The 121,896-nt window shown below is 39.7% G+C and overlaps 4 protein-coding genes across 12 annotated transcripts; 3 read left to right on the top strand and 1 right to left on the bottom strand.

The window, feature by feature from the left end:
* Positions 1 to 985: 985 nt before the first annotated feature.
* TRA2A (transformer 2 alpha homolog) lies at positions 986 to 27,089 on the bottom strand. Of its 3 annotated transcripts, none has more exons than XM_032991765.2 (8): positions 26,842 to 27,089; positions 17,194 to 17,327; positions 15,388 to 15,487; positions 11,674 to 11,862; positions 3,583 to 3,698; positions 2,949 to 3,056; positions 2,166 to 2,233; positions 986 to 1,995 (listed from the first exon to the last, which is right to left on the bottom strand). In XM_032991765.2, exons 1-8 carry the CDS (start codon positions 26,875 to 26,877, stop codon positions 1,985 to 1,987), a joined length of 762 nt encoding a protein of 253 aa, XP_032847656.1. In that variant the 5' UTR covers positions 26,878 to 27,089; the 3' UTR covers positions 986 to 1,984. The 3 variants fall into 3 exon arrangements, with proteins under 3 accessions (XP_032847656.1, XP_032847655.1, XP_032847657.1); XM_032991764.2 differs by having other exon boundaries at positions 15,388 to 15,559; positions 26,842 to 27,087; XM_032991766.2 differs by having other exon boundaries at positions 15,388 to 15,559; positions 17,194 to 17,918; positions 26,842 to 27,085.
* Positions 27,090 to 32,474: 5,385 nt separating this feature from the next.
* Positions 32,475 to 48,517, top strand: CCDC126 (coiled-coil domain containing 126). 3 transcript variants are annotated; one of them, XM_032991769.2, is made up of 4 exons: positions 32,475 to 32,586; positions 43,375 to 43,507; positions 44,077 to 44,477; positions 47,047 to 48,517. In XM_032991769.2, exons 3-4 carry the CDS (start codon positions 44,240 to 44,242, stop codon positions 47,226 to 47,228), a joined length of 420 nt encoding a protein of 139 aa, XP_032847660.1. In that variant the 5' UTR covers positions 32,475 to 32,586; positions 43,375 to 43,507; positions 44,077 to 44,239; the 3' UTR covers positions 47,229 to 48,517. The 3 variants fall into 3 exon arrangements, with proteins under 3 accessions (XP_032847660.1, XP_032847659.1, XP_032847661.1); XM_032991768.2 differs by having other exon boundaries at positions 43,370 to 43,507; XM_032991770.2 differs by lacking the exon at positions 32,475 to 32,586 and adding an exon at positions 32,851 to 33,222.
* Positions 48,518 to 49,891: 1,374 nt separating this feature from the next.
* Positions 49,892 to 64,598, top strand: FAM221A (family with sequence similarity 221 member A). Of its 3 annotated transcripts, none has more exons than XM_042801949.1 (7): positions 49,892 to 49,910; positions 56,643 to 56,816; positions 57,273 to 57,463; positions 59,603 to 59,809; positions 61,696 to 61,806; positions 62,465 to 62,553; positions 64,215 to 64,598. In XM_042801949.1, the coding sequence occupies exons 2-7, from the start codon at positions 56,767 to 56,769 to the stop codon at positions 64,275 to 64,277; spliced, it is 711 nt and encodes a 236-aa protein (XP_042657883.1). In that variant the 5' UTR covers positions 49,892 to 49,910; positions 56,643 to 56,766; the 3' UTR covers positions 64,278 to 64,598. The 3 variants fall into 3 exon arrangements, with proteins under 3 accessions (XP_042657883.1, XP_042657880.1, XP_042657882.1); XM_042801946.1 differs by lacking the exon at positions 49,892 to 49,910 and adding an exon at positions 55,347 to 55,717; XM_042801948.1 differs by lacking the exons at positions 49,892 to 49,910; positions 61,696 to 61,806 and adding an exon at positions 55,347 to 55,717.
* A 3,793-nt stretch (positions 64,599 to 68,391) lies between these two features.
* Positions 68,392 to 111,713, top strand: STK31 (serine/threonine kinase 31). 3 transcript variants are annotated; one of them, XM_042802243.1, is made up of 24 exons: positions 68,392 to 68,451; positions 68,582 to 68,639; positions 68,737 to 68,789; positions 70,219 to 70,317; positions 71,317 to 71,391; positions 72,131 to 72,289; positions 74,006 to 74,349; positions 76,218 to 76,386; positions 78,378 to 78,493; positions 79,333 to 79,492; positions 86,480 to 86,602; positions 92,100 to 92,279; positions 94,803 to 94,919; positions 95,978 to 96,097; positions 96,586 to 96,717; positions 97,761 to 97,862; positions 98,865 to 98,945; positions 99,290 to 99,415; positions 100,105 to 100,230; positions 100,481 to 100,567; positions 101,402 to 101,551; positions 103,295 to 103,420; positions 105,412 to 105,480; positions 109,974 to 111,713. In XM_042802243.1, exons 2-24 carry the CDS (start codon positions 68,612 to 68,614, stop codon positions 110,127 to 110,129), a joined length of 2,898 nt encoding a protein of 965 aa, XP_042658177.1. In that variant the 5' UTR covers positions 68,392 to 68,451; positions 68,582 to 68,611; the 3' UTR covers positions 110,130 to 111,713. The 3 variants fall into 3 exon arrangements, with proteins under 3 accessions (XP_042658177.1, XP_042658178.1, XP_042658179.1); XM_042802244.1 differs by having other exon boundaries at positions 110,021 to 110,102; XM_042802245.1 differs by lacking the exons at positions 103,295 to 103,420; positions 105,412 to 105,480; positions 109,974 to 111,713 and adding an exon at positions 102,572 to 102,715.
* Positions 111,714 to 121,896: the final 10,183 nt, after the last annotated feature.

Here is a 121,896-nt window from a genome sequence, read left to right as displayed (position 1 = left end):
AGACCTGCGGAACCGCTCGCTCCCCAGCCCTTGACCATTACAGGCCACGGGTAGCGCTGCCCGGCACTGAGCTGCCACCTCTCCCACCTCCCGGCCTCCCCCCGCCAGCCCTGCAGCCGCTTCCCCCGCTTCTGCATCCAGCTGCCTCACTAGCTCTGCACACCGACTTTTGGAAGAATGAAAAATTAGAAACACCAACAGTCTCCACATTGAGACTTCAGCACTTTAATGGTTTACAGAGGACAATTTTCTTCATGTTTCCTAATCTGTCTGGATCACCAATAAATACCAGTAAAATCATCAGAGTTGGAAGGTTGTTTAACTTCAGTGATTCAGATCCTTTGCCTTCATTTTACTAAGAGTTTTCCACTGCAATTTATGGATAAAATCGCTCAGTAGTTTTTATCCATTAAGTTAGAACTTGTTTTGTTTTGCCATCAATTTCTCCTGGACCATTGTATCAAGCTTTTAAATGGCTGGATGTGTGTTAATATTCCTTTTAATTACTTGTTAATAGCTCCTGGCACAGAAATAGCTAACAAAATGACATTTCATACACATACCCTCCTAAAATTATGACAAACTCTTTTGGTGGCATTCCCAGACAATCAGGATGAAATAATTTTTGCTGTGAGGGCTTTGTAGTCCTATTTCTTTTGCCGTGCCAACATGGACATTCAACCAGCCACATGGCAAGTTATTTCAGAAGGCAAAACTTGCCAGAAATCTAAACAAAGTCAATAGTGTTTCTCTCCTTAAACCATCTCACCACGACTCCAGCAAGTGCCAAAGACAGCAAAAGGGAAAGCTGGACTGCCTGCTCTGCTTAACCATCCCACATAACCACATGCTGAGTCTCAGGGAAGACAAGGGTCCTGAAGACAGATAAATGCTGACTTTATTATCCATACAGCAATATCGAGTCTTGTTTAACCTGTATCTCAGGGTGACACAAAATGCAGAACAAAACACAAGAAACCGCATCTCAGTGGAATTAACTTTTATTGAGGGGAAAAAAGGTTTACATGTAGTTGTAGGTTTTTCCATCCATACTTTCAAAACTCCAAAAAGGGCTGGAAACAAAACTTGCTTAATCGTTATTGCAATACCAAAAAGTTGGTGGGTTTGTCTTTTTTTTTTTTTTTTTAAATGAACAACAAGTTATATGACTAATTGCTGTGTTCAATAAATATTTTTTCTCCTGCACTGATTATGGGGAAATATTCAACCAAGTACAATAAAAAACCCAGGATTTTTACAGTTTTAACTTCAAATGTTATCCACTGTGTAGCAATCGAGAAGCTTTATCTATAAAACACAGCCTTAATTTTGAGCATAGAAGGATGTGTTTTCCCAGTCAAATACCAAATTCTGCTCTAGCTCAAATAGTCTAAACTCAAAGCAACTACCTGACAAAAGAAAAAAAAAAAAAAAAAAACAAAACAAAAAAAAAAAACCCCAAACCCTCTGGTTCATGACTACCTAAGTAAATTTGTCATTACAGAAAAGGCTCAAAGTCATTACTTGTTTATCAAAGTAATAGGTAAACATTTTAACAGAAGGATTAACGAGTTACTTGGAAACGCAGGTTTATATTAAAGTATCTGAGTGTGCATACTACATATGACATGCAAGCTTTAAAAATATCAATGCTCTCTTCTCATTAGTCAGGAGTTCAATTGTTTGTAAAACAAAATAGGAATGACTTCCAAAATGTATCAGCACTTTGGGTTCTCTATTTCACTTCGCTTAAGATGTTTTACTACACAAAAACTACAACAATTACAATATTTAAGAGTATTACAATAAGAAGGGATGGAAAACAGGAATACTTCAACTCAAAATATGTATATTCTAAACGAACCAAAGATTTGTAAAAGAGCTGGATGGAGGACAAGGGAAGATGGGAGGGAGAGCAGTAGGGAAGCTAAGATCTGAACTTAGTATTTAAAAATCATGTCCACAACCATAACTCTTCTGCTCTTCAGTAGCGCCCTGGGAAGAAAAAAAAAGACACAATTACTGTAAACTAAGTGTACACCCATCATCTCAGCTTTAACATGCCCAACATTTTGCTTTCACGTTCAGAATTTCCACTGATCAATTAATAGTAACAACAAGGTTTATGCCAGCCAGATTCTCTTTATTCACTTGTATTTACTTACTTGGACTATAGGAACGGGATCTTGATCGTGATCGGTATCGACTATAATAAGGCGATGGTGATCGTCTCCTTTAAAGGAAATGAAAAAAGAAACCCAACAACATCCATTATGAAAGAAGCTTTATTCACATCACTTCTACTGAACAGAACCATTTCCTTAGCCCTGAAAGACTTGGCCTGCATGAATGATTTCAGCTTGATTTGGCTGTGGCTTACAGTTATTTAGCAAGTGTTTTTGTATTTCTCTATTTGATGGGTTTAAAAGTGTAAGATATTCCCAGACAAAGAATTTAATAAACTTTCACTAGCCTTGCAAACACATGAAGTGCTTTTCCAGATGCCCACAATTACTGCTGAACAACATTCTCTGAAACTAAGTAACTTTCAAAACAGTGAGATGGTTATGAAATGTCAAGCATTAAAAAATCCCCTCTACAAATAACCCCTTTTAAGCAGCACTGCGTATCAGATGTCTCTGGTTCTATATACAGCATGGAAAAACGAGTTCCCTTTCTATCTGTCCACTAGATTTGTAGGGCACATGGCTCTACCTCCTTCAGGTAGCAAAATTAACCCCTTGCCCAACTGTTTCTGTATAACTGAATTACCTAAACACTGACAATCATGACTTTAATTCCACAAGACCTAATGCACCGGGGCTCTAACACGCAGCAAGCACTATACAGAATCTTGCTACAAACCAAGTAATGTTTTTTGCCACCTAACTTTTCAGTTTTTCCAACAAATCCACTGTTCCTACAGAAATAAAATAAAAATTAGGTACCTGTATCTGTAGTCATATTCTTCATATCTGTCATATCCTCTGTCATACCCCCTATCATAATATGAGTCACGGCGACGACCTGCTCCACCGCCACCACCTCCTCCACTGCTATTAGGGAAATAGCAAAAAAATTACTTTAGATACCTGCTTTTCATCTTGATTGAAATTATTTAAAAGCTTTTTTTTTAAGTGTTCTTGTAAATCAGACGCTTAAGACTACGCCATGAAACAACCTAACAATGACACATTTAAAGAAAAACACCTTCAAAAAACCCCAGAAAACCCACCAGGGATTCAAGCCTAATTCACACCAAAATCAAAGGCAAATCAGAATCTTAGTATTTCAGTAAGCTAAGGGTTCATTAACTGACCGTGATGGGTATGTATTTTTTTTAAAAACAACTCCTCCAGTATTCTTTTCCAAATAAAGATACAATAAACTACAGTAGGATTTGATAGTGTATGTGATCAACAGTAATGCATTCTTTATGTTAATAACTTTGTGATAAAACACCAATGGCATAACCCTTCAAGTTTCAAAAAAGTATCTGTAGCTCTATTTCTTCAACCAGACTCCAAGCCTTCAGTTTAAATCCATTCTAGTTCCATTACAGGAAATGAGTGAGCTCCTTACTGTGTTGGCCTGCCCATGTAGATGCCTGGGGTGGGTGTATGCGCTCTCTTGGTAATCGAGTAATCCACTCGAATCCTCCTGCCATCCAGCTCCATACCGTTTGCATGCTCCATTGCCTGCAGGAGAGACATGCAACAGGGACGTGAAACCTGCAGCCTACTGGTAACTATGGAATGCTATGTACAAAATACATTATTTTCCATCAGAAAAAGCAGCCCTCGACTTGTTTTATTTAGACTGGTTACTAGTGCCCCACTGTGGCGAATGGCTCTGTGCCCTGGCCCCTTTGCCGGCAGTGTTGCAGGACTGCACTGGGGTGCCGGAGTAACGTGACACGCAATCCCTTCGGAGAGCACGGTGTTAACCACTAACACAGGCACTTTCCCTAGACTTTGCTTTCTACCCACCAGAAAGGCAAACTGAAAGTCAAACCAGCTTTTTTTCCGAAAACTGCCTCTTTCCCATCGCCGTCTCTGACCCAGAGGGGCCGGGCGGATTCTAAAGCTGTGCAGAACAGTGGCTTCCTGTAGGGTGCATATGGCCGGATTACTGCTAGTCGGCTGCCATTTCATGCTCTCCCAGCCTCCTGCCATCTCCCTTACAAGGACCTACTCCAGCAGAGCTTAGTAAAATGGCGGGTTCAGCCTACATGGATACCTAATTACAACCTTCCTCCCCACTCACTCTCACAATAGCAGCTCGCTAAAGCGATACGCGTAAGGGTCTGTGCTTTGAGAAGCCTGTGCCTTCAGACCCACCCGCCGCCCGTGCACACGCTCACTGGGTGTTCCAGCCCCTGCTCTCTAGTCTTTGAGAATCAATACAATGGCCTTTCACAAACTCAAAATCATCAAAATTATTTTTCAAAGGAGCGCAGCGTACTTCTGAGAATTATATCCATGCAACAGTAACTGAAAAAAAAAAAAAAAACCAAAACCCAAAACCAACAAACTAAACTTGCAACCATAAGAATTTAACAAATGGTTAATGCTGGACTTAAAAGCTATCAAAATTTGCAAAGCAATTTTTGGTGGTTTTGATCCTTTAATCAGCTGGCTCTAGGATCTCAGAAATAGGCACCACAGTTTGTGACACTAAGCACAGCACTGAGCCCAATATATATTATTTTAAATTTTTCCTGTGTGGAAAAGAGACACTGTTACAATCTTGAGTTAAAGAACACAACAGCTTTGCTATTATTTAACTGTGAGGAACAATACACAACCTTAAAACATGAAGGTGCCCCTAAGCAGAGCTTTTTTTTAAATAATGAAGCAAACAACTATTCAGAAATGTAACTTTTTGCAGCTCTCTAATAAGAACATTACTGAATTAACATACCAGTTATAGACCAGGAAACAAAAACCTGACATCCACATGATTTAACTGCGATGTCCCCAAACTGGAAGTGACTAAATCATCACTAACCTATTTAACTACACTTAGTTTGCATTTTAATAATGCTGTTTATATCTATACTATATCGCCACCTAGTGAGTTCTGTTCCCATACAAAAATATAACAACTGCATTTATCTAACTGCAAAGCAGAGCCAAAGAGCATTTCAGATCTTTCAACACACACTAAACTATGTTTTGTGACTAAAACAAGACTGTTTGCTTTAGTTGCCTGGCCTTGAGACTTTTTTCTTTTTTTTTAAAGTCTTGTTCCACAAGGATGATCTAAATTAAAATAAATCTGTACACACATCCTAGGAATGTCTGTACGCACAAACCTAAAAATGAAGGCTGCAAATAGCTGGCTGAAAAATTAGCTTCATGATGAAAAGCATTTTTCTGGAAACGCAGCAATATGCAAGCTTTCTTGACAGGGAAGGAGTTTTCTGCTTCATGGCATTTTTATGTCCCATCAACAAACTGCAGAGTAATAAGCTTAGCTGACAAGAAGCCACTTCAAATCCAGAACATCTGGCACACGTGCCTTAGTTAGAAGAGCAAACATCTCTTTACAAGGAAGAGTTCTTTGAAATAGGGAGCAGGAGAGAGAAGAGTAACATACCAGTAAGACAACCAAAGAGTTAATTTTGAGACTTGATTGTTTGTTTTGGAAGTGCCAAGAAATGTGTTACTTTTCAGGTTAGTTCATAGTTACCAGTCTGCATGGAAGGTGGACACCCTGGTCACAGTGTCTAATGACCCACCCGATATTAAAACTTTAATTTTCTGAGTTTTCAACAGCACTTAGCAGTAACTGCCAGCTAAAAAATTTGAAATAATAAAAATCTTTAATACAGAAATAGTAAAGCCTTTTACAGTTCCGACAGCATCCCCTAAATGCAGAAAAGCCAAAACTTACAATAAGTCAGTATGACCCCAACAATAACTGATAGTATGCATCACTCACATTCAGTCATTAGCAACTGGAAATTCCTCCCAAAGGTGTTTTCAAACTCTCTGCATCCTTCTTAATGTGCACATCTCAAGTCTTTGAAACAAAGTACCTAGGTTGACATTATTAGCTAACAACTCCTTCAAAATGACCAAAAGCCCTATTTGAAAACCTGGTTTCAGATAAGTGGTACAAGAGTATTTATTTTGTACAAAGCCTGTAAAAATGTATCTGTGATACTAGTTACTGACATTTCTGTGTTTAAAGTTCAAACAGTTTATAATAAAATTTTTGGATTTCGCCATTTTATTAGACTAGCATGTCATACTAAAAACAAATTTCCGTTTGCCTTTTTGCTGTTTTGGGGTATGTATGAATGCTGTGTTAAGAACATTTAAATGTCAAAGGGAAAAAACTGCGCATTCACTCTTAACAACGCAGAAGACATTCTCAAATACTGTTTAAGAGATAGAAGTATATTTTGCAGAGCATCAAATTAAATATTTTGAAGAGAAAAATCAAATTATATGGGATTTAAGATATACAATACCCTCTTAGGAGCCTTTAACTGTCAACAGTCCATTTTTATTTCAACCTGGTTTTCTTCCAAATATCTGAATGTTGTTAAAATATTTGCACAGCTTTTACAAAATGACAGTAAGCAAGGGAGCAAACAGGATGCCTATAAACTTGTACTATCAGTTTTGGTTGAAAATTCTAAGGAAAAAATGACTTTGTAGGCCAGAATACACATCTATACGTTTGCAGTCAAAAAGTAGAGTATGGATTTGGAATGGCACAGGTAATAATTAAATCTTACATTATAGTTTTAAACCTACAGCGGTCTATCCATAACAACAAAACTTCTTCAAATTACTCTCTGTAAAGTATTAGTTTGACAAAATGAGTAGCTCCCAAACTACAGGATCATGGCCCCCAGTGGCTCAAAACAGTTAGAAAGCATTACATTTAAGAGATTTCTATTTCATTTGGTATTTATTACAGTATATGCTATTTTCTACAGGTATTAGCATTTAGGCAGAGTAAAACAAGTTTGGAAACACCGAACTTTTAATTATATACACAAACTTACACAGGTGACTGGTATTAGTTAAGCAATCAACAATTCACTGGAAAAAAATAAGTAATCTTTTAGTCTGGATAATACAAAGATCAGTTTGGACAAACAAACAATGTGTGAAGTATGGGGAAATTTCTGCAACCTGCACTGTGATCACTGGGGGAAGGGTGTGAGGAAGAAGCCGGGAAAAGGGAAGGAGAGAACCTGACTTGGCAGAGCTGATGTCACAGTCACTTTACATTTCTACTACAGAGTTCAAGATACCATTTGTGTTGTGCAAAAGATCACCAAGCCTTCATTTCAACTGTGTCTAACTGTTTTGACTTGAATAGTCACATATGAACAATTTATGTTGGGACTCATTTTGAAAACTTACATAGTTATTTTGAAATAATGAACACAAGACACTTTTTTTTGCTCACTGTTTTTTGGGGGTTTCTTGTTTGTTTTTTTACCCAAAGTCCCTCCCGTATTTTTTCTATTGGCCTAAAAACATCATCAGATGAACAGGCATAATAGATTAGCTTTTCTCCCCCTGGTATGCTGGTATCACTAGTTCATGCCTGGATTTAACAAGGACATCTGAAAGAAAATTAAAAATCTGATGGGATGAAAAAACAAATTAAGAAACACAGCTTTTTGCACTTACTGCAGTCTGTCAAGTTGAATTCAAGTGTCCATTCCACCTTTGAATAAGAATCAATTTATACCCTAGTCTGAGGTTTTTTAAAAAATATTATCAAATATTGTAAATGATATTTTTTCAATATGTGATTTTATGAGTTTAAAAATCTATGGATTAAATGTATTCTCTTTACAGCATACTTTAAAGAGTTCCAGAGTCAAGAAATAGAGGATTTTAGAGAACCAGAATGAGTAACTGTATATATTTCTGCAAGTATTAGCAATTTCATGATATTTCAGAGTCTCCAGAAGTCTCTAATTTGTAATTCCAAACATTTGAGACCTTCTTGTGTTCTCTTCTGGTATACCAAGGGTCCCTTTTAATACCACAAACAATACTGAAAGCATTCCTTCAGCAAACTACAGGAGAAGTTTTGGTCAGTAATTATGCTTCTGAGCTAGTCTGCTTGCACCACAGATTTAATGTCTTGTAAATTAAAATGATAAACCCTGCTATTATTCCAGTCTTTGGCAACTGAATTACATTAATAGTTCAGTTGGTCTGTATAAAGTTTGTCTTGACTGCTAATGATGGGTAGGTGAATATCCTCTAATTTAACAAGAATATTGCAAAACTGCAATAAAACACTGGCTCAGTGCCAGCGTTGCCAACAGTGAAAATAATGTAAGAATAAATGCCAATCTTGAGAAACAGGTCTTCAACAGATGTTTACAGATCTTGCCCTTTCCATAATGTTGCACATGTGGTTCTGAAGACTTAGCAGAATAGCCAACATAAGACACTGCAACACACAAGGCAAAAAAGCAATACCAAATATTATTTAAGGAAGTTTTGTTGCTTTGTTTAAGAAAAACAACATAACTTCACAAAAAAATTAAAACCACTACACTTATAAGAGAGAATACCCTTTCTTCTAGGAAAAAGTAGACAGTAACGTAAGCTTTACAAATAGGCTTTGAGTAAGCACACCAAAAGAACGTTAGCAAAGGAAAGCCTCAGGTTTTCTGGACAACCAACCATCAGCCCTCAACATCAGTTCAAAGCACGATAGTAGACAACAAAAGACTGTGTCCATGACCATCTTCAACATGGGTCTGAATGTAACAGTCTAGTCGTGTGCTATTTTGCAAACACTGGACCACTGCAAGACAAGGTATTTGATGAAAAAGTAACCTACTGCCAGACCATAGCAACCTTAGCAGTTTCAAACTCAGAAGAAGAGATTCCACATGAAATCACCTTTAGAATGGATACATGCATCCAACATTTATTTCCCAGTCCCATTCAGGTGGAATGACTGAATCTACTGTGATGCTCTGACAGCTGCTCTACCTAGCACTTATCAAAAGCTAAATCTGATCCTCTTTATAACCAAGATGATCATAAACAGCTAATGCCGAGGCTGCTCTGGTGTCATAATCTATCTAAAGTTCTGAAAACCTAAAATCAGCTTAAGTGAAAATAAAATTTACTACTGCCTCTGATACTTTTAGGACTCAAACGATCACCTTTAAGAAATGCTATTTTACACTGTCTGTGTAAACACAACATAGATCTAGTTAACAATTAAAAATTTCTTTACTAGGTATGGAACTAGAAACATTGCATCACTTGGTTTCAGGATCTTCACATATAGCAACATTTTAACCAGTTCAAATAACTGATCCAATTTATAAGAGTGGTACTGGGTGACCACAAAGATCCTGAGGGATTTCAGCTGCAACAGAATCCACACATTACGGATATTGACCTATCTTAAACCAAGTTCTCGAAGTTTAAACATAACTTCTCACAATTCATTTGGTGTAAAATTTTAATATTAACAGTGTTTGAGAGCATGTCAGCTGAAAGGCTTCCCTGTGTTATCTCTCTTGGAAGGACAATAGTGAAGATGATGGGAAATGCTTGCTTTCCTGTAGAGTTCTATACGTATTTAATCCATCTGTGACTATTTCAAAAGGGCTGGAATTTAGCTAAACATCTCATCTAGAGTTTTATATTCCATTTATTTGGATGCTTAGGGTGTTGGGCTTTTTGCCGTTTTTGTTGTTTTGATTTGGAATTCTGTTTTGTTTTAAAGAGGAAAGGTATTTACTCAGAACAAAAACAATTCAAGTGTCATTGTTCTTACGGATACTCAACTTTTCAGATTTGATCTATCTTCTACACAGAGAATTACTTCATGTCCTTCAGTGTTCTCCTACAGGGCCGGTCACCAATTTTCCCACCTATAGCTACATCCCCTTTTTCTACACTACCTGCCACTTACTGCTGTATGTCAAATCTGTCCTCAAGGCCCATGAATATAAAATAAAGTCAAATGAAGAAGTTTTTCTCCCGTTCTTCATGCCAAAGTATTTCTGTTATGTAAACTCCAAGTGTTAGGACGTTTTGCATTCTTTCCCCCCCTCAGGCACTAGCCCACTGGGGAGAAAGGAATGGGTTTAGTTGCACTCCCTATTATTTCAATTCCTGCTTAAGGTGCTCACTTTTATTTCTCTATTTCTGACTGCAAGTAATAGCCTATTTTTCCTTCTTTGCACTCCAGCTTTGTGGTATCTGCCAAAACAGCTTTACACTAAATAAATTACTTCATGCTACTTACACGGAACATTTTAAGAAATGCATGGTGTCATGCATGACCATTGCCTATGGCAACTAGGAAAAACCCCTACTACTAAAGACATATGAAGTTGTAGAATAGACAAGACTGGCACATGAATGTGACAAGAAATACTGTACAAGTATTTTGGATGTTACATGTTCTACAAAACAGTCACATTTCCAAAATCCCACTGAACTCAGAGTGGAAAGAAATACAAGCCTAAAAGAAGAGAATGGGTCACCGATGGATATACAGCTATCTACCCCATTAACTCCTTTCTCAACCTGTCCAAGTGATACTGGGAAAATACAGAACAGACACCGAAGGAAGTTTTGTATCCTTTTACTTACCCCATAACCTGCAACAACCACACATAAATACATCTACAACCCTCACTCTTCCCATAAACTGATTCTCTGTGGGATCATAGCAGAAATCAAAAATAGAACTGAATCTAGCTCAATCAAGTCATCCACAAAACATTTTTTTAAATTATGAACTAGCACCAGACTTTAAATTTTTCAGCTGATAGTAGGTTCCACAGCTGTTACCTTCCCTCCCTTCAACGCACTCAAGCATTATGAATATACTTATCAAATGTAAACAGAATCAAGCAGCAAATCTGAAATGTATGCCCAAGACAATTAACCCATCAACAAGATACTTGAAGTTGGTGACTCAGTTTGCCCAAAAGAAAGAGATAACCCCACAGTGGAGGCTCAAAGAAGAAAAACAATTTTCTTTTTAAAAAAAGGATGTCTTTACTTTTAATAGCAATTTCATCTACAAATGTCAGTAAATGTAGTAAAGCTCACAGTATCCTTACACAGGTTAAAAACGTACTGCTTACTGCAGTGAACCATAATACAGGCTGCTGTTTATATTCTTTGGTTCTTTCCTTACAGTCCCATTACACTCAGTCCAGCTGTGAACAGCTATCCGTGTAACTAGCAAAATCACTGACCAAGGCTCAAATCAAGACAAGCCCCACTATTTTTCGAATGCATGATGACATGATTTTAGAGAAGAAAAAGGAAAGAGAATCTTCAGAATTCTGATACATACAGAAAACCACTCTGAAAAGTTAACTTTCACAATATTTCAGAAATACTATGAGGCTTCTATGTCTGTCTACTGAAGGAACAGACTAAAATCAAAGCCGAATACTTACTGGTGATCCAATACAGGCAGCTCATGATCAAAATTCGCCCAAGCATCTCAATATTGAACTAAAATGCTTCATCTGTTTAAAAGTGCCATGTTGTTTGAAGAAAATGTTTTAAATTAATCTCACTGTGAGAACCTGCTAGTGAATGCACACTCAAAAAAGTTTAACATATTTTCTGATATATTCATCACGACAATGCACAAAAAGCACACCTGTTAAAAGTAATAAAAGTATGAATTTACCTCTTTAGAATCATCAATTCTCTCAAAATAAACAAATGCAAATCCTCTTGATCTTCCAGTCCGTTGATCGTAAACCACATTGACACCAGTCAAGGGTCCATAACGGGAGAAGACTTCACGCAAATCTCTCTCAGTAGTATACAAACTGAGACCAAACACTCCAAGACATGTATTAGGATCTGGATTAGCCTGGTAAGACAAACGTTCAACTCCAATTAAGTTTATAAAAGACAAGTTATACACTCTCATATCAAAATTTCTCAATTATTAACAATTTTAAATATGAAGAAAACAAAACACAGTTTATTACAAAGCTTAACACTTCAACAGTTATCATTCCAATTGTAAGATATTTTCAAAAAGCAACTTCATGATTTTTATTTTAGAAAAAAGACAAAGATGAACTTCTCATGTTGGTGAAAAACTCAATTGATAAAAATTAAAGATACTGGTTACAGAAAAACTACAGCGTAACAGGAACCTATTTTGTTAGTATTTCACACGAATCACCAACAAGCTGCAGTCATGACAAGCCCATGTTAAGGTATTCAAGAGCGCACACTGCCTCCAGCTGCACACACTAAATGCATTTGAGCTCCTATGCACGGACAGCTGAACCACAATATTGCTTCTACCAAAACTTCCTCCTTCCTCAACATTTCCTACACAACTACACTGAAAGTCAGTACTTACATTTCAAAGTTTATATCTATCTGAATTTTTCATCTAGATAGTGACAAGTGTTAAAGGCCAGTTCTGTGAAACCGTAATCCAAAAGCACACACACTTTTCTAGAGCAAGACTCTTGGTTCTTTAACATGATGCAAGATGCAGATCTACTTAATACATTTAACTTCAACTAAAGGATGTCAAATACGAAGTTGTACAATTGTACAAATTACAATTTTTCTATTAGGTTCAAAGGGTATCTACATGATTGAGAGTTCATCTAACGCCAATTCCACTGAATTATTTTGATCAAAATTAACAATTTTCAGTTAAGCTTCTGGCATCTGTTATACTAGATGCAGCAATTTAAAACGGCAGCAACAGGCACAGGAAACTGGAAGTTGACACAGGTGAAATTTGTATTTCAGTTTCAGATTTTCGAGCCACTGTAATTTATGCCTCAGAGCTTGCATTCCAGCCAGATTCAAAGAATGAACAGGTTAGATCTTCTGTTGTAGTCTTCAGAGCTTTTGTTCAGGAATCCATTGTGAAAATAAAATGTCCAGACTACTTACATATTTGAAGTTTTTTTTCTTTCCACCTGTCAAAGTTCATACTTTTGTTTTAAGACATGAATTTTCTACAATTCCTTATTATAGTTGAAGAGCACAACAAAAACTGGGAGCTTGTAATTTGCAAGTTTTAATTATACCGGCTTAGGTTTCTTTTTTATTCCAAATTTCAAACTCCCTGATAATTCAGTGGCATTAACAGCTATATTCCTTTTATTACTGAAACTCTTGTGAGTCTAATGAAATCTCTCAGACTTTTACATCATCGTTTGGACAAGTCCCTCCACATAATACATATCAGTACTGTCCTTTTTTTTACCTCCCACTTACATTTAAACCCTATTACCTTTTCTGAGGCAAGAGAAGTACTGAGAAGTCTGTGCGCCCTAAGTGACAAGCAACAGTCACATCAACACTGAAATGACTAAACTGACTGTGGAGGACTAAAAGACAGCTTTTATATTATGTTTTTGTACTGCCTCTCATCAACACAGTATGCAAGTTCTCTCTACCAGATCAGAAGTAGCAAAATTGCTACCAATTTTCCTGCTGTCTTTAGGACCTTGCTATTTATGGGATTCAAATCTGGTTTATTTGAGTTTTGTTTTGATGCTACTAGAACTACTCCTTAGAATTAATGTGAAATTTACTGTGAAAACAACTTTTGTGTTTCACAGAGTCATTTCCAAGGCAAAAAGACTTCTCCGCAGAGCAAGATGTTCTAGTATTTCCTCAAGTAGTAAAGTGGATTCATTCATCCTTCACCAGCAAATCTTCTAACCCTTCTGAAGTTCAGTTATTCCTGCCAATTTTTCAAGACATTAGATTCATATTTACTACATCATGATTACACACTGGCAACAATCCACAAAATGTGTAACTATGAACACTGCTTTATAACAGCTTAAACCACTACACGTTAGTACTGCTCTAAGTCTTGCCCTTTTCCACACACTCTTGTCTTCTCCCTCACATTGGTATTATCAGGTCCTGGTGAGCTGCTTCACCAAGGTAAAAAAAATCTGTACTTTTTGACAGGACTAGTTAATATTTATATATATATACACACACCACCCCGAGAAAGTAAACCAGATTAAGGCTAAAAGGATCAGAAAAATAACACGGCCCTCCCGAATGAAGAGGCAGACCTGTGTGTGACAACACTCATTTAAATCAGCCAAAAGCGATGTGGAACCAGAAGCTAAGGCACTGGAATGGATTATAAAGAAGGGGTCCTGGTTTCAGCTGGGACAGAGTTAGTTTTCTTCCTGCTAGCTGGTCCAGTGCTGCATTTTGGATTCAGTGCGTGAATAATGCTGATAACACACTGATGTTTCAGTTGTTGCTAAGTAGCACTTATCCTACATTAAGGGGTTTTCAGTTTCCCATGCTCTGCCAGTGAGCAGGTGCACAAGAAGCTGGGGGGGCGCAGGGCCAGAACAGCTGACCCCAACGAGCCAAAGGGATACCCCATACCACAGGACGTCATGTTCAATATATAAACTGAGGCAGGGACTTGGCCAGGAAGGGCAGATCACTGCTCGGGCATCTGTCAGCAGGTGGTGAGCAACTGCACTGCACATCACTTGTCTTTCCTTGGATTTTATTTCACACTCGCTTATATTTTTTTTCCTTACTATTATTATTGTATTTTATTCTACTTTAGTTATTAAACCGTTCTTATCTCAACCCACAAAATTCTTTTTTTTGGATTCTTCTCTCCATCCCACTGGGAGGTAGAGGAATGAGCGAACAGCTGTGTGGAGCTTAACTGCCGGCTGGGGTTAAACCATGAGAGAAGGCCATTGGGAGAAATTTCTCAGAATGATGTAGGATTAGTATCTTAGATCTTGGCTGGTGTACCTATACTTCCTTCTGGCCATACAGAGATACTTCTCATTTACATGTTTAGAGGTTTACCGATTCTTTTCATAACTGCAGATTTTTCTAGTCTATTAAGATTTACACAGCTAATACCACATGGGTTTATTTCTTCAAGTTAAAGCAAATTTATACTCACAAGTATAAAATCATAAGCAACCTTCAACATAATGTGCTGTACGCTTTAAGAAAATAAAACACCTGAGAATTTACTACTTTGGCTCCTCCTGTCAATCTGATCAATACTGTCAGGTTGCAAACATGCACAGAAAAGGTCTCATTTTTGTGAAGGGTATATATACTTGGAACTGTAACAGACTATCAGAAGGGTTCAACTTCTGGAGCTGATGGAAGCAGATGTCACCCTCTCTGCGCACAGTGATTTGCAATGGTAAGATTTTCAATTAATTTCTACAACTGCCCTGCCAGTTGCAGGCCCAAGAAATAAGTGCCCAGTGCAAGGACAGAGATTGCTCCCTGCCCTCTCCAGTGACAAGACAGCAAGTCAAATTCAGCCTGCAGGTAACCTGGACTACACTGATGTAAGCAGCGACCGGTTTGTTGATACTCAGCCTTGATGAACATGACATACTCTGCTGCCAGTGTGCCTTCTCCTGTTGGACATTGGAGAATGACTACGGCTCCTTCGACGGCGGTATTCTGGTGTGTACGATCTGCTTCGAGAACGTCTCCTATGGGAATGAGAATGGGAATGGGATCTGGAACGAGTGTAACGTCTGTGCGAATGTCTTCTGGACCTGGATCTTCAACAAAGAGAAAGCTTTTAGTTAGCTCATATTCACACAATGTATTTAATTGTAAGCCTTACATTTCCTAGAGAAAAATACTTTTTTTTTTGAGGCTCTCTACAAATAAAATAGTTGAGTTACTCTTACTTTGCACATCTAAAGATTGTATGGATCTCTCAACCTGCTCCATAGCATCATTTTTTAACTTTGCAAGAGTACTTCTGGCATATAATGAGGAATTTTTGGAAAGTTCAAATTTTAAACTTTTATCATCTTGGCTGCACATGTAACTAACACTCACACAATGACACAGAAACCAGATACGCCACACTACAAAATACCGTTTTGGCTGAAAAATGGAAAGATCTACCAGCACTACAGTGCTGCAGTAGCTACAAATCAAGTTCACCTAGGTTTGAAAATTACTGAAGACAAAAACGCCCACCAAACTGCTTAACCTCGCAAGCATTTATTTGCGGACATCTAGCCAATAATAAGCTCCGTTTTAAACAGACATCATTCCATCAAAGTTGTATGATTTCATATGGGCATTACATCCTAACAGCAGGTAGTTAATTAATCTGGCTAAACACTGCAATAAGAAAAGCTGTAACATTAGGCTGAGCTGAGAATTTAGAGCACAGTAATCTTTATTGACTGCCCTGGTATGAAGTGTGTAAATAGGGAAGATGGATTACTAATCACTCCCAAGAACTGGGGAGGAGGAACAACATAATACTGTGCAATTCCTCTTCCCCCTCCAGAGCTACAAATGATGTTTTCTGGTTTCTCTCTCCATTGATGGAAGAGGGATTTGGTAGCTCTCCCCATTTTCATCAGTATGATGGTACAAGGGAAGAGAAAAGATCAGTAGTATAAGCCATGTAATATTTATGATGTACTTAGAGAGAAAAAAAAAAAAACAAACCCACACCCAAAAAACAGGCAGACATTCCTCCTCTGTTCTGAGCAAGCTCTCTCAGAACTGAAAACTGTAAAAATTTGTCTCTGCACACACACACTTGGGGTAGAAAAGGACAGAGAAGGACACACGCAGCATCGAAAAATTAATTTAAATCTTCAGCTCCCATCAACCAAGCAGCTATCTGTACCCAATTTAAGCTGTAGTTTTCAGATTTTGTTTTTAAAGCCTCGAATGAAAGAACGTCAAGAACTTCCCCAGGTAGCATCTTCCAACATTTCCAACAGTTACAGAGCTTACTCCTTTTATCTAACCCAGACTACCTTTGTTGCAATTCTCACTTGACTTCTCTTTTTTTCCTAATGGAGAGGTCCACGCAAGAGTTACCCCACCACCACTCCCCAAACATTTTGGCAGAAGGAGGAAGGAGCTTTTAGAGAATTGAGATGCAAACCCTTCTCTCTCTTCTAAGAGATAAACCTACAAATTTTAGTTGTGATTTCTATATTACTTTCTCTATTCATACCCATTCTTTATTACTCATGGAATCCTTCTCCAACTTCCTCCACCTATATGACTACTAACATGCAAATTAATATAGCCCTGTCAACATACCACAGAAGCTTTATAATTTTTACAAGTAGTGGAAATGAAATCTCATCAATGTATCAAAACAACAGGCATATGTGGTAACACTGAATTAACATGAGTAACTTCCTGGACATACCTTGATTTTGATCGTGACCTAGAGTGCGACTCAGAATGTTTGGAAGCCCTCGATGGACTGCGAGATCCTGACCTGCTCTCCGATTTTACACGAGCAGGACTCCCAGCTGGAGATTTTGACTGGGAGCGAGACTCCTAACAAAAAAGACAGTATTAAAAATGGTATTGGTTGTATAAATGCCTAACTCCTAACATTTAAAGTACAGTAATTCTATTATATTGATTGCTCCTGAAAAACAAATGGTTAGGCAATACCCTCCAAAACAAATTTCATTTTGCTAACCCACTGTTAATATTGTATGCTTTCCTCAAATAGGTCCCTGCTTGAACCAGATCACCAATTCTCTATTAACTAAGTAATCATGCAAATTCATCTACAACTTGATCATACAGACACTGGAACATAAACCATACATTTACTTAACCTAGGACCCATTCATTCTTCCAGATTCTTTTAATTCTACTTCACTCTTGCTTTCTACTTTTCTTCATTCTTCATTGAGTTTTTCATTTTTCATACTTCGTGTATTCTTCCCCAATTCAAACAATTCCTTATAGCCTTAAAAAAATATTCAAGTGCTTCTATCTGACCAATCTTCTGTTCAATTTTTTCCCCCATTCAATTTTAATTTTCTGATCTTTAATACTTTTCATTAGCCTTCTTTTATCTTGATTTATCTTCCACATTCTTGGAAAAAACTCTTCAATTTCTTCACGAACATTAACCTTAATGGAAAAAGAACATTTAGTATATTTAAGCACGTGGGGATTATAAAACTCTGCTGGAGTTCAGATGTTATCTACCAAATTGAAAAGCCAGCAGGTAAAGTGCAAGAAACTATTTTATAAAACAACTTAAAAAAAAAAATATCTTTAAAACTGTATAAGTGTCTACGTTCTAACAATGAGCTTACTGAGTTCTCAGTGGTTTACTGTATTTTCAAAGCTACCCTCCTCCCCTTTCAGATTTTTTTGGTAAGATGCATAGGTACACTAAAAACTAATTAGCACAAATATATTAAATTATTGATATCAATATTTGTGACTTACCCCCTAAAATAACAACTATGTACTTCTCAGTATCAAATATCCCAATTTCTATTCCTACACATTATTACTAAGACACTCTCAGTTTAACAGAATGGCCAAAGATTTCCAGTCAAAACCTATCTATGTACATACTTACTCACATAATACATGCACATAGATATCTGCAACATAAATTATTTTTCTTCCTACTGTTTCTTCCTCGTTGTTATCCTGTTTTCCTTGCATACAACTTAATCCATATAAAACAAGATGTATAATAGTACAGTTCAAAGCAATCCAATAAAAGACAAGACAGGAGGGTTTTTGTCTTGCATGGTAACGCACACAAGAGAAAAACTAGGAAAACAAGCAAACAAAGAGCATGTTAGGATTTCCTCACTTTTTATAGTGTGCAGCATTTCTAGGGATCTCAGCTATGAAAAACCCTCTATACTAGACACATATGTAACTTCACAAAAAAATGTACAAAATTATTAATGAAAAAAAAAAGAAAAGCATTGCAAGTTCTCCTCCCCTAAGTGTTACATTTCATGTTTACTTGTATCATTTCTCCTCCTGTCTGTTTTCACAATGTTTTTCTCAGTTTATTTCTTACTCTGCCTATGTCCAGATTTGCATTTTCTTTTGCAGTTAAACTCTTCAATACTTTGGGCTGAAGTTCCTTTCAAAGGATGCTGTCCTCACATTTCAAGACAATAAATCCACCAGAAATGGAACCCAAGAGATTCCCTGCTAACAGGTATTACAGCTATACTAACTTGCCTCTTTACCTCAAAAAAGGGACAAGGGACACATCACCTACTGAGATAAGAGGCCTCCCAAGCTTACCAGTGAAGGGCAAATTCGAAGCTTGGCTGTGACACATGGACCACATAATCAGGTCTGCATTACAGGTTACCCTTATTAAAGCTGGCTATCTACTTAAATATTACCAAATTTTATTTGGTGTTTTTATTTTTACATTTGAAACCCACCATTCACTATTAAAAATAAATTCCCTTTTAGAATTACTAACATGGTTTTTAATCACCTTGCCTCTATTTTTGTACTCTTCATTGTTTGATAGTGTCCTAAATTATTCCCTTTGCACTTCATCCCCTGCAACAACTACTGATTTATCTGGGAATTATTTCCACTGCCTACCCTAGAAAAGTGATCAGCAATATAGAAAAAATATTTAATGTGACATCATTCAGATTTAGAAAACATCCTTCAACAAAAAGACAAAGAATTCACCCTCCTCAGTCACTCCCCCATGAGGATACTGTGTTGTCCAAAATTTTTACATCTGAAAGATGAATCCTTGAACAACAAGAACTTTGGAAACTTGAACAAAACAAAATAAAAAATAAAAAATAAAAAATAAAAAATAAACCCCCCACACCAACAAAATGGATACTGCTCAATCTCACAAGTGTTGGGAGGTGCCAAAAATACCAAGGACCCAATAGCTCCCATACAGTGTAAAAGTTAGCTTCATGTCCTTAGCTATTCACTTGAAGCAGCTTATGACACCATCCACAGAGTTTCTAATAGTATCAGTTATGACAACAAATCTGTATTAAGTTGCCAAAAGCAGAAGTTACATCATTTCATGTTGGTCAAGTCCTTTTGGTACTATCTGTTTAAGCCCTTCAGGGGCCGCGCTCACACACCTACAACTTCTAAACTGAAGTGACAGCATAAATTCTTACACATTTCAAACTTCCTCAAACAAAGTATCTGTAGATGTAAACTACAGCTGAAGAGTGATTACCTGTTAGCAGCTGCATACTGTGTCTGTCATTGGCAGGCAATTACATCTCATCTTCTGATGTAACATAGATCACCTAGTTATAGCTCCTACAGTGCTTCAAAAGGAGAGACTAAGGGAATCACAATAATCTGCAAGAGTTTAAGGACTTAAGGCTGATGCTGAAAAAGTATCTAACGATTTAGATCAGCAAGACTAGAAGCAGGGTTTAAGAGATTCAGTGCTTCAAGGAATCGAAGAAAGATTTGAGAGAATTCTCCTCTTCTACTTCCTGCTATAAGGAAAGAATCAGCAAGCTGTATCTTAGTCTATATCACAGACCGACCCAATCGTTCTGCATAACCAATTTATGTCCATTCTGCAATATGAATTAAAAAATTAAATAGCTACCATTATTTCTTAGTGCATCATCTTTAATGAGAGAAAAAAACACCTCTACCATCCAAAGCATTAAAATATCTCAATTCTGTACTAGTCTTTAAGCAATCTATACATTCTGATCTTAGCTCCACTGTTATCACAGAAATTAATTTAAATACTGTTTGAGAGAAAAGACTAAAATTTCTCTCTGGATCCTCAACATTTTCTTATCTTTCTGTTCTAAAAATTCTCAGTCATTTAAGGGCCACAGATAAGACTGCATTTCTTAAACTCAGCTTCTCACCCTACAACTACCTTACAAAACAGTATGTATTTTAATGCCTTCAGCTTTATTATGCAACTGTCCAGTTACTATTTTACAAAGTTATAGGCAGATACTCCCTGTGATCATGTCAAACTATTTAGATTTGCCATCACTACAGCCTCTAGGAAGAGCCAGTCAGCTAACTTCCTAATATTCTTCAGATCAGACTTCCCTTTCAAAACAAAGGCTATACCTGTCAATAACACTTTTCCCAGGTTAAAACTAAAAACAAACAAAAATCTACCCAAAACAACACCAAAACAAACAAACAAGCCAAGCACCATACAAAAAAAAAACCAAATCCAAACACACCCCCCCAAACAAAACCAAAAGCCACACCAAAACACCCACCTAAAAGAACAGTAATAATACTAATTAAAAAAATCTCAATCGTAACAGTGTGCTTCCTCACAATAAGATGTGGCAGCTTCCTCAAGTACATACCAGGAAATGGGATTAATGATCCACCAAAAAGTAGAACTTGGAGCCAAAGAAATTATTGTAGGCAAACACAAAATCTAAAGACTGCAGCTTCAGTTACTGATTAGCTGGATAAAATGATGTGCAGCTAGAAGCATTTAGAGAGCACTGAAGAGTATTCTTTATCCTTCCTACCTTCCCTCTTCCCAGAGAGAACACCACAACACAAAGCGGTATGGAAAGGACATCCCCTGCCATCCCCCATGGTCACAAATCCAGTCACTGAACAACTATCAACAACTTTAGATGATCCAGTTGAGCAAGACATCAGTCACATCAATGCATTTCATCCATACTTTACAACTGTTAAAACCATATAATTGATGCAAGTTATCTCTACTGTTTGTCTTCCTTGCATCCTTCAAAAGAAGCACAACTTTTCCAATATAATTACTATTGTAAAATTATTCAAAACACTTCTACGCAAAGTAGAATTGCAAAGTCTTTAAGAAGTATTCTTGCAGTTTGCCACCTATCATGAGAGGGTATGATAAAGAACATGAGGGGAGGAAGGAAGAAAAAAAAATAAAACCACAACTAAATTGTTCTTTTACACCATTCTGTCTTGAACTTCTGTCATGCCTTACCTCACACCTTACCAATTCAGAGTATGACAGAAAGGCTATCAAAATTTGAAGTGAGACACTAAATAAAAAGAACTGAATAAGCTTAAATTACAGTTTCTGTAGCAAAGCATGGAAAGGGGAAGGAAAAAAAAAATCATTAAATTGCATAGAAATTTCAGTTGAAACTGATTTGACCTTGTTAAGAAGAAATACACATGGGGTGAGAAAAGGATAACACAAGTAGTCTAGAAATACCATTAAGACAGAAAAATGATAGCTCAGACTTTACAAAGTCCTATTAACAACTCCTGTCCAAACTCAAAATAAATTAAGTCCAACTTTCTAAGGGGACAGTAAAATATAAGTAGTCAAAAAATAAACAAATTTAGCAGCAGCCTATGTTCACTGGATAAACCTGTCAATTTAGTGACATCTCTTTTGTGATAAAGGGCAAGATTACATTTTAATCACCCTTGAGGTGTATCTACAAACTTTCCCTGAAACTTACAGGAAAAGTTAAGTAATCTTTGCTTCATATGTTCTATTACTCTACACTAAAATAAAACTGATCCCTTAATTATCTGTTCTATAAATATTTCAATAGTATATGTAATAATCGTCTTTATAAAAATCAATTCCTAAGTTGTGTTACCTTGAAGACATGTGTATTTTAAAATTTACCAACATCAGCAAACTTTATGCATTTCTCAGTGATACTGCTCTGACTAAAAGAAAAAAAAAAAAGAGGAAGCTTCAGCAATAAACTTTTTTGAAACTAAAAGTTAATCTTCACACTGAAGCTTGAATATATGCCTCTTAAGGGAGGGTTTTGTAGTCACTTCTTTATCACATACCTGAGATAGAAAACTGAATTTGTTTTCAAAAAGAGCAGTCTTCCCAACTGACATGGTCCAGAACAAGAAAGAATTTACTAAGCTTGGTTAATAATAAAAAAAAAAATAAAATAATAATAATAAAAAAACAAACAACAAAACCAAAACTTCCATAAAAAGTCTCCTTTCCCATACTGTTCATTAGAAAGCACTGGGTGATCACAGCACTCTCTGAGCAAATGGATAACTCCTGAACATAAGCAGACTGTCATGGCTGTATTTCACAAGGTATGGAAAGCAATGTGCCTTCCTTTCCACAGAGGTAGCAGATTGCCACTACAAGAGAGGTTGAATACAACAGCTAAAGAGACTTCCCACCCTCTCCCCCCCCCCCTTTTTTTTTTTTTGCCAAAGAAACCATCTCAAAGTTAATCAGCTTTTGAAAATTTCATGTGTTCTAATGTTAGTTAAGTATTTTGCATATAAGCTTAATGAAGCAAATACAAGACACATTCACAGTTAAATAATCCAAAAGCTGCTTGCATACACATGAACTATGCATACTTGCATACTTCCTTCAACAAGATGGCTCACATGCAAAATCATGTATTTCTTCAAGTGCTTTGTTAGACTGAGATCACTGTGAGATTCTGGACAAAGCAGGAAGAGGTATCTCATTAGAATGAAGACAAACAATGTAGAGTTCTAAACCGATGTTCTATCTTTGTTCTGATAAAAAGTTTTATCTATTTAGACAAACAGAGAATTCATATTGGTAGGAAACTACTTAACTTTTAAGACTGCAGAAATCAAACACTATCAGAAGCTCAACAAAGCAACCCATCAAAGTTTCAAGTGGGGCTTCTGAAATGCAGGTGTGCTCAGACTCCAATTTGTTCACTTTGCTGGTGAACATTATAATGAAGTTGGATCACAAAATGCGCACCAAATGAACAATGTGTTATTAAAAATAATGACAAATATGACGGCAAATAAGAGTTGCCGGTCATCTAACAGCAATAAAAAGATAAAAACCCCTTATTTGCCTAACCTGCTCACAAAGAACATGCAATAGTGATAAAATACTATGGCTTTTCCAAAAATCAAGTCACTGGATAAGAAGCACAACTTAATCTTTTTTTTCCTTCTTAATGTCCACAAACTAAGCTCTAGCACATCCACTACATTTCTAATTCTTCTGTTAAATTCTTTCCATTACATCACCACACTTGCTTGGGGGGGGGGGGGATTTCTTCTGTTCAACCAGCAACATTCTTAATACAGAACTTGCTTAAGTTGAAACAAAATGACACAAAACCAGAGCAGATGTTTATTAGCCTGAATGTATTTGATTAGAATTTGCTTAAAAAAATGTCAATACAGAAATGAGTGATCTCATGAGTAAAAACTGAAAAGCTCTACAATGATTTTACCCAATTATTTAGAAATTCAAGTTTTTAAATAGTGCAAATTACATACAGTCTCATTGAGAAGTTATTTTCATCATAATTTTAAATTTTCTGTTCAGAATAATTAACATTATGATTTTAAAATAAACTAGAAGCAAAGCATATACATGGACAGTAACTTAATGCTGCTAAAAATTCCTTTTTTAAAAGTAAAATTCCTTATAATAATGTGGAAAAACTTAAAATATTTACTGAATTATCATTATCTATATAGGAATAATTTTTCTTCACAAAATAAGCAACAAAACAGGAAAGAACTTTCTGATTCCTCTCTAAGATAAAACTTCATACGTATCAATAAGCACCTTCATCTTGGTATCAGCTACATCACTACTTGGAAGAACTTTCATTGAAGAGCTTTTGGGACATTATGCACCTACACGAAGAGAATATAAAAGGACCTGAACTCCCTTACTCCTTCAGCATTTAGTTTTTTTAAAAGCACATCACTATTTAGTATTTAAACTGAAGGTGGCAGGATAACTGAAAGCGCACTCAAGATTCTTTTTTGTGCCAGCTTATAGGAAAGTAGGCTCTTCATAAACTTTTTTTCAATGGGAGAAAACTGCAGAAATTGGAAACTCTATGCCATACTCTCTCAGTTCCTCATGCCTGCATATAGCAAACATAAGCACTGGGACATTCAGTATGTAACAGTTCCAACTGCAGACTAAACACTGAAGCCTCGAAATCACACTTGCTTAATTTCATGCCTGTGAGCACTTTCAGTGAAAATAAAATATGAAATGTTACAGTCTGAAATATATTTTCTTATTTCAAGTATTTTAGTGGCAGCACCAATAAAAAGGTATTACTGAAGAAAAAAACCAAATGCTTACAAATGTTCTTCCTTAGTAGAACAAAGAAACAAAACTATAAATGAATCAAGTACCTGCCATTATGTTCAGCTATAAAAAAATACCAGTAGACAAAACACTGCCACATGCCAGATTGACTGAGAAATTCCAGTGTTAGGGAGAAAAGAGAAGTCTTCCAAATGAAGACCCAACACAGTCAGCAGCCCTTTCCAACAGGTAACTTTCACCACAAAAAAAAAGAACAAGCCATCTAAGACATAGCAGTCACAGAAACTGCTACATAGGACTCTTCAGACTTCACTTACTCTCAAAACATTATTTGACTTCTACACTTGGCTGAAGGCATGCAGAAACACTGAAAACCACACAGCTATATCAGTTTTGTAACATGATCCACAGATCCATCAAGGAACCTAATACAAATGTTCTGTGGATGAGCCTAACAAATATTTCCCAACAAAAAACCGCACTGGAAATATAGACAAGAAAGTAACTTTTAAAAATATGGAACCTACTGTAAAATGGGAAACAAGTAAAAATCTTTAAAAATTAACTACAAAGCATACTTGTTGTTCAACTTCCTCAGACTTAGTTGGTTTTCCCTTCAGAGATTAATTTATTTAGCCGAAAAGAGCTTAGCTATATAGCCATCTTCGTCCAAGCAATCAACACAAGAACAGATTTTGTTTACCTCACCTGAGGAAGCAGCAGCAGTCACTGCACAGCCAGGTATAGTACTCTCAGCCTAAGGAATGGTTTGGGGTTTTTTACTAAAACTACCAAAGGGTAACGATATTGGTGTGAAAATAATTATTGGAATGGGACAGTGCTCTTTGAAAATTTTATTGCTTGTTTCCCCAGGCAGTAAACCTACAAAGCTGCAAAGCTGCTGTCACTGTTTCATCAGAGAAAGTCACCAAAAAGATGCTCAGGTGTTCCTCTGAACAATCTCTTAGGGTAAGCAACAACAAAAAAAAAAGTCTGCAAAATTTAAGTAAATAGCGATGGAGTGAGGACAAAGCACACATTTCATTCCTGCTCCAAGCAGCTTCTAATTCCTGCTTGCCCAGATTATCACTAAGAAAAAAAACACTGAAAATGGAAAGGACCAGTCATACGTGTACGTGAAAAACCGCATTAATCGAAGAGAAGAGAGAAGAAACAGGCCTAACAAGGTTGCAAAGCCACAGCAGCTTGCTGAGAGTCTTCAGCTGCGTTATCAATGAGTTTCAACGGTTTAACAACGAAGGCCATACCTCCCCGATGGCTTCAGGAAGCCTGGCCCGAAGAAGATCCTGTTTGCGGGCCAGCAGCCAGGAAAGGCAGCGCACCTCTCACAAAAGGACCCAGTCCTTCCTCTTTTACGCGGGTGGAGGCCTCGGCTACAGGGCGCGGGTCCGCGCTCTCCCAGCCGCGACCGGGAGCGCGGCAGCGCCCGCAGGCAGAGCCGGGGACGGGCAACGACCCCGAAGCCGAGACCCGGGAAAACGGGGCGGCTCGAGATCACGGGGAAGAGAAGAAAATAAGGGGAGAATCGGGGAGAAACACCGGGCTCCCACAGCGCTCCCAGCTCTGTTGTTACAGCCGAAGGCTGCGGTAGCAGGGCGGGGGCGAACCCAGGGCACCAGCGCGCAGGGCCCGCACCCCTGCGGAGGGGGATGAGGGCGCAGAGACGCGGTGGGAAAAGGAAGCGTGTGAGGGTTAAAGCAAAGGAGCTCAGCTCAGCGATGGGCCAGTTCCTCAGCTCCAGGTCGGAGAAGTAGAAAGGAAAAAAAACAAAACAAAACAAAACAAAACATAAAAAAAATTTTAAAAAGGGCGGTAGGGAGAGGAGGGGCACGCGAGTGGCCCACGGCCCAGCCAAAAGTCGGGCGCCTGAAGAAGCCATTTTAGAAACCCCTGACAGGCCACAGGGAGGAGAGCGGCCCCCCCCTTCCCCTTCCCCGGGTCAGGTCAGCCCCTCTCAGCACGGCCCGGGTAGAGACGGCCACTCACCCTCCCCTCGAAGTTGTTCTCCTCCACGTCGCTCATGTCGGCAGAGTCCTGACCACGGGGCTGGGGCGAACGGGGACGCTAGTCCCGAGCGGCAACTGTACCCGCGACCGCTACTGCTATTAGCGTTGCTGTTATTGTTAGCGCTACCGGTGCCGCCGCCACCTCCCTCCCGCCAGCGCCTCCCAAACCGTCTCCCGCAGCAGCGCAAAATGGCGCCTCCGCTCCGTCTGCGCCCGACACCGCGCGGGGGGCGGGGCTCGCCTCGGCCCGCCTGTCACAAAGGAGGCGCCGCCGGCGGGACAACGAGCGCGGCTGCGACCCGCCTCGCTGCGACCCCTCCGCGCATGCGCAGCCCCTTCCCCCGCCTCACGGCGGCGCCGGGGGGGGGCTCCCCCTCCCAAGGTGTGAGGGGGGCTGACCCTCGGCCGCCACGGAACCTTCTCGCTTCACGGGTGCTGCTCCTGCCCGCCGTGAAAATCCACCCGGCTTCTCACCTCTCGCTATCCCCCGCCCCGCTCACCTTCTCTGGGGTTCTGCTGCTGCTGCACCGCAGGGAAGGATTTTTAAAGTTGATGCTTTTAGGTCCCCATTATGGCGAACGGTTATTTAACGTTCGTTGCTTTTACCAGCGGTGTTTTCTTATGGCAAACAGTTACGTAAAATGTATTGCTTTTATAGTGCAAATTTGAAAGTGAAGCCACGTGATTCAGTCTTGAGTACTTCTAATAAACAAAGGCCTAGATTTTCACTCGCAATTTTGAGAATTTCCTTTTAATCGGGATTTTACTGAAAGGCTTATATTTTCTGCTTGGCCACATCACAAGGGCTTCCCTGTTCTTCCTCTGTAGCCCTCTTTTTGGCACTTCTTCCTCCAGCGCACACCAATAACTACAGCAGCTCGTACCTTGCGGGCATCAGAGGCCAAATAGGTAGTTCCTTAGGTCAGAAAATTTCCAAAGATGACGAAACAGCCAGACTTGCTCTGCCAGCACTGGAAAGCCGGGAGAGCAGGAGAAGACAAGTGGGCAGCAGCTGGAACTGAAGATTGCCCACCAGAAGCACCATTCTCCTACCTTTCCCACCGTCTTGCTGGTAGCAGTAGCAGAAAGCTCAGCCACAGCTTCCGCCCCTGCTCTGCGTCTTCCTCGTACTTCTTCAGGACCAGGAACTTCTCTTTGTGATTGAAAAGCTGCTTTGTCCAAGTTCCTGCTCCAACTGAGGCTGGTTATCTTCAGTTCACCGTGGTTGTCACCAGGGAATGACCAGCCTGAGTGCCCATGTAACTTGACTACTGCCCAAAAGGAATGAGGTGCTCGGAGGGTGAGTCACAGGCTCCCTATGGTTCCCTAGAAATCAAATGCCTTTGCTACATGAAGCACGCTCCCGGGGCTTTAGACAACGGGCACATCCGCAGCACTGGTTGCTTCTTGCACAGCCCATCACGTTGGGTTTCCAACAGCCGCTGTGGTAGCACGGCCCCCTTGGCAAGGTGTCCCTGCGGAGAGGCCACATTAACGCTGCTCCTCCAGAGACAGCTCAACCCACAGCTCGAGGTTCTAACAAAGCTCTGACATACGCTCATCTTTATGGAAAAGGTTTGTGTTGCTTCCTAGCTGGGCCATAAATGATGTGTATTATTTCTTGCTTCTGTTGTAAATGGAAGGCTGGAAATGTACATGCCAGCCCTTCTTCTTTGTGCTTGGTGATTCAGAAATAAATAACCAATTAAAGAGTAAATTAGCTCACAATGGTAAGGAAGGGAGTATCGGGGAAAGATCTTCCTTGTTCTCCTCCAGGTTTGCAAAATATTTTATTTTGGCTGAAAGTTTCTTTCATGTCACTTACTTCAAAAGTTTTAGTCAAGTCTTTAGCCAGTTCTCATTTAATTACAATGAAATTTACATTCCTAGGAGGCTGGCCTGAGTTTCAACCTCTTCTGATGTCTCACTTTCCAAAAGCCATTCTGAATCCATTTCATCTTTTATACCAGCTCTACTCCATTCGGTTGCAGTGGATAGATTTGCTCATCTGCCTTTTCGAGTGTAACTTTACTGATAAAGCACTTACTCTACTGCAAAATCACATACAGTTCTGGTGTAATCTGATTCTGATCCTGGTTGATGTTCCCCATCATCTAACTCAAGGAACAAAAGGGAATGAGCATGAAGGGCATGCTTAAATTCTGAGATGAAAATGCTTATCAGTCTTCCTCCATAAGATGGGTCACTGAAAAAACACAATATGAAGAACCCATTGAAAATACATAATGGTTACATTAAAAAAACAAACAAACAAACAAACAAACAAAAAATAACAAGCAGGGGAGGGAGGGAAAAAGTCAGGAGAATATAGGACAACAATATGCTTTTTGTCAACATGTACGCATATAAGATCTAGCTACAGCCAACATTGTGATTCTGACTTCTGAGAGTTACACTAATATTAATGCACACATTCAAGATGTTTGCATTGTTCCAGCAATTAAACCCAACATAAAAATGCAGTTATTGATACAAATATTTATTTTTAAGAAGTCTAATCAAGTTTACATTTTAAATTGAAGATGACAAGCTCTTGTCACCATTTTTTCCGTAACTCTTCTGCCTTTGTTGTTCTCTACAATAACTTTACCATAGTTTCCTGGAGCATAAAGACAATAATTATTTGGTATTACATTTCAAATGTCACAATTTATTAGTTAGTAAGACTGAAAAGTTGATCTGTGTCTTTGGGAGCCTCTCTGCTAAATGGAAGCTGGTTCAAACACAGAAAACAGCTAGAGACGTCCTAAAGGATACACTAACATGATATAATAATATGTACTTCAAGCATGACTCATTGAGCTTTTTCAAGCAGTATCAATATACTTTTATAATATACTTTTAGCTTTAATGAAGTAGTGAGTATATAGTATTCACAATTTGCGGAAAAAAAAATGTACTTTGGGGGGAAAGATGGGCCCAGGTCAGGCCCATTTCCTAAACTGAAAGGGTATAAACTACTGGTAAGGAATCAGGAATAGAGAAAAATAGGAGTGCAAGTAAGGCAAGTATAAGGTTGCATATATTCTTATCTACATATGCAGATTAGAGGATTCATCTATTAAGTAAGAAGGCAGCAGGTACACTGATCACAAAGCATATTCATTAGAGTGCCATTCTCTAGCTGTTACCATTAAGCAGTTTAAACATATTATGAGATAATAAATCCTTAATACATATTTTAAGCGGACAGACCAATAGCTATGCAAATTAATGTCAGAAGTATAGTCTAGAGGTAGTGAATGACATGGGAAAGGAATAAAGATAACATTGAAGCAGCAACCTATTTTTGCTTTTTGGGATTTTGAAAAATAATACAGAACACTGCAGCATAGCAAGTTTTTACTTCTGCAGTCCTGGGCTTTTATCTATCCCTTGAAATGATGCTGAGAATATTATTACTCACAAATATGAGGATCACGTAAAGACTGTTAAGGTTTGATTTTCATATGTCACTGAGGAGAAACAAGATATTGTGATATAGTTTTTACCACATAGCTTGGATAAGGGGAAAAAATGTCACATAATATTGTGAGATGCATGTTCATGAAGGATGACCAAATACATGACACCTTCAAGCAAAAGGAATTAAGAATGTTATTAATAGTTGAGAGTTCCTGTCAATAGAGAGTACATTTATAATGGAGACAGATTTCATAACACAATTTTGTGACCTCCACAAGCAAATCTTCCTGTGATTACACCATTGACAGATTTCCCTTTCTCTCCCTATAATCTCTAGATACCATATAAATTATATTTGCAAAGACCTTACAGCTGTTCACTGCACATCTGTGAAAATAAAGGATTAATCAGTGAGCAAATAGTACAGTAATAAATGGCAGTAAATAGCTGCAGTATGTTTGTTATGTGAAGTCCATTTCAGACCATCTGGTTTTGATCCTTTCAAGAGGAAATCTTGACGAGGAAATACCCACAGAAATGTATGAGGTGATTCTGCTTTAGAAAATACTTCTAGCAACAATTTTATTGATGCTGCACAACATACAGTCAATCTGTTCACTCAAAAGCTTACTTACCAAGTATTTCAGTTTTTATTTTTTGCCTGTCCTCATTCAATGTTGTATAATTTAGCAAAAGACTTTTGCCCATGGGATGGCATAATTAAATAAATATATAACTCCTTTAATGCAGCTTATTCTGAATTTTCTGTGGGAATACAGCCTTCTATCCAGTTTAACAGTTGCCTAATTTTCTCAAATTAACTCTTAGTTAAACACCTCTATTTGCCAGACCAACAAGAAAAGAAAAAAATATTTATTTCCATAATATGTTTCATAAGACTCTGAAATAAGGGACTGCAAACTAGTCAACATTAGAAAAGTTTTCTATGCTACTGATTCACTGGCTGACATGATACCACCTGCCAATGGTTTTGTCTATCTACTTAAATCTAGGCCACTGTCCCCTCTGATGTATTAATGTCCTTTTTTTTTCTGTCGGAGTGACAGATTTAAAAGCTGAATTTTCCTGTATCCAATCCATGCAGAAAAGAAGGTTTGAGAACCAGAGGGGAGCCAGGTAGCCTCTGTCACACACTGAAAGGGAGGGAAGGCTGCAGCGCAGCACAGGTCTGGGGGTACCGACGGGGAGGTGGAGCAGCGGTGGGGATCAGCAAGCTGCCAGGACATCACTTGCTGTAACTGTTTGTTTTACAGAGGATGCAATGCTGCAAACAGAACCTTCCCTTACACCCAGGTGCAACATCTGACCTGCAACCCGTACCTCAGCTTGTCTAGGCAGGGACAGACCTGAAGGGATTGAGCTACGGTGAACAACAGGTACTCCGGAGTACCAGCAACGCTGCAGCTGTTGAACGTGCCCTTATGGTCACCTTTAGTTAACTGATACCAACTTCCCTTAAATATCACCTTGCAGCAAGAGCCTGAGGTAATTTGCTAGCACAGTCCTATACCCACAATGGATTTTATTTACGTGATTATCACGGTGAGAGTTTATATACTGTCCCGGCCACGAACAGTCCGGCTTGTGCAGCTGCGGGTTACGAGAACGAGAATGGATGAGAGCGAACTGTCCCTGCACCGGACCCGAGGGACAGCACCCATTCCTGAGGCCGCTGCCAAAATTCACTTATGCCGTTAGAGGGCAGAAACGGTACCTCTCCTGCTCCGTGCTCCTGGAGGCAACCCGCGCTCGGGGACGCCAGAAGGAATTGACATCCGCGGCCCCGCAGCTGCCCAGGGGGTTCCTGCTTGCAGCCCGGCGGTGTTTCCAGGAAGGGCGACCAGGCCCGCCCGGCCCCCGCACAGCCTGCCTCGCTCCCCGCCCGCGGCGGCCCTGCGGGGGAAGGCCCTATGGCCGCGCCTCCTCGTCCCGGGCGGCGCCTCACGGCCGCAAGGGCCGGAACAGCGGCGGTTACGGGGCGCGAGCCCCGTCCCTCACGCTCCCAAAGGGAAGGAAGAGGTGGGGGGGGGCCGTATGTGTGCGTGCAGGGGCCCGTCCGCGCATGCGCCACAGGCCGTGTGGGGCCGGGCGGGGGTTGTCGCTGCCGCCCTCCTGACCGCGGGTGGGTGGGTGGGAGGGAGGGGGGGGGGCAGGGGCAGAAGGGGCGCGGCTTCAGGTGGTGCGTGGCGTCGCGTCGTGCCGCGCCGCGAGGCGGGCGGAAGCGGAGGGAGCGAGCGAGCGAGCGGCGCCTGTCAGACGGGTGTGGGCCGGAGCGGAGGTAGCGTGGGGCTGGCGGGGGGCTGCCCCGAACCTCCCCCCGCCCCGAGGCGCCGCCGCGGGCGGCACACCGAAGCGGGGAGGGGGCGAGGAAGGGTCTCCGGCTGGGTGGGGGCGGGGGAGGTGCGGCAGTCCGGGGGGAGGGAGGGCGCGGAGCCGGGCGGCCGCAGCCTGGCTACGGCTGCCAGGTAAACCCGGGCGTTCACCTCGCCTGGGCGCCCCGCTTTGTTCTCCACCCCCCCCACCCCACCCCCCCCTCAGGCTCGCCGCCTGCTTCGGGACAGGTTGATCTCCTTTCTGGCTTGGGCTCGTGTTTCGGCGTCCCCCCCCCGCTGCCGGCGCTGGTGCGGCCGACGGTTCTGCCGCCTCCTCCCCGCCGCCCTCCGTCCTTCCGCAGCGGGTCGTGCCGCGGGGCTGCGGCAGCGCCCGGGGCTGCGGGAGCGCCCGGGACCGGCGGCGACGGGTCGGTCTCGTCCCTGCTCTGCCAGCCCCGCGGGTGTCCGGCGGGGTCGTGGCGGTGTTATCGCAGGCCCCTCGCACCGGCTTGGGTGGGGTGTGTGCTGCTGCCCGCCGTGCCTAAACGTGCCCTTCGGCTGGATAACCGTGTGCCAGAGCTGTGATGCCGTGTCCTTGAACGGTGAGGAAGCAGTGAAGGAAACAAAGGGTTTTTCTGGGTTCTTTCCTCATTTGCAGTGGCCTTCCTGTCATAAACTATGACTGCAGTGACTCTGCAAGATTGATGTCTTGTACTGTAAGGACCTAACTTTCCGAGAGGCAAAGCATGCTTACAGTGATGCGATGGAACTTAGAAGGAAGAAAAAAATGTTGGTTTAATCCATATGCAAGCAAAGGCAGGATCCTTAATAATATTAGGTGAACTCATCTTCTGGCACTGACCGGTTTGCATAAAACAATTAATGGGCAAAACATTTGTTTTAATTTTAGGAGATTATAAAATATGAAACTTCCTGAAAGCAGGAGTTGTGTAGTAATGCTTCCTTCTTACAGTATAATGAAATTCTTTTATATGTAACATCTGATGATATTTTAACTACATTTTTAATCTTCCATAAATTTATTTCTGTAAATATTTATAACGTGGTATTATCTCTGCCTTGTTTCTGTAGCTCCATTAATCATTCATTATTAATAAACTTTCTTTTCAGTTTCCTAATCTAACGTGGTAGCATGCTGTAAATTCTCTTTTATGTATCTTGTCATCTAAAAGATACTGACAGCTAGAATGGAGCGTAATTTCTGGGTTCGTGTGCTACAAAGCAGAGCAGAGAGAATTTATGTTCTGTCCTATGACATGATGTGGAGTTTCCATAGATCACGTTAACAACTGTGGGGTGTTTTTTTTTGTTGTTGTTGTGCCCCCTCGGTTGGGTGAATCTGGGAAGGCAGTTTTTAACTGTGAAAAATGAGCTCTGTAAGAATCGTGACTTTATTTAACAGAACCTTCAGAATATCAACATGCTAGACATAATAGCTAGGCATGCATGTGATTTGTTCTAATTGTAACATAGTGTTTATTTTGGAGCAAACGTCATGAACTGCTGTTTCCCTCTCATGAGAGTATCAAAGAAAGGAGACAATATGAAGGTGATAACAATATACTGTAAGTAGCATCTCATTCTAGTGTTAGAAGAGGAGCGATTGAGGTTTTAGATCAAATGTGGAAATTTTTTGCTACCTTTGTTTCCATTTTGACTGCTGGAGATACCCATGTGTATAAAGCCTAAATTATTCTGGCCTCTTTTTGTTATTTTATGTGTTACAATATATAATTGTTTAATAATTCATTTCAGGTACTTGAGAACTCCAGAGGATTAAACAATTATGCTGGAATTCCTTTGGTCTAGTAAATAGGTCTTTTTCCTAAAGCTTTTACAGTTGGAAATAAAGCTGCTTAGCTGCTTCCTTTTTTTTTTTTTTTTTTTTTTTAAAAATGACTTTTATAGTCCCTGCTTATAGAGATTCCTTTTGGCTTTTAGCTTCTTGAAGGAGGCATTGGTATTATCTAGTCACGTATTGTGATTTAGCCTGGACATTGGACATCATTTAGCTGCTAAAAGTAAAATATTTCCCCAGGAGTTGATGATCACTTGTACCTTTTCCAGGAATAGTTAAGGGCACTAGTTCTTGCATCTTGCCCAAACTGTAAGTAGGATAAATGCATGCTGTCAGTTTAAATTGTCAGCCACGTAGTCAACATATCTGAAGACTAGTAAGTGTCAAAAATAGCCATTAAGTTGTTTCCAATAGCTGTCAAGAATCGGTGGAGCTCAGTCATTCAAATGAATGTGTTTTGTGCTAGTACAAGTTTACTGCTAAAATGTATTTTATATGGTATTTGTTATTTGACAAGATCTTTCAACCGTGATTGAAAATTTGTACCATTAAGTGGGCTGGATTTCCTCAGCTGAGCATTATTAATAGTCTCATAAATTATCTTTTATGATTGTCAACTTTACAAGAAATTATTTATATTACTATTTGCCTTTGTAATTTAAAAGATTAATTTTTGATTGCTCAGAGCTAAATGGGTACTTTGCCTATGTAAAACAGGGCCTAGACTAGAGGCCTAGGCAAGAGGACAGAAAACTTACTCCACTGAAATTGGTCCTCTTCAGTAGTAATGAAGAAATAAGAGGCTACCATGATATAAATAATCCAGTTAAATTTCTGAGTACCTTCTACTTAGTTTTAACAACTAAATATTTTGCAATGCATACCACTGTGATGCTGTGGTTAGCTACTGTCTGTCATAACCCTTGCTAAGATAAACTGACAAGTCAATCTAGAAATAATAGAAGATGTAGAAGAAAAGAACTTGCCTGTCTTTAACATTGCCTCCAGTGTTATTTTTCTAAAATCTTCAACTGGATCAGCCTCCTGGGAGAGAGCATGAATCAGAGGCCCTGTCTGTATTGTAGTTTTACCACTGAAATGTACTTTTGGTGGGTACCTTGCATACATCAATACTCAGTTTGAATTCTGCAGGTTTCTTGAAATAAAACCGGGGAAGTGAAATTCTTCCCCTTGCCAGGGGTACAAGCCCTTTTTTGTTACTGTTGTACAGGAATAGTGTCTGCGTGGATGCTGCACTGTGGGTACTACATGTATGACCAGTTCTGCATTGGCAATCTCTCCACTGCCGCAGCTATCACTTTGTTAGTTGACTCCCTCCTCCCCTCCCCTTTTAGCTGTCTTTAATGACACCCCCCTTGCTTTTAGTTCATTTTAAAATGTTCAGTGAAAATCCCTCTCTTCTCAGTAGCTTACGTTCATGATCTTGCAGGTATGGCTCTCTGTAGGACTAGCTAAAATTATCTAAACATTGTCATCTCAGACGGAAGTTTTGCAGTCACAGGGGCTTTGGAAAGAGTGATGCAAACACAGCTGTGAAATTTCCCATGGGAGTAGAGGTACTAGTTAGATCTCTGCAAGGGAATACCTGACATAGCCTAGTGTTCAACTGCAGTGAAAGAATTGTGGCAATCTTATTGGGAAATGAGAAGCTAAGAAAGTACCTCATGCTCTGTCATAACTGTGGTTCTTATGAGCAAGGGTCCTACTATGACTTGAATGCCAGCAATGAAGCATAAAGAAAAAATAAAGTGTCCCAGATGGAATTAAGCTGAGTTGTTTGTTTTGTGGTTTATTTGTTTGTTTTATTTATTTTTTTTATTATTATTTTAAGAAGCTGATACAGAGGTGTAGAAATGTTTTGAGCCCCAGAGGGACCCAGTGAGAGGAGGGGAGCTTCAGCAAGTATAATACACTGTCCCTATTGGTATCTGCTTTCTTTAATTTTCTTCACAACCCTTGCCAAGTCATTTCCCCTCTCAAAATCTTGAATCTTGGCTGGCTGCCCACAGGCGAGGAACAAAGAATTTCTGGTTTTAAATAGTTGGTTTATTTTAAAAGCATTCACTTACAGTAATAGGCAAAATAAAGGGGTGCTGTGCTGAAAAAAAAGCCAGGATACTTTAAGGTACCAAAAGCTTACTTCAGCAGACTCCTTAGACATAATGCAAAATGAACATAATTGTTGGCAGAAGGTGTAAAATAAAAACGGTGCAAGTAGGACTACATGCATTCAAAACAGAAACAAGTAACCGGTATTTCTAAAATATTAAAATACAGAAGGTAATCTAGTGTTTTGACACTCAGATGATTTTTCTGTCAGAGCCATTATGAACTAGATGTGTGGGTTTTCAAGTCTAAAGCGATATGTTTTTGCTTTCAACTCGAGGTCCAGCTACAAAACAAATTGGTTGTGTGCTCTTCATGAGAAGCTTGTAGGAGTTAAAACTGTCCCTGGTTTAATATAGGTTTGCAGTAGTCCCAGCAGCTTGTCAGCAGTGATAGCATCTGTCTGCTTGGTGAGCTGTGACTTTCGTTGTCCCAGATACCCTTTGGCTGCATTTACAGACAGGGACTGGCAGGAGCACACAAGATTTTTGTCTTTCTTCGTTGCAGCACTGTAGAAGAATAGGTATTCCTGGTAATTACTTACCCATTTTTGCTATTCCCTTAAGCCTCATGTCTTTCTATGATTTCAGTTTGAATACCATTAAAGGTACTCCACAAAAGACAGTTAGCAATAAGGCAAAGGGATACATTTATTTTTTTCAGCATTCCCTGGTAATTGCAAGTCTAGGGTGTGCAGAGGCAGGGAATGAAGGAACATATGCTGTGGGAGAAGGTACAAAGATAAATGTCCTGGGAAAGACACCAAGCACTAGGCAGACTCCTTTGGCAGTGCATTCCAAAAGTGGCACAGAACTGTGAAAACCTGCAGTCCAGCAGCCATCATACTGATGGCAACCTTTTTTTTTCGGCCAGAAATACGCCTTCTTACCTATTCTTAAGATGGCAGTGTGTTGTATAGTGCTGTTCTTTTCACTTGAGCCTAGCAGGTATTAATATAAATTCTCGCTTAGATCGACTGATCTACGAGGAAGTCTCAAAAGACGCTCAAGTCTCATCAGCACATGGGTATTACATTTTGTCAATAGGGTATCCTCTTTTCTGTCTCTGCTGGTGACATTTTTCTGTTGACCAAATTTTACAGCAACTATAATAGAAATACTTAACATGCTGAGAGTTTTATCTTGTCAAAAGATGGATCAAACATGGCTTCACTTGTCTGGGGACACACACTGCTCTCAATTGTTTGCTTCCGAGTAGAATACTGTGCTCTTTTATGGTGCTATGTGGCTGCCTGAGTGAACCTGATTTAATGAACCTGGGAACCAAAGGGCAGTGTTGGTCTGCATGTCACCAGTATGGATGTGCCAGTACAGGAAAATGGTTTTGTTGGCATCTTTTCAAGAACTCATGTCCTCTTAAATATAAATGATGTGGGTAAGCTGATTTGTTAAAGGGAGTTTGTGTTATGTGTAGGAATCATGGTCCTGTGTAACAGGATATATTTCTTTGGGCACCTGTTTGTCAGCTGCACCTCCTGCAGATTTTTCTCCTACTGGCAAACCAATAGCCATCTAAAACTGCAAATTATCAGAATGCAAATGTAATTTTTGCTGTTCCAAAAAATCTCAGCACGTAGCTCCTGGGCATGTAGGTGCTTATTTCATTGTCCCTGTATTCAGAGGTTAACTGGTCAGTGAATATGTTCTATGCTTTTTGTGTGTGTCAGTCATTCGTTAGACTTCTCATTTTCATTGCTGCATGGTGACTGTGCTGATAAGTTTCCAAACAGCATAGAACTATCCTGTCTGCTCTCAGAATGGTGAGTGTGGTGTCTGTCAGCTGAGTGACTGTGATGAGCAAAGTTTTCTCTTGGAAGATCAGAAAACAAAAGATGTTGAAGGTCACAGAGGTAAATGGGCTGGGGGGAGCACACTAGATACATATAAAAAAAGAGAACTAATAGGATAGAGCTGATAGAACTGTAGAAATATTTCCTGGTATTCTGTAATGCCCCGTGATTTTTGTCTTCCTAAAATGTTTGTTGGTTATTGCAGTAAGGTATCATCATGTTTGTTTACAGCACAGCTTTCTGTTTACTAATACAGTGCTCTCACTGGACTGAGAGATACTTGCCACCATTAATTTAATAGAAATTTCTTGTATAGACATACTTTTAGCATATTAACTTTAAATCCTTAATAATTTCACAAACTTGTTATGCTCCCACTGAGATTGGTATAAAATAATTGTACTGTACAAAATTAGAATTTTTTACAATTATTGACATCAGTTTTTATTTGTACCGTCCTAATTTCTGTCTGCTATCTTCTGTTACAAGATTTTTTTTTTTTCCCCGCTTCCTTTGTCTGTAGTTGGATGCAGTCTCCTATGACTATATCTTGTGTTTTATTTTTTAAATCTCTGTCTTGGTAAATCACTTCTTGTGTTTATACAGTTAATAATTAGTTGCAAAGTCAGACTTGCTTTTGAATTCACTGTGTCATGTTGTTGTTGATCATAATTTGACAGTGAGGAACAGATAAGAATTATGGTAGTAAGTAATAGATTGAGTAAAGTTCCCATTTATCAAGGCTGTTTTCTGAATACTAATTCATTAGGGACCTATGTAGGTCTTCAGGGTATCACTGAGGAACTACTGCCTCAATATTTGGCATTCTATCTTTCAAATACAGAACCAAAGAGGTAACTTTATTGGACTGTATGTTAACAAACCTATTTTCAGTGCATTTTTCTTGGTTTTATCCTTGAAGTCTTTTTGATCCTTGAATGGAATGGGGTTCTCAGGCTTCAGTTTTCTCTATTCTTTACCTCTTGTTGACTCTGTTTTGTTTTTTTTTTTTTTTTTTTTGCTAAAGCCACTTAGTAATAAGTGCTAAGAATACCTGACAGGCCTGCTGCTTTCTCTTTCTCTTGTAAATAATAATCTTAATATGTCCTCTACATTTTTCAAAACTAGAAGGTACACACCATCTCTGCAACAGTTTTAAATTTGCCCTGCTGATGCTGATAACAACTTCTATTGGTTTAGGAAGGCTGGGATGTCTTGGACAGATTAGAAAAGTGATGACAAATATGTACTTGTCTTTCATGAGCTGACTGACTAGCAGAACTGACAGTGCCGTAAGGTGTGTTGTAACCTTTTAAGGGTTTGAGTATGCCTTGTTATCGTGATATCCTGAGATTGTTTCAGAGGATGTATGAGGCATTCCTTTACCTTATGGACTCTTGCGTTTTTTTGTGTGTGCATGAATCTCTGGGTTTTGCTGGGAATAAGTAAAGCAGAATTTGAGGAAGACTTTACATGAAAATTCAAGTGTGATGTTTTGTAACTATGGGCTGGTTTCCATGAAGAAGGGTCAGTATTCAAACTGAGGTCTGATGCTACTATTCAGTTAAGTAGCATCAGAGATACTAGAACTTTTCTTTATTATGGAACATATAATGGATTTTCTGTTGCTTTTTCTTTGGCCCTTGTTCCTTTCCTTTCATGAACTCAATAATATAATATGTATGTGACTGATGTTGGAACAGAACTCAGAGGATAGAGATTATTTTATTTTGGAGAGGGTGAGTGCCTTAGTTAATTGCTTTCATTGCCAGGTGTATGTCAGTGTTTGTTGTGGTACTACTGGACAGTGTTAAATCCACACTGGCAGGCTTTGCAGTACATTTCTTAGACAACTAGCAGTCGCAGCAGTGAAGAAAACCAAACTCTTTATATGTTGGTGAAGGGCAAACCTAGTATTAGATTCTCTGTTCAGGAATTTGTTGTTGTTCGAAGTTCTAATGTTGCCCCTGGCTTGGGCTTGTCATTTTCAGAATGATTTAGATATGCATGTTTATTTTACAGAATATTTGAAAATTTGCCACCTGAATTAGTCACTTCAGGCTGCCTATTGAAAGGATTATCTGGAAGATATTTTCTTCTTTGTGGATTGTTGGATTGCCATTTTGCCTGTGTAGTGAAGTCAGGGGTTTTGTTTGATTTGGGTTTGTTTGATATTTTTTGTTTGTTTTGAGGATTGGATTGTTGTGGGTTTTTTTGTTTTGTTTGGGTTTTTTTGTTCCCTTATACTCCTCAGATTTTCAAATTTTGTTCTGGCTGTACTCCGTCTTTATGGTTGTCTGTCTTTTGTCTCAGTTTCTACGATTACGTGTGGTAGGAATTCCAACAAGGTGTAGCTCTGATACGCCCTTTTGGTCTGTTCCTCCCTACAGTGTTTCGACTTCCTTTTCTATAAAAGCCCTTCAGCTGCTGTTGGGAGAGTTGTAAACCTGAGTTCCTACCCAGGCTAAGTCTGTGTGAGGAAGGAAATCTCAGCTTCCTTTTTTCCCTGCTCAGGGAGTGGTGGGTAAGGAGGAGTTGAGAGAATGAGGGAGAAGAAAGATCACAAGAGACAGTGTTCCTTCTTACATATATGGTGTTATCTCATGGGATATTACCTCTTGATTACAGAAAACAAAGATCAGTTCTGAGGACAAGTTTAGTTTCAACTGTAATGTTTGTGTAGAATAGTGCTGACCCTTAAGGGCAACAAGAGGTAAAAGAATATTACAATCCCTCCATTTTACTTATTGTGGTTTTTTTTTTTTTTTTTTTGCCAATATATACATCTGCTGCTCCAATAAATACCCTTTTTTCCTACTTGCAAATCACATACGTATAAGATTTTGTGTGTGTGTGTGTGTGTGTGTGTATTTTGAAATTACACTGGAATGCATTAAGGGGGAATGGTCTCTAAAAATGCATGGGAAAAGTGACAAGTAGAAATAGTTCCCTTCACTTTGGTACACTTTACTCCCAGTTCCTTGGCCCAGTGTCAGTATTTGGGTGTTATGCCATTTGCCCAGCAGGTTAAGTCCTTGATTTCCGCTAGTTTCAGTAGTCAGCATGTGCACTGTGAATCGAATATACATGGCAAAGACCCAGTCTGCAATTCCTACAGCTCCTTGGCGGGAGTTTATTCAATCTGTTCCTCTTGGCTAGGACTCTTATCCTGGCTTGTGGTCTTATTTACAGCGTGATGGCAGAGTTATTTCCACTCCAAAGCTCTGTAGTGATACTGTCTAAATGCTTTAGGATGAGATATGGCTGGAGATCTGTGGAGAACTGAATTTGAATTCTGCAAGAGCTATTTGTTATTTTCCAACTTTTTTTTTTTTTTTTTTTTTTTTTTTTTTTAGTAATGTAAAATGTAGACTTTTGGGAATGGAGTTTGAAACTTATGGTCTCTCCTTGAGAGATACTGTTTGGTCTTTTGAGTCATCGTGTGAATACCCTACTCCTGTACCTCTTAGGTAAATGTTTCCCATTGTATTTGATAGTATTCAGGGAATATGTAGATGCATAATAATGTATGTGCAGTTTATTCTTTAAAGTCTGAGTGCAGAGCCATGGATTTGGCAAAGAGCTAGGGAAAAGAACTTTTGGTTAGCTCATGTTTAGGGAGGATCTGTTTCAGGAAATCTTTAACCACACAATTCCAAATATTCATGCTGATACTGTAGAATATAAGTTTTTATTGTTTTCTTTCTTATTTTATGTACAAATTTCTGTCTTAAAATTATTTTTTCAGGGGGATAAGCACATTCTTTGAACAAAGTACATCCCACTGCATTTGCAGTGGGATTTCAAATTATTGCATGTTGGCTGTCTGTCCGTGTGCACAGTCATATCCCACAGTTAAGGTGAAGTAAGCTATTCCTCATTCAGCAACTAGTGATTGCTCCTTACGTTAGTACACCCAACAGTAAAGTAAGATTTTATGTACTGGCAATTACTATAGGGCATTTTACGCACAGTAGCTTGTTACTTTACATCAACTCTGGTGTCCAAGTCCTAATATTGCCCCTGCCTTGGGTTGATCAAGTTCAGAATAATTCCGATATGCATGTTGATTTTAGAGCACTTTGAAAATTTGGCACTTGAATCAGTCCTGTTGGCTTGCCTATTGAGAGGAATATCTGAAGAGGGAAGGTGAAGGGTAAGCAGCAAGGACAAGTCAGAACCCTGCTGGCAGTGACACTTGTGTTTGCAGCAGCCTGTGGTGTGTCGGCGTAAGGCCAGCTGAACTGGTCAGCAGAGGTGATGAAAAATACTGTGGAGGTGGAGTTAAATTTAGATGAGTGCTTAGCAGGATAAGAAATTCAGTCTCAGTATTCTAATAAAAACAGACACCTAAGTACCACTATAGAAAGTCTGGTGGGAAACTGTTAAATGTGTAACTTGAGTTTGGAAAGTGCTCATGTCAGGTAATATGTGGAGAAGAATGAGGAATAACAGGAAAACGTAATTACTATGTAAAGTGAGTAGCTTTATCCAGACTATGTTAAATAATAGAAACTCCCTCTCAACTATTGAATAATTGGAGAAATTTGAGGTGGCTGAAAAATGAGGAATATGAGGTTATACATATTAAAGAGACTGAAAAGATCAGATTTATTCGAGGGGGGGAAAACGAATAAGGGAATTAGACATATGTAAATATATGTGTATATACATATATGATGAATCTGGAACATCTGCTGTCACTGTCTCATAACAGAAGAAACGGGACACATTTCAGTGAGATTCTTACCAAGTTTCTTATTTAAAAGTATGTTGAAATCAGTTATTGGGCATTCAAATGTATGCATTTATAATAAAATGGAAATGGATTCTATGTTTTTCCCTAACAGTTGCTTCAAGTTACATTTTAAAATGTATTTCTGTTTTAAAAGTATGTGGCTTGAAGCCTTGAACTTCAACCATTCTATAGGGAAAGTAAGGTCTCTTTAGTCCTGCACGTTATTTTGTTTAATTTTTTTTTTCCTCTCCCTAGTACAGAGCTCCCTGAAGATGTCTGGCTCGTATTGCTTCAGACTGTCTGGACACTTGCTGTTTAACTGCTGAAGCTTTCATACCATTTGTTTTTCTTCTGAAGCCTTAATCTATTGAGGGTTCAGAATTGGCTGCTATGGTAAGACTTCTTTAAAGTGGTAGTAAGATGCTTAAAGTGGGTGCAGTGTGCTGGTTCATTTTGGTTTTATTTCGTTATTTATTATCAAGACACCAAAACAAAACGAAAAAATCTTAATGCTGTACAAAACCAGAAGAAGATGATGTCCAACTTCAAACTAACTAAACAACCAAGAAACTTCGTTCTGTAAAGATCTTGTGTGTCGATACATGTGTATAACTCATCAGAATGTTGTGTGCAAGTGTTTTACAGGTGTCTTCTAGATATTGCATTTTGTTTTAAATGCATTTGGTTTTAATGTCAGTTCAAATTACAGTCTTTAAAATACTTAAGGTGATTCATAGAAGCATAGAAGTTTTGATTTTTGGAGAATAAAAGTTGGTAAAAATAAGAAAGGGAAACCTTGTAAACAACAGGTGAGATAAAGATGACTGCCCCTCTAAGCAGATTCAAATCCACAACTGTTTGCTAGATTGTACAGTGATACTGCATTTGGAAACTGCTATTTGTCCTTGATCTCAACAACCATAGCAGCTTTGAATAACCATGTGATATTTTACAAATTTCAGGCATCAAGACCAACTAAAACATGAGATGTAATCAAGATGATCCAGCAAGAAGATTTTTCACTTCACAGAAATCTTATTTTTGTTTAATATGTAATATAATTTGACAAAACTAAGTTCAACTACTCATCTTGAAATTAAGACGCACCTGTGGCCTTCATCAGAAATGTTTCTAACATTTTCAAGAAAAAATATGTCCCAGAAACTGAGTATGTTTTTACTAGTTTTTGGAATCATTTGGGGTTTGATGTTGCTACGCTACACTTTTCAGTATCCAAGACGCCAAAGCAGTGCCGAGTTGCGTGGACAGATATTAGATCTAAGTAAAAGATATGTCAAAGCACTGGCAGAAGAAAATAAAAATTTAATGAATGGTGGTGGTGGAGCCTCTATGGCAGGATATGGTAAGACATAAAAAATAATGTAGTAATTATTCAAATATGATTTTCCTGACAACTGTAAAGTTACAACATTTTTTGTTTTTTTTAAAGTAATATAAATTGCTCTTTAAAAGAAAAAACCTCTCTGGATTAACTGATTTGATTTTAGTTTAGTCACTGAAGTTGAAGATTAGGATGTGGTGCAAAATCAAGCTCAAGACATCAGATTTTTGTTTTCCAGGAATTTTTTAGATATCTCCAAGTACATGACTACTGCTACTTAGATGATTAACAGTAACATTGTGCTTTTTCTGAATCCTAAACTATTGAGGAATAAGCACACGCTTGATATGGGGATGAGGTTTTAGATTAAGTAATTTCAATTGTCCAGATTCTTCTTGTGCCTCACTGCTAACTTTCTGCTTTTATTTCTTTATTTTTCTTCTCTTTAAGTAGTAAAAAGTCAGCAGAAAGCAACGTATTAGTTGAGCTTGCAGTCTTAAGACTTCAAGGCAGTTACGAATTTAGCAGAATTTCCCTTTGCCTCAGAAGTAGCCATTAGAGATACGTCCCCTTGTCTCTATGCTGCATCGTATCTTTCTCTCTGTTAACTTGGTGAACATGTTTCCAGCGTTCACTGGTAGTATATTATTAGAGCCTGTGCCTGTCTTGTGAAATACAGAAAAAATAGTTTTGAAACTATAGTTTTGAGATCTTTTTAGCAAAGCTATAAAAATGTCTTAATAATTTGAACGCTTTGGTCTCTCGTAGCTTCTCTTGAGGGAAGGCTGCAATGAGCTCTAGTCAATCCCTTGGGGATTAGGTTTGAAGAAAGTACCTGTGTTCTCCCATAAAGGAAAAAAAATGTATCTGTAAAAGTAAGATTAGTGCAAGGCTTAAAAAGGAAATATTAAAAAAAAAATATGTAAAGATTTAGATTAATGTACTCTGATCCCCTTCTTAAGGAATTCTTAAAAGGGTGGGCTCTCTCAGTAGCAGGATGCCCTTTATAAGTACTCTGGTAAGAGCACAAACAGCAAAAATGTGTCTGAGCTCATTTTTCTGCTGCTCAGGAACAAGGAGGAAAGTCTGTGATGACAAGATGAGCAGAAAGCAACCCAAGAGGAGGAGGACTATCAAAATGTCATAGCCTTTAATTATTTCATTCATTAGCATTTTTACCACAGTAAGAGACTACTTTTTCTTCCGTCTTTTCTCCCCACCTCCCTTTTTTTTATCTTCCAAGGATTTCCTGCCCTTACTATTGAATTTTCTGTGTAACTTATTTTTAAAAAATCCTTCTGTATGCAGCTTTTTACTGCTGTATAAGTCTTACAGTGTATTTCTGAATGAGATTTGCCTTCAGAGGTTTTGTCTGAAGTTTAATAAAAAAAATAAGTCAACTTTTGATCTGCATGCTGATTATCAGACTTACAACTTGAGTAGAACAATTCCTTCCCTCAGACTGTTGAGCACAGAATGATACAACAGACTGTGTGACCCACAGTGTGTCACTGACAGCAGATCCTGCTCTGGCTCAAATTGTAAAGCAATTAAAATTTTTTTTTTTTTTTTTTTTTTCAAAGATGACATTACTAAACAACAACTAGTTAATTTCAGAGGGAGGGTCTGACCTGAAGTATGGATGTTATTTGGTGGTTTTTTGGTTTTTTTTTTTTTTTTTTTTGTTTTTTTTTTGTTTGTTTGTTTGTTTTGTTTTTTAATACACTACCAGTGTTTTAATTTTTATCTGGGTTACTCTTCTTTTTCTACTTTCATACCTGTGTTTTTCCTCCCCAGTTTTTCTGATTAGTTAAGAACTGGTGGGCAGGGGGTGAAGAGAGAAGAGAGGGTAGGTGGGTGTGTGATGGTGGGATCTTAACACCTTGTAAAACCTGGTAAGCTTGTTAATTTTTTCCAAATCTGAGAGAAGATGGTGATATGAACATTGACAACAGCGTAATTAGCTTGTGTTGAAAGGTCTGTTACTGTTTTTGTGTTCCAGAATATGGGAATTTTTTTACTGTCCTTTCTCTTGTTTTTCAATCAATATAGGCCTAAATATTTGGATTTTTTTTTCCTGCTTTGTAGCTTATGTCAGAAGTGATAAGATACTTTTTCGTAGCAGTTCTTCTGTGGGATTGATCTGTTATTTAGAGGAAATCTATTAGGAACTACCATTTTTTTTGTGTTGGAGAGTTTTAAAATATATTCTATTGCTGTCCAAGGCTAAAAGGTGTCATAGCTGGGTATTCTAGTGCTGTTTTCTGGATGAAATTTGAAATACTGCCTTTGAATAGTCACTAGTTTAATGCTCCAAATAGTGGTTTTGTTCTTACAGTTGAATATTTAATTGGCTTTGTTCACAGTTCACTATTATGATGATATCTTCCTTGCCTAAAATAACAAAGATATGGTATTAAAGAAAAATCAATCAGCTGTTTAATTCTATACCTGTATAGTAATCTGCACTCTCCCAAAAAGTATAGTAGGAAAGATAGCAAGTCTTAAGATGTGACTGTGTTGAAATGGCAGTTCTTTTCCACATGTAGTAAATAATAGGATCTAATTTGTTTTTTTCCATTATCTTCAGCTGATCTTAAGAGAACAATTGCTGTTCTTCTGGATGACATCTTACAACGCCTCGTGAAATTGGAAAACAAAGTTGATTACATCGTTGTGAATGGCTCAGCAACCAATACCACTAATGGAACTAGCAATCAGGTGTCAGTAACTTCAAATAAACGTGTAAAACCAGCAAGCAACATTAGATAGCAAACAGGGCCACTTTGTGTTGCTACATCTATGATATGTAATAAGCTTTTTATCTCTGGCTAGGGCAAAGCAGTAGTTGAATCTAAAAAAAGCATAAACTATTATATTATACAATGTGCTGGATCTATGTAGGCCTAACTAATGTGCACAGGTTTTCAAAGCATTATTTCATTGCCTTTGAGCAGTACTTCTGAAGTGATCTTTGTTGTCTTTTAAGATATTTTCATATCATTTGTTGTAGTATGCCATTGGATAATAACAGCAAATGGAAAGCAATGGGGAACTTATAGGTAGGTTTCTAAATATATTTATTTAAGTATAGATATATCGTTTGGATAGGTGAGCAGTATTGTAGCTTTTTCCTTTTTCGTGATCTGCGTTAAGCTGAGGTAGCTGAGGAAAACATATTGTTAAACAAATGTTAGAAAATGTATATACTTAAAATATTTTGTTACTCATTTACTAAAACATTATGAAATTGAGGATATCATTGGCGGTAATATTTTTAAATTGTGACCCAAAGAATGTCTTCATTTGCACTATCTGTCAGAATAGCTAGAGAGAATTTACTGTATATTTAAGAAAATTAATTATAATAGGAAAACATCCTAGGTAGTAACACTGTCCAGGTATATCTTTATGCCAGAGTTAGGGCAGTTAGAGTATCAGAAGCAAATCATAATCTGTGATATCTTAGATGATTATTTCTTACAAAGATATTTAAGTGTATGTATTTTGTAATTGCAGATAAAATTATTTAAGTAATGGAAATAAGTTTTGGATATGTGAGTACTGTTTATTCATTGCTGTTTCTTTTTAACTTTCTAGTACCTTGCATTTTGTGATGATTATAGCACACCATCTCCCTAAATTGCCTTTTTGATTAGGAGGAAAAGCAATGAAGGGAGACAAGGCATCTCTGTGTTTAACAGAGATACATCTATATACTAAGGGTGTCTTATAATGGAATATTTGAGAGCTAAGGTGATGTTTGCCTTATGTCTAAGTTAGCCTTACAGCAAAGTGAATTGCAGTGTGGCTGCACTGTATTTCAAAATGTTACTGAAGTCATATTAAAGAAAGTGCCACTGAGCCTGTTTTTTAAAATGTACTGAATGTTTGGGGGGGCGGGTAGGGAGGGTGTGTTCAGGGACTTTTGCCAGAAATGTGCTGTGAGTGGTTTTTTGGGGGTGGATGTGTGTGGTCTAAGCCTGTATTAAGGAAAAAACAAACAAACAAACAAACAAAAAAAAAAACAAAACAAAAACAAAAAAACACCACCACCACCACCAAAAAAAAAACGTCAGGAAAAACAGAGGTGCTGAATGATGTACCATCCATAGTGATGTATTTTTTCTTTTCTTCTATTTCCCTGCTGATATTCTGAACTGTTAGAAAGGAAAAATAAACTTACAGTCTTAGTTAGTATCCAGATGATTTTTTTTTTCCTGTCACATCATATGTAAAAATGTACTTACTTCAATGCAGAAAGAGAAAAATAAATTTTTAATTGTACTTATAAAGGCTCCTGTTGTATTTTATGTTTTTGTTTTGTTTTGTTTTTTTTTTTTTAAGTTATGTCATTCTTGCTACATGTGGTAAAGGTCTTTCTGGATTGGAAAATTATACATCTCTGAAGTTTAGTAGCAGTTTATCTGGTATTCTTCATGGTTGATCACTGAGTTCTTTTGCTCTTTAAATTCTAATGCCCTGAAACTTTCCTCAGGTTAGAAGTAAGGGGAGAAAGAAATGAAAGGAAAATAAAATGAATGGTTTAGATCTTTAATGATGAAGGGAAGACTTCACTCTTTAAGAGTGAAGAAGACAGGTGCATAACTTCTTTTGAATTCTGCAAGTCTACTGACAATGTGAAGGTAAGTTTTTGTATCTATCCATCTATGCTTTTTATTCCCTGGGTATTTAATTGGTACCAACCAAAGCCTTGGTAGGTGGTATCCCTTTGTGCTCTAAACAGTAGTATGAGTAATTCTTGTGTGTTTATGCAAAGTTACTTTTTTTTATTTATTTTCTTGTACTGGTATGTGAAGTCTTAAAGTTGTTGAGGATGGTTAAACAAGTGTAACAAAAGTTGCAAGGTGAGAATATATGTCACTATGTGCACACACATCTTGTTTTATGTGGGGATTTTGGAGACTGGTATACTAACTTCCATGCAGCTATGTACTCACAGTAATTCATGATGCCATTAGGAATTAGTTGCTTTTCTCTCAGGTTTCAGTAGTACAGTGTCTCATTGGAATTAGCTTGCACTTGACAAATAAATAGGGAGAACTGTGAACTACCCATATCTTACGGCACAAATGTTCCATTCATGAATATAGTTGAAACAACTGTTTATCAGGAAGCAACATAAAAATACTCTAGTAGCACCCTACATCTAATTTTACGTGAAACCAGCACTATTAGGGGTTGATACCACAGTACATCAGTATCTGTGATACGTCCTGCCCCGCTTTTTGTGGCCAGCCTTGTTCTGTGTTGTATCACCATGCTGTGCCTCTGACTTCTCCCTTCACCAACTTTCTGGCACACCACTCTTCCATCATTTCTGTGCTCAGCAGTGCAGAGGGTGGAAGCTGAGCTTCATCATTTTTGTGGGGATGACAGCACTTTTCAGAGTGGCAAAACTAAACTTTAAGCATGTGGACTAAGGAAAAGAGGGTAAGGAAGGGACAAGGAGAAGGTTTCAGTGGCCTTTTCTGTCAGTAGCAAGAAAACATCTGCACGTTCTACTCTGCAGCCTCCTTTACAGCATAATTTGTGAGGGGTGGCAGTCCTGCAAAGGCAGGAGGTTGTGTAAAGAACCCAAGGGCTTGTGAAAAAGAAGCAAGAGAGAGCCTACAAGTCACCCCAGGCCCAAAATGCTTGATCGTATTATAGCAATTTGTTGTGTTGCCAAAATTTAATTTTTTTTTTTTTAAGGAATATTTAAATAGTATTTCTGCTGTGCTACAAATTTTATGATGCAGCTATGTATTTCCCATTTCAGATGACATCACGAATCCAAGTGCCCTGCTTCCAGTTTTGTGAAATACAGAATTTCCTTAAGCTTGTTTGGTTCTTAGGCTGGATTGGGTTGGGTTTTCTTTTCTTTTTCTTTGGAGGGCAGAGGGATGTATAAACTCCTTTATATAAAGAACCCCAGAGTTGGGGGGGGCAGGTTGGGGAGGGTGTGGTAGTGTTTGTTTTGGTTTTGTTCTTTAAATCTTTTTGTAAATTATGAGACTATTTTTCCCAGCTGTAATTTTCCTCATGAGTGTTTACCAGCTGATTTCACTATGTAATTGGTATCACTTCTGTGACTGTGAATGGTTGTTTAATGTATGTAGCAAAAAATGTTCAAGATCCACTCCCAAACAAAAGTTCTAATGAAGAAAAATTGAAATAAAAGAGTGTATTGATTGCTGTGTAAACAGCTAGAAGCACCACAGGTCTTAATACAGCTCTGAGTTTCACAACCAAGTAACTGTCAGGCAAACACCTTTCTTAGGGAAGATTGTCCTGATTCTCTAGCTCTTTTTGTTGCTTCCTTCATCTAAACAAGTAATTTTTGAATCTCACCATAGTAACCTTAATGTAATTAAGATATCTGAGCATTGATTCACAATTGTATGTGAAGTGCTGGGTGGTCCCACACTGAAGAACCTTTGGGATGAATGGGTGGACAGATACTCCACTGAAATGCAGTGAGATGGCTCTTAACAAGCTGCTTATCCACTGTTAGGATCATAGAAGTTTGCTGATCTGTTTTTAATGAAGTAATTTTTAAAATACAGAAACATGGCACAAGGATGTAGAGGTTCTTGTAATCAGTGTGGTGAAACATGAGTATCCTTGGCATCCAGTAACATGCCTAACATATTGCACAGTTGTCCGTTTTGCCAAGTAACTGCTGAATACTTTTTTCATTAACAAAATCATTTAAAGACACTGGCTAGATAGATCTAAATTCTCATTTAAAACATTTGCTAATGCAGAGGTTTCCAAACTGCATCATGTCTGCTGTATGCACAGTGCCTAAGTGATCAAGTGCCTGCTGTGCAGGTACGTATTCTGCGGGTAATTGCTGCTGTTGTGGCCTTTGTTTGTGGGAATGCAGAGTAAATTTGGGAACCTCTGCAAGAAGTTTATTTAGAAAAATGACTACATAAAATGTAATTTCCCAGTTGTTTTTTCAAAAACCTTTTAGAAAATACTTCCTCAAAATACACAAACTAATGGAACGAGCTAAATCTCCAAAACGTTTTTACCTAATTGATGTGCTTTTTTAAAGCTCATGTAAAGTGTCTATTGAAATATTTAACAAATAATCCAAATATAACCTCCTTACCTGAGATTGTGTCCTTTCATTAGTTTGTGCTTCACAAATGCCATCTGCCAGGTTTGATTTAATGTATTTGATAGTATGTAAAATACTTTTTCAAAGGCAAGAGTGAAATGGAAGACTTACTTTCATAGCAGCTAAGAAGGTGAATGAGACTTGTGCAATGTTTCTCATGTGGAATAGACTGTTACTGAATTTCACTAAATCTGTTTGCCTGGGATGATACACATGTGCATTTGTATTTCTTTAAAAATATCATTTAGGTTATTAAAATAAGGCACAAGTTAAAAAGCCTCCCGTTACATAAACATATGAAATCATATCACTTAAGCACCAGTGGCGTCACATGCTATCTTATCTGTAAGCAATCTAAATTACTACAGGTTTCCCAACTGTTTGCCAGTATATTCAGCAAAAACCTTTCATTATTAATCAACTCTTGCTTGCACAGAAGCTTGCATATTCCCTGTCACATTCATCAACGTACTGTTTTCAGTAGATGTCTAATCATGCCGTTTCTCTGATAGCAAAGCTGAAGAGAAATGTTAACATTTTTAAATCCCCATAAACTAGGTGTTTAGTAATACACAAACTAATTTTTATCATAGCATAATGGTTAGAAGTTTATAAGTGAGTACTGCTTGTATTTGCTTTTAAGTATAACAGAATATTGATAACAAATGTGGAGGGAGGAAACAATTTGATGGAAACTGTTTCAATTGTTCTTTATACCACTTCAATTATTCTTGTTTTTCAGAACAGCTAATTAGAGATAGTCATTGACCAAATCCATAGAAGTAGAATGACTGTTACTTCAAAAAGATGACTTGAGGTCTAAAATACTAAAATTGTTTTCACTAAATTATCGATTGCATTAATAAAGTGGCTATCTTCAATTTATATAGACTTTCACTGAGATGAATTCTAAAGCACTTGTCAAGCATGTAAGGATTTAAAGAAAATTTAAAGGGTCGCACATTTTATTGTTAACAGAGGGTGTTGAGAGAGACTGTCAACACCCTAGGCAGCATTAAGCTGTTGCCTTTGATGTGTAGGCAGCACCTTAGGTCTCACAGAGCTGTACTGTAAGTGAGTGTCCATATGTTCAACCCACTTTGATGTGTTCAGAGATCTTGGGCCAGCAGCATCCGTATGCTACATCACAGCCATTGGAGGTAAAACATGCCATCTGGATTTCTCTTCCTTTTACTTACCTTGTGCCATGGCCTCCTTACAGTAGCAGAAAGCTTTTTTTTTTTTTTTCTTCTTCCTGCTATTCAAAATTATTCAAGAGTTTACCATGGAAAATCTGGTCTGACTCAGTCTGTAATGAATTTAATTTCAGATGTCCACTAACAATTTATTAGAAGGGATGGGAGACAGGAGAGGGTTTTCTGAACCCAAAATATATTCCAATACTCATGCTATGACAGTAAAACAGTGGGTGCTTGCAATATCTTTACTAGTGAAGAACTCAGTATCTGAATTACAAAGTCTTTCACCTTTTATATCTGTTCCCAAGTAAGTCTATGAGCACAGATTTGGATCCAAGCAGATGCTGGGGTGATAGTAAGTTGAGCACTGTCTCTATTGCAGAGAACAGTTGCTGTGATCAAATCTGGGAATATAATCCTCAATTTTTATGATGGGAGGTAGTTCATAGGACAGGTGCTCCACAAAAAAATTATTTCCTACTCTCCACACCTTCACGCCTACTGCTTCACAGGAAATCTGACACAAAAGTGCAATATAGGCTAACACTCGTAGCCCTCACCAAAAGCTACCGAATTCAGAAGCCTGGATCTGCTCTCCCAACCCAAACTATTTCAGAGCACTGTTTTTAACAGAAACCTTGCACAGATGAGGTACATCAACCCATGACACAAGCTCTGCTCATTCTGCATGAGCCAGGCTTGCCAGAGCTCTCCCCCGATTTCCTTGGCAGTGCTGGGACCTCTGGCACCAGTGAACTGTGCATACAGATAAGGTATCTCAAAGACCTTCAGTTCTGTGCAGTTCTTGCACAGCAATGTGTTCCTCAGTACGTCTGAATTCCCTATCTGCAGAGCTGCTTCTCCTATTTCCAAGGTCCCCTTTCTCCATCTGTTTCTTTTTCAAAGTTTTGGTCACAGGAAGAATTTTCCCTGGAGAAACAATCCTGACTTTTCTGTGTGGTTTTATTTTCCTCCACTAGCTTACTTGAAGATGTATTGACTGCAAGTGATGACTTGCTCCCGTTACCTTTCCTGCCTTTAAGAGGGACTTGTGTTCAGATCTCGGTGTAACAGAACACGCGCGTTGTATCACAGTGCTGGCTGCTCTGCTGAAATTTCTTTTGTGTGTGGCATAGCCACAGAACAAATGTCCAGACCATATGCCCTAACACCTTATTTAGATACTGCTGGAAACTTCAGAGTCTTTGTTGTTTCATCTCTCTCTGGGGGATATTTTGGCTACACACTGCCTTGGTCCTTGTGACATCACTCTTCACCTTCTGCTTCTTTGCTGGTGGCTTTGCCCAGTGCAAAACAATATGGAGATTTCCTTGAATTGCTGTACCTTTTTCAACAGGCACCTATCATTTTATTGTATGGAAAAAGCTTATCCTCTGGGGTCTCAGTTTGACAGTCGGAGGGCTCGTAGTTTATGCAAAGCACCATTTAAACAGCATTTTCCCGAAGCTCAGTTAAGGAAAACATACTGCATCTTTTGCTCACATGTTCAGTCATGATGTGACCAGTATGTTTACATCAAGAGGAAGCAGTCAATTTACACCGCTAGTGCAGTTTCAAAAATAGCAGCCTGTGGCCTCTTGACCACAGCCTTCAAACACCTCGGAGGAGTCGTTTCAACGTGGTGGCGTCATTTGTGGCACGCACGAGAAGAACGGGGAATGCCAGGCTGCCAGTCTTAAGAACCATCTGTGGTTACGAGTGATTCCCAAAGCTGCCGTCCTTTTGTCTTGAACCACGACCAAAATAGGTACTTCATAACAGAAGAGTTCCAGGGAACCAGCGGCCGACCCCAAAATACCCCTCGCCTACCCATCTATCAGAAATGTCTCTAGCTTTCTCTATTTTTCTCTAGAAATGTGGCGGTGCCAAGGAAGGTCGAAGGAGTAGCGACAGCTCAGGACAACGCGAGCGCAGGCGCCGGGAAGGCCTGGGGGGGGGGACGACACACACACGCACCTGAGTTGTCGTGGGGTCCGTGGCACCGGCGCCTGTGTCCGTGCCCTCCCCGATGCACCGCACCGGCGTGCCCGTGCCCCGGCCTCCTGGCTCAGCGAGGGCGTCTTTCCCCGAGAGGGGCGACCGCCGCCCCGCGGGAGCTGCTGCGAGGCCCCACGCGCCCACGCCCGCTGGCACGACACCCCCCCCCCCCTCAATTACACGCGCGGTTCCCCAGCCCGCGCGCTCGCGGGAGGCGCTGCCGGCGGGCGGCGCGGTGGCGGGCACGGAGCGGCTGCAGGCCGAGGCCGCGGCCCTGGGGGAGTACGCGGCGTACCGGCGGTGAGGGCAGGGCCCCGCGGCCGCCGGGAAGCGGGGAGAGGGGCGGCGGTTGGCGGCCCTTCCCCTGCGCCCCGCCCGCCGTTTACCCCGAGGCCGTCCCCGCCGCTCCGCGGGCCGCGGCGGCCTCGTCGTGTCGCACCCGGTACCGCACCCCCCCCCCCCCCCCCGCCCCGCCATTTCCCGGCGAGGCCGCAGTGCCCCGCGCTGACTCCGCGGCAGCGCCCGCGAGTGGGGGTCCCACCCGCGCCCGAGGCAGCGGCGCTGAGGGGGGGGGGGGGGGGGCGGCCGCGGAGGCAGGGTGGGAACGCCGGCTGTGCGCGAGTGGACGGAGGCGCCGTTTCTCCACGCCGGGGCCGGCCTGTCCGTCCGCGGGCGGTGTGTCCGTCTGTCCGGTGGCGGGGCGAGGGGCCGATCCGCCGCCCGTCCAGCCCCCCGAGGAAACGCGGGCTTGCCGCGCGTCGTGAATTCGGTTTTGCGGTGTGTAAACGTGTGCCCGTGTACTCCGACGTGTCTTTCCGAATCTCGCCGTCGCTCCTCTCGACGAGCTGATCTCGAGCAGAAATAAACACCAACTCAGCCTGAAGTGTGGTCTTAATTTAGTTTAAACCACCAAGCACAGTGGTGTTTCTTACGTAAGTAGTTACACACTGGTTCCGTGGGTGTCAGCTGGATTGACGTGCAAATGACAGTGATGTGTTGACACGTTATTCTGGTCCTCGACAGTACTGGCCATGTACACATCCACAGAATTCAGAGTGACAAAGAATCACTCATTCCATACGTTTTAGCACACCCAACAAATCATAACTGAAGTATTTACAGACGTGAATAAACTCACCTTCAGCATAGTTAAGTGCAGCAATTCAGTCTAAATTGTATTTTACAGATTTTACTAATTGTCACCATAAATGTAGAATTTGGGTGCTGGCTGAGGAATTAGTGACTTTGAATTTGATCAGAGTGATTACTTAAACAAAGGGGCTTGTCCGAGGTGTGGGATACAGCTGCTATTAACTTCGTGTACAGACACTAGCATCGTCTTCTTGCATAGTAGAAAACAGCTTGGATGCTTTGCTACTTTGATGGCAGTGTGGTTACCTACTTGCAGCTGATTAATCTCATTCAGACTAGACTAAAATGAGACAATCTGATACAAGTCTGCAATACAGTTAGGTGTAGGTGGATGAAGTGACTTGCCAGGGGTCACTCAAGAAGTCTGAGGCAGAGCTGACTGGTTACACAGCCCTTGATGCCCATTGCTTTTCCTGCCATATGAACAGGAACTTGGTAGTTTGCTTTATTATTTTTTCCCTTTTCTCTTACAATGCTGGTTTTCAGTCTATCAGAGCAAATTTTTTAAAAGAGCATTTTTGATAAAATTTCTCTAAAGATCAACTATAGCTCTGTTAAATGTGTATCACTAGGACAGTGTTATGAAAGATTTTTTTTTTGCATTTACAGCAGAAGTTTTATGTATCATTTGAAAAAATGTCTTGAGAAACCTACTTTTATTATCTTCATTTTCTTACTTTTTTTTTTTTTTTGACATGCTTATAGAATTGCAGGTGATGATGATGGAGGAAAGCTCTTTACCCCTGAGGAATATGAGGAGTACAAAAGAAAGGTATTACCAATTCGGTTACAGAACAGGTTGTATGTGAGCTGGAGATCACCAAATGGCATGGACTGTAAGCTTGTGGGACCAGAGACGCTGTGCTTTTGTACTCACCGGTAGGTATCCTTTCTTTTTCTGCACCGTTATATTTTTTAAAATCAGGAAAATATAAAATGTTTCCAAATACATTACAGTACTGTGTAGGCAAGTTAATTTAAGGTCTAAGGGTTGAGAAAATTAGGTTTTAAATCACAAGAACTGTTCTTAAATCTAAATCTCAAGAAATTTTTTTGAGACCAAAATGATTTTGTAGTCCTCAATACATTCAGCTTTAAGGCACGAGTTACTGTAGATCAGATTGATTCTGCTAGTACTGTCAAAATGAAACATAAGGATCTGTGATAATTATGTAATGAATGGATGTAGAAGCACCTGATAAGCATTTGATTGAAAATTAACAGTAATTACTATAATTAAAGATACTTCAGAACTTGTAAGATAAATTTTAAGTATTTCAGTTTTCTGATAAATTCTAACAAAGTTATAAAAGTTACTATTTTTTCCTGATTCAGGTATAAACAACACAAAACAGACTATGAAGTGGTTCCCAACGACCGTCCCATTTTTGTGCCCTGTAGAGTGAGCCGTTGCCCATGCCAGTCCTATCACTATGTCCCTCTAAATGGCACGCAGCCCATCCGTTGCAGATGCAAACACTTTGCTGATCAGCACAGTGCAGCACCTGGATTTTCATGTAACTCTTGTAAGTCACTGATGGGCTTGCAGCATTTTTTGCTGGGAAACTTAACAGGAACAGCACGTTAGGGATCTGTCTGCTGCCCCAGAGTATTAGGTATGTGCGGCACTTGTCAGTGATGTGTATTTTGGTCCTTGCAGGAAGGATGGGGAATGGGAAGGAAGACACCACCTTCTGCACAGGAGGGTTTAGAACAGCACCCTTAGCTTCCCCAAGTCCTGTGAAGGAGCTTAAGTTTCCGAATGATTTGTTTGGGTACATAGGGAGACAGCTGCCTAAAGTCAAGCACTATGAGAGCGCTCCATTTGCAGTTTGTCACTTCCACTGCTGCATGCAATGGACTCTTCTACTTGAACTTGGTAGTTTGAGAGAGGGAAGTGTTGCTCTCCATTCCTCTATTGCCTGGTTGAATATAACGTTAATGTATTTTTATATATTTTCTCAACTCAATAGGAAGTAGCACTCTGTTCCCAAATAGCACTATTGTTAGCGCTCTAACAAAGCGGCTCCCGAGCATACAGATTGTGGGTCCAGAGAGGCAAACGGGAATGGAGTTTCAAGCAAAAGGTTTGAGAAGGCACTAAGAGGAAGCTTTTTGCCTCAGTTGTTGGAGGTTATTATAATGAAACAGCAGTAATTATTAACCATGGAAAATAAATAAGGCATTAAGATCTTTTAGTTTGAAACCTTAAATTATGTAAGCTGAAGATTTTTCTGCTAGAGTTCCATGCTGTTAGTAAATTTCTTTTATGAAGTCTGTCTAATTTGTACAGGAAAAATCATAAACAGCTTTTGCTGGATGAGAATCATATCCCACAGAATAAAACATAAAATATTTCTATGACAGCCTTTCAAGAATTTTCTCTAAGTAATGTGAAAGTCTTAAATGTGCAACTGGATGATTCAGACTGAATCCTTAGAAGACAGTGTTTTTAATAATATGCACTTTTTCTAGTGTTTCTCAGAAACACCTGACACTTCAGAGGGCTTCACAGATTACACAGAGGAGTGACAAGACATGCTTCTATTTTGGACTTTTGTTGTTTTAATGTACTGATACTAGTCTAGCCCAGTGTTGTATAAACCTAATGTGATAGATAAATTGTAATTGAAAAAATACTGCTGTTGCACATCGTATATTGTATGTACTGTGTTCTGTATCCAAACACGGAGTGAGAGCTCTATTGCTGAGGAGTGCCCAAAATTCTATGAAAAAAGCATTTATCATTTCCAAGAATATGGTCCTTCAGCATGTTACACAAGACTTCAAAAAATCTTTCTTGGTGTTCTGAAAAATGAACTGTAACTGGGAGTTGGAAGCAGGGTAATTTGTATAATGAAACATTTGCAAAATCAGCTCCTCAATTTCTTGTTCACATCATTGCTCCAGCAGGGCTTTGATGACAGTCTTAGCTGTAGCTAGGGCAGATACATCACTTCACTCTGTGTTTCTGAACGTCACATGTCATTTGTGTAACTGTTCCAGTTACATCCTGTGGCTATGTAAACTTAAAAACCCCCTGAAAGTCAGTCTAATGGTATTCTTACGTAGAACCCATTTTGTTGTTGCCACAGCCTCTGTTTACTAGATAATTTTGCTAATTGTAAAAGACATTTAGATTGTGATTTGTATCATTGTGATTTGAAGTTTTCTGACCACACCACATTGACATGTGCTGTACACCTTTGGAGATCATACTGCCAAAATGCTGGCAGGTTGTCTTCTTTATCCAATGACAGGGGTTTTTTATTTTTTGTCAGGGGAGGGATTAAGAAGGGTGTTACTAATGGGAATGGACACAAGTTGCAACATAGGAAATCCACCAGTTAGATAATAGGAAAGAAATGTCTGCTCCAAGGGAGGATCAACATTGGTCCAGGCTGCTCAGAGAAGTAGAATCTCCATCCTTGGAAGTACTCAACACTTGACTGAATGAGACCCTGAGCCTGCACGACCCCTATGATCTAATCCCCACAGTCATCCTTTCTGCTGTTTTCTACAGCATTTTCATATAGCTGAATGCTTTTGTAGTGAAGGAACTGTAGTTTTTGACAAAATCAGTTTAGGGAAACACTGTTTCATCTGCAATGAAGTATAAATTCCATTTTCATCTCACTCATTGCACTTATTTATTTGTTAATTAGGTTCCAAGTGTTTGGGATTTCATAGTTGTTTTACCTGTGCATGTGGTCAGCCAACATATGCTCATGAAACAGTCGTGGAAACTAAACAAGAGCGCCTAGCCCAAGGAAAGCCTGTGGGGCAGGATGTTCCTTACGCTGCTATGGGAGGACTGACTGGTTTTAGTTCACTAGCAGAAGGCTACATGAGACTCGATGACAGTGGAATAGGTAAGTGCAGCTGACCTGAGATGAAATTTTAATTCTCCAACTAAGTAGTTTTGAAATGTAGTAATTCAGCATAGATTGTCAAGTTCAAAGGAAAACTGGGTCAATTGGAGTAGGACTTAAGACAGATTTATTTTTTTTTTCCTAGCAGTCCTTGGGTGTGAAAAAACTGTTATGACCGTCTTGTCCAACTTCCTGTAGTGAACCGATAAATACCCTATTCATCAATAATTCTGGTGTTCAGCCCAATAGCTTCTGGTTGAAGTGAAGCATATTTTTTAGAAAGAACTCTGTAACTTTTGTTTTTCTTCCATGGTATATTTACATTAATCCTTTAGCCTAATACTGCCCAGGTATTTCTTGGTTATACAGTTGCAGCATTTTTTTTTCCAAACTCAAAGGTTAATAGCTGTTCAGCATAAAACAAAGAGGTCATTTGTAGAATTTTATTTTTGACAGGCATGTTAGTTGGCCTCTGCTGCTCTGTGATTTTTTATCATTTAGTAATGGACATATTTTGCCCTGAAATACTGTTTTATTTATTATTGGCATGTACTCATTATTTCTTTTTAAAATTCTGGTCTGGTTTCCTGGGTTTGTCTGAAGTTTAGAAACTATAGCATAGCCATAGTAATTAAACAAAGCTTCTCATTTCTTTTGAAGTCTTTTCTGCTTTTGTAAACTCAAGTTTATGGGGTGTGCACTGAGTGTTGTAGATATTAATCTGTAGCCTTGTTTTGACCCCATCATGTATGTTTGTTGTGGTTTGGGCCTGGTCGGCAGCCAACCACCACGCGGCCACTCTCTCTCCCTTCTCTTCCGACAATAAGAAGGGACAGAGAGCCAGGCTTGGGGTTTGAGATAGGACTGGGATGGGGAAAAAATCCCCCTTTATGGGCACGAGCAAAAGGCAGGCTCGTTAGGGGAAGAAAAAAAAGAACATACATTTATTACAGACACTAACGACACTTACCAGAGTAGGACAGTGAGAAGCATTGCCACATCTTGAGAACACCTTCCCCCCACCCCTCCCTTCTTCCCGGGCTCAGCTCTGCTCCCGATATCTCTACCTCCTCTCCCAGGGGCGCAGGGGCAGGGAATGGGGGGTGCAGTCAGCGCTGCCACTTCCTTCATCTTCAGTGGGGGGAGCTTCTGGAAATTGCTCCCCCTGCTCCATCGTGGTCCCCCTCTCACAGGAGACAGTCCTCCACAAACCTTCTCTAACATGAGTTCCTCCCATGGGCCGCAGCGTTCCCCACACTGCTCCGTCATGGGTCACCAACTTCCTCCGACTGGATTCCCTCCCACGGCTGCAGCCCTTCCCGAGCTGCTGCGGCGTGGAACTCCCCCGCATGCTGCAATCCTCCCAGCGCTGAATTACAGCAGCGGGGCTGCCTTTTCCCATGACACCCCGGCCTTCTTCGGGCACAGCACCTTGATCAGGCAAGCAGAAACCACAGGCCATAAATCAGTGTCTGCTCCACCGTAGATCTCCATGGGTGGCAGGGGGGGCCGCCCTGCCGTCTCCCCACAGGATACAGGGGGGTCTCTGCTCTGGCACACCTCCCCCCTCCTTTCTTCCTCTGTTTCTCCACTGACCTTGGTGTTCACGCAGCTGCAGCAACTCCTCCTCACCAGTCCCACTGCTCCTCACCACGTCCCTTCTTAAATACGTTATCGCAGAGGCGCAGCCGATGGGCTCAGTTTCCAAACAGAAGTGGAGCTGACTTGGAGCTGGGGGAGCTTCGAGAAGCTTCTCACAGGGGGCTGCCCCGATAGCCCCCTCCCCTGCCACCAAAAAAAAACCACCACTCACTCAACCCAGGACAATGTTCTTCATATATCTCCTGAAGTTAATTTATGTTTTCATTCAACTTGTTTTCTAACAGGGGCTCCTTCTGCTGAACTTTTAGAATCCCCTGTTACCAGCATGGATCATCCATTTCTAAAAGCATTCCAGGCACCTTCTAGTTCCGCTCAAACCATCTCACAGATAGCAGGTGCTGTATTAGTAGGATGATAGTGTTTTACAAAAAGTACTTAATATAAAATCATTTGGTTTTATTTATGAGTTGAAGGATGCTTAGGTCTAAAATCAAAGTTAAAAACCATAATGAGTATTGAAGTCTTGTTCTGTGAAAAGTTAGTACAACATTCATGTGCCTAGAATAACTGTTTTGTTACTGCTTGTTATTTTTGTCCATGTGCTTTTAACTTTAGTGATCTTTTTCTAGCATTTGGTATCTTCCCCATTAATCGTGTCACTTATTCATTGGATCAGTTTTTTAAATTTTAAATTCCTACTAGAAGCTCATCATATCTGAATGGATTGTACATATTCAGCACAATCCTGTGGAACTGCCTTCTGTCAGAAAGTCTTTTCTGCATGGATCCATGGATTGGTTATGCTTATTTCATGTCCCTAATTTAGTATAAGAATTTAGCAATTTATGTAACTGTTGAACTTCTCTGAGACCGTTTGTAATAGCTGCTAGCCTAGACTAGCGAGGTTGGTCTTTGGTCCCATTTGCTGGGGATTGTTACTTGCCTATAAAGGTGAGTTCTAATTTTAAATGTGTTTTGCCAAATGTAAAACATAGTTAACGGAACAGCAAATATCATTAATGAAAAAATGTTTTGGTTTGTTTTGTTTTCCAGGTGGTTCTAGTGCCACAAGGCAAGTTTCTCATGGAAGGCATTCAGAAGATGATGACATGGCTTGTTTTGAAGGCCGTTATCAAGAACGGGCAAGTTACTGCATTTATTGTTTAATTCAAATATATTTTCACAAGAGGGTGTCTAATAAAGATAAATATATGATTTAAGTGGCATATAAATGCATTATATTATTTGTTCTCTTCCTGAGAAAACACTAGCTTATTAAAATAGAGTTTTAAATACAGTTATGAGCTATTGCAGGATTTCAGAGGTCATGTCTGGGATGGTATTTACCTTAACTGGGCAGATTCTTATTGAGGCAACTCTCCATTACAGAAAAACAAAATATCTTAATATGTGACAAAAAGAACCAACAGACTCTAAAGTCACCTGTGACGTTTAGGAATATGTGTTTGCTACCTCATTTATAAACTTCATGACATTCTTTTCCTTACGGATGTCTGTGCAGTTGGGCTAAATCTGGTTTGTTTTCTTAGATGATCTGAACCACCCCCTTAGAGGTGCTGCCTCCACCCTGCTGACTGTATTGTAAATTTTAAATGCCCTGTGGTGTAGGTCACTTAGATGCTTAAATACCTATTCTTTCCCCCTGTTAGCTCCTTACTTCCACCACCTCAGATGGAAGTATGTCTTGACTGCTTATGAATTCTTTTCTAAGGCAATGTTGCATAATTAACTTTAAAAATCTTAACTCCTGTTATGCTTGCTGCTTGCAACAAGGTGTTTGTTAATGAGAAACCTGTTCTAACTTTGTGAAGTTTAAAAGAATTTTATTTTGGAAATCATCACAAAATATGGTGGTACAAATACAGTATCTGTTTATAGGAGAAAACATGTTACTATCAAATCCAAATTGCTACGGTTCTTTTTCCCCCTAAGATTTTGTTTTCTTTGCAAGAGGTAGGAAGAATTTCATATAGAAACTTCAAGCCTCCAAATATGGAAAAATGTTTTAAAATTAGATGCTGTATAGACCAACAACAGGATTTCTTAGCAGTGAGTTCATTTGTAGACATCCAAATCAGGACTGGGGCCTTGCTTCCTTTTGACATTATCTTATGGGGAAAACATCCCTTTTCTGTAACTTCTCTAAATAGAATTTCATTCGTTAATGCAGCAATACTTGAGAACAACTGTTGCTTCTAAAAACAACAGATATATTTGTCTGGATTAATAGTCTTAGTACAAAATGGAAGAGTTATATGTATGTGCGTTAGTAAATCATACCATGCTATAAGAGCCTGCTGTGTAGAAAAATCTTATGTGAGTAAGACACGACATTGTGGGTCAATGAGGAGACACTGAGATGGAGGTTTACTTCAGCAACAAAATTCCTGTGTGATTTTGTGCATTCTGGTTAGTGTAAATGTGGCTGTTACGTATCTGTAATAAAATTTTTTTAACTTTCATTGACTTAAAGATAAAACCCTGAACATCTGTGAGGCACTTTGGCCTTGAGGGCTGCATAAATACCTAGATTACCGTTATCAGAGATAAAGGCAGCCCTGGTTTGAATAGGGGAGGAGCTGCAGAGATAAGGAAGTGCTCTTTTGTCCTACGGTGCAAAAGTAAGCAATGCTAGGTTGGGCTAGTAATTATCTGTAGCTCACTCTCCACTGCATATATCACTGTGGCAAATTTATGACTGGATGTAGAGAATTAAGATCACGTTGCTAGCCAACTTGCAAATTAATGCTTGAACCAGTGTTGGTGTCTTTCTTTGTTACAGCTGAAAAAGGAGAAGGCTGCTAAACAGAAAGAGGAAAGTCCAGCACCATCAAAGAAGCCATGAGAATAATAAAGAAATCTTTGTTACGTGGCACAGTGTTAATCATTGTACTGAAGAGTATTTTTTGCTGCGCCGACCTGCATACTTGTATTTTTTCATTTCTTTATTCTGCTCTTTTGGTCTACTGCTTAAATTAGTTTTTAAGTAAGTTGTTGTAATAAAATTGGTACTTTAATCAGTGCGTTTCTAATCTCCCGAACTGATACACAGAAATTCCTTTGAGAATTGAAAATCATATTTAGAAGTTTAAGCTATGAGAGAATAACCATGTATTTAAGTATTACATTGTAGAAGGGCAAAGAAAATATATATCCTGTTCTTAGACTTTTATGACTCACTCCCTTTATTTGTAGAGTCCTTAGAACTCATCTTGTTTGTGGATTTTTACTTGGTGGGGTTTGTTCTGTTAGTGTTGACATCTTAATCTTTTCTTTACATCTTTTTTTTCTTCTTTCTGTTGTTTTCATCACCTTTACATAAAATTCAAACATACCATTCTTCTCTCGTGCTTCTCTAGACTCTGTTCTTGCCAATGTATAAATGTTTTTTTACATGTGAACTTCTATGTGCTTGTAAGCCCATTTCCACACATGCATACTAGCTATTTGAAGGGATCCTGCTTGTATACTTTATCCCTGATTTCTCTAGTGGTACCATTCTCCCGATTCTGTTTGTCTGAAACTGTTTGTAACAATGATTCTGTCACACTAAAATTCTGAAAACATTAAGTGGAAATGGATATGCTAATTATTGCATGTAAACAAATAATTATATAGTGTCTGATAAAAACTTATGCAACAGTTTCTTTCTTCACATCTAATCCAACACAGACTGAGTCCCTCAAGAAGGGAGAGGTGCATTTGTTTTCTCTGTCCATATTCACAGCTGTGGCAGTGTATGTTGTATCAAAGGTAGCAGGCAGGAAAATTTAAAATTTGGTAACTCTGTGTGGTGGTTTAAATCTGCGAAGCAGCACAGCAAGAACTTGGTACAGAGGCGGCAGCTTGTGAGGCAAAAGCAGAGCCTGAGCTAACTTTGTTATTCTCCTTTGAAAACAGGGAGGTGTTAAGTCAGTTTGTCCTTGAAAGTACCTGGAGCTATGTCTCTGGGACTGAAGACCTTTCAGGTGGTGTGTGTGCACTGAGGCTTTATCGCAAGAGTTGGGAGGAGCTTACAAAGCTCTGATTGCAGGCAGAGAGAATGCCTCCGTGTGCCTGACGGGCCAAGAGGAGATGTTGAAGGCGTCTGGCGCAGGGCAACTTGCTTGCTTGTTCAGCTGCCAGTGCTGGGAGGGAAGGAGAGTTCTTAGGGGTGTATGCAGGTCCTACAGGGACTGATGGAGACGGCTGGAATCCAAGCAAGAAGGGAATGGAAGTCTCAATTGCCCAAATTCAAAGATTAAAAAAGGCCATTTACCTTAACTCTGACCTATACTGCCATTACTACAGATGTCAGAGAGGCTGATCTGTTACTTTAATTTAAATGCATAATGTATCAAAGTTTCTAGTGAATGCTTTAAAAGTACCTTTACCTTTGAATTCTACACTGTCACATACTGCTTTAACTTAATAAATACAAATATTAATTTGAGCTCCCTCTTCTGGTCCTAATAAGCAATGATTTTTACGTACCTACTTGGTCTCATAAGTAAGCCGGGATTTCACAATAGAATTGCAAGAAACAAATGCATAAATAACATTGGTAAAAGAAAATGGTAAATATGTAGAAAAAATATTTTTATTTCAGTCTTCAGAGAGATTATTACAAGCTTAATAGCGGAAGTTTGTTCTATTTTCATATTTATCCCCGTGACTATACCCATTAGGGAATGCAGTTCCAGAAATATATGTATGTATTTCAGAGATAAGGTTTCTCGCAGCAAAATACTGTTATAGACAGAGGTTTTAATAGTTACAAAAATCTCATACTTTGTGTTTCTTTTTAGATTGATAACATTAGTTTTTACTTTTAGGAAATAATGTATTTATTGTGCTTTTATTGACATTTTGAGTTAAAAATACTTGTCAGTTTTAAATGTTGCCCAAATTCAGTCTTACTAAACTGTACTTCGACCATGAGCTGGTTTTATCAAAGCCAATTTTCAGAGAATTTTTTCTGTGCTTAAACTTATTTAACATTTCCACTTAAATAATATGAAAAAGTTACTACATTTATTTAATGGTATTACTTTTTAGTTGGAAAACAAGCGGAATCATAAAAATATTGATGGCATTAAATATTGCTTAGGAGTTCTGACCACTTTTCACCCATGTTGATGATGTCCAAGTAAAAGACACTCACTTTCCTTACTAAAAGGCATACTTCAGACTTCTTGGTATTCATGTAGTACTTTTTTGCAGAATTTTTATTCATATCTATACATGAAAAGCCAGGTACAATATATCTCATAATGTTGCTGGCTGTGAAAATTAGAGACTGATGTCATGTCTTAAGTGGAATTTGCACTTAACTGGAATTACTCTTATTTTTATCCTAAGAAAAAAACCCTTCGTTTTATAGGACCAAAATTGTAACTTTCAATTCTATTGGAAAATCTCTCCATTCTTCAATTAAAAAAGAAAATTTTTTTAAAGGTAAAAGCAGAGACCAAATGCTGGTATGTTTGCCATTAACAGTGGTCATTAAATGAAGAGCTCAGTTTAACGCGTACTCGTTGATGGCTTGTTTTCCTGACCAGTCATGAACGTTGAACATAACATCATGGGACAGATAAGCTATCGGTGCATTTGTATGATTTATTTGTGGGTGTATATCCGTCGTTCAGCTGGACGCATTAACCGTTTCTGACTCCAGCCCAAGGGATCTGGCACGGGGGACGTGCCGTGTTGTCGTACACACGAGCGCTCGACGCTCTGAAAGCCAAACTGCCTAGGTCTTAGGCAGTGCTTAAGCACCTCTCATTTTTTAAATAGCTGTCTTTCAAATCAATATTTTGCCTTTATTATAACACCGCTTGAGCGTGGAGCAGCATTTTTTTCCACTCGTTTTAATCATCCTGTGAAAAGGCTTAGATGCACCTTGGGCGATGTAGAGACTGGTCAGTGATCCTAAGTGGAGGGCAAGGGGCTCCTTCCCATTCTGTGTTTTTCTGATACGAAATATAAAATGCGCCTGTCTGTCTCAGGTTTGGGAAGGAGGGGAATGTGATGTGTGAATTCACAGCCAGCAACGGCATCCATGCAGAATTACTTTGTCAAGTTGTCAGTGTCTTCACAGCACATTGCGCATATTAAACACTTTTCAGGTCTTGCGTCTTTATGTCCTTGGAGTCTCTAGTGGTAGTTTTGTTGTAGCCGTGTGGTCTAAGGAAAGAGATGACTTTGCAGGTAGTGATAGTATTTGTTAATTTGCACAACTATAACTAGCAACAACGGTTTTCCAGTCTAAAGGTGTACCTGTTTGGTTTTTTTTTTAGTAACAACAGATACGACCTTTGTCTACAAGCCTACTCTTGCTTGAGCCCTTTGCATTTGTCTTCTGGTAGAATAGATCGTTATTCGCTTTACATTGGTTTTAAATCTTATTTTTACAGGCACTGTGCGCGCGCCGGTCGGCCCTGGCTGTGCAGCGAGCGCTCCCGCTCCTTCCCTTGCCTCCCTCAGCCAAGTCCCGGGCTCAGCCGAACGCCGCCGTGCCTAACACCGGCACCCAGACCTCGCCAATGGCTTTTCATCCTCATCTTAGGCAAAGGCAGGAGAACCGCAAACACCGCCGTACGCGAAACAGAAACGCAAGCGCCGACGCGTCGCCCACGGGGAACCGGCGGGAGGGCGTTCAAAGGGCGGGTCGAGGCTGCCGCCGCTTCGTTCTTCCCTCAAAACCACCAACGCGTGCAGCGATGGCGGCCGGCCCGCGCGCCCGCCCGCGCGGTGAAGGCTCCGGCGGGGCGGGCGGGACAAGCCCGGCGCCGGGCAGCGGGGCTCCGGCTGAGCGCGCGGGGGGCTGCGGCCCTTCCCCCGCGCAGGCGGCGGGCGGCCGCCTCTCCCCGCGGCTGCCGGCGCGGGGGCGCGCGGCGGAGGGGCGGCCGCATGCGCGGGGCGGGCGGTGTGTGGGGGAGGCCGGCACCGGGGCCTCGCCCCCGCGGGTGCGCAGCGGCGGGCGGCCCTGACGCCCTCACGGCGCTTCCCTGCGTCGAAAGTCGTTTTGTTTTGGCGTGGTGGTTTTTTTTTTTTTTTTTTTTTTTTTTTCACTGAAGAAAAGGGCGCCCGTCCGCGGGCAGAGGTTTGGTTGGCGGGGGTGGGGCGGGAGGAGGGGGAGCGATACCTCCATTTCCCTTTTAACTGTAGGTACCTCGTAGTGGTTCAGAATCTCTTGTCATGGATGGAGACACAGAACATGACAAAGGTAATGTGAGGCAGAGGTGTTTTTTTTTTTAAAACAAACAAACATAAAATTGCACTTGAGAATAATTTTTTTTTTTTTTTTTTTTAACCTTCTCAAGTTGAAGATGTTGTGGGCTGCCACGTTGAAGATGCAGTAACATTTTGGGCACAGGTGAATTCAAGAGAACTATTTGATTTTAAATGAGGCGTTTAATCTTATTGTGTGGGTTCCCCCCCTCCGGCAAGTTTGTGTAGCAGTGGGAATAAACGTTAAAATAAATTTGATGTTGGGAAAAAAGATGTTAATGTAGATTTCAGAATTGCGAATATTACTGTTGCCTTTTAAAGCGAATTCAGTTAATTATTTCCGAAAAGTCCAAAAGAATTGTTCATCCATGCATTTGAATTGTATCTGGGTTTTCTTGAATATTTGTTAAGAAAAAAAAAGAGGGTTAAAGTAATTGCTGTTGACTGCAGAATACTGTAGGAGGCAGTTGGAGCCCTGCTGCCGGTGGATGTTGTAACAGCTGAGCATTTGGGGAAGTTTCAGTGAAGGTTGACATGGATGTGGTTCAAAGATGCCGGGTCCTTCCAGGTTTTGTGTACATGGGCAGGAGGATGTTGGATGGGGAGAGTGAGGGAGAGCAAAAAACCCCGAACAATGAGTAGTTCTCACTGATGTGGGGGGTGCAGCAGGGAGAAGGAAAAATCCAGAAGGAGTACCAAAGCTTGCTGTTTCCGTTTGGTCTGCTGGCTAATTGGTGTGGGCATATTAGCCAACACCTGTGTAGCTTTGAGCCAGCTGGAGGAGGTAATGCTGCTTGTCATGTCCCTAATTGGAATTTGGAGAGGGGGACCAAACTTACTCATTCTGTTTATGGAATAGCTTCTTCTAATAAAGGGACTGTTAGATGTAATAGTCGTAGGTAATTCTCCTTTAGGTTCTTACCCTGGCATTCTGAGACTTAGTCACAGTGTGCTATTTGATATTGTAAGGTACAAAAGTTAGGAGTGTATTTCCACTAGTGCTTCCTTTCCTGCTCTGAGCTCTGGATCATTTCTTTTGAATTGTGAGTAGAATATTGTCTAGTAAATGCCATGTTACTGCAACTGACCCAGTTTTACAGTGATTCAGATATCAAGTTGTAACTGGAAAGACTCTGCTTCTCTCGGCTGAACCAAACCCCAAGTCTTGCATGCAAAGAGAACGAGGGTTGTGCCAGAGCTGTTGCCTCCTTGTATCAAGGAGAGAAAGAAAAAGAACATCAAATACATACTAAAACTTGTGAGAAAGGGTTGATAAGAAGGATCTGCATGCTACTCACAGAAGCTGGTAATTAAACTGCTAAAAGTGTTCATTGCAAACTATTTCTCTGGGGTACGTTCCCTGCCCCTGATCCATTTTATGAATTTTTTGGAAGAAAATGAGAGCAGGCTTACAAATGCAGCTAAAATCAAGAAGATTGAAAGCTTAAGGTGGGTCATTATTTGTCTCAACAGCAGTGCAAGTGTTTTGGTTTAATTTTTCTAATGTTACGAGCCATCAGGCATCTATTAAAAGTGACAGTTAATAACTCATACCCTCTGTCCATAATTCTTAGAATGTCAGTAGATGTGAAGACCTCTTGAAATTAAGTTGTGCACTGGCAGAAGCTTGTCCTCGGGCTAATGTGGTTTTTAGCAAACCTGACTTTGGTAAGGTAAGTTATGTATATGTAGAGTTATTTTTTCACCTGGATGTAAAAGCCTTAATTCTATGCAACCATTTTCTTGGGGTATTTTTTTGATCCTTCATTATGCTGTGGGTTACAGTCTCTTAAGATCTCTTTAAGAACTGCTGGCTTTCCTAAAGAAAATGCTTATTTTGTGGAAGCAAGTTTAAATCTTTTTGCAGTTCAGACTTCAGTTAAATTATGCAACCATAGTTTCTTTTTAACTTTCAGGAAATACTACAAGAAGGTCATATACAGGGCACTGAATTCTCTTCCGTTGATCCAGTATGCATTATGGGTTATCTTTAAGAAGAGCAGTGGTTTTTCGGAGGAGTGATTCTTTGCTCCATCTTGAGAAGTGTGGGAGATGTTACAAAAACCTGTAATGTTTAATACACTGGACAAAGTGCCCTTAGGAGGATAAAGAGGACATATTTAATAGCAGTTCTATGACAAGCATACAGAGAATGATAGCAACGTTTGTTTTTGTATGTGAACTACTGATGGCTTATTGAAAAGTAAGGTTTAAATAAAACGATTAGTCCGAACTGTTGGTGTGTGCAGGTAAATGACCTTCTACATTTCCACTTGAAAAAGAACAACGCACCAACAGCAGACCCAGCATGTTTGTGGTGTGACTGGCCTGTGCCTTTGTTGGGCTTACTAAGCCATCAGTGTCAGTAAAATGTTGTAGCAACAGTTTAACAGAAAAACCGTTGGAGTCTGCTGTGTAAAATGTTGATGTTTTTCTAGTTGCGAGACTTTCTTTGAGCTCTTGTTTTTGGAGCAGAGAATTATGTTTTTGAAGCATTAGCATATGCTGTTGTGAGAGATAGACCCTCAAATGCATTACTTTGTTTTTATACTGCTGTTGGGATAATTATAGGAGAGTGTGAAAATAAGATTTGTAATGTATTACCAATACCGTTTTGAGGTATGCTTATATTTTCAGAGGGCTATTCTTGATGATTTTTTCCTAATTTCCAGATTTATGGCGGCTGTTTTTCTGAAGATAGATGTTGGTACAGATGTATGGTACAGCAAGTGATCAACAACGAAAAGGCAGGAACCATTTTTTTGAAGTCTTTAATTGAATATCAGTTCTAAATGCAGGATGATAGGAATAAATGCAACTCCTCTTCTTGAAACTTGCTGTATGTGAATGCATTTAAAACCAGTGAATATACATGTGGGAGACAAATTCAGGTGACCTGTAATTTTGAAAAATGCTGATGAAAAGACTGGCAAAACATGACATACTTGTAAAATGCTGTTTCTATCTTTTGCGAAAGAGATTCATGAGTAGTAGTTAATGTTGTTAAGCAACGTAATTTAATTTCAAAACTTCTGAATGGTGATAATGGCAGCCTTTGTGTGACATGTTAGCACTGATGCAAATGACCTGAAAGAGTTGTTAATCAGCATTAAGTGACATACAGTTCCTAATTAAAATGATAATTTCCAGACAGGCTGGTTGGTATGGAAACATTAGATTATATATCTGTCCATTGAAGAAAGTCTAGATTGCTTCTTAATTGTAGCCCTTATGGAAAGAAAAAAATGGTAGCAAAGATCTGTTGTGGTACTTAAAGTTTTGGCGCTAAACTTTCAGACAGGTGCCGACATAAGAGAGTTTTTGAACTCAGTTCCTCCCTTTGAACGCTGTCTAGGCTTAGTATGGAAGACTCTGATCTCTGTAATGTGCATGTGTGTTAAAATGCTTATGTTCTGGTAGTTGTCTGCATATTTTTGTAGGAGGTTTATGTAACCTGCTGATTTATATTTTATATTATTCTTGCAGTGTCAGGTATTGTACATTGACTATGGAAATTCTGAGGTTCTGAATAGATCAGACATAGTTGAAATTCCACCAAACTTGCAATGTCCAAGTGTTGCCAAGAAATACAGGCTCTGGGGACTGCAGATACCATATGATCAGAACTTAAACACGTTTGACCAGGTAAGTAGCAGATTTTGAAGCATTTAGATGATGGGATCTGTAATAGATGCTGCCAAATACCAGCCCAGTGTCACCAGGAGGAGTATTCTAAGAGCTGGGTGTTTAACTGTGGACGCAGGGCATGCTAGGAAGGACTGTCTGAGCCCTCGCCCTGAACATCCTGTAAAAACTAAAACAGTTTTGTCATATGGTTCTGGTTGTGCTGGGGGGGTGATTTTTTAGAGCATGCTTTTGTCATCTTCAGAGCTGCAGGTCTGTTTCAGTCTGATCCAAGTTTGTTCTGGCACTGAGGAAACAAAGTACTGCAGTTTCTTTCCCTTCAGAGGGAAAAAATACCTCCTTTGGTCACAGAACCTGCGATAAATTGACTTACATCCGTGAGCTGCTTGAATCCCGTGTGCCTGGGTACTGTATGGACCTTTGGTCCGGAGAGAGACTGGCAGGTGAATGTGAGTGATGGTAGGAACCCTGTCGTCCCTGGCCAGCAGTGAATGTGAAAAGCTAAGGAGCTGGTGCCAACAGGACTGGTAAAACCTTTGAGCCCTTCCGAGTGGCGCTGGTGACCCTTGGTCGAGTTTTACTAGTGGCTGTCTCCCTTTCTGAGACCCCACTTAAGAGTCTTAATGGCACACTTCTTCCAGGCTTGTCGCTGGCACTGCCTGCGCTTCACTGGCCAGCAGCTTGGGAGCAGCAGTGGCCAGAGGAGGAGGCTGGAGGTGGCTGTCCTGCCTGCCTTGTCATATGCAGCTATCACTTACAGGACATCCTGAGACCCCCAGTGTATGGTCTTGTCCCTGTGGTCCTACTGACACTGCTTAACGTGATTGCTTAAGACAGATGAAAATCTCTGTACTCTATTCCCAGGGGTTTTGTTTTGTTTGTGTGGTGTAGTGTGTTGTTTTTTTTTTTTTTTTTTTTTTTTTAAACCAGTTCTTATTGCTTGAGCTAAAGCTTTATTTGCTTGGTCTGTGTAGCCTTCCTGCCCCTACCCCTTCTTAATTTTCAGCAAAACCAGCTTGTTTTCAGAAGTGGTTGGGCAAAAAGAAAAAAACCCCAGTTAATAAAAGATAACTTTCTCCCAGATGTCTTGTGAAGGTCTTGAACGTACTCCTCAGTCTTTCAAAGCTGTTTTTCTTTGATATTACTGATGCAACTGAGAGCTGCCGATTCTGGCACTTCCCAAGTTCTAAGTGAGTAGTTTCATTAAGATAGATTTCCACAAGGTAGGTAAACATAATAATTAATTTGTCACTGTGTTCTATTTCAACTTCTGGACTACTTATCGAAAGGCTGCTAAACAGTGTAATAATTCAAATATTTTTTTTCATATTAGTTTGTATAATACTGTTAAATAGCTGGCCTAGTATCCTCTAAAAGCCTTGGATAATGTGGTTGCCAATTTCTGTTGAGAGTTGATGGGACTTTGGACTTACGTCACTTATAAATGGTACCAGATTGTTCAGAGCTGAGTATTGAGGGACAACTATTGGTGTTGAAGTCCAGTCTGGCATTTACAGTGCTTAGATCAGGTACAGTTGTAGTTGTACAGATACAGCATTGTTGCAGAATAAATACGTTAAACATAAGCTTTATCTGTCCAGCTCTTTGGCTTTTGGCCTTTAATGTGTCCTCCCTTTCTTAGAAGAAAGTAGGTGACTTTAGCGAAAAGTGTTGAGAGTGTCCAGTACACAAATTCATTGTATTTTTATTTTACAGGGGAAGAAGTTCCTGAGCAGTCTAGTTTTTGAAAAAGAAATAAAAATACGTCACAGAGCCAAGCACAAAGATGGTACCATTACTGTCGAGGCAGAATATGAAAAAATAGATATTGGAGAAGAAGTGGCCAGGGCAGGGTTTGCTGAAAAATGCACATCTCCAGGAATCACTAAAGATGCAGAAGAGAGAAAAGTAGATGTCGTGCAAAACCAACATCGGAAGATAAAAGTTTCAGTTCCACTGTGGATAAACAGATCTGGTAACATGCTGTACAGCACCCCAAGAGGGTCCTTTGACCAAGTGGCTGCCAGCGCAAGGAGTCAGAATCGTGTGTTTGCACCAAAGTAAGGCAGTGAGATGACATAGAAAACTTTGTATGAGTTGAGTGATCTGATTAGCTCAGTTGCTGGGATGTGTGTATATGAAAAGATGGAGGGGGAAGTGGGTATCTAAAACACAAAATTCAATTTATGTCTTTCCAGAATGAAGTAATACTGGTGCTCAATGTGTGTGCGTGCTGTGGTGGTGGTAATTAAGACATTAACCAGTACAAAACTGTTCCTTTGTGGTGTTGCTGGTTGGATAGCTTGTTCTTCCTCACTTGATTTCCGGAGACAGGCTGGTCTTATGTATCAGTGCAAGATGTTGAAAAAGAAGGAAGGAGTAACAGCTACTAAGCAGAGGGGAAAATGCTAGAAAGCTGAGTTGAAAGTGAAGGTTGCAGGACGTCGGGCCACTAGCAGATTTTGCAGTGATAAGCAATGCAATGATCTTCGTTTTAGGATCTCTGTAGTTTCCATAAGCTTGTCCTTGAGTCATTTTGTAGCTATCCCCTATTTATTTACCTCTGTTAAAAACTCATTGGACACAAATGTGGAATGTAAAAGTACACTTACTTAGCAGGACAAACATATTTTGGTGATTTATTTGTGTAGGAATATAACGATGCGTGCTTATATGAAAGCAAGCCAGCAATCACAGTTTGAAGCAAGCTTTTAGGGGATAATGGTGTCTCTGCAACTTGTAATTACATTGACAAGAGGTGGTGGTAAGTTGGCAGTTCCAGTTGTTGTCAGAAATCTTTTTAAAGACTTATCCTACAGTTGCTAGGATTGCCATGGCAACAGGCTGCTGAGAAAAATGTTTGTGGGTGGGAAAGATGGTACTTGGCATTCAGAAAGTTAAGATAGTATGAGAAGTAATGTTCTTCAAAAAAAACTTGCTTAGAATTTGCTAACGTTCCATAATTTGAGCTTCTTGAGCACTTTAATGAATCACCTGAGGGCATGGCTTTCCACATACCAGCAAGGTATCCAAATCTTTTTTTACAACTAGATTATTTAGGCAAGTCTATGCTGCTAACAAATACAAATATGAAATGAGGTGCTCTTCAAAAAGTCTAAATTTGTAGTAAAGTACTTCATCCTGAATTATTTTGATACTCTGACTTGTTTTCTGAGTAGTAGATAGGCTCTGAATCTGATTTTAAAAAGAAATAGCCTTGTTGGTTTTGTTTTGTTTTGTGGCATGCAGTCTTGAGATGCTTTTGTGTACAAAGCTATCTTGACTGGCCTGATCAGCTGGCAGCCAGTAGTTTCTTTATTCCATTTCTGTATGTTCTGGTGTCCTTTAACTTTTTGCATATCCCAGGCATTTTTGGGGTGGTATGCCTGCAAAGGAAATTGAGAAAGAAAGATGCTAGGATGTAACCAAAACCTTGCAGGTGAGGATGAAGTTCATGTGGGGTCTAGTGGAGCTTTGGTACTTCGTCCCAGTACTCAGAGACAGGTGGTTTCGCATCACTTCATCCTTATAAAAATAACTTGTAGGGTATAGATCCAAAGCACTAACCTTAAAGTACTTTGGCTTATTTAGTAGACTGAAGATTTGAATTACAGTGCACCATGACTTTTCTGGGTCTTCAGTGTGGTATTGTAAGATGTTTTTTTGCATGGGAAAGACTTTTGAGTTAATGACTGTGAAAACATGTGAAGGGTTGACTTCAAATTATGTATTTTTTTTTTCCCTCGGTCTTGTGTAACAATCTTTGTAAGGAGAGAAATACAAATTCTGAAGAAGTAAAGCATGATTGTGTAGGTGCTTCTATAGTCTTTTTGATGTGGTGTTCTGTGGCCATTACTGAAATTACAATGTATGTGTTTTTTTTTTTTTTTTTTTTTTAATTAATTCCTCTTAATTCATTTTTTAAAAGGGAAAAAATGCTAGCTTCAACCCCAGTGTCAGACGCCAGCTTGGCACAAGTAAGACTAGATCAGAAGCTGTCCGAACAGAAAGAAGCTCTCAGGAGGGAGAATGTAAATCTCTTGCAGAGGCAGAAGGAACTAGAACTGAAGGTTGAGCAGCTGAAATGTGAACTTCAGGTATGTGGAAATGCAGAGGATGCTTCTTGTTGCGAGTGTTTCTGAACAGTGCTTCAGTCTTACGGTTTCATCATACTGCCATTCAGCTGTGCACTGTTGTTTGGAGTACAGAAGGATTAGACTGGCTGAGTGGAGACTTTTGTTGCCCTGATGCAGGGAAATGCCATCAGTGTGTGTTAGCACACGTTGTGCAGCCCAGGTTGGGCCCTGGCTCCCCTCGGTGTGCGTGCTGGCTGGTCACCACGCCTGATGCAGCTGCTGGTTTGGATGGAAGCTTTCAGTTTGAATGTGGAGTTTTGCACTTCATGATTAAAAACATGCTTTGTGTATAAGGAAGCCTTGCCTTTTTTTCCCCGCTCACTAACAGGGAAAAACAGCTTTGTGTGTGTTGGACTGCAAATTCCTAAGCATCACAGAATCATAGTAGCTGGGGAATTTTAGAAGTGGATAAAAGTGATTATTTCCTTAATTGTTGCTTAATAGAGAAGATGCTTACGTTTCTTTCCAGGGGAAGTTCCTAGCACTGTCTGAGAAGCATGGTACTTAGTTACTGATAGACTTAAAAATGCTGTGAATGGTTTTAAGTGTGATAAACAGCAGTAGTAAGAAGAGATTGTGTGACAGGATGTTATGTTTGCATGAATTCAGAAAATGTTGTGCAAACTCCTATTTCTAACAGATACAAAAGGAAAATCTGCCGTTGTGTAAATCCCCTTGACACCCCCAAAACTGAACTTGCACATGGATGTTTCTTTTTTCTTATGGAATACAACTACTCATAACCAGCTTTGCTACTTGGTTACCTGTTACCTAGAATGCCTCTGTTTCTACATACACTAACCTGTCATTGCACACATTTTCCATCCACTGAAGACATGATGTTTGTGTGCTTCTATACAAACCGAATTAACAAGCAACAGAATACATGTCTGCAACTAAATAAAAATACTTGAATGCTAGGAATTATTAGAAGCATTTCTTACATATAGTCTGATGATATATTTCTTTTTTTAAGCCTGTTTTCTACAAGTTTTAATTACTATTTTGTGTTGAGTGCAAGTAAACTGTTTTAAAAGAAAAGGTTGTGGATATTCTTCTAAGTAAATATTTGTTCCCTGCTAAAAACACTAGTTAATGATTTGTTTTAGAAGGGTGATACATGGTGGTGACTTTGAGGGGTACTTGAATAAAAAACCCTGCAATGATGAGACTTTGGATGCTCATCTGCAAATACAAAACTACTTAAGTCCTGTGTTTTTTTTGTTTGGTGGTGGGTTTGGTTTTTTTAATATAATATATAGTGAGTCTGAATTACTAATGATGTTTCAAGACTGTGTTTCATTACCTCAAGTGGAGTTTATAAATGCATCTCTGTGGTATGAGAGTAAGAGCTTTTAAATTTAGGTTGCCTCATGAGGAATATAGCCTGATGTAGTGTGTGGAGTTTTCTGGGGTCAAAAATATTCCTTATTTTGTTTTAAGAATATTTCTTGTAGGAAGATCAGGGGTCAGGATGGTTGTACGTACCGCAAGACTTTTGTTTTCCTGCACCACTTTTGAGGTGTGGTAGAGATAGGAATAAGGAGTTCAATGAAGTCCTGCACTTGATTTCCCTAAATTAGTGAGTAGGAATTTTTCAGCAAGGGAAGAAAAAGTTCCATGTTGTCTGAGGAGTTGGTAGCAAATGGGGAGTAATTGAAGAAGTACACTTGAAAGATTGCTGCTGAAATGAGAGGAAGGAAATGAACCATTAACCTTGAAGAGGCTGTTAAAATAAAATTATTCTTACTGGTTTGTATGCCTACCTAGGCATTTTGTTAGTGCTTTGCAGAGGGACAGCTCTGTGTGTGTCTGTATGTATGTGTTTATCTCAAGTTTTCAAGTCTAAATTGTGATCTGCGTGTTAGTAACCCTGGATGACTGTTGTGACTGCTGATCTCTCTTTACCTGTCTTTGTTGAAACACTGCTCCAAAAATGATAAATAATTCAGAGAGAGAAGGAAGCATCCAGGAAATCTGCGGAAAGTTTTGAGGAAACCCTACGTACTTATTTTGGAATGAAAATGAGAAGCTTGGCTGCTAAGGTGAAGGCATTGAAAGAAGTTAGGTATGTTTTGGTTTTTTTTTTTTTTTTTTTTTTAATAGTACTGTTTATCATTGCCCTGCTTATCTTTTGAAGTCATGCATGCTTTTTTGTTTCCCAAAAGTTTTGCTTTCTTAATTTTTTAAGGAAAATGTGTTACAAAATGGAGGGGAATATTTCCGAAAAGCAAGGCTGAAACCTGAGTTTTTTGGAAGCTCACATTGGAATGTGTTCCATGTTTCTCAGTGTTTATCTGAGGAACTTCAGTTCACTTCTGTGCCTTTACCATAGCTGTTGCAAAAAGAGCTTTCGGTTCCATCTTCAGAGATTATGCTAATTAGTAAATGCAGCTAGTTGTTAAAAGTAACTGAGTAGTCAGCGTTCCTTGGATATGTGTATTGCTGTGAGAGGTCTCTTTGGGTAGCCCAGACTACCCTTCAGGTTTTAGAAGGGACAAAACTGCAGTGAGAAGAAGGCTTGAAAGAGAAATGACCATCAGCCCTTTTAAGAAAGAATATGTATATTGATGTATGTGTTTGTGGAAGGTGACTAAAAAAAAAAAAAAAAAAGAGAGAGAGGAATTAGGACAAAAGGGAAATTAAGGGCAGGAGGGAATTTCCACATACAGCCTTGTCAATACTGAGGTATAATGAATGTATTCTTCATTCTTCCTGAAAAAAAGATTAACAGCTGAATAAGACAAATTGCTGCAGCTACCTTTTGAAAGAAACTAGGTTATTAACATGACAGGTGCTATCTCAAAATTCATATGTTCAAAGGGTCTGAATAGCATTAATTTTTGAACTGCTTGAGTTCTGGAAAAAAAAATCCTAATAAAATGTTGTTTCCTCCTTACAACTTAGGCAGACAAATAAGAACAGTCATTTTGGGGAGCAGCTCTCACAAGCCATACAAGTGGTTACAGAAGGATGTCTCTCTGTTCCATGTTCCTTGGAAAAATTGCAGAGGATTTGGACAGAGTATGACTTGGCTCAAGAGAGGATTCAGTTATGCAGAAATGTGGTAGGTTGGAATTATTCTTTTCTTGAGAGCTATAATTTAACAGCTATTGACAGCGTATTTTGGTCTTACAAGTGTAGCTGGATAGAATGAGCACAGCATGGAAACATCTGTCCTTTGCTAGATAACGTCGAAGGCTTTGCTACCTTTGCTACAACTGATGTATTTGTGGAGTGTTATTTTTTTGTGTTAAACAGACTTTTTGACACCGTTGATTTTTGTAAAGAAATACAAGGAAATCAGAACATGGTGGCTAAAAGATTTCTGTGCTGTAATAGAAACCGCTTCAGCTGTGCAGCTCCAGTGTCTGTCTTCAAAACCTTTTGTTAAGGCAGCATGCCACTACTCCGTACATGCTTCCCTCCCATGGGGAGGCGTAGGGAGAGCGGTATGCAAATGTGGTTCTGTAGGAAGATGGACTTGTGTAGGGGAAAGCTGCCATCTAGTGCAACTTCTCTGCAACCACAGATCTGAAAAAGCCTGCCTGGGTACGCCGGCATGGCTGTTGGTAAGGACGGTTGGGTGCCCCGTCTCTCGTGTGCGGTGATGCTGCTTCTGGGGACGGGCAGGTTCCCCAGTCTGTGGCAGGAGTGGTGGTGAGGCAGGGAAGGGATGGTAGCTGTGTGTCTGGAGAATGGCAGCAAATCTGATGTGACTGTTTTCAGGTATAACCTAAAACGTTTTAAATATGTTTGCTGAAGAAGTGTTGCTGTGTTACACTGAATGTAATGGCTGGTGAGATGGACTAGAAAATAATGAGCCATGAGGACAACCCAAGTAAGTTCTGGTTTTGTTCCCTGTGCAGAGAAAAGTATCAAAACATCTATAGCATGGCATACATTTGATTGTTTTTATTAAACAAAATAATTTCTTTTCACTTACAGCAAAGCCAGATGTTTAAATCTGACAACACCAAGATATAAGCAGATAATAAGCAGATGACATTTTAATGTTGCATCTTGTATATGGGAGTAATATGTAGAAGAACAGCTAGGTTGCGAGGTACCCAGGAGCCAGGGCTGCTTAAGGATTCACGTGCACAAACTTCCCTTGGGTGAATTCCTCATCCTGTGTTCGGTAGCAGCAGTTGCAGTTTTCTGGAGATTACGTGGGATGGCTGAGCTCAAGAAGTGTGTCGGTAAACCTTGATGAGTAACAGCAGGCAAGCAAAGCAAGGCTGCCTTAGAAGTTGTTTTCGCCCTGTCATCCAAGTTTTGCTTTGTCTCGGTCTGGGGATAGAGGGAAAGAAAACTCTTAATGTGGACAACAGTTAGGGGACAGATCCTGTGCTGTGACTGTTGAGGCTCAAAGTGTTGGTTCAATAGAGGAGATAATTGCTTTGGTGTCATTCAAGTGACAATATGTGTGAGGGTTGTGGTGTTTTTGTTTTTTTTTTTTTTTTCCTCTGAGTTGCTAACCCCAGCAAGCAGTGTTCTTCTATGAGAAATGTCATGAAAATAGGTTTAATTCTTGAGGAGTGCTTGAGGTTTTTCTGGTGGACTAATTTGTTGGAATATTTTAGGCAATCTGGACATTGCCACCAATTTCAGTTGTGAATGACAAACAATGAAGTCATGTCTGCATAATACATTGTAGTGAGTTACACTGCCAAAATATTTGAAATACTACTGAAACGAGCTGACATCACTGCTTCTGGCAGCTCCATATGTGTTTGTGTAGCCCTCTGTTTTGTGTTGGCAAGGTGTGGCCTCACACATAGTTTGAAAACTCATTTTGTTCAGAAATCCACACCACCCCCCTATCATCCTCCCCTGCCCATTCTGACATTGTTCCTGGTTGCCTAAGCTAAGGTGTAAATGAACGGTGGCATGAAATCTTGTGACTGTCACCGTTGTTCTAGGAAAAATTTCCTGCTCTCTGAAGAGAAGAAGTTGTCATGGTAGTGTCAAAATACTTTAAATGGGGAAAAATAAAGGAGATGGGAGTTCTGCTAGATGTTGGGTATCCCCCAGAGTACTGCAAAGGGTTCTCAAGTGGGAATATGTATGGAAGTGTAGAGGTCCCTGAAGAATTAATTTAGTTTTCCAGATGAATTGGTAGCAGCTGGAAGCAGGACATCGCAAAGCTCTTGTGGAATTTGTCTTAAGTATTTTGAAGACTTTGGTAGGTCAAGGGTACAGAACAAGAGTTTTGGTGGCATCATGCTAGAGCTGTGGTACCACAGAAGTTGTCCTGCTTTAATGCGCAGTGTAGTGACTTAACTTTTTTTTCCCTGAGAATCATTTTGATTTTTAAAGATCTATTTTATATGCTGTAACATGCCACAGAATCTTGACTACTGTATTTTCAAATCTAAGAAGTGTCCAGGACGCATGCAGTAAAAGGGTATGCTTGTTATTCTGCCTGTCATCCCTACTTAAATTATACTAACTGTAGACAGGCTAACAAATATTTTTGATAGTACAAAGGAATATATCAATGTCACTAACTTTGTTTCCTGCTCACTTAAGATGAGGTATGTGTAAATCCAGTTGTCGTGGTTTGGGCCTGGTCGGCAGCCTACCACCACGCAGCCACTCTCTCTCCCTTCTCTTCTGGCAATAAGAAGGGACAGAGAGCCAGGCTTGGGGTTTGAGATAGGACTGGGATGGGGAAAAAATCCCCCTTTATGGGCACGAGTAAAAGGCAGACTGGTTAGGGGAAGGAAAAAAAGAACATACATTTATTACAGACACTAACAACACGCAACAGAGTAGGACAGTGAGAAGCATTGCCACATCTTGAGAACACCTTCCCCCCACCCCTCCCTTCTTCCCTGGCTCAGCTCTGCTCCCGATATCTCTACCTCCTCCCCCAGGGGCGCAGGGGCAGGGAATGGGGGGTGCAGTCAGTGCTGCCACTTTCTTTATCTTCGGTGGGGGGAGTTTCTGGAACTTATTCCCCGTGCTCCATCGTGGTCCCCCTCTCACAGGAGACAGTCCTCCACAAACTTTCTCCGACATGAGTCCCTCCCATGGGCCGCAGCGTTCCCCACACTGCTCCGTCGTGGGTCACCAACTTTCTCCGACTGGATTCCCTCCCACGGCTGCAGCCCTTCCCGAGCTGCTGCGGCGTGGGACTCCCCCGCATGCTGCAATCCTCCCAGCGCTGAATTACAGCAGCGGGGCTGCCTTTTCCCATGAGACCCCGGCCTCCTTCGGTCACAGCACCTTGATCAGGCGGGCGGAAACCACAGGCCATAAATCAGTGCCTGCTCCACTGTAGATCTCCATGGGTGGCAGGGGGGCCGCCCTGCTGTCTCACCACAGGATACAGGGGGGTCTCTGCTCCGGCACACCTCCCCCCTCCTTTCTTCCTCTGTTCCTCCACTGACCTTGGTGTTCATGCAGCTGCAGCAACTCCTCCTCACCAGTCCCACTGCTCCTCACCACGTCCCTTCTTAAATACGTTACAGCAGAGGTGCAGCTGATGGGCTCAGTTTCCAAACAGAAGTGGAGCTGACTTGGAGCTGGGAGAGCTTCGAGAAGCTTCTCACAGGGGGCCGCCCCTATAGCCCCCTCCCCTGCCACCAAAAAACTCCACCACTCACTCAACCCAGGACACCAGTGTACAGGAAGCCCGGTAAACCCAAACGGATGAAATAGCTGGCTACTAAACTATAGCAGACTGTTTAACTCTGCTTAATCTGTCAACCTAGCTGCCAGAATTGGTTTTACTAAGTTAATTCTTGCTGTTTAGTTGCCCAAGCAGTGTGCTCTTCATTTAACCTTCCTGGAGTGCTGATGCCCTCTTTTACAGTCACAAGCCTTGTTTGTTTGTAAGCTCTCGGGGGTGAACATTTTGTCTTGCTTTGGGGGAAACCTAATGTCTCTGAAATATCACAGGCATAAGTAAACCCAATAAAGTTTGAGTGCAGAGTAAATGGCATTATTTCAGTTTTCATTGTCTATGCTTTCTTAGTTGTTTTATGCTGATTTAACTGGGTCTCTCCTGGATACTGTCCTGAAAATGAAGATGGGGAACTGGAGCATTTGTTCTTAACAAGGTATTTGTTTCAAATGTCTTGTAAGCATAAGAAGATAATCAGTGAACTGAGATACTACTTGAGGAATGGCGTGTATGAAAATAACAAAGATGTTTTTTCTGGAGACGAAATGCTTAAAAATATATTCAAAACTAATCATAGAATTTGATGTCAATTCTGTGTCTAAATAGGAAGGTAGTGATGCTGATCACTTAACCAGCTCTCCTATGAAATGTTGCTGAGAAGATGTCAGCTTTACAGATGAAAAACCAGGGATAGTTAGAAGTTCCCAATTGCAATGTAGGCAGATACTCGTAGTAATACGGTGTAATACAAATACTGACTTTTCAGACATTGTAGATAGTGTTTGATTGATGTGTTGCTTAATTTATGATTTAGATTTAGAAACTTACTCAAGATTTACTTTCTTGGAGGCTGTAGGGTACATACTCAGCATTTTTTTTTCTTTTGAGAAGAATGAAAAAATAATCATGCCAATGATTAAAAAAGAGAAACTATTCAGTTATATTAAAAAAAAAAAAAAAGAAATGGGGGAGAGTGGAATTAATAGAGCTGTTTAATGAGGATGCTGATGCCAGAGTTAGTTTTAACTATTTCATATACTACAAAGTAGCAGCTTCCATTAAAGGGAGACAAAACCTGGGGCCAAGAGTAGAAATAGGCTCTAAAAATGGATTATAATTTATCCATGGAGGGGGATTAATATTTTTTTTTCTCTTGCTTATGAGGTCATTAAATCACACTTAACCAAGAATACATTGATGAGGTGATCACATTATACATATCCTGCTCTTACGGACTTTCATAAGCATTTCTATAGTTATCAGAAACACGGTGGTAACCTAGCTTGCCATTTGGTATGACCGAGTCTGGTGGTGGTTTGTGTGGGGTGGTTTGTGGAGTTGTTTGCTTGTTGTGGGTTTTTTGTTTTGTTTTGTTGGTTTTTTTGTTTTGTTTTGTTTTTTTAAAGGTGTAAGATAGACCAGACACAAAACAAATTAAGTTTTGTAGTTTGAGAAGCCTTTAGGCTGTTTTAAAGGAGTTTAGTTCTACTGTTTGCTTTTTGATGAACTTACACCTTTGTAAAGCAGACTATTAAAACACTGCCTGTGTACTTAATGCTCTCTGAAGTTATTGTTATTTAATGGGCATGAAGTGTCACATGTACCCAGTTAAATGGCAGACACTGGAAGGAGACTTATCGTGTGGCTCCTGAGCTGTCTGTTAAGTTCCTGGATTGTCCTTCAGTCATGTGTAGACTGTTAGATGTACTCTAGTGCTTGAACTGGTATTAATAGGAGCTTGGTTGCCTGGTTGGCTCTTCTACTGTGTTAAATCTCTATTGCTCTATTTCTTGAAGTAATGTTCTGCAGGAATCTTGTCTTGAAAAGTGCTTTTCATGACAAGGGGTCCTTACTCCTTGTTATGTAGTGTGTTACAGTATTCTTTCACAAACCAGCTCCTGTCTTATGCAGGAAAACCAGAAGGAAATCTGTGAAAATTATATATGCTTTTGGTCACCAGAGATGCCCAAACAGTGCAGAAATGCCTATTAAATCTTTTCTGTTGTTGTTGCTTCATGTTTTTAAGTGCTGAAACATTATGTTGTGTTCAGCTTCTATGGTAGAATATAACCCATTGATTTTTATTACTCAGCCCACTAATGTCTGGCTGAATTACAACATCTGTTCAGTTGCTAATCTAAGTTTTAAAGCAGTCTATGCTGCAACTTGGGGTTTTATTTTTAGTTGGAGGGTTCTCCATCTTTCAATTTCCAACCTTTGGATCTCTTCCTGCCCCTGTCTGTTACAGGCAAAAGGTTTCTGTTCTGTCTTCCATGGATACTTACAAACTCCAGATAAAGTCAACTTCTAAGCTTTCACTGGATAAACTCAATTGAAATACTCTGAGAACATGTGTTTGTGTATTTATGTTACAATTATATATTGCTTGTTAGTAGGAAGTGTTCATTTGACTCCATGTGAAACTGGTATTGTTGCTATGGTTAACTCTTCTGTTTTCTGTTTCTTTATTAATTGCCTTCCACACTAGACTTTCCAAGATTCTTCTTTTTTAATTTTGTTGAGGTGGGAAAGGGAACATGTGTCAGGACAGTGTGTTATAGCTACTCGAGTCATTTTACTTACTTTTTTATTTTTGGAGATGGATGTAGGAGGGAATAGCAAATCTTTACAGCAGATCTGCCAAGCTGTAGTATGGTCCTCCATGTTCATATATATTTTAATATTTCTATGGACATGTTGGGTTAAATCACTGAAAAGAACACTGCAAATATGATTCTGAGTAACTTGCTTCATCCATTTTGAAAGGTTTGATTTTGGTGAGTCTTTTAGGTACCTTGTCTAATACAAATGTGGGGTTCCTTTGCCAGTAGCAGAACTAATCCTGCCAGTCATCTAAGGGAAACTTTGGTTTTATTTCTAGAAAATTATCTTCAGTTTCACGGTCTCACTGCAGATTATCAGCAGGGAGTTTACAGGTAATCTGCCTTTCTTGCTAGAAGGCAGTGAGGAAATTGGTAAAAGGATTTTTTTGATTCTAAAATATTCTTCTTCAGCAAGAAATTTTTTGCAGTTTGACTTTGTGGACATGATTTGGCATGTATGGAAGTGTGGATAATCCAAATTCTAATTTCTGTAATACAGTCAAAAACTGCAGGACAACTAGGACATTTTAAATTTACAGTGGTAGTTAGGACTCCCAGTCATGCAGTAACTGTTTCTTTAGTTGCTTTATAATATAGGCATATTTTTATACCGTAAAGGGTGTTGTATTTGTGCAAGGTGGGTCATGTCATAGGAGTAGAGGTTAAAAGCAAAATTTAGTTTTTCACTCATTCCTAGTCAGGCATGTATTGTGCTATTCATACTTTGCAGAGATTTAACACTTTTTTTGTATCACTTTCCACATTGTGTATGTGACATTTGGGTGTGAGTTGCTGACTTGCTTTTCTTTCTGCATAGGATGAAAGAGATGAATTGATCACCAAGAGGGATGAGGTGCAGCGGAACTTGTATTCAGCAGTGGAAGAATTAATTTTGGAAGTGGATCAGCTGCCCCTCTCTGAGCGCTCAAGAACGTTACAAGTAAGGAGGTTTGCTTTTATCAGTTTTGATTCTGAAACGCTGAGAACTTGTGGAGGGTGTTTCTTAAATATTCAGCATTTTATAGTTGAAGACCTTGGCAGCAGCAGATGAAGCTTTAGATAACACTTCGAAATTGTACATCTTACACATGTAGTTCTCAGTGTTACTTGTGATCCTGGTCTCTTAGATGTTTTGTGTCTAGAGGGAAATTATTATCTAGATCCTGGATTTGAGTGGCAGCTTTTCTTTTATGATACTGTGTTTGGTGACTAACAAGACTTTGGAAAGCACAGAATGTTTAGTAGAAGACTGGTGTTAATAAGAGAACCTACAATTAAAAAGTTAATATAGTTATCCTGTAAATTGGGGCAGTGGGTTTTGTGATTGGATTATACACTTTCCAAGCCCTTTCTGTTAAGATGGCTGTGAAGTTTGGACTAGTGTAGCAAAGTGTAAAATGCTTAAAATGTTGGGGAGGTTTTTTTTTTTTGTTACAGTGAGAGTTAAACACTATAGAAGCATGTGTTTATGCCAAAAGTGCCTCTCCCAGCCAACCCAACAACAGGAAGTGGGGAAGTAGATGGGGAAGTAGGCTCCGTAGAGGCAGTAAGAGCTTTTAAAGAGGACTTTACCAGTGGAAACACCAAGCTGGTGTTTCTGGCCTTTGCTTTTAGAAATAAATAACCTCTTTTTAACTTTAGAAATATTACTTGTTTCTATTTTGACTGTGCAGGTGTGTGTGGAGAGGAGAAGAAGGTTGGCAATAGTTTGACAGTGTGACTGTGCAAATTTCAGAGATGTCCACGTGTGTGAGATTATTTTTTGGTTCTAGTCTGATATGCAGATTGGTGTCTAATTAGAAAAGATACTGGATGTATAGTGTTTCATGGCTTTTTATCACTGGAGGCCCCGTGTGAATCCTGCTCCTTCAGACAGAGGAAAGTTGTATTGTGGTGTTGTATGGGGTTTTTCTGTTTTGTGACTGTTTTGGTTTGGTTTGGTTTTGCTGTGTGTGTAAAGGTTATGCTGTGCTAATCCACTAGGTGGTAGGCATTAAGCACCTTCTAGATAATTGTACTGCAGTGAAATTCTAATAGTTTTTTGAAAATATTTGAAGGGGTGCTGAAATGCTGTTAGGTGTGTTAAGTGAGTTTTATGCTTTAATTTAACTGTGTCAAAGATCCTCTCTTGTATTAGCAGCTAGAATATCAAAGTAGTTTTCCCAAGTAGGGAAACAGAAAAAAGTTTTTACCAAATATCAACGAGAATCTTGGTTTTATAGAGCCAAAAAGGTCACGCTGTGCTGTCCTGGAGAAACGAGGTTTTTTCCAGTGTCTCTCAGAAGAACAGTAGCTTTGAAAGCTGATGGCCTGCTCACTGAGGCTGTGTATTGCAAACCTCTCTTCTGCATCACACATATCTTCTTACGTTTTATACCTTCCAGTGAGAACTGTTGTTGACCTGAACTACGGGCAAATTCAAGCAGTGTTAGCTGCAGCTGGTCCAACTACCTAGGACCAAAATGAACAGTAAGTGAGCTCCATGCCTTCCAGATGATAATGCTGCATTAGTTAAAAGGAAGGCTGAGAGTGTGGGCATACAAAAGTAAAGCAAGCTAGGGTGTGAGCTGAGCAGTTGTCAGCTGTTCTGTGTTAGCTGTCTGTAAGCATGTTTCCTCTGCCCCATGGATGGTGTGTAGTAGCTTGTTCTGCTCTTTTTGACTTACCATGCTTAGAGAGTGTCTGGGACAAGTGCATGCAGGCCACTGAGCTGTTTTCATATGGTAGCTTTTTAGCCTTATGGAGCCTACTTCTATATCCATATGTTGGTGGAGATGCTAATGCTTTAGCAAAGTGTGTTTACAGTATGAAGAATAAATGGGAGGAAATAGGATATAACGTACAGGATTCTTTGCTTGAGGACAGCCTGATGGAATGCATGCAGATACTCTTCTGGTGTGATTAATGTTATTATCTTTGTAAATGAGATGTGATATTGGATATGAAACTGCTGCTGAGCACTTTTTTCAGTTCTCTTACCCACTTTTGGTTGCTGTTAAATGGGCTGATTTTTCTCCCTCATTCAGACTGTTCCTTTTGAACCTGGCTTCTCCCTTACCATGCCACTTTCTATCCATGTGTATTCTGGTGTATTAAAATTCAGGTGTTCAAAAAAGAATGTGAGAAAAATCTGCTGTGCACCTGAATGATTTAAATAGCCTCCACAAATTTAGCACAAACCTCCTTCTTATATTTGCTTATAGATAAGCATATTTGTACAAGGCTCGTGCCCTCTGGCTCCGTTGGAAATGGCTGTTTTAAATAAATGAGAGTACTGAATGAATGCTGTTCATCATAGTAGCTATTGTTATAAAAGTGGTTTTATAGTTTGTATAAAATAAAAATGATATGGTGTGGTTTGGTGTTTTTTTTTTGTTGTTTTTGGTTGGTTGTTTTTTCTTTTTTTGATCACTGTATTTCGTTAGTTATAATGTCAGGAAATTGTTATGCTTTTGGCCCCAGTCTGAACTTTTGCTGTGCTGTATCTGTAGGGCTGGGCCTGGTTGTGGCATCATCATGTGTAGTTCTACAAAATTGCTCAATCTCACTTCCTCACCTCCTCAGTACCTGCAGCCCTTGGCAAGGGGAGGCCATTGCTGCCACATGCTGGCCTGTGGTGGTAGTGTCAGTCTAAGTTATATTTGGTTGCTCATATGACCTGTTGTGTTTCAAGTGTCTGAAAGGTTCCTGACAAGTGACTTTAAGTTCTGTCATACTGCTTTTTCCATAGCACTGGTTATTGAGTCTGAACAGAAGCAAAGATGAAAACCTCTCTCAAGAGGAAGAGAGAGAGAGATTTTGGTGTTTTTCTTCATCCACATGACCTAGGTGTTTTTTGGAAGGGTCTGTGATATTTAACTCAAATGTTTTGGGATCTGGGAAAAGAAATTAAAGTGAAATGCTGTATATAAGCAAACTGCCAGCAGCCTTTCTCAGGGTTTCTTCAGTCATCTTGTTGGCAATGATGTGGGTAAGTAAAATGATGGATTTTGAAAACTAAAAGATGCTACCGATTACAAAAGCACAAGTGCATCCAGTGAAATGAAGGGGGAAGGGAACACCAACAGGATTGCAGTAAGTAAGCCAAGGGCTGGCCTGAGGGTGGGAATCCTAGTGACAACATTTACACTGCTCCCGGGAGCAGAAAGGGCTCAGGAGCATATCTGAAATGCTTGTACACCAATGCTTGCAGTATGAGAAACAAACAGGATGGACGGGAAGTGTTGGTCAGCTCCCAGAGCTACGGCACCATTGGTATTAGTGAGATTTGGAATGAGTCCCACGCCTGGAGTGCTGGGATGGAAGGCTACAGGCTGTTCAGGAGGGATTGGCCAGACAGGCAAGGTGGAGGTGTCACACTGTACGTAAGGGAGGGGCTTGATTGCACAGCCCTCACAGTTAGTGACAATGTGGTTGAGAGCCTCTGGGTAAGGATTAGGGGGATGCAAAACAAAGGGGATGTTGTAGTAGTGGGTGTCTACTACCAGTCACCCAGCCAGGATGTAAGCACTGATGAGTTATTCTGTAGGTAATTAGGAGAAACTTCTGGATTGGTAGTCCTTGTCCTTATGGGAGATTTCGACTTCCCAGACATCAACTGGGAATATCATACTTCTGTGATAAGCAGATCTTGAGAATTATTGAAGTTTGTGGAAGATAACTTCTTGTCACAGGTACTTAGTGAGCCAGTTAGGAAAGACAGCCACCTAGAACTGCTGTTTGTGGATAGAGAAGGACTTGTGGGGCATGTGATGGTATGTGGCTCTCTTGGCTACAGTGATCATGAAATGGTTGAGTTCAAAATTTTCTGTATAATGAGAATAAAGGACAGCAGAGTTGCTACCCAGGACTTCAAGAGAGCAACCTTTAAGCTATTCAGGGAGCTGTGTAGCAGAGTACCCTGGCAATCTGCTTTTGAGGGCCTAGGAGTCCATGAGTGCTGGTCAGTTTTTAAGAACAGCCTTTTAGAAGTGCAGGAGTGGGCAATTCCACTGTGTCCCACGTCAAGCAAGTGGGGCAGAAAGACCAGCTTGGCTGAACGAGGAACTCCTCGTGGAGCCCAGGAGGAAAAAGAGATTTTATGATCTCTAGAAGTGAGGTCAGGCTTCACGGGAAGAATACAGAGCTGTGGTTCGTTTATGCAGGGAGAAGACTTCAAAGGTCAAAGTTCAATTAGAGTTGAAACTAACCAGTGTTATTTCAGAAAACAAGAAAGTCTTTTAAAAGTATGTTAATAGCAAGAGGAGGTTTAAAGAAAATACTGGACCGATCGATACTTGTTGAAGATGGTCCTCTGACTAATAGGGATGAAGAAAAAGTGGAGGCATTCATTGTGTTTTTTTGCCTCAGTCTTTTATAATACTGATAAACTTTGGGCTGTCTGGTCCCCTAAGCTGGAGGACCACGAGTGTGGGAACAATAACTTTTAATTTGTGGACACTGAAATTGTAAGGGATCAGCTGAATGTTCACAAGTCCCTGGGGCCTGATAGGATTCATCCCAGAGTATGGAATGAGCCAGTGGATGTTATGGCAGGACCCCTCTCAATCATCTGCCAAAGGTCTTGTGAGTCTGGAGAGGTCCCTGCTGACGGGAAGCTAGCCAGTGTCACTCCAGTCTACAAAAAGAGTGTGAGGGAAGACACAGTGAACTACAGCCCTGTTAGTCTAACTTCAGTTCCTGAAAAATTAGGCCTTTCTCTTATACGTAGCACTTGAGTTTCTTTTCTAATACAAGTCAAAAGGAGGTGGACCCTGTGCTTCTTATGCTTGCAGAATACTTGTTTTTTTAGATGGAAATACAAGTTTCCAGGCTGTAAAACTAATTTGAAAGGGCCTTCAGGTATCAGACACATAGGCAATTGCTTTTTTGCCTAGGAATCAGGGTGACAACAAAGGTACATTGGAAGAGATTTGGCTTCTGAAGGGAGGGATCAGTCCAGAAGCACTTCTTGGGTGTCTGGCTGGTCACCTTGTTTCACAGTACGAGTTCACTTGGTTTTTCTGAAATTGAGCAGTTCTGTGAGGAGCGTTATAAATTGAACCCCATTTTGTTCTTTATCCTGGTGAGTATGACTTTAAAGTCCAATCATAGGGAAGGAGGGACTAAAATACAGATGACTTCTTATGAGCTGTTAAGCTTTTAGTGGTGTCTTTTCTTTCCATGTTTTAGAGGGGAAAATCAGACTCTGATTTCTGTGTGAGATCCTTTTCTGCATTTAATTTTCTGGTAGACATACTGCAACTAGATCTGAGAAGAATGTGTACTATAAACTATACTTCACTGGATATAGAAATAGTAGTAGAAAAAAACTATATGCCAGCAGGTGGTGCTAACTTTTTCTGTGTTAAATATCTTGGTTTTTTTATAGATAATATAATGGCACACATTTCTTCTGGTTTGCAAACCTGTTTTTGTTTGATTCACTTGTTGCACAGGAACTGTCTGATTCCCTGGGGATGGTGTATGGTCAAGGTTCTGAAGCAGATGACTCTGACGAGGTATTTCAAGAGTTCTTCAAGTGGAAGAGTCTTAAAATGAAGAAATTGATTTGTGTCAGAAATGATACGGACACAGCTCTGCAAATTTTTGCTGACTGGTTCAGTGGCATCTTAAAGGTAAGGCAAACAGTCAATATTTCCTGTTGATGTAAAAGGTGAAGTTAGGACACTGTCTAACCGAGCTTGTGAGGAGTAGGCGTTAGTAGGGACAGCTACCTATGGCAGGGAGGTTGTGCATATGATCAGTGGCACTAAATGACAGTGCCTCAGTACAGAGGGAAAGGTAATACATTGAGGAACGGAGTGTTAGTTTACCTTTATTTTTAGTGTACCTTTGCGGTGAACCAAGGTTTATGCTTTCTTATGAAAGGACATCTTTTGTACTTCTATGCAAGTATAACTTTTGTGTGGGTGTGCCCATCTGTTCACTGTGTCACTGAAATGCTTTAATTAGTCCTTTTAAGTGCCCTTTGGATAGAAAGACTTTAGATTTTAAAAGGTTCTAGTTCATAAATGCTGCTGAAAGAGGTGATGAAAGATCACTGCAAAGAAGCCATCAGTCTGACTTGACATGATCTAGGTACAGGTTGCAGACAAATATGCAATAGATGTTTTTTCCTCATTGAAATACTGAGTGTGGAGAATTTATGCAAATAAATCGTCCACTTCAATTTGCATGTCGTGGAGTATTTTCTGGAATACTATTTGGATGCTGTGTGTCTCAGTCTGAGTTGTAGGAGGTTTGGAGCATTGAAGTTGAGTACATGTTACTTGTCTTAAAAGGAGATGGATGGTGGAAGTGGCTTACCATCCATTGAGTTCTGCTTGTAAAGAAAGTGTAAGGTAGGGAGGTAACTGTGGCATTCCTGTCTCTGTGCTTAATATCTATGTTCTTGCTCAGTTTAGGACTCTTAATCTTCCTGGGAAGACTGCAACCTGCTCTCCCTCCATTCCTGCAGGCCCAGCTTCCCTGATCTCCTCCTTCTTTCACTTGTGTGTAAACATGTTTGTGTCAGCATAACCTTCCTACCCATGTGAATTGTACATAATCCACAAGGATTGTGCCCTTTCATAGTGAGTAGGTTTCCTGCCCTTACATCTTACTGTACCCAGCGCATTTACAGTGGGAAGATGCTGTTATAAATAAGTGTTCTTTGACCTGATGATAAATGCTCTTCAGCAGCAGTGTAGACTTGTGCATGTCATGTGCAGTATAATGTTAATGAATATGATTACTTGCAGATGTTTATGATCATGTCAGTTATTAGAGGGAATAAACAAACCTGCAGGTGGGTTTCTGTGGTTGCTGGGTGCAATTCAGAGTGCTATGCTGCACGTATGAAAGTGAGTAAAGTTTGTTAGTAGTAGTAATGTTGTAGTAATGAACTTTGGTTTACCTGTTTCAAATCTGAACTTTTCTGCAAACTATTTAGAGACACAGGAAATATACAGACTTTTGGCATGGGTTGATAAAGCACTGGTAGGTAGACCAAGGAAGAAGTTTTCATTTATCTATCTTAATAATTTCAGTTTTTGATATGTAATTTTTCTGTTGCAATTTAACTTCTAGCTCCTTTTTAAAAAAAGTGTGAGCAGTTGTGTGGAGGAAATGCTTCTTTGAAGTGTTTCCCCTTCCATTATTTTAAATAGATATTCATTGTCCTCTCTTTCTGAATCGAAATTGATCTTGTGTAGCACCTATCAGAATCTACAGTATGAAATAGGTCAGTGACAAACAAGGAAATTTTCAGACTTTGGATGGCTCCTCTGAATTATGCAACTCCAGGCTTTGGGGAGCAATATACTGTTTGAACTTGCACTGCTAAAGTTTTTATTTTTAGTTCCTTTAAGGTTAAGCCAATAAAATATTTTCACAATCTTTAGTGGAGTACACATGCTTGATAGGTAAATGGACAAGATGGAGTTTGCAGGTTTCTATTGTGACTCTGTACGTTGCATGTTAAATACAGGACTATCATTTAATTTTAGTTCTGGTTGGCAGTGGTAGTATCTCTTCTTCTGCAGATATGAGTAACAAAACTTTGCTGAAAACAACATCAATGTAATTATAAACTTATCTTGCTGATTCTTCCTCTGGCACCTTCTGTATCTTATATCTTGAAGCTAAGTTATTTCTGACTTCTGTGAAAACACAGAGGATTTCCTGGTGAAATCTTCAACCTTATTTCACACTTGATAAACTGTGAAATAGATCCCAGGATGAGTCTTCATCTCAGGTAGTGCTATGTAGGAATGGAAAGCCCACTTGATAGTGAAACTGCCATCTTGTGTATCACTGTGTGGGCAGCACACATGTTGATTTTTGACATGAAACTCAATAGGAGAAGGATTGGAATTCTTCTACTGTTTCATTTTTGGTAAAAATCAAAATGAGATTAGGCAAATAAAACCCAATCAAGTCAAGAATTGACTTTGTTCTTGCCTGGTGGACTCTGTTAGTTCTAGAAGTCATTATATCACTCAAGTTTGAGGCAGTTAGAAGTGAGATCTGACATGAATCCTGATTAGATTTCCAGTAGTGCTAATTTTTTTGTATTTCTTGCTTGTTTTTGCTGTCTACTTGCTAACTTCTTACTTTCATTTGCAAGGCTGATTTTCTTTTTTAAACTCTCTTTGAAGTGTTTTGACCCGATGTCAGAAGCATCTACAGATTTAGAGGAAGTGGTTGGCAATGCAGATGAAATTCTCAAAAAGGTCGAGTTGGCTATTTGTGAAGAACTGAATACTGACTTAAATGTAAGTTCTAATCATGCCTACCGTGTCACGACTTCCATGTATTTTATACATCTTTGATTTCAGTTTAAAGCTTTTCTCAATGTATCTGATAAGTTTATTTGCTACAAGGCAGCATCTTTTTTTTGTGGAAATGCAATAGAAAGTCATTCAGGCTGCTCCCCAGAGAGAAGAGACTGTGTTTTCCAGGCAACAGGCAGAGGACAGCTTTGGGTTACAGGAATTTAGCTGTATGTATGACTAACTTAACTAAGAAATACTGGGAAAACTCATTCTTCCCTGTCTGTGTGCAGAGAAACTTTCTTTGAACTGTACTGAGTTTTGGTGCTTGTGTTGAAAATACAGGTGGTAAAAAGTAAGTTCCTGTTTAAAATAATGGCATTACTTCTTTGGGTGAATGTTTATGGATAAATTTACTTTTTCTAGTCTTAAAGAGATGCCTAGTTTTTAATCACTTTCATATTGCATGGTACAAGTGTTCTTGCCTTACTGGTAATCTCTTTCTATACTTATGTTAGCCTTTTTTCCTAGTTATTCACCTTTCCTGATAAGCATTTCCTCCACTCTCTTTTGCTCACTATGAGGTACTTGCGTTGTCTCTGCAATGAGAGTCCTTACTGTGCCAGGGAATGGCCATGTCGGCAAAAGTTGAATCAGTCTTTAGATGTAGCCTTATACTGACAACAAACCAGCAGTTTAGTCTGCTTGTGACTGCTGGCTGTCATGAATTGGTGACTTTCACTTAGAAGAATGGTTGCATGCTTTAATGCTTCATACCTATTTAACTGTGCTATCCTTAAAATAATTCTTTTATAGCATGTGGAATAAGAAATTGGACTTCTGTATGGAATCAGTTTTATTCTGTTGAAACTGTTGGTGAACTCTTAGATTTGCTAACTTCCCTTTTAGAATCTCTTAAAGAAGAGGGGAAAAAATCTGATAAATGATTCTTTCCATTAACAATGGAATTTCTCAATAAAGGTTTCAAATACTAAATGTTGGCGTGTATAAATGAAGTATGACCCTCAGTCTTTAATCTCCCTCTGTGTAATTCAATCCAGGAGCATGATGAAGCAGAGAAGGGAATAACTACGAGTGCTTACAAGAAAGTTTTACATAAAGTTTTTCAGGAGCAAAGTATGATCACTGTCATACAGAACAGATATTTGGCCAGTGTTGAGGTGAGTTTATGCCGTATTTATTTCTGTCACACTGATATATTCTAGTAATCCTTTCCGACATAATTTATTTTAAAAAGATGTCCTCATCTTTTTGTAAGGAAATTCTAGGAGTATGTTGGTGATGAGAAATTGGTTGGGCTAAACCTTAAGAATTGCAGTTGCGCACTACCTCAGCCAATGTTTCATTTCATTTAAATACAAAGATATTTTTTAAAAAATAAAGCAGTGGAAGCTGGAATCTCTGGATTCATTACAAATCAGTAGTATGTAATTTAAGCAGATTGAGCTTTAATTAGAATGTTTTTTTTTTTTTTTCAGAAGGTTGTTAATGTAGTTAAAATGAAACACAAAATACCCTTTTTCAGTAGAGAAAGACCTTGAAAAGCTGGATTCAAATAGGCTTCAGGCAGTTTCTCTAATGCATTGGAATAAAGCATATTAAAATAGAATGCTTAAACACTTTCTGATTTTTTTTCTTTTCCTCCTAGTTCAAACAACATGCTGAGGAATGGCTGAATAGAAGACCGGATATTAACAACTTATTATCAGTTAAGAAAACTGTGAAGAGCTTAAAGGCCCAGTTAAGGTGGAAGCTGGTTGAAAAGAACAACTTTGAGGAAGTATGAAAATGTTACAGCATTTTTTTTTGTCTGTTTTTTAAATTGGTTTGGAAACTTTAATTTTTTCTATTCCAAGTAAGTGGTAACTGTATAGAACAGTTTGTGTTTTCTGACCTGAATTTTGTCTTTAACTGTGGAAGTTTTACTGGCCTCTGAGACCAAGCCTGAATGGCTAAAAAAAAAAAAAAAAAAAAAAAAAGAGTGAGTGCATAGCCACATAGCCACTTTTCTGTATGAGTCTCTAGCCATGGCACTGTGCTTTTAACTAAGAGCCTGTGGTGACAGTTGCAGTTCACAGCATGAACAGTTTTGACCAGTTCTTCTTACTGTGCTGGTTGTGTGATTACTTTGAGTTTTTATTTTGTGAATAATGCGTGTACCTCCCCTTTGATGACAGAAGTCAATGTTTGCTCTAGTTTTTAGGGTTCCCCACTACCCCTCAGAGAAGTCCAAAGAATGTAAATATTACCATTGCTTCAGTGCTGTTTGTTTGATCATGCATTAATTATTATGATGATGCTTAAGGAAAAAAAAAGAACCTTCACCTCTCTCTCTATAAGCATTGTAAAGGGGCAGTAAGCTTCCAAGAGGGATTTAAAACGAGACACGCTAATGAAACCCATTGGGAAAAGGATTATTGAATAATGAGGTGACATGAGGAAAATGCCTGATTATGGGAGAAGAAAGTGAATGAACTACGGAACCTGGCATTGCTGGTAGATGAGTGATGTTGCTGCTATTATTATATGAGACCAGCTAATTAAAAAAAAAAAAAAAAAGCTTCTGGACTTTGGAAACAAATTGGTAAAGGGCTATAACATTTGGTCAGTCACATGAAGGGAACACCTTTCTCAGTGATTAGGTTTTAAGAGATTCTCTTGGGTTTCCAGGAGGGAGGCTGAGTAAAATACACATTTGAGAATACATTGAAGTCCAGAACTATGAAGTGGAAGCTGTTTTTTAATTCTGATATAGTAGGTTACCATTGTTTGGTCTAATATCAGAATGAGAATTATACAGTAACTTTGTTATTCCTAATGCAGTCTGATGATTACAGCGAGTTTGAAATGAAAAGAATGAAAGAGGAAATTGCTGATCTGCGAAATAGGGTTTTTCAGGAAATATCCAAGGAACAAGAAGAATATGTAAGTATTAAACTACTTAGGGAACTGAAACAAACCTGTGTGAGGCACATCTGCATTTCAATTGCTTTAATGTGTGCTCTGAGTAAAATAAAAAATGTGATTTTTATGGTGTTGAATGTTAACATGGCCCTTTTTTTGGTGAAACCTCTGGGAGAAGACATGGAGGCTGATCACTTTTATCTGTATTTGAACAGTTTCTTCTGACCTTTCCCCCCCTTTTCCACTACATAAGAGGGTGAGGTGAGAAGAAAATGTGAACTGTAATTCTCAACCCAGAAGAGCTACAGGTAAAAGTGTAAGCTCAGTTTGCTGAAGACAGACTGTATTCTTGCAAGAAGGGGAACTGTTTCCCTATGGCTATGTTAAAACATGCTTTTATCCTGAACTGAACGAAATCACTCTTTCTCTAAGCACTTTTTTATGAAGGGAAGAATTGGAGACCATTGCCTTATGAGTGAGAAGGGCACCAGAATTTGTGGTGGTGATATATCTACATCTGCAGATGTAACATCTGTATGTAACAGTTACCTTGCAGCATTACAGCTGTGTTGGGTCTGGAGATGCATGAGATGGAGATGCTGGCCTGGTCTGGTTTGTGTTACTACTTGATTTCTATCTTCCTCCACTTACCCATAGTGAAGTTGTTTTCCTCTGTTTAGGCCTACTAAAGCCTCTTGTAGAAAAGATGAAATGTTTTAATGTTTTCTGTGGTAGTGCATGAATTGTTTGGGGCCTTAACACTACCCACTTTCAGATTTCAAAAATCTGTCCGTATTAAACTGCTACATTGTTGTTGTGTGTTGGTTTTTCCTTTTTTTTTTTTCTAAAAAAAAAAGACAAATGGCAAATGGCAGTGTTAGTTTGAATAATGTTGTTGAAGGAAGTACAGTCATGGTCAGTGTTTGTTTGAATGTTCTTGGTATACATTGCAAATGTCAGTGTATATTTATATATGTCAGACACTAGTGACCTGAAGCTGTGGGCCTTGTTTCCTTCATTTAGGAGAAGCTTACATATTTGGTACAGAAATGGTTCCCTGAGTTACCACTTCTTTATCCAGAAGCAGGAATTCTAAACTATATGGTAAGCAGAGGCTGTGTTTGAATGCACTGTCAGTTATTGTTTCAGGCACTATCAGGGCTCTGCACAGTCTCTCTTCATTAGGGGGTTGTACACCCTGAGCATTGTTTGTTGTGGTCTCCTTCCCCCCTCTCTTCTGGGAGATGGTCAAGGACTGTACTTAATTAGCTGTTGCATCATGACCAGCGTCTTGATAACAGATGCTGTAACTTTTTAGCATGTCTTAACTGCTTTTGTGCTTTGCTAAGCTGATTGAGGAAGAGGAGAGGTAGTTGAAGCCTCTGAATCTTCCCAGCTGTTAAATGCCATGTTCTTACCCTGGATATCTGTTTGTGCACATGCTTCAGAACTCTGGTGGACTTCTGGCATGCAGCCTGGAGCGAGACCTCTTGGATGCTGAGCCCTTGAAGGAACTGAGCACAAAGCGACCTTTAGTGTGTTCAGAAATTCAGGGCCAGAAGGTTCTTTTAAAGGTAATGTTGGCATTGGCTTTCAGTTACTGCTGCAGGTGAGGCCTTGGGTTATCGTTGTGCTGGTTCTGAATGAACTCTGCTGTTCCTTTCATATCCCTGTATTTAACACACCTTTTTTGATGGCAGATATTTTTGTCAGGGCCTGTAGAACATAAAGCATTGTTTTCTTTCTGGATTGCTTCCATGTTGCTTACTGATTTTTTTCGCTTCTTTTGAGGACTGCTGTAGGGAACAGTGCTTCCCCTCTACTGTCCTTTCCGGTATCTGGTGGACCTTTTATCCTGTTCATCACTCCTGTCTCTTGGCAGAGGCTGGTTTGTCTTCATGATGACTTCACTGAGAAATTTCAGGAACTGCTTCTTTTCCCTTGCTCTGCTTCTCTACCACTCTGCTAGCAATTGGGAAACGAGTGGATGTAGTATTATGGGAGGCATAGTTGTAAATATTATGCTTGCTTTTGACTTGCCTTCTTTAAATCTCATATTAGAGACATGTTTCCAGTTTTGTTGGTGTAGACTTCCGAAGAGTTAATAAGAAAATATGGGAACAGTCTATGACCATTGGAATTGAGTTTTGTGTTAACAAGTTATTTGATGGCACCGAACAATATGCATTTCCTTAATAAAAAAAAAGTTCCATAAAGTTACCAAGCTATTTCTCCTAATGCCTGCATCTGTTTTGTTTTTAAGGGCTACTCTATTGATGTAAGCTCAGAAGCCAGAGTGATAGAAAGAGTTGCCAAGTATCACAGAGCTTGGGTTCAACAGAAGGAGAAATCTGGATTACTGCAGCTCTTGTTCCTTCTCTTCTGCAAGGCAAGATTCAAATTGATGATCTTGATTTCTAGTATAAGCTGAAAGACTTTCAGTTGGACCTTAAAGCTTTAACGTATTTCAAGTTGGAACATTGAATCAGAGAAATGTTTCCTTAGTTAGATAAACTGTCTATTTAGTAAACATAATGAATTGATTTATCACATGTCTAGTGCATGTTAAACTTCTCAATATTCATGATAATTGAAACAATCTTTTTTTTTTTTTTAATTTTTATTTGTTGTTTTTGAAGTCTGATCCTTTGGTATATTTAATGGTCCCATACTACCCAGGAGCAAGTCTGGGAGCCTTACAAGCTGGTACACCTTTAACTTTAGAAGTAAGTATAACTACTTAGACTATCAGCATTTTATTTTGTATGTTTTTGAACTGGACTCTTACTGCTTTGCTGTATCTTATGGTGCTAATGGTGTTTTTACCAGTGTGCTTCCCTTGGTGGCTGACAGTGACTGTACAAAGTTGCATAGGCTAGCTTGACTGGCATTCTTAGCACCTAGTCAGGCAGTAGTTTATAACTTTCTCAAAGAGATTCTTCTTGGATACACTTTTTTCTGTTATTGAAACAAATGCCTCAGCTGTATTACTAGTACATTTTAAAAGTGCTGGAGTTAAATATGTTAGATGTTCAGGGGCAGGCGTTTCTGTACTGAAGTTTTAGGGGCATGCTCTGTCTGCTCTCTTCCCTCACTTTAACCCCCTTCTTTTCCTTTCCCTCCTCCCCACACAGTGTGGGCAGTTTGTGTAGTCATCCCTTCTCAAACATTCTCAAAGCAGCAGTATCTAGAAGCCAATACGGTCTTTTCTCTACTTCTGTGTGATGACTTGAAGCTTCTGTTTCCTGACTTAGACCTACTTGTAAAAGTCCAAGTTGCATGTGTTTTTTTTTTTTTTTTCTTTTTGTTTTCCCCCCATATTTTTTCATGTTGGTGATATGTTAATCAGTGACTGCTTTTTTTTTTTTTTTCTTCTGCCTGACTGTGCAAGTCATAATAAACATACTGAGAATTAATCCATACTTAATAAAATTGAATTGGCATGAACTTTGAATGTGTACAAACCTTAAAAAAAAAGCCTTAGTTCTGGATAGAAACTTACTTGACACTGTACTTTGTTTTTTCCATGTCAATCTTTTAATTAATACACAAATCATTAGGAGACATTAAAAGTGATGAAGGGAGTGGCCCAAGGTCTACAGACGTTACATGGAGCTAATATAGTACATGGATCGCTGCATGGAAATAATGTTTTTGCTGTGAATCGAGAACAAGGAGTCGTTGGAGACTTTGATTTCACAAAATCAGAGGTAAAAAAAACAAAAAACAAAAAATCCCTTTGTGACTTTTAGTCAGAATTATGTATCAAAACAGACAACTGCAATTTTAAAGATTTGTTGATAAACATTGTGCTTAGCAGTGAGACTCCTGTTTCATATTCTGGACAAGGTGGGGCAGTTTGAGTCTTGTTGAAATTTTTGTAAATACAGTATAATCTTGGAGGGGAAAAAAAGAATTATTGAGTGTGGGCTCTAGTTAAGCAAAACAGCAGAACAAACGAGAAATTTCAGTAGTTGTTTTTTGGCTGTCTTCTATAATTGATGGTAATCAGCATCATCAGAGGTAAGGACTCATATTTGAAGAAGGGCTAGTCAAGCTCATATGAAGTCTTTGCCTTTCTGTTTCATTGGTAATGGGGTTCTGGTATGTGTTCTAATCCCTTGCGGTGTTTGGTAAAGTAACAGAATTTTACATGTTGCCTACATACACCTATATTTATATGTACCTCTGATTTAGTCCTCAGTTTCTGTAGTAAACAATTTCATAGTTGTTCTTGGGGAAAATACAATATTCTTTAAGAACACAACCTATTTTCTTGCTGTTCGTTGTGTTTATATAACAAAGTCTCCAATAATGTTATCTCTGCTGGAGTCACCTTTTGACTTTCTAAACTCAAGTTGTTTGAGCTAAACTGTTTTTGTGCTGGAGGTCTGCTTCATACTTATTTAATTTTCAAAATAGTAATATATATTACGATGATATGGTTTTATATTAATAAACGTAATACAAATAACATGAATTTTCATTGAGATCCCTTATTTCTGCTTTGGAAATTCATTATCTGCTAATCTCATGAAGAGCGTCAAATGTTTGGACAGCAAGGTGTGCTTCCCTTGAAATAAAATTCAATTTTTAACATGCTAAAGAGAGATGCTTTACAAATCTTTGAGATCTGACTTTTTTGAAAGGTTGTACTCAGTACAGATGGTGTCACTGCGAAAGTGGCAACAACTGAGGAAGGCTGTCCCTCTCTGTGCTCTTCCCTGCAGGTATGGGCTCAGCTGAAATGAGCAGCTCCTGTGTGATAAGAGCAGGAAGGTTCCACCCATGGTTCACAGTCTGGATCCAGTTTGTGCCTTCTCTGTGGGGGTGTCAGTACTGCACAGTGCTTACACTTTCTGCGTGATCACACATGCATGAGTGGAGCTGGTAACTGATCTGTTACCGAGTACTTTTGGCAATCTGGAGACTACTCTTCTTCAGTCTGGCTGTAGCTGGTGCTGGCTGCTGTCATGGAGGAGGATAGAAACTCAGGGTCTAGCTTTTATTTTGACAGGAGACAGTCCCAAAATATGCTGGAAACCAGGAGGGAGGAAGCAGCTAGTTTCATGTAAAGACCGGAAAGGCAGAGAAGAAGAAAATGGAAAGAAGTTGGCAGAACTGAACTTTAGAACTGAAGTTCTCTAGAAGACATTGCCAAATGTCTTTATGATTTTTTTTTTTCTTCTTAATTTGAGAATTTTTGCAATTTGTATTCTTCACCATTTTATGAGCTCTAATAGTTTTAGTATGGAGTAAAATCAGCCAGTATTCTTCTGTTACAGTGATAGATGTGTGACTTTATCTTTTGTTTTCCTTTATGCTCAATTTGTTTGTGATCAGTAAAGGAGGATTTTACACTTCAGTCTGGGTCAGCACAGAGCTTTACCATAAACTTGTCTGACATGTGTTGTTGGTCTGGCTTGAAATTATGGGTACAATTTTTTTCACAGGAACAACGTGCTGCTGCAAACACTATGGTTGTCAGTACCCTGAGCTTAGTTTCTCCTGAACTGAAAATGGGACAGCCAGCTTCTCCAGCCTCTGACATGTATGCCTATGGCTGCCTTCTGTTTTGGGTATGTTATGGCTCATGGGAGAGTTTTTCTAGTAATACTACAGAACTGTAGCAGGCTTATAAAGAGCAATAAATGTTATCTCCACCTTCTGCTTTGAACTATTTTGGCGAAATAAGTGGTCATGTTTTCAACTAAGTGGTAAGTGTGGAATGAATGGGAGTTATGGTTATGGGCAGAAGAGGGTGCATTTTTCTGTAAAATATGCAGTGTAATTTGTATAGTAATATGATCAAAAATTATGTTTTTGTTGTTCATGCTGTGGATTGTCAGTTCTTACTGCACTTCCTATTCATTCCTTGAGCCTTTTTTTTTCCTTTGTGATCTTGCCCCTGAGGAATTAGCCAAATCAAGAGGGGAAGATGAAGGCAAGGATGGGACTGTTACATGTTTTGTTGCTGGCAACAGTGCTTAGATAAGTGTTTTGTTTCTTAGTGTGTGTTACACCAGGGAGGAGAACGCAATCAACTTTCCTGGGTTAGGTGGTATGTTGCACAGCTTCTCCTCCATCTCCTTTTTGTCTTCTGTCACTGTATTGCTGCCTCCCCAAGTCAGGGTGTCAGTGCCATGTGTTCTGAATAGGAAAACTTGAAATCTCCCAGACTTGAAAAGCCACAAGCTACCCAGCAGGTGCTGGTGTTCCGAGGCACTGATTTTTCACGAGCACTTCATATATAAGAACTGGTTTACTGCACCAGTTGGAGCTCCAGGTATGTGAGGGTCTTCCTGGGAAACACCGACAGTTCCACCAGCTGCACAGTGATGGCCTCAGTGATCCCTTCTATGCTGTAGTGTCTTAAAAACACTTCCTAACAGAGGCATAAACTGCAAGTTGGTAGGTAGCCACTGTCAGTTACCTATGTTGAGAAGATGAAGCTGGTTCATACAAAACTCATTCTTCATTACGTTTTACTCCCAATTTAGGAAGCAGTTGCTTAATATTAAGTATTTTTGTTCCTGAAATAGAAGAACAAGAGTGTAGCTTAATATCATAGATGCTTATAAATTATTACAGTGGTACAGTTCAGTTTCAGTACCACTGTTCAGATCTTTATCTGTTCTAGAAAAAAGGTTTTTACAAGTAGAAGTGAGTAGGAAAAAAAAAAAACAAAACAACCAAAAATCCCCCAAAACACCAACAAACCAAAGGCAGTTTTACTGATGGCTGGCTGCTCTTGTAAAGAATATCTGGGATGCAGCAAGGTAGTCATTCTTCTGAAACTTCATCGAACTTTGCCAGCTGAATTTCAGATTAAGCCACGTGTAACTAATCTCCAGCTCAGACTTGGTGTTGTATTGATCATTTGATGGAAAATTCTAGCTCTAGTGTTAGTATTATGTTCAACAGTTGGCAGTTTCATGTTGAGCATCTGAAGTTGTGTTCTCCTTTATTAAACAGCAGTGCCACTTCTGCAACTGAGACAGTGGTTTTCTGAGTTGCTCTGCTGATCTTTCTCACAAGGGCCCAGCACTGACTAAACACATGCTTCCTCTTGCTGTCTCTGTAGTTGTTCAGAATAGAAGCATTTTCAGCTTTATCTACAGGCAGGATTTTGAAAAGTGCTGTGCTCAGGCGTGGTTCTAGGCAATAGTAAAGACTCGGGAGATTTTACTTTGTTTATGGGTACAGGGTTCACATTTGTCTGTTAGTGCACCTCTCAGCATTTCTTAAAGAGGATTATATAATTAAATGTACAGCCTGGGCATGGACTTTGAGTCATATTTTTAAAAGTCTATTTCTTTTGACCTCTGATTTAGTTCTCCTGAAACTAAATCTTTCCCATTGTTTCTGTGTAATGGAAACTTGAGCCCCTTGCATGTTTTATCCTACTGTGAAATTGGGAAAAAAGCCTTTCCCTGACACTTTCCTATGTAGAGAAAGTAGAAAACAATCTATTTTCACTTGAAATGTGGAATCTCCCTGAGATTTGGCTTTGTTAAACTAAAGGAAAAAATCCATCTATGTTATGCATTATGTATCTTTTCATTTACAGCTTTGCATTCAAAACCAGGAGTTTGGCATAAAAGAAGATGGAACACCTGAGGTAGATGTGATTGTCATGGTATGTTGTCAGATGAGGAGGATTAGACCGCTCTTGTTTAGAGGTGGTTAATCAATATTTTTTTTTTTTTTTTTTTAAGTCAGACATTTCATTGTAAGTATTGGGTTGATAAAATGTTCTTAATTGACTGTTTGGATAATTCTAAATAGCATGCACAAATAAAATGATGTTTGAGAACGTAGAAGACACCAGAGTTTTCTCAATGTTTAACTCCAGCCTTGGGAGGGACAACTTCTTCACAGATAACTATTAATTGAATGACACGAAGTTACAGACTTGGGGTATAAGTCATTGAGATTCAGCCTCGAAGGAGGTATTTGAATTAGAAATCTGTCTCTTCTGAAGTCAGAGAAGTTGCCTTTGTTCATCTGTCTTCCTACATAAGGATTTCACAGTGCTTGAGTGTTAATAAAACAGCCAAATTCCATTTTAATTGCTGAAATACAGTTGTAAAAGTGTATTGTGCTCTTTATTATTTTTTTTTTTTGGTGTGAAATGTATACTTTCCTCTGCCTCTGAAACAAATACACATGTATAGGTGGACCCTGCATAATACAAATTTGTGTTGCTGCTTTTCTTTCTTTATACTCTCAACTGTTGTTCTGTCTGCTGTATGCCAGCTACTGTTGTCACCTTGAATTCTATTTTCAGCCCCTTTTTTGAAGCTTATCCTTGCCCAGTGACTCTTTAAGAATAAGCAATAGATCTATGTACCTTCATGTTTCACAGCTTAGGTCTTCAACTTTGAAGTTGATCCTTTGCTAATTTATCTATCTTTTGTATGTTAAACATAAGCACATAATTTCATGGCCTTCTCTCTGTGTGCCTTAGTTACCCGAGCGCTTGTCTCTTTCCTTGGGTTTATTTTCTTGTGTAACTCTTTCCCATAAGCTTTCAGCATTCTGGCTAGGAGTTAAGACCTTTTCTCTTGCCTGCTTTCAACCTCTTCTACCTTTGCTACAGGTAATTCCTTTTCCTCCTTATAAAAGCTGGAATAACAAAAGACATGCCATCGTATGTAGTTTAAAGAAATTTACTGGGAGGTTTATGGACCTTTTTAAAATCATTAGCCTTCCCAGATGCGTTTCTGCTTTGTACTTTTTGCTGTACTTCTGCCTTTCTAGTTACTGACTGCTTTTTTCTTGTCCTGTGTCCATTCCATCTCCCTTGAGTGGATTACTCGTGTATTTTTAATCTGTATGGACTACTTCTCATATTTTCTGTTGATCTTACTTTAAGTGAGAGTTTACTGCTTTATCTAGATTTGAGAGCTGTGAAACTCCTTAAGTCAAGCCTTATACTATTATTAAAAAAACCTGCAAGCAGGTGATTCTGCTTAAATTTAAAGTGAAGTCTTAGGTTATGGATAGAATTTTCTAAGGAATATAGGGAAGAATTAGAGGTTAATCCCCGTACTTTTCAGAAAAGTAGAAAAATACTTTAAATAGAAAAGTAGAAAACAAAGCAGTGGAGTTGCTATTGCTCAGATGGATTTGGCTTGTTTTGCTAAGGGAAAAAGAAACCCAAATAATAAATCCCTCTTTAATGGTTATACTTGTGTATTAATGATTTACCTGCTTTGCAGAGATAACTATTAAAGGATGGGGCTAAATTACTAGAATTGTGTTTATTATGAGCTGAGTGTGTTTACTGTGTTTAGGTTAAGAAACTGTCATGATACAGTAACAAACAGAGCTGTAGTGGTTCCAGTGTCCAGGCAGACTAGCTTGTGAATCACTGCATAACACAGTACTGTAAATAATCTTGTTTTATTAGATGACTCTTATCCTCTACAGTATGTCTTTTAATAACTTCATGTCAACAATATTCTCCAGAGATGAAGGCATTACTGATAAAGCACAAGGACTGTCTACCAAATCCCTCTGCAAAATTATTTTCAGTGTGACACTATCATGGAAAATGAAAAAATAAAACATGCAGCATTTGAGCAGGGAGGTGGTCCTGTAAACAGTGTTTCTAATCACTCATTATAGTTGCTTGGTTTCTTATTAAAATGAGTCATGAAATGTACAATACTATAGGAAAGAAGATTCAGTACTTCATGATTCACCATTAGGGCTAGCTAAGGGGTTTTAAATGTATTCCACAAAATTTGTACAGAACCATCTGCCCAGTGTGTCATTCAAGATTATGCATAATAATCGTTAGATACTGAAAAACCTACCTTTCATGCATAAGGGGAACTTAATTGTTCAGGGAAGTAGAAAAGATTTATTGGGACATTAAAAATAGGAATTAGTTCACTTCTGTTTTCCGTAAAATTTCTGCTGTGGTAGTGTTTTACAAATAAGGTCTGAAGCATGCAATTCAAGGTTTAAATGGCCAGTTTCAGGGTATTGTACTTCTGTGTTCTTCTGTAGCAGGTATATTCTGAAGTGCAGACATCTGCTTTTATCTCAAGGACATTTAATGAGTTTAGCCATTATTGTTCTTAGCAGGGATTAATTAATTTTACAGCTTTTAATATGAGAAAGTTTCTTTAACATTTTTCCCTGATGAAAAGAAACGGCATTTGATTTTGACCTTGTCAGGTGATATCAATGTATCATTCTTGGCAGTTTTCAAGGATTCATTCTGGATGTGTGTGCATGCATGTGCACTGTGCACCAACCACCAAAATCAGCTGGAAAGCAGTTTGTGCTGCCTGCAGTGCACAGGAGCACACATGAGGGTTTTACTGAGAAATGTGATACTAATATGTATCTTTCAGCTCTTTCTTGGGGAATCTTTTAGACCTCTGGCTGTTAATCCTTGTCCCAGTTCTTGGGGAAAATCTATGTTGCTTATAAGTGCTTTATCTGTAATCAGCTTATTCAGAATTAATCCCCACACCCATCTGCAGGCCCTTGACTGGCTGGTAATTTCCCTTCCATCTCAGTCTTGTGCCCAGAGGAGTTGCACACTTGCAACTAGTAAAATTTTTGTTGTTTTCAGCAAATGTCAAATTGCCATGGGAAAATGTTAAGCTTTAAAATGGGGATATTAATGTTAGATAGCTGTTGAGGAAAAGCAAAGTTTAGAGACAAGATCTTGTTGCCACTACTTTAGCGATGCCAAGCTTCAGTGTTAAGTGTATTTCAGCATCTAGTTTTGTGTATTAAAAAAAAAAAAAAAAAAAAGTAAATAAGAGCAAACACAATGAAATGGCATAAACATGATTAAATGTTGTCCTACACTATATTCCTTGTGGAATCAATTTTCAGTTTCCTTGTTGCAAGAAGGTGGTGAGAAGGGGATATTTGTTGTTGACAGACATTTAGTGGTATCATGAAATGCAATCACACAAGTACAAAGCTTATCAAGCTCTTTAAAGGCTCAGCCTTTCTCTTCACTTTTAATTTTGCAGAGGAAGTGTGTAGTCATGGTTCACTCCTGTATTTAATTGCATGTGTTTGGATCTTCTTAACTAGAAATTTTCCTTTGAGCATTTTCAATGTTTTATAAACATTTCACAATCCTTTACACCTGTAACAGCAATAGTTTTCAGATCTCATATTCTCACTGAGGTTTCACATTATTTGGGGAGTGGCTAATTCTCCAGAGTCACTTTGATAATTAGTGGAAGACTTGGAAATTGTCTGCTTGTTTCTGTCTTCAAGTTTTTAACTACTTGTGTACATTCCTTTCCATCACAGTGATTCTTCTGTCTGGGTGAAATTGGGGTAGGTGAGAGGTGTGCAGGTATCTTGTGCTTTGCTGTTTTATTGACCCTGGTCAGAGGTGTTGCTGTCTTAGAGACTGAACAAGCAAGCTTTCTTATGGAAGGATTCTGTTCCCACTGAGTTTTTTGGTAATCTAGATCTCTAGTTCAGCATTTGAGATTGTCTTTCTTGCAGTCCCCTTGTTGAAATCCAGTGCATGCTATTTCTGCCTCAACAGATGATGTTTGTGTATATATGTAGCAGCTCTGGTTTTATGATTTGTGTATGGAGTCTAGCACTGTTAATGTGCTAAGCATTTAGGCATAAAATCCCTTCTGATAACTCTAGAGAGCCTAAGTGTGATGGGTTAATAGCAAAATAGCTGCTGTTGATTTAGAGCCCATTACTTCATTTTTCTTTTTTCCCTTGTGCTTTTGTAGAGAGATAAAGCAATATGACAAAAGTTAAAAGATTAAGTTGTACAAGGTGAATAGCACCTGTTCTGTTCCTTCTCAGTAGAAAGACCAACTTGAGTGTTGCTCTAACTTACAGTACTTCAGTGAATTGGTATTTTAAAATATAATGACTCAAGCTCTTCCATGAAATCTGCCAGCACGAGGTTGACAGACCTGGTGCTGAACGCTTGTTTTTATTTTGTTGTTAATGAACAAAATGTCAAGTGTTGCTGACCATTGGGGATGCTGAGGTACAACCTTTTGTGAGGGCTTTGGGCCCTAAGCACTGACAAGATGTGTTCATCAAATACTTGGTTGTTATTTGTAATTGAGCTTGTTTTGCTTACTGATGAAATCCTTCTCCCTCTGTTTGTAGGATCATAAAGTTAAATCTCTTCTCCTGAATTTGTTCTGCTCTAACAGACTGACAGCTGAGCAGGTGCTGAGGGATGATTGCTTCCTTACAGCTGATGTGATTCAAGGTGAAGAGCATGAGCCATGTGAAGAACATGATCCTGAGAAGACAGATTAAAGAAAAAAAGTGATTAACTGAGGAGAATGGAACAAACCCTACTCAATAGATGTGGAATTTTTCCATCAGGTGTTTGATTGGGACTTCTAGTTTTGTCTGGTTTTGAAATCATTGTGCTGATTTAAAATCTCAAACTATAAAAGTTTTGGTAGGTGCAGACATGTTTTGTGTTTCCACAATCTTCACCGCATTTTCTTTCAGGTATCCTCTATTCTAAATTAGTGTTCAGGGGAATAACTGTGGTGTTAATGATTGTGTTCTTAGTTTGTCAGCCTTTTTTTTTTTTTGTCCATTATATAGGCTTTAAATTTACAGAGAACAGTCTTGTTAGATGTCAGAGGTCTTTAAGATGAACCTTTAGTGACTTGGTTTTGTATCCAGTTTTCTATCCATTCTTGCTGTGATTCCAGATAACGTGTTCCTCTTAAAGATGCTCTAGGGTATTACCTTTTTGGCAGAGGTTTTTTGTTATTGTGTAGCCAAGATGTTCCTACGGCAACTGCCTTCAAGATTTAAGGAAAAAAAAAAAAAAAATTGTAATTCTTTGACAACTGGTAAAGAAAATGGAGGGCAGCCTGCCTCTTCTCTGTCTTCCTGCATTTGAAGAACGCAGTTGGCTTCACAGAGAGCCGGCATCCTTCCAGTCGCTCCTTTGCAGTGCTGCTGCCAACCAAAATACTATACACACGCATTTGCAGAAATGCTGATTTGCTTTACGTAAGTGTGTATACATATCATCTGTTCTTAAATGTTGTTCGCAATAGCTATAAATGTGTGATTTTCATGAGCAGGTTTGTTTGCCTGCAACACTTTGCTGTTAGTGTTATCATTGACAGAGTTTTGTCAGCTCTTTATTTTTACAGGAAATTGTTACTTATCTTTATAAAGGTTTTTCTTCTCAGAAAGAAACGGGTCAAAATGTGCAGAGTTGCTGTAGCAGTATATTTGGCCTCTGGGTGTTGCTCTTGGACAGCGCTGTTGTCAGACTAGTATTTTGTAGAGGAATTATTGAGGCTGCATGTTGTCGGATGAAGAATGTAAAAATGCAGTATGTAATGGGCAAGAAGCAGCACCAGGGGAATTGGGGAGCCCTCAGGTACAATAATACAGTCCACAGTGGATGAAGACACCAGCTTGGCAGATCAACCTCTGATGTTAGACTTGGTTTTCTGTCCTTAAACCGATTAGATGATATTTTTTTTGGAATAGCATGTAAGATGCTTTGTCCTTTTTTCATTAAATGACAGTGATTTTTTAATTTCTCTAGTGTGTATGTAACCAATGATAGCAAAACCTTTGTTAAAAATATTTTTTTATTTAGAATTTTTGGTTAGTATGATAAATATTTTCATTACAGAGGTCACAGAAGAATAATACCTTGTTTTTTGTCAATGAAAATAAAGAGTTCATCAATTTTGTGGGATGCTTTCCAAATACTGATTGCAGTCTTTCACTGTTAATAGAAGGCTAACTTTAATTTTAATTAAACACTGAAAATAGAGGTTAGAAGAATAACCTTACGGTTTGTGTTCTGCTGTGTCATGTATATTAGAATAAATTTTTGCCCAGTTTTTTTGCTCCAGAGTCCATGCAACCTAAAGTGTACTTCTTAAATCCCCAAATGGCTAACTTGGTTCTCTGAAACCACAAGTCTCTGTGTATGCTTGGTAAAAAATATGTCAGTCTCTTCAAAATCTCTTCACCGGTTTTAAGTAATACAATTTTTTACATGTGGAACCTAGCACATGAGATGAGGTTTTTTTTTTTTTTTTAAACTGCAATAAAACTTCTAAAACCTTTTGGTACATATGAGTGTTAGGGTATGAGACAGCCTTTCCATTTGAATTCAATGTTGATTACAGTCATGGGATTACCAGTTTTGTTTTTCTACTTTGACCTTTCCTATCGTTATTTTGTAGCTGTGGCTTTTTTTTGATTTCTTACTTGCTGGAGACCTTAGGAAAACACATTGGTTCAGGGTCATGTTGCTCAGCTGTCCTGCCAAAGCTGAATACTAATCCCTGGTAATGGACTGCCTGCTGTTTCGTTTGACATGCACCTTTTCCAGCTGCATCTCTTTGGCTTTCTAGAAGATGGTTACTCAGAGGATAAAGAAGGGAGGTTGAAATCCTGTATGAAGGGTCTGCCTCCTTGCTCGTGGCTTCTTTTAGGAAACCCGAATGAAACTTACCTCACTCTTCCTTGGTACCAGCATTCTGCAGTTTTGAGCGGTGTCCTTGCACAGACCAGGTCAGGGGGGACCTTCAGGGGGAAGTAAAGAGTTCAGTTGCTGCTGCGGGCCCAAGACACTCATATCTTAGGGCCTCTAATGATAAGCCAGGCTGCAGTTCCAGGTCTTGGTGCCGACAGCTTCCTTTCGTGAGGACTGTTACCTTTGTTACTTTTTCAGATTTATGTGTTGTCTGCACTCCTCACCTTGGTGTCCACCAGTCGTGTGTTGGTGTCAGTCTCAGCTTTTGCTCAAGACATTATACCCAAGTCAGCTACTACGCTTGCCTTCTAGGCTGTGGATCTGGTAAGTCACCTAAGAGGAAAGGCTTTATTCAGGCACCTGCAAACAATCACTTCCTCTGGCTCTACCTAACTAAGCCTGCAGACCTGGGACAAGGCTGGTTTTCTTTGGGAACAGGAATTCTTTCTGCAGATTGGGAGAACATCAGCATTTCTTATCTTCATGGTGTGGGTGAAACTGTTGGAACTGCTCTCTGAATGCCGCACCTCTGGTCATTTCTGGAGATTTCTGCTGTTCTGTTCACTGCTTCTTAATCTTCATGTCCACCCCCTAACATCCATAATAACATTACTACATCTTTCCACATAGTTTGCTGCTCACTCCATTAGTGTTTAACACTTCTGCCTGTATAGTGTGTGCACCATGCCACACTTCACTTGTAGCTCCTGCAGCAGTTGCCTTGAAATGTGTTTTTCACATTAGGAACACAGTGGCTAGATAGACTGAAAACAGTTGTTAAATGTCCTGTCCTCTGGGGTTGTGGATGGATCTGCTGTTATGACAAGGAATTCTGTTCTGTTAGTGCCAGCCTGCACTGTGCTGGGGGCACATGGGCTCAGGTGTTGGAATTGGGTGTTGGCAGCTTTGGATTCAGGGGCTGAAATACAGCAAGATCACACCATGTAGAACCATCTTTATAAGTTAAAACCATTTGAATTGGATTTTTAAAATATATTTTATTATCACTTCTGTCTCGCATCTGTGTAAGTGCTACAGCTGCAAGGTATGTTACCAGTAGGTGAGGAGAAACGAGATTTGCCCTGCTGTGTGAAGATGTGATGTTGGCTTGTATTTGTTACCCCCCTGTGCTGCCAGTAGCTAGTTAGCTGCCTGAGGCCTATGGGTGGAACCCCTTCCACTTGCTGTACAGCAGAGCTGGGAAAGCTTGTGAAAACTCCTTGATGTGCGTTTCTTCCCTTGGGAGCTTCCAGCTCTTCAACTTCCCCGCAATCTTAGTGATCAGTAGCGTGGTTAAGCAGACTGGATCTGTTCTGTCTCAAGTCAACAGTCCCAGTGTGGACCAGAAGTTTTTGGTATCCTGAGTATGGTGTTAAGAGTTGAATCTGTCAGTTTAGCAGCCTGCTGCCTTCTTTACGATCTCCTTTTCCAACTCTACGTCCTGGTGTTTCAGCAAAGCCAAGAGCTGTACTGCCTGGTGTCAGTATACTGGATACTGGCAGACTTGACAGCTCTGGAGAAAGTCATTGTTTGAAGTGGAAGAAGATGGAGTATCTGAGCCTTGGGGCTTTGAGATGCAAGATATTCTTCCTTTAGATGATCAGACAGCAGGTTTTGCCCTTACCAGGTGTGTCTTGGATTTTCTGTTCTCCCACGTGTGGCCCAGGATGCCTGTGCTGTTAAAGTACATGTTACGGCGTAGTGATCAGTACATGGTTGCGTGTAGCTGGTTTTAAGTGAACATTTATAATGTCCTCCCCATCACTTACCGGGTCCTCCATGCATTGATGCAGCTTCTCTTTCTAACCAACTTCTTGAGAACTTTTCTTCTGTTCCCTGTCCTCACTCCCATAATAAGGTTTCTCTGTTACGCTCAAAGACAGTCTATTGTGGTGTTACTGGAACCCAAAAACTCTGTAAAATGGAAGTTCTTAATAGTGTTGCCTTAGGTACCCTCTGGTGGGTTAAGTTATTACCTGCCCCCTCCCCATCTTGCTCTGCCAAGGCAGCGTTGTAGACACGGGCAAATCTTGCAGGAGAATGAGTTGTGTACCTACTAGACAGTCCTTCGAGTGTCTTGAGGTTCAGTAGAAGGATTTTAAGTGGGAATTAGTACACTTCACATTTTTATGCTGTGTTTGCATGAACTGTGGTAAGTTGCAAACTGTGCAAGCTGAAAAACTGAACAAACATTCAAGAAGCCTTATATTGTGTAGAAGTCATGTACAACATCAGTGTGTATAGCCAGCACGACTCAGAGGATTTCTTTGTGTACAAAGTTTACAAACTCGATTCAGTCTCCCTCAGGAGAGAAACCAAGAAAATTCTCTTGGAGGAAGTAGATTGAAGATGCTTTGGTCCAGCTACTGTGATGAAAGCTGGATGAATACTCCAAAGTAAAACCCTGCTGACCTCAATATCAGAAGATGCAGATGGAGGCTGCTGGAATTGGAAGTGGCTTTATTTGAAAAAAAAAATTTTTTTTTTCCTCATAGGTCTTTTTTTAAAGTTGAAGTCTGCTGTTGGGAAATGCGGATCTGTTCCATAGCAACTTTTTTTCCTTCTCCTAATTTAAGATAACTGTCGAAATGATGATTCCACAAAAGCAATGCCAACCTTCTTTTGAAGGCTGGTTGTTGCCAATGTGCATGTTGAGGGTGTACCGTTGTAAGCTCATCAGTCTGCCTGTAATTTGTATCCTTTGTCCTTGCCAGTAAGAGGTGGAGCTGTTGTTCATTTGTTCTTCCAGCTGTCACGTTTCCTTTGTGAAATTGTTTTTCTCTTTTTGAAACCTAGTTGGAACCTTTTGTTTGTCTGTTTTTAACTTCTCCATTAGCCTAAGAATTGGCTACTGTGGCTACCTGTTTTCTCTGCATCTTTGTGTAAATTTTTTATTGAAATGATCAATTCTTGTACTTGCATATTGAATTTTGAAACTTACCCAGATGCTACAAACTATATAAAATCAGAACGGTTTGTGTTGGAAGGGACGTTCAAAGATCATCTAGTCCAACCCCCCTGCAGTGAGCAGGGACAGTTTCAGCTAGATCAGGTTGCTCAGAGCCCCGTCCAGCCTGACCTGGACTCCTTCCAGGGATGGGACATCTACCACCTCTCTTTTCAACCTGTTCCAGTATTTCACCACCCTCATAGTAAAAAATTTCTTCCTTATATTTAGTCTGAATCTACTCTCTTTTAGTTTAAAACTGTTGCCCCTTGTCCTATCGCTACAGGCTCTACAAAAAGTCTGTCCCCATCTTTTTTTATAAACCCGCTTTTCAGTGTCGAAAGGCTACAATAAGGTCTCCCTGGAGCCTTCTCTTCTCCACGCTGAACCACCCCAACTCTCTCAGCCTTTTCTTCATAGCAGAAGTGTTCCAACCCTCGGATCATTTTTGTGGCTCTGCTCTGGACCCGCTCCAACAGCTCCGTGTCTTTACTGTGCTGAGGACTCCACACCTGGATGCAGCACTCCGGGTGGGGTGAGTGGAGCAGAGGGGTAGAATGACCTCCCTCAACTTGCTGGCCACACTTCTTACCCAGCTGTGCTGGGTTTCTGTGGCAGGGTTTTTGGTAGCAGGGGAGGGGGCTACAGCAGTGGCCCCTGTGAGAAGCTTTTCCAAGCTCCCCCGGCTCCAAGTCAGACCCGCATCTGGCCAGGGCTGAGCCAATTAGCAACGGTGGCTGCGCCTTGGTGGGAACGTATTCAAGAAGGGGAACCTGGGAGGAGAAGCGGGAGGTGTGAGGAGGGCACCTGTGCGAACACCAAGGTCAGTGGAAGAAAGGAGGAGGAGGAAGGGGAAGTGTGTGAGTGCAGAGACCCCTCTCAGCCCGTGGTGAGACGGCAGGGCTGCCACCCATGCGGGTCCCTGGTGGAGCAGAGACCCACCTGCAGCCCGGGGAGGGCCCCATGCTGGAGCAGGTGATGATGTTCTTCCCCTAATGAGTTTGTCTTGCCAGAGACCACAGCGGGTGAGTCATCCCTCTCCGTCCTTACCTCGATTCCCCAGCTTTTTAGTTTATTTTCTCCTTCCCATTCCTGAGGGGGAAGCAGTGAGCGTGCAGCTGCGTGGTGCTCCGTTGCCCACGGCAGCCCCGGCTGTGGTTGGCCTTCTGGCCTGCGAGCGCACGTTGCTGGCGCACATCTAGCTTTTCATTTACTACTACCCCCGAGTCCTCCTCCACAGCGCTGCTGGATTCTCCCAACTGTTATCCATGCAAGATGCTTCCCGATAGTGGTAACTTCTGTCAAGGGAGCCGGGGAGAGGCAAGACTGACAGTTCTTACATGCCATCTTTTCTCCAGTGGTTTCACACAGAACATAGTGCATGTTTTTTGACTAGAATGGGCTGTCACACCTCTCCTGGAAAGGGTAAGCACAGTTGTTGCCTTCCCAGAGGCTCCTCCTCTTTCTTTTAATACTGGAGAGCATTGAAGTGTTGAGGCTTGTTTGGGCAGGCTCTGCCATTTGTACCTAGCCGTGGAGGATGCTCAAGGAGCAGGAGAACATGGCTTGCAGACGCAGCTAGGGCCACGGTTTCTGACACATCCCATGAAAGAAAGAAACATCTCAAAGTTATTGTTCTTGGACAACAGTATCTTTACATTAATGTCTTTTTCCTAATACTCTTTTGAAGTATTTTGTTAACCGGAGCTTGACTTTGTCATATTTCAGTGATGTACCTGCAAAGCTGTTAAATTCTTGGGACATCTTTTGCTCTCAGGTCCTTATAGTTCAGTCACTATGACTGAACAGCCTTTGTATTTCAGTACGTAATTACTTACATTGTTTCTGCAATCATCACTATTGTAGGGGGGGAGAATGGTTTGGTGCTGGTATTCTCTTGGAGACACTGTTACTTCATGGTGCCAGTTGCAAGTGACTACTGATGTGCGTAAACTGTGAGACTGATTGTTCGGGTGTGCTATACTGATTTGTCACAGAGCAGCCTTTTTTCCTCCAACTTAATAATATGCTTCCAGCCTCATCTGGATGTGTGCTGCATCTTGTCCTACTGTTTTACTGGTGAAGCAGCTATTCTTTAAAGATAGGATCAAACCCTTACTCTTACAGTCACCTGCTCCCACTGCTGGAGACAAGAAATGGTGTGGGGAACTCGGGGAGATACTGGATACCAGTGACTTGGGTTTTGAACACCTCTTTTTCCTTCCTGGGTATTTCTGTTTCGGTGACAGTCTCTCTAAAAATAGGCAGGTTTTGATAGGAAGCTGAATAAATGTGCACTGAAACTTGTTCTAAGCAGTAGATCTGAAGAGTACTTGATAGTGTCTATACATACCACCCATATGCTATTTCAAAGCATAGGTGACCGTATTATTTCCTGCTGGTCCTAACTCTGCAAGAACTCACGGCGTTATTCCTTTGAAAGAGCACAGTGGCAGGAAACAACCTGTTAGTGCTGTTAGATGGGCCAAAATGCTGAACTCAGTTTATGGAAAATGTAAAACATTTTCTAGTCAGAGCGTACTGACAGACCAGCATGTTGTGTTAATATCTTAATATTATGCCTCAGGGCATTTATAAAGTTAATCTTTTGACATTTTTATTTGCTTTTTGGCTCAACATCACGATTCGTATTTTATCTTTTAGAAGTTCCATTTATGACTGTCATTTAATTGATGGTAACTACAATTTATACTAGCTGCAGAGGAATAAATAAAAGAAATGCAAGTAGTATAATTTGGAACATGGTAATCTTAGTAGCCTGAGTCATGAATTTCATCATCTGCTGCAGTCAGTATCATTTTATGATTCATAGGTCTATTCGTTTCTTTTTTTAGTTTGTCATCAGATAAATAGCTCAACACGAAGGTGGCAGAATTGTCTTGTCTCACCCCAGTAGTAGGAGAGAATGCAGGTTTGATGGTTCCTACGCATATGTAGTAAATCTGTTCTTTTGACCTCTTAAATCTGCGAAGCAACTTCCTGTGCTTCAGTGGAGCACTTGCTGATTAAGCCATTCAGATTATCAAATGAATGCTACCTCAACCTAAAATTTATACTTTGTTCAAATTGTTTTCAAATGCATTTGTTCATTTGCTGAAGATGACCTACCACTGTAAATTGGTGCACAGACACTTGCGGAGTGATCCTGGGCTGACTTAAGCGGGAAGCAATCAGCATTTGCTTAATGTTAAGTCAGTGCTACTACAGAAGTACTGTCAGGCCCTTGAACAGTAGATGTCTCTAATTTAATTAGAGAAAAATGTAATCTTTCCATTACTGTGGGTTCATTTTGAGTATAAAATCCTCAAATGGTGTGATTTGTTTTGGAATATCCCCTCTTTTTAGGTGCCAGGCCAACAACAGTACCTGCCACCTACTAAATTAATTTTGGAGTTTGAAAAACTCTACAGAAAGGATCAGTCTTTATATAGATAGGTAGGTAGAGATACATAATTAAATCAGAACTTGCATTATTCAGGAGAATTAATTTGCTCTAGTAATGTTTATTGCTTTTTCAGGAACCAGTGTGGTGAAGAGAAACAAGTTACAGGCATAAAAATTTATGCCCAGCATCTTTGTACCCATGGTCATTCATGATAAAATCAGTATCTTCAGTTCTTGTTAAGCTTCCAAGCTTATGCTAAGGTAAATGTTATATAAACTTCAAGTGCTGGGCTATTGACCCTAGGCACAGGCTTAGCAAAGTAATGATATAGTGTGACACTAAGAGGTGGCACATTTCACTAAAACAAACGTTGTTCTCTGTGAATAAGTGGTTCAACTGTGCCGTTAGAAGAGCTGTGTTAATTCTGGAATGGTCCATGAATTGACAGCCACTGTTTAATATCTCTGCTTTTTCCATTGTTTTGATAAATCTTAGTATAACTCACTTTCATTTGGATAAGTTGCTGTGCAAGATGCAGTTACTTCTAAACAAAATTCAAAGTCATATCTTTGGATCATGCACTGCTTATCCTAGTAGCCTCAAAACCAGGTTAAGTTAGCTTTAACAAGTTAAATGCCAAGCAACTTCAGAGTAAATCAGTTGGCGACGACAGGATTTTTAGAGACTTAGAACATCTCCAGTGACCTCAATACTAATATCTGTCTTTTCACTAAATTAATGGAGGTATTCTTTTTCTTGGCTGAGGTACTTTTCCCAGATTTGGATGTCACACATCAATGAAGAATAAAAACTTGTCAGAGACACTTCAGGGAGGAGTATGAGAAAGTCAGAGGTCTACAATTCAGGAACTAAGAGCTAGAAAAAAGACCTGGGTAAAGAAAGGGTGGGTCTTAAGTCTTCAAAGAGTAAAAGTCTGGAACAGAGATGAACAAAATGGAGTTATTACTACTTCTGCCTTTTGGGGTTAATAGGTTGATTTTTACAGCAAAGGAAGTTAAAGTTAGACATTAGGGAAAGAAACATTCTAATTCAGTGTAGTTAAGCACTGGAATGTATGGATTAAGGAGTCTTGAAGCCTCCAGTTATGTAGTGAGATAAGGCAACTGTGAGGCAGGAATGGCATACATATGTATAACTACTGCAGGGTGGGAGATGGCTGGATAACTTTTTCTGTTCTGCTTGTTTCTGTCTTTTGTAATTTTTTTTTTTTTTTTTTTTAATGTATCACTTTGCCTTAAGCCATCCCTATTAGGTAGGTTAGTTTCGTCAAGAAACAATGTGTGAACTTGAGGTACTTCGAACGGCATAAATTAAAAGGTAGAAACCTGGGTCAGAATCTCTCTTTTGCAGATGATAGGGAAAGGAGACCTAGGTTAACTGCATGTAATCAAGATGTGTCTGCAGTGCCAGCCTTAGGAAACTTAAAAAGTGGCTGGCCTTTTTATTGGAAGTTGCACACATGACTTGCTCTGTACCAAAGGCAGCCTGACATTTGCAGAGACCTGCAGCACTCAAAGTAATAGGTTCTGCCTGCAAGAATGACTTCAGCAAAGGCTTTATCAATTGTAGAGTCTTGTTCAGTACATCTTTAAATTGGTTTTAAAGCATTCTGATTTATTTTATATAAAGTCCTGTTGTCCTTAGCTAGTTGTCAAATACATTGCTGCAAGCAGGAACTGTCTTTTGTGGCCAGAATTTTATGGGTATATGATTAGTAAGATAGAGAGCTTTGTTTGGATGCAAGGCTGAAAACACCCACGGATGTCTCATCCTGTTGGGAAACTTTCTATTTAGAGTATACTGCCTATATGTCTAATCTGCCACGGGGGAAGAATTGCCAGATAACACACCTCCCGCTGGTAAATTGTCACGGGGCTGGGCAGGAAGCTGCATTTACATCAGTATTCACATGGGACCCCCCTGCCTCCCAAAAACATTTCAAAGCGGGACTGACTCTTGAGAAAGGTTACCAAAATCCTGTCTGCTGTTTTTATACTTCTTCTTTTTTACCAGTGGTACCTGATAATGAAAACAGGATCTCTTCCTATACTGGTTGTCATCTGCTGTTGATTCCCCGTCTTCTGTGCCAGTTTGGCATATTAGCTGCAGAGGCAGTTATGATGATCTAGTCACAGTTGCTTTCAGGAGGAGGAATAAGCAGCAGGAGGAGGTGAACTTCTGAGAAATACACCTCCTGCTTTTGTTCAGCTGTCCCTGGTAGTAGTATTACAAAAAAAAAAAAAATAAAAAATACACTGAGTGTGATGCCAGCAGTCTTGCTTTCTAAAGGGAGCAATGTGCCAGGTGTTCCAGAAGAGATTGAATTTGTAGAATGTTTTTGACCATTAGCTCATACTGAATTCTTTCTCAGGAAGCCTGAAGATCAGAGATCAAGGGAGAACCCTGAATCAGAAGGTAAAGAAACCCACGTCCCTCTTTGCATTGATCAAGTTGAGTAAATAAAAACCAAAGCGTCCCTTCTCTCGCAGTTCGCTTGTTGAGGCAGTCTGGGCAGTGAGCGTTCTCCGTTCACTACATCCATGCAATCAGGGTAATGTTTATCTTGGAAGAGTTTTCAGTCATCTGATGTGACCCTAGAAATCATTGAATTTAGTTAGAGTATGTGCCACTGCTCTAAGTCCACCACGGGCAGTGAGCTCAAGGTATAGACAAATCCCTCCCATACCTCCCAGCTCTCTGTTTCTGAATGTGCAATACTTTCCCACCTCATCAGAAAGATTTTACATCAAGAAAGTGTGTAAGTCAGTGTCTCACTGCTTTGCTGAGTGCAAGTGGATTGAAAGAGCTGTCTTTAGTGGTTTGGTGAACTTGGACCAGTGTTACTGTTTCCCCTTCTGCGTACTCAAAACTTTGCAACGTCTGTGTGATGAGGAGGTCTAATGTCTAGCTAGCTTCTGTTCTGCTTTTTAAATCAACGTGTTGACCTGTGACATGTAGTTACTACTGATCTAACTGTTATGGCATGGTATGTGTTGAAATGTGCCTTCGTCAGACACGGAGAGGAAGTCTATTGTTACATAATGTGGGAAAAAAAAAAAAAAAAGAGCCAAGCACTTGAAGAAATGCATCTAAAATTGAAGGGAAAAAAGAAACAGGAAGCTTCTATTAAATTTGGGGCAGATTTCTGAAAGTTTGCTCTTCATGGAAATGGAACTAAATG

This window comes from Tyto alba, unplaced genomic scaffold (genome assembly GCF_018691265.1).
Source record: "Tyto alba isolate M040663 unplaced genomic scaffold, T.alba_DEE_v4.0 Super-Scaffold_38, whole genome shotgun sequence".
Classification (NCBI taxonomy): domain Eukaryota; kingdom Metazoa; phylum Chordata; class Aves; order Strigiformes; family Tytonidae; genus Tyto; species Tyto alba.
This window is presented reverse-complemented; position numbering and strand designations above follow the sequence as displayed.

Coding starts and splice junctions, on each gene's coding strand:
- CCDC126 (XM_032991769.2), top strand. CDS start 44,240: ATGTTTCTAACATTTTCAAGAAAAAATATGTCCCAGAAACTGAGTATG. Junction 44,478..47,046: donor AGCCTCTATGGCAGGATATG/GTAAGACATAAA, acceptor CATTATCTTCAG/CTGATCTTAAGAGAACAATT.
- FAM221A (XM_042801949.1), top strand. CDS start 56,767: ATGGACTGTAAGCTTGTGGGACCAGAGACGCTGTGCTTTTGTACTCAC. Junction 57,464..59,602: donor TGGATTTTCATGTAACTCTT/GTAAGTCACTGA, acceptor TTTGTTAATTAG/GTTCCAAGTGTTTGGGATTT. Junction 59,810..61,695: donor ACTCGATGACAGTGGAATAG/GTAAGTGCAGCT, acceptor GTTTTCTAACAG/GGGCTCCTTCTGCTGAACTT.
- TRA2A (XM_032991764.2), bottom strand. CDS start 26,877: ATGAGCGACGTGGAGGAGAACAACTTCGAGGGGAGG. Junction 3,699..11,673: donor GAATTGATGATTCTAAAGAG/GTAAATTCATAC, acceptor TCTCTCCTGCAG/GCAATGGAGCATGCAAACGG. Junction 3,057..3,582: donor TACATGGGCAGGCCAACACA/GTAAGGAGCTCA, acceptor TTTCCCTAATAG/CAGTGGAGGAGGTGGTGGCG.
- STK31 (XM_042802243.1), top strand. CDS start 68,612: ATGGATGGAGACACAGAACATGACAAAG. Junction 76,387..78,377: donor AGCTGAAATGTGAACTTCAG/GTATGTGGAAAT, acceptor TAAATAATTCAG/AGAGAGAAGGAAGCATCCAG. Junction 99,416..100,104: donor GCCAGAAGGTTCTTTTAAAG/GTAATGTTGGCA, acceptor TTTGTTTTTAAG/GGCTACTCTATTGATGTAAG.